At 46.3% G+C, this 144,179-nt stretch overlaps 2 protein-coding genes across 2 annotated transcripts in view; one reads left to right on the top strand and one right to left on the bottom strand.

The window, feature by feature from the left end:
- LOC146041519 (otogelin-like protein) overlaps positions 1 to 21,480 on the top strand; it is a 78,309-nt gene extending 56,829 nt beyond the window's left edge. The window contains exons 53-60 of the mRNA XM_083161482.1: positions 1,388 to 1,423; positions 2,924 to 2,959; positions 5,353 to 5,382; positions 9,280 to 9,318; positions 9,442 to 9,547; positions 16,327 to 16,419; positions 17,677 to 17,747; positions 19,709 to 21,480. Coding sequence (XP_083017608.1) covers positions 1,388 to 1,423; positions 2,924 to 2,959; positions 5,353 to 5,382; positions 9,280 to 9,318; positions 9,442 to 9,547; positions 16,327 to 16,419; positions 17,677 to 17,747; positions 19,709 to 20,005 — 708 coding nt within the window. The 3' untranslated portion in view covers positions 20,006 to 21,480. The remainder of the gene's footprint in view (positions 1 to 1,387; positions 1,424 to 2,923; positions 2,960 to 5,352; positions 5,383 to 9,279; positions 9,319 to 9,441; positions 9,548 to 16,326; positions 16,420 to 17,676; positions 17,748 to 19,708) is intronic.
- Positions 21,481 to 32,914: 11,434 nt separating this feature from the next.
- LOC146041518 (excitatory amino acid transporter 2-like) lies at positions 32,915 to 97,298 on the bottom strand. Its single transcript, XM_083161481.1, has 9 exons — positions 97,169 to 97,298; positions 90,681 to 90,833; positions 81,838 to 82,088; positions 62,690 to 62,879; positions 52,413 to 52,539; positions 50,615 to 50,848; positions 37,237 to 37,431; positions 37,016 to 37,150; positions 32,915 to 33,508 (listed from the first exon to the last, which is right to left on the bottom strand). The coding sequence occupies exons 1-9, from the start codon at positions 97,296 to 97,298 to the stop codon at positions 33,244 to 33,246; spliced, it is 1,680 nt and encodes a 559-aa protein (XP_083017607.1). The 3' UTR covers positions 32,915 to 33,243.
- Between the last annotated feature and the right edge of the window lie 46,881 nt (positions 97,299 to 144,179).

Raw genomic sequence — 144,179 nt, 5'->3', positions numbered from 1 at the left:
TCCGTTACAGGTTGTTATATAGCGCAGCAGATTCTGTTAGTGTCTTATATAGCGCAGCAGATTCCGTTACAGTGTCTTATATAGCGCAGGAGGTTCCGTTACAGCATCTTATATAGCACAGCAGATTCTGTTAGTGTCTTATACAGCGCAGCAGATACAGTTACAGTGTCTTATATAGCGCAGCAGATTCCGTTACAGTTTCTTATATAGCGCAGCAGATTCCGTTACAGGTTGTTATATAGTGCAGCAGATTCTGTTAGTGTCTTATATAGCGCAGCAGATTCCGTTACAGTGTCTTATATAGCGCAGCAGATTCCGTTACAGTGTCTTATATAGCGCCGCAGATTCAGTTACAGAGTCTTATATAGCGCAGGAGATTCTGTTACAGTGTCTTATATAGCGCAGCAGATTCAGTTACAGAGTCTTATATAGCGCAGGAGATTCTGTTACAGTGTCTTATATAGCGCAGCAGATTCCGTTACAGTTACTTATATAGCGCAGCAGATTCCGTTACAGTGTCTTATACAGCGCAGCAGATACCGTTAGTGTCTTATACAGCGCAGCAGATACAGTTACAGTGTCTTATACAGCGCAGCAGATTCCGTTACAGTGTCTTATACAGCGCAGCAGATACAGTTACAGTGTCTTATACAGCGCAGCAGATTCCGTTAGTGTCTTATACAGCGCAGCAGATACAGTTACAGTGTCTTATATAGCGCAGCAGATTCCGTTAGTGTCTTATATAGCGCAGCAGATTCCGTTACAGTGTCTTATATAGCGCAGCAGATACAGTTACAGTTTCTTATATAGCGCAGCAGATTCCGTTGCGCTTTACAATAGTAGACAGTGATAAAATAAACTGGGTAACAACAGACAGACTTGGGGGTTAGAGGGCCCTGCTGCAAGCTTACAGTATTTACAAAATATTGATGTTTGCGGCATCACATATAGGATGGTAATTTGTAGGCAGTATTGGACTGTGGCATGAAAGGACTACTGGAAGCAATACTGCAGGGTCACCCATTAGAGAGCACGTAACCAGCAGACAACATAAATACTACAGTACCTGAGCCTATGTTAACCCAGCCTCTACATTTGATTGGGAGGAGGGTGGTAACTGACTCTCTAATGAGTAACGATGTAGAATACAATAGCACAGTCTAGAACCTGACACTAGAGGAGGGGTTGGTCTCCAACTGTCCATTGTAAGAATAGAAAAGGGGGCATGCCCCCTTTTCTGAATTTGTACCAGTTTTTGCTCTTCAGTTGTTGGAGTTATATATAGACCAGGTCAGCCTGACTTTCTTGTCCTTGTGGGTTAGATACAGCACTTCTTATATTTTATTTTGCATATACTGATAGACCATTATCTTCTGTTTATTTTCAGATCCCTGGCACCGACTCCACTACACTGCCTCCTCCTGTAAGTTAGAAAGTCCTGCTAGAACCTGGATTTATATATATATATATATATATATATATATATATATATATATATATATATATATATATATACATATACAAAGAAGAGGTGGCATTAATGTAAAAAATAACAATGTTTTGAGCCAATATAATATGCATACCTCCTAACCACATTTGGCTGCTGGGGTTGGGCTCTTCGTAACGGAGCCACCGAAAATATGGTGTGGCCTCACCAATAGGAGCATTCCTCAATAGGAATGATGGCTAGCGCTCTGTAAGCTTTTGGCCACGCCCCCAACCCCTCTGTCTCCCGGGAATAGACAATGTGCGCGTGCTAAGCAAAGCAGCCAGTGCAGTGACTTGGGGACTCCCAACTAACCCCCTACCACGGGACATTGCTGCCCATGGGTGGGATAGCAGACAGACCCCCCCCCCTCCCAAAAAAATAAAATAAAAACACTGTCCCAAGAAAATCAGGACAGTTGGGACTGGAGGTATGGACAGTAGTGGTGACACACTTGGTGTTTGGAGGACAGTGATGTTAGTGTATGGGACTGTAAAATGACCATTGATGTTTGTAGATTGCAGATATTGTAGATTAGGTGCCTGATTCAAAAGTGGGCACAGGGATCTAATAGGACACAACCAGACAATGGCCAGATTCTCTTAGCTTCAAAAGTGATAAAATAGAGAGTGATAAACAACCAGCCAATCAGCTCCTACCTGACATTTTTCAAACACTGTCTGTGACATGGCAGGTAGGAGCTGATTGGCTGGCTGTTTATCACTCTTAATTTTATCACTTTTGAAGCTTAGTGAATCTGGCCCGATGTATTTACGCAATGATGTTTGGCACACCCTTATGATGAAATGCCAGGGCCGGAACGCAGCCCCAGTCCGTCCATGCCGGTGGTAAGTCATTTTACACACCGTTGTGGCTTAGCATCTCAGTAGGAAACATGTTGCTTGCGGCGTTACCATAAAGTTACGGCTGCAACTTAGTCCAGCTCCGAACAGTGATCTACGTGGCAGGACCGAGTGGAAGCAGTGTAGATTATACTGAAACATTCATTTTAATTAGGGACTAAGGACCTTATTCTAGTTCACTCTTTCTGACAAAATCCTTCTTAGATGGACACAACCATGTGCACTGCAGGGGGGCAGATGTAAAATGTGCAGAGAGAATTAGATTTGGGTGAGTTATTTTGTTTCTGTGCAGGGTAAATACTGGCTGCATTATTTTTACACTGCAATATAGATCTCACTTTGAAGTAAAACCCCACCCAAATCTAATTCTCTCTGCACAAGTAACATCTACCCCACCTGCAGTGCATATGGTTTTGTCCATCTAAGAAGGATTTTGTCAGAAAGAGTGAACTAGAATAAGGCCCTAATTATATACATACAGGTCTGATTGACTTTCTTGTCCTTGTGGGTTAAATATAGCATTTCCTATATTTTATTTTGCATATATTGACCATTATCTTCTATTTATATTCAGATTCCTAGTCCCGGAACTACTACAGTATCTGCTTCTGTAAGTTATAAAGTCCTCCTAGCAAGTAGCAAACATGTTTTAATTTAGAGATGGAGAATTACGCAATATAAGGGATAAGTAATGCGGGTGTGGTATAATACACAGACAGTCGGGATTCCGACAGTCATTACTCAGACGTCGGAATCCCGACTGCACAGTGGGGGGAGCGCAATGAAGCCCCTTGCATGCGCTGCGGTCACAGTGGCGAGCTGAGCTCGCCACCTATTTTATTCTCCCTCTATGGGGGTCGTGGACCCCCACGAGGGAGCAGTCGGGATTCCGACGTTGGAGTAATGACTGTCGGAATCCCGACTGTCGGGGAGCCGTCCGGCACCCAAGTAATGCTGTATATCCATATTATTAGAATTTAAGGTACTTGTTTCCTAGCACGGCCACATATCTTATGGATCGTGTACCTTTAGTTAAGGTACACGATCCATAAGATGGACCCGATTTCCTTTGAAATCAGGTCCATTTGGCCGGCTAGGACAAAATATCGGGGGCATCGCGTCGGTCGGGACCGTTAACAATGGTCCCGACGCGACCGACGCGATGCCCGCGATTTCCCCATAGGGTTCAATGTTAAAAAATATTTGAACATTGAAATCGTGTCGGGAAAGTTAAAATATCGGGGGCATCGCGTCGGTCGGGACCATTAACATAGGTCCCGACGTGATGCCCCCGATTTTTACATAGGCTTCAATGTTAAAAGATTTTTTAACATTGAAATCCTGAAAAAATTTGAAAAATGTGAAATGGGCCAATATGACCCATTTCACATTTTAGATGTCCCCGTCGTCACCCCACGATAGACGCCAACCCGAAGCGTGGCGAGCGCCGCGAGCCCGCGAGGGGCGGCGGTGCGCGTCCTCCGACCTTTTCATTCCCCTACTATCCACGTCGGCGTGGAGTTGAGAATAGAATAGTGTGGCGAGCGCAGCGAGCCACCGAGCCCGAAGCGTGGCGAGCGCAGCGAGCCCCGCGAGGGGCCGCGGATACCTTCACAGTTATACGCGTCCCCTCGCGGGCTTCACAGGTGTCCGTGGCGACGCGGACACCTGTGAAGTCCGCGAAGGGACGCGTTTACCTGTGAAGGTATCCGCGTCCCCTCGCGGGGCTCGCTGCGCTCGCCACGCTTCGGGCTCGGTGGCTCGCTGCGCTCGCCACACTTTCTATTCTCAACTCCACGCCGACGTGGATAGTAGGGGAATGAAAAGGTCGGAGGACGCGCACCGCCGCCCCTCGCGGGCTCACTGCGCTCGCCACGCTTCGGGTTGGCGTCTATCGTGGGGTGGGGTGTACGCCGTGACATTTGGGAGGGTTGGGAATATTTTACATTGAATCCAATGTAAAATCGGGTCCCAGGGACCCGATTTACATTTAATAAAAAAAAAAAAATCGGGTCCAAAATCGGTCGGTCGCGACGATCGCATCGCATGCGACCAAATCGCATGCGATGCGATCGACCCGATTTTTCCGACATGACCACCCCGATGTAAATCGGTGTGGCCGTGCTAGGAAACAAGTACCGAATTTAATTCTTAAAGCCATTTTTTACTTCTTGGACAAAAGTCGTTAGTACCTGTGGGAGTTTGACGTTTGTGGTATAGTCTAGAGCTGGGGTAGCCAACTCCAGTCCTCGAGAGCTACCAACAGTTAATGTTTTCCAGATCTCCTCACAGAATCACAAGTGAAGTAATTAGCTCCACCTGTGGATCTTTTAAAATGTGTCAGTCAGTAATAAGTGCACCTGTGCCCCAGCCAGGTGATATAAAAATCGTGAAATGTTGGTAGCTCTCGAGGACTGGAGTTGGCTAGCACTGGTCTAGAGACTCTATGTGATGGTAATGTGCATGCTGTAAATGATCATTGATGTTTGTAGATTGCAGAAATTCAGCACCCCCATAGGTTATTATGGAGGATACAAAGCTGCCAATGTATCAGCAAGCATCGCAGAGAGTCTCAGTTAGCAGTAGGCCATTTTAGCCCACTGCCGGCGGGGCAATGCGGTCAGCGGGGGGTGACCGGGGGTCAACACTAACCACGAATGTGCAGGCACCCAGCCCCCGGCGAAGCGGATCACAGGAACAGGTTCCTTTTGGAGTCCCTGTCCCTGCGTCTGCGGGGACATACATTTGGGAGAAAGGATTGCATAGTGCAATGCGATCCTGGGCGTTTGATGCCTGCCCAGATCTCATTGAATATGCATTCTAGTAGTAAATGGGCCCCTCTGTGGGAGTATGTGGCATTGCACAGCATACTGACCCAGTACAGAATCTTTACCAACATTACTATATAGCGCAGGTCAGACTGAATGTGTCCTTGTGGGTTACATATAGCACTTGCTATATTTATTAAGCATATATTGACCATTATCATCTGTTTATTTTCAGACCCCTGGCCCCGAGTCTACCGCTCCTCCTGTAAGTTATAAATAGGGACGGTTACCACCCCCAAACGCCGGCTTCCTGTCAGTCACATTGGGAGGGGATTGTATTTAGAGCCATTCACTATTTCTGTCTGTATTTGGGTTCGTGCATGCGCGCTACGATCTGTACACACGCGCAGTCATTCAGTAATCCAGCGGATTGCAAACTCGCACAACATCGATCAACTCTGAATCAGGCCCTAATGCACCTTTTTCCTCAGAGCTCCTGAGGCGAATTCCTGTCCCCAGGGCTAAACACACTTGGTGACCTTGGCACAGTTCATTAAATCTGGCAGCACATTCATTTACCTGCGGTGTAAACCTTGAGCCTATTTGAACCCCCTCACAGTAGTACCATTTAATTTTTAAAGCCACTTTTCTATTTATTCACAAATCGTAGTTGCAGGGTGGGATCACTTTCCTTACATTTGCAGTTGCACACATAAAATAACTCGAAACAAATGCTTTGAAAGCTAGATGTAGTTTTGCGTGCTGTCCAGATGGCAATGTAAGCCCGCTGGAAGCAATACTTTGAAAGCTAGATGTAGTTTCACTTGCTGCGCATATATATATATATATATATATATATATATATATATATATATATGGTGAAAATCTGCCACTGTGTGAAGCCAGATGCAGTTGCAGTACTGCACTGGCCTCACTGTGACTGGCAGTGGCTTCGGCGCCAGCATGGCGCCGTGCTACTTCCGGGTTCTATGCTCGCCACAAACGATGTAAAATAAAGTAACTTAACTCCATGCCAACATGGATAGTTCCTCCACTATCCATTTTGGCATGGAGTTGATTTTAAATAGCGTTGCGAGCATAGCGAGCCACCGAGCCCGCAGCGTGGGCGAGCGAAGCGAGCCCCGCAAGGGAACTCAGACGCACGCCATGCTGTCGCCGTGAAACTACACAAGTACCGTGGCTTCTTATTGGAAGTCAGACCTGCCAGTCACCCAAGGCCAGTGGCGTAACTTTGTCTCAGTTGCCCGGAGTCAGGATAAATATTGGTGCCCCCCAAATACCTCAATCAGTACAGTGTCTGTTACCAGTAAGGCAGGTGACGTGTCTAATACAGGGTGTAACACTTGCAAAAATGATGTTTGGAGGGGGAGTCAGCAACAGATGTGATATCAACAGCTTTCAATTAACTAATTCAAACTTTCAGGGCATAAGAGGTGCCCCCTTGGGAGCAGGTGACTCCATTGCCTCCCAGAATTATGCCTCTGCCCAAGGCAGTGCCATTGGGAGGTGTTCCCTCCCTCTGGGATGCCTTTACGGGCTGCCCATAACCATCAACCGAGGATGATACTGTGCAGTACCGGGGAAGATACTGCGCAGTACCGGGGATGTACCCAGGGCCGGTGCAAGGCACTGGAGCACCCCAGGGGAGGGAGGGTGATGCGTCCACCGCCGCTTCGCTCCACTGGACGGCGTAGCACAGCTCCATGGGGGGGGGAGAGAGGGAGCAGCATCTTGCTCCACTGGGGGGGTAGAGTGGGAGCAGCGTCTCGCTCCACGGGGGGGGGGGGGGTATATGGAGGGAGCAGCAGCTCTCCATGGGGGGGGGGGGGAGGGGGCGGCGACGGGAGAGTCGCTCCATGGGTGGGGGGAGAGAGAGGGAGATGCTCACCTTGACCTTGATCCGGGGAGGGGGGGGGGCTGTTCCCAAGGGGATGCAGTTAAAATCCCGGCGGTCGGAATCCTGGCGTTCAGAATCCCGACGCTGGAATCCCGACCGCCAAAATCCCAACACATTCTCCCTGGAGGGAGAATAAATTAGTGTGCCGAGCGAGGCACCGGGCCCGCTGCGTGGCGAGCGCAGCGAGCCCGCAAGGGTGGGGGGGGCGATCCACGTCCCCCCCTTGTCGGCATTTCGGCTGTCGGGATTCCGGCGTTGGGAATCTGAACGCCAGTACTGAATCCCTCCCAAGTGGCCGGCGCCCTAGGCAAATGCCTAAAGCTGCCTAGTGGTGGCCCTGACAGTACTGAGAATGATACTGCATAGTACAGAGGATGATACTGCACAGATAATGCGCCAAACCGGGGACCGTGAATATGCTTCTATAGACTGCTGCCGAATGCGCATGTGCTGGTCACGCGACCGTGATGGGGGTCAGGACCGGCAGCGGAGACCAGCAGGCACCAGTGGCGGGGACCAGCTGGGAACCGGCGGTGGGGTCCAACACTGCCGGCACTGGAGGGGGGGCATTGCAGCAGCCCCCCTTCTCCACTTAATTCCCCTTAATTCTTCATGTATATTTGTGTAATAATAGAGATTAAGGGGCCCATTTATCAAAAATTATTTAAGTTTTTTTTAATTGCAAATATTTAGTATCCTCAAGGATGGTTTATTTGAACCATAGTTGAATATTGTCTAGTAATGTCTTATTACATCGTAAACTCAGGGGGCGATCCACACTTATTTGTTCGACCCCGTGTCCGATGGGGGTTTTGCGCATATGCAACCCCCGGGAGTGAATTGCTTTGGCGAGTTTCACACTGGCTGAGCCGTTTGCTCCAGATAGGGAGGGCCGGGACCGGCGACAGGGGAACGCCAGTGTTCTATGGGCGTCCCTATAAGAATTCTGATCTTTCCCCCACACACGCAGTCAAGGTGATGCCTGCTTGGTGCTGGTGGCGGACACCACATGACGTCAGCACCCGCCTTCTTTCCGGCGATCTGCGGCCAGAATAGAAGTCCGTTAAGACTGACTTTTATTAACGAAGGGGAGAGAAATCATTTAGTGGTCGGCGACAATCGAATGACTTCTCTCCTATTCGGCCACCAGGGAGTGGATGGAGAGAAAAAAATAGTGTGCCCGAAGCATGGCGGTGTCCGTGTCCATGCAATTCGACATAGACACACAAAAACCACCATGTCGACCTTTTTCATGCTGCCCATGTCAACATAAAGTCCCTGACGACCTATAGTCATACCTGCCAACTGTCCCGCTTTTTGCGGAAACGTCCCGATTTTTCCGGACGTTCCCATGTCTTACCCGGGGCCCGGATTGTATTCCTGCAGTCAGGAAGTGTTGGCCTATAACCTGTCAATCTAATAGTGTCGACCCAATGTATGTCGAGCTACATTGGTTTGACCCAATGACCAATACCCAGGCATACAGATGTGTCCTTTAACATCGTGGTTTCAGTTGTTCCAGATAGCCGCTCCCAGCGCACTGGATCCTGGGAGACTGCGCCAGCGGAGCATTCTCAGTGTCTTGTTCACATAAATAAAACAAGTGAGAGCGACAAAACTATACCGCAAGATGGCACTGATCCATTTTGAACAACAATTGAACGGACAGGGAAAACCAAACACACACACATTGGTGTTCAACTCCACAACCCATCCGTTCAGGTGTTTTAAACATTTCCCACCCAATTGACCACATAACCCACTACAGGGTAAGCACACCCACCGAACACCAGCATTCAAGGTGTGCGGGTCATAAATTTACTAAAATGGGGGGAGTACTATTCAAAATGGGATGTTGCGCATAGCAACCTATCAGATTCTATCTATTAATTTGTAGAAGGTGCTAAACAAATAGGAAGTCTAATCTGATTGGTTGATATCTTCAATAGAACTGCCATCTCCCAAAGTCTCAACTCATAATATTCTCCCTACTTGGCAACTATTGGCTGAATCCTAAACTGACTACTTAAAAGGAAAATAACAACAAACCCTTGTGGATCAGTGTCACATCTACGCTTACAGCGCCAGCCTTCGGACTCCTCGACACAAAAAAAAAAAAATAGCGAATAGTGTTATTACAAATCATACAGAAACCGAAATGACAGTAGTTTATGTTGTATTACCACTATTTGTCCAGTAGGTGGCGATAACGATTTATTTTATGTCCTGACTTTTTTTTTACAGCCAACAACACCCACAACTGTCATCATCAGCACATCTAAGGTTTGTATTTTATGAACGTACGTCAACCTTATGTAACATACAGCAAAGGATTACTGTGGCCAGAATGTGTTAGTCTGGATTTAATTTTGGATATAACCTATTAACAGCTATTCTCTTCTACAGGCTAACTGTGCTGGCGTAACCTGCGCACAAAAAGTCTGCAAAGCCAATGAAAAACTGGTGACAAGCATAAATCCGCTGAACCCCTGCTGCCCGTTGCAGACATGCGGTAAGGGAATAGCATTAATGCACTGCTTAGCATTGTCTCAGGCGAGGCGTCTCAGGAGGAGTTGTGCACCACCGGCCAGAGTGCAGTGCCAGGAATAGTCTTTGAGGGCAGGGAAGATCTCTAGGAATTAAAACACACCCCTTGTGAGAGAACCATTTTCCAGACATGCAGGGGTGTCGCCGAGGTCAGTGATGCCACCGGCGATAGGAAGGAACCAACTGCTTACCCCCCCCCCCCCAACCAGATTAATAAAATAATGTTGATAAAAAGGTTGGACCCACCCGGGAATTCGGCCCAGGGATCATGCCTTGCATTTTCTGGTGTGGGAAGGAGGCAGGCAGGAGGTGGGATGGTGACTGAGGTGGTGAACAGTATTCACTCTGGGTTGTGCCGGTACTCGGTGCAGGCCAGTGATCCATACAGGTGGCGGGAGCAGATGACGCAGCTCTCTGGCTGCAGTGAGGGCGCCAGAGAGCTGCATCATCTTCATCCACCGCCTGTCCTGTCATCTGCGCCCGCCGCCTGTGTGGATCCCCGGCCTGACACCTTGCACCGCGGACCGGCAACCTGGGTGAGTACCCCTACCCCTTTCACACCGGCCAGGACCCTGGGTTGAACCCTGGAACAACCCTGCTCCATAGCAGGGTTGAAATCCCGGCAAATTTTCCCAGCAATTTGACCCGGGAACCTTACAAACCAGCGCTAGTCCCAACCTGGGAATTTAGGCTGGTGTGCAGGGGCGGATTGGGATTTCAAACCAGCCCGGGAAATTTCTCGAAGCAGCCCTTATGGGGGGGGGGGGGGGGGGTCTTGTGATTTCTAAACAAATTCTACATAACTGTTTTTAGAATCTAACACTTAAAAAGTGTGTTTGGTTAGAGTTGGGCTGCAATGGTCTGTGTAGTTAGGCTGCAGGGAGGGTGTGTATGAGTAAAGTTAGGCTGAGGGAGTGTGTGTATGGGTTGAGTTAGGCTGCGGTAGTGTGTGTATGGGTAGAGTTAGGCTGCGGGAGTGTGTGTATGGGTAGAGTTAGGCTGCGGGAGTGTGTGTATGGGTAGAGTTAGGCTGCGGGAGTGTGTGTATGGGTAGAGTTAGGCTGCGGGAGTGTGTGTATGGGTAGAGTTAGGCTGCGGGAGTGTGTGTATGGGTAGAGTTAGGCTGTTGGAGTGTGTGTATGGGTAGAGTTAGGCTGCGGGAGTGTGTGTATGGGTAGAGTTAGGCTGCGGGAGTGTGTGTATGGGTAGAGTTAGGCTGTTGGAGTGTGTGTATGGGTAGAGTTAGGCTGCGGGAGTGTGTGTATGGGTAGAGTTAGGCTGCGGGAGTGTGTGTATGGGTAGAGTTAGGCTGCGGGAGTGTGTGTATGGGTAGAGTTAGGCTGCGGGAGTGTGTGTATGGGTACAGTTAGACTGAGGGGGAGTGTGTGTGTGTGGGTAGAGTTAGGCTGCAGGAGTGTGTGTGGGGGTAGAGTTAGGCTGTGGGGAGTTTGTGTATGGGTAGAGTTCGGCTGTGGAGGTAAGTGAATCATTAGTTAGGCTGCAGAGGTTTGTGTATGGTTAGGGTTAGGCTAAGGGGGAGGTATGGTTAGGGTTAGGCTAAGGGGGAGGTATGGTTAGAGTTAGGCTGAGGGGGAGGTATGTCTATGATTAGGGTTAGGCTGTGGGTGGGTTGTATATGGTTTGGGTTGGGCCAGGAGGGGCAGGTTCTGATAACTCTGATTTTTTTAGCACATTTTGTCCATTGTAGTGTAGTGTACTACTAACCTGGCTTAAGTTTCATCATGTGACCTGAAGTTCCCTCCGTCGCTGACCCAATGTACTGCCGGTGCCCTGTTTAAGCACACACAAATACAGACACGGCGGCGAAAGTTAGGGAAGCACGGAGACAAAAGCACAGTGAAAACAGTGAGCTGGGCACTTAGTGACTCACACACATTGCATATTCACACCCTTCCATGCAAATACTGTATATACACACCCCACACACACATACTGTATATGCATACCCTCCCACACACATAGTGTATATGCATACCTTCCCACACACATACCGTATATGCATACCTTCCCACACACATACCGTATATGCATACCCTCCCACACACATACAGTATATGCACACCCCACACAAACATACTGTATATGCATACCCTCCCACACACATACTGTATATGCATACCTTCCCGCACACATACTGTATATGCATACCCTCCCACACACATACTGTATATGCATACCTTCCCGCACACATACTGTATATGCACACCTTCCCGCACACATACTGTATATGCACACCTTCCCACACACATACCGTATATGCACACCTTCCCACACACATACCGTATATGCATACCCTCCCACACACATACCGTATATGCACACCCTCCCACACACATACTGTATATGCACACCTTCCCACACACATACTGTATATGCACACCCTCCCACACACACACTGTATATGCATACCTTCCCACACACATACTGTATATGCACACCCTCCCACACACACACTGTATATGCATACCTTCCCACACACATACTGTATATGCACACCTTCCCACACACATACTGTATATGCACACCTTCCCACACACATACTGTATATGCATACCTTCCCACACACATACTGTATATGCATACCTTCCCACACACATACTGTATATGCATACCTTCCCACACACATACTGTATATGCATACCCTCCCACACACATACTGTATATGCATACCTTCCCACACACATACTGTATATGCACACCTTCCCACACACATACTGTATATGCATACCTTCCCACACACATACTGTATATGCACACCTTCCCACACACATACTGTATATGCACACCTTCCCACACACATACTGTATATGCACACCTTCCCACACACATACTGTATATGCACACCTTCCCACACACATACTGTATATGCACACCCTCCCACACACATACTGTATATGCACACAACTCCCCCCCCCCCGCACACACACACGAACACATACCGTATATGCACACATCCCAACCAGACAAACATACTGGATACGCACACATCCCCCCGCAGTCATACTGTATACGCACACATCCCCACCACACACGCATACTGTATACGCACACATCCCCACCACACACGCATACTGTATACGCACACATCCCCACCACACACTCATACTGTATACGCACACATCCCCACTACACACTCATACTGTATACGCACACATCCCCACCACACACTCATACTGTATACGCACACATCCCCACCACACGCATACTGTATACGCACAATCCCCACCACACACTCATACTGTATACGCACACATCCCCACCACACACTCATACTGTATACGCACACATCCCCACCACACGCATACTGTATACGCACAATCCCCACCACACTCATACTGTATACGCACACATCCCCACCACACACTCATACTGTATACGCACACATCCCCACCACACGCATACTGTATACGCACACATCCCCACCACACACGCATACTGTATACGCACACATCCCCACCACACACTCATACTGTATACGCACACATCCCCACCACACACTCATACTGTATACGCACACATCCCCACCACACACTCATACTGTATACGCACACATCCCCACCACACACTCATACTGTATACGCACACATCCCCACCACACACTCATACTGTATACGCACAATCCCCACCACACACTCATGCTGTATACGCACACATCCCCACCACACACTCCTACTGTATACGCACACATCCCCACCACACACTCATGCTGTATACACACACAATCCCCACCACACACTCATGCTGTATACGCACACATCCCCACTACACACTCATACTGTATACGCACACATCCCCACTACACACTCATACTGTATACGCACACATCCCCACTACACACTCTTACTGTATACGCACACATCCCCACTACACACTCTTACTGTATACGCACACATCCCCACTACACACTCATACTGTATACACACAATCCCCACCACACACTCATGCTGTATACGCACACATCCCCACTACACACTCATGCTGTATACGCACACATCCCCACTACACACTCATACTGTATACGCACACATCCCCACTACACACTCATACTGTATACGCACACATCCCCACTACACACTCATGCTGTATACGCACACATCCCCACTACACACTCATGCTGTATACGCACACATCCCCACTACACACTCATACTGTATACGCACACATCCCCACTACACACTCATACTGTATACGCACACATCCCCACTACACACTCATGCTGTATACGCACACATCCCCACCACACACTCATACTGTATACGCACACATCCCCACCACACACTCATACTGTATACGCACACATCCCCACCACACGCATACTGTATACGCACACATCCCCACCACACACGCATACTGTATACGCACACATCCCCACTACACACTCATACTGTATACGCACACATCCCCACCACACACTCATACTGTATACGCACACATCCCCACCACACACTCATACTGTATACGCACACATCCCCACCACACACTCATACTGTATACGCACACATCCCCACCACACACTCATACTGTATACGCACACATCCCCACCACACACTCATACTGTATACGCACACATCCCCACCACACACTCATACTGTATACGCACACATCCCCACCACACACTCATACTGTATACGCACACATCCCCACCACACACTCATACTGTATACGCACACATCCCCACCACACACTCATACTGTATACGCACACATCCCCACCACACGCATACTGTATACGCACACATCCCCACCACACACGCATACTGTATACGCACACATCCCCACTACACACTCATACTGTATACGCACACATCCCCACTACACACTCATACTGTATACGCACACATCCCCACCACACACTCATACTGTATACGCACACATCCCCACTACACACTCCTACTGTATACGCACACATCCCCACTACACACTCATACTGTATACGCACAATCCCCACCACACACTCATGCTGTATATGCACACATCCCCACTACACACTCATACTGTATACGCACACATCCCCACTACACACTCATACTGTATACGCACACATCCCCACTACACACTCATACTGTATACGCACACATCCCCACTACACACTCATACTGTATACGCACACATCCCCACCACACACTCATACTGTATACGCACACATCCCCACCACACACTCATACTGTATACGCACACATCCCCACCACACACTCATGCTGTATATGCACACATCCCCACTACACACTCATACTGTATACGCACACATCCCCACCACACACGCATACTGTATACGCACACATCCCCACCACACACTCATACTGTATACGCACACATCCCCACCACACACACATACTGTCTATGCACACATCCCCACACACACACACACACTGTATATGCACACATCCCCACCACACACTCCTACTGTATATGCACACATTCCCCCCCACACACAAACACACACTGTATATGCACACATCCCCACCACACACGCATACTGTATATTCACACACACACACACACACCCACTGTATATGCACACATCAACCCCCACACACACACACACACACACACACACACACACACACACACATCCCCACCACACACGCATACTGTATATGCACACATCCCCCCACACACACTGTATATGCACACACACCCACCACACACTCATACTGTATATGCACACATCCCCACCCCCCCCCCCCCCCCCCCCACACACACACACACACTCCCAAACACTCACATTGAAAAATTTGCCCTTGTAGAGCGCTGTGGTGTATCTGTGTGCACTATAACTCACTGGTATCAGTAGAGGTCATGCCAGGACCTGTGAAAGTGCACTGCAGTGCTGAGCAATTGCTGTCATCATCATCTGCTGCTATCAGTGTGCCCCGCGGTGACGTCGCCCCGCCCCCTGCTGTATAAGGAGCACAGGCCACACCACCTCCTGACCTGCATAACTACAAACTTTACACAGGTTTCAGGGCGGTGAGGCAGCCCGGCAGCCTGCATTCTGTGGCTTCTGCTCTAAGTCTGCAGGAGGTTTGCGGGGATATATACAGGTTCCGGGGTCCTGCCTGTCTCCTTGGTTCGGGCACTGGGCAGTGTTTTTGCGGCAGAGTTGGAGAGTAGCAGGCGCCAGGCGGCTTATGGGGTCAGTGCCAGGGGAGACCGGGAGAGAGACGTGGGAGAGGGGTAAATGGCGGTGCTACACCGCGGGAGGAGCTGCATGCGCAGCAGCCCTCCCGCGGCCATTTTGACAGTCAAAACGGCCCCGAATTGATTTGGAGAAACCGCTGCGGCTGCTAACCGCTGTGATCGCGGTCCGCAGCCCAGGGTGGGGGGAGAGCGGCCGCTTATAGTGTCTTAACAGCCGGCCCACCGGGAAATGTCCCGGTTTCCCGGCAGGCCAATCCGCCCCTGCTGGTGTGAAAGGGGTATAAGCGTGTCATACAGATTTTCATCATTCGGCCACTTACAACTGACTCTGATGGCCTGCTATTGGATGGGTGGACTTTCCTATGTATCACCTCCTTGCATGCAGTTCTTAATCAAACCCCTTCAGTGAACCTACAAGACTTATATCTATAAAACGTATATATTGCCTCTTAAACATGGCTTATACTGTAAATGTATTTTTCTCTGTCGGAGGCTTTTGTTACTCAGAAAACACACTGTAAATATTGCACTCTTTCAGTACAATGACATTTGCTTCATAATATGAATATTCCTGTTTCTACAGAATGTATTTGCAAGACGATACCATCCTGCAGCCGCGATGAGCGCCTGGTTGCAGTGCACCAAAAACACCAGTGCTGCCCAAAGCTTAAATGTGGTATGTACTCACTGTCTACAAAACTAATCCCATGATCCCACAACTAGTCCATAATAAAGGTGTTAATTAGGTTTTATAATAAGCTGAAAATATGATTAGTAATTGACGGGTTTCTCTGCAACACAAAATGACTGCAATAGAGTTCTGCATGCAAATCATGTATATAATCAAATGGACTGCTGATAAAAATGATGTCATCACATTGGCATGCATTGACAGTTGGCATAACCTCGTCTCCTTACACCTGTGTCAGTGATGTCACAAGAGAAAGCGAGGGGGGTGTGATAGAGAGAGACACATAGGAGGGGAAACGAGGGGAGGCGGGGGGATGTGTTGGAATTGGAGAGGAGAGAAATAGAGTGCGGGGAGAGTATGTATAGACACAAAGAGAAAATAAATAAAATACATCTTTAAAATATATTTTTTCCTTTTACATTTACATTGAGTAAATATTTTCTAAATTATTTCAGAATAAAATTCAACAAACTAGTGATTTGTTCTTTTCGTGTTTTATTGTGTCATTTTAACTTGCTTTTTTTATTTGCCCTGTAGTCATTTTTACTAAATCACCCTGGTATCTATCTGGTCTCTGGGTTAGAGTACAGTAATTAGGTTGACATTGACAAAATGTCTAGATCGACATGACAAAAGGTCGACACACTCAAACTCGATAGGTTATTGGTCGACACAGGAAATGGTTGGCATGCGTTTTTGATTATTATTTTTTTTTAACCAACTTGTGTCCCCTCAATTCCCAGAGGGCATCGAGGGGGAATATTACAGTGTGCTGAGGGCAGCAAGGCACTGTGCCCGAAGCACGGCAAGCGTAGTGAGCCACGGTGACCATGTCTGCAAATTTTAACATAGACACCAAAAAAAGTGAAAAACTCATGTCGCTTATCCTCCTTACAGACTATTTCCATTTCGTCCTAGCTAGGGTCAACCTCTTGCCAATGTCGACAGACCATGTCAACCTTTGTCATGTGTCGACATATTGCCTAATAGTGATCAAGCTGTTGACTTTTGACCTAATTATCCCCCACCGTCACCCCTTATATCTGAAATATGCAGATGTGCCCAAGCTCAACTTAAATGCTTTTTGCGACAAATGGAACTCATCTCTAATACAATGATCATGTGAGGGCAGGAGTGACGTAATCCCATCTATATTTCCCCTATATCACTAGTGTGTGTATATTAATGTGGCTAGTAACTCCTACTACTAATCAGACATGTTACTTATGTTTGCCTTTACAGATAAGCAGAAAGATCAGTGTCACCCTGTTTCTGCAGAAGTGAAACTGGTATCTGGAAAGTGCCATGCCACGGTAAGCATAACAGGGATATACAGCAGCATGCAGGAGCATCACCAGAATTTTGTGGGCCCACTAGCTATGGCACCCCTTGCATCCACTATAGTTATGCCAGGGTTGCCTACCCTCCCGGAATGGCCGTGAGGCTCCTGGAAATCGGGTTCCCTCTCTCGGCCCCGCGGAAAGGTGTGCAACGCTCCTGGAAACCACAGAAGCGTAAATTTCCAGCGGCTTTTCGGGAGAGGGCGGAGCTAAACATGCAAATCACACCATTTAGCTCCGCCCCCGACTCAAAGCGAATTTGCGGGATTTGCAGTACGGGGGGGCCGGGCTCGATGACGTCTACAGAGCTGCGTCTGATTAAATTTATACTTAGAATGAATTAAAAGGACAGTATTATAATGCTTGTATGTAAAGCTTAGCGGTAATGCTGTAAATATATATATATATATATATATATATATATATATATATATATATATACAGAAGTACCAACACACTCGCCATTCCTAAGAATGGGGTGCAAACAGCACCCACTTCCCAGGATGGGGTGCATTGGCCTGTGACCACACACTCTAGTAAATACAAACACAGGGGGCCCAGCATATATATATACATACATACACACTGCCACCTCTTGGCAGCAAATGAAACTAAATCTACTAGCCTTTAAAGCTATTTATGTATGTATATATATATATATATATATACTTTGTAGAAATGCCTGGCACTCTCCTTAATAGTGCAAATGGTTCCGGTGCTCTCAATCCCTTTGCAGGGAGAAATATATGGTAGATGTCCTGAGGCACTCACAACACGTTTCATTCAATTCAAAGCGAAGAATTAAATGACAGCATAGACCAGAGGCTGTGATATCGACGTTTCGGGCTTGTACACCCTTTATCATGTCTTGATAAAGGGTGTACAAGCCCGAAACGTCGATATCACAGCCTCTGGTCTATGCTGTCATTTATTTCTTCGCTTTGAATTGAATGAAATGTGTTGTGAGTGCCTCAGGACATCTACCATATATATATATATATATATATATATATATATATAATCCCAATATTCCAACACGCGCTATGCTCAGATATATAACACAGAGTAGAAATATTAGTTATGATTTGACTTAAGGCAGCCTTTCCACTAAATTCCCTGATCGAAGGGAATAAAACAACCAAGATACTACACAATAGTGGAGTGGCGCCTTTCACACAAATGTTAGATAGTCCTGATATAATATCCAATTTTCAGATCCAAAGAAGCAAGAAGGGAATTCTTCCAATATTCATTTATTATTCTTCAGTGGATAAGAGTATAAAACAACGAGTAGATAACATCCCAACGTGTTTCGTCTCACAGAGACTTCATCAGGGGAATATGTTGTATCAATTTTCAATAGGTGAAATCTACTGCTTAACTGCGTGATTCCTATTAAAGTATGAGATAACGATGGTTTGAAGAGATAATCTCCTTGATCCTCCAGAGAGCTTCCTTTCCTTCTGAAGAGACCAGCAGAAGGAAAGGAAGCTCTCTGGAGGATCAAGGAGATTATCTCTTCAAACCATCGTTATCTCATACTTTAATAGGAATCACGCAGTTAAGCAGTAGATTTCACCTATTGAAGATTGATACAACATATTCCCCTGATGAAGTCTCTGTGAGACGAAACGCGTTGGAATGTTATCTACTCGTTGTTTTATACTCTTAATAAATTATACTCACTGAAGAATAATAAATGAATATTGGAAGAATTCCCTTCTTGCTTCTTTGGATCTGAAAATTGGATATTATATCAGGACTATCTAACATTTGTGTGAAAGGCGCCACTCCACTATTGTGTAGTATATATATATATATATATATATATATATATATATATATATATATATATAGTTCTTTATGTACAAAAACTGTGGGTTGAGGAATATCCTCGAAAGTAACCTAATTTATTTATCTGGCTTCTTTCTCAGGTCATATTAACAACTTGTCATGGTTATTGTCATTCCAAGACGGGATACAGTGACCTGTGGGCGCCAATCTCACATTGTCGCTGTTGTTCAGTAACAGCAATCCAGAAAAAGACCTTCGAACTACCATGCCCAGATGGCACAAAGACCCGCTTGACTGTGCAGGAAGCATCAAAGTGTGGATGCAATAGTTGTACGGAAGATCCTGACCACAGCGGAAGCGGCAGTGGCAGTGGCAGCGGCAGTGGTGACTCTGGTAGCGGGTTTTTCTTGTGGTCAAATTTCGGTGACGTCAACTAAATGTTAAATATGTAATTGCACCATTTACAGTATACAAGCCTTAAGCAAATCCGCTGCTTCAAAATAACAACGGTTCCTCTAAACACTTTTTATAGTGGAGGCTGTAAAAAAACATTTCTTGTTTCACACATATACAGTAACTATCTCCACCTAGTGGTAGGAAGCAGTATAGCAGAACATTGTATATACTGTAAAATGCATCTGATGAAAATGAGAACTTGTGTATTATAAGAAAACTCCTGTAACTCACTGTAGCTTTCCATAGAGCCTTTGTTCAGCATGTCTCTGCAATCACAAAACAACAGCAAATGTATTGCAATGGAAATAATAAAGTTTTATTTGTTTTATACTTACAAGCTGGATGCATTCTGCCCAGACAACATATAGTACAGGCATGGCCAACCTCTGGATCTCCATCTGTTGGGGGAAACTACAAATCCCAGAATGCTTTGCCACAGTTCTAACATTTTATAATAGCAAAACTGTTGCAGTGCATGCTTGGACTTTTTTACAACAGCTGAATAGCCACAGGTTGGCCAGGAATTGTATAGTATAGCGATACTACATTAAGTATGGGTCATAGGGTTGACATAATTTAGGTCGATGGTCATTAGGCCGACCACTATAAGTCGACAGTCACTAGGTCGACCTAGTCTAGTCAATCTTTCCATGTCGACCTAATGACCGTGTCAATCTAATGCAAGACGACCTATTTAATTTGTCGCCCTATAGTGCTTGACCTACTGCTTGTAGACCTAGAGACCCCTCCCACTGCATTATACGCTGCACAGCACAAATCTCACACTGCCGCTTGGTCATAGCCTGTAGAACAGGCATGGCCAAACTGCGGCCCTCCAGCTGTTGTGAAACTACACATCCCAGCATGCCTTGCCATAGTTTTAGCATTCCATAATAGCAAAACTGTGGCAAGGCATGATGGGACTTGTAGTTTCGCAACAGCTGGAGGGCCAAAGTTTGGCCAGGCCTGCTGTAGAACATCAGTACTTGTCTTATGTATATGTGAATGCACCAGTGCTTACACCTCCAGACATGATAAAGCCATACACAGGTGTCTATATATCCTTCAGGCCCTGATACGGATTTATGGTACGTGTTCTCTATCACTACGGCTGCGCTAATGGTTTATCTGCCGATACAGCTTGATGTGGATCATTTAAAAAAACATCAAGAAGTTTACTGCATCGAAATAATCTGCAAAATGAAGGAATTATTATTTTTGTACCGGGCATGAAGGAATATTGTAGAAATTAGTTACGTAATATGTAAATTAAATAATTTCAAATTGCTGAGCCAAAATCTTTGAGTTTTATGATAATGTTCAGATTTCAGCCATTAGTGTCCTGTTTAAGTAAGCGTTAGAAGCAATAACATTATACCGCCATTGGGAACAGGTATGATCCATGAATACAATTTTTTTTATTAGAATTCTGGATACTTTACTGCAATTTATAAAATAAAATACATTTCTATACCAAAAGTTTTGTGTTTTCTCTGTTATTCCATCATGCTGGCGATACACACTTGCAAATATCTCGGGTGGCTTATAGTAGGCTACAAAAATACTTGTTGGAACACTAGCTCCAGAGCTGTAAGAAAGCTCAGTAGGGCCCTCTGCCAGCCCATCCCCCTAAACCATACTTGCCTACTTTTGAAAACTGGTTTCAGGGAGAATATAGTTGGTAGCAGAATTTTGCACAGCGCCTTATTGAGGGGGCGCGCCATGCTCAACTTAAAGGGTGTGTCTAGTTCCATATAAGGAGAATTATGAAAAGAGATTGTGAATGTGGCACCTAGAAGCGTGGGTGTGTACTGCTACATCTGAGAGGAATCTTGTAAAATGATTTATATCCAAATGTAGATTAGCACCAAAACAGTTAGTAAGAGATACTATACTTGGGACATGGTGCTGATAATTCAATGTAAATGTATATTTCTCTCATTCCTTTTTCCCCAAAAAAATGTAACAGTGTAACGTGGGCTAGGTGACATGAGGGAGATTGCTAGACTAATGAGGGAGAGAGGGAGATTGCTGCTATGTCAGGGAGTATCCTGCAGAATGCAGGAGGGGAGTTAACTATGCTGTAACAGTGTAATGTGGGCTAGGTGACATGAGGGAGATTGCTAGACTAATGAGGGAGAGAGGGAGATTGCTGCTATGTCAGGGAGTCTCCTGCAGAATGCAGGAGGGGAGGTAACTATGGTGTAAAAGTGTAATGTGGGCTAGGTGACATGAGGGAGATTGCTAGACTAATGAGGGTGAGAGGAATATTGCTGCTATTTCAGGGAGTCTCCTGCAGAATGCAGGAGGGGAGGTAACTATGGTGTAACAGTGTAATGTGGGCTAGGTGACATGAGGGAGATTGCTAGACTAATGAGGGAGAGAGGGAGATTGCTGCTATGTCAGGGAGTCACCAGCAGTATGCAGGAGGGGAGGTAACAATGATGTAAGTGCAATGTGGGCTAGGTGACATGAGGGAGATTGCTAGACTAATGAGGGAGAGAGAGGGAGATTGCTGCTATGTTAGGGAGTTTCCTGAAGAATGCAGGAGGGGAGGTAAATATGATGTAACAGTGTAATGTGGGTTAGGTGAAATGAGGGAGATTACTAGACTAATGAGGGAGAGAGGGAGCAACTATGCCCTAAACATAAGACATCATCACATAAGGAAAGAGGGGGCGGGGCTGCCAGCACTTTCTGGAGTGTTCTTCAATCCCAGCTGCCACCAGGATCTGTTAGGTCTGCCCTGTTAGCAATGTCACTCCCAAAATGGCCACCGCCACATTGGAGACAATTATTTCAGATGATAGAAGGGCAGCCTAAAACTTTATCTGGGGCAGGTGTGATGGGATTTGAGCAGGTGCAAGAGTCCAGTTAGTGGTAGCAGGAGCCCCCACAGACTCCCAGTGCCAACAAGCCACCCACCGCCTCCAAGCCATTGTTGTGTCTGTGGGGGCTAGTGTTACACTACTGCACTCAGATCCTAACTGTCATGTCACAGACATAGGTCCTCATTCAAACCTGATCGCTGGGCTGCTTATTTTCGGAGCCCTACAGCTAAATCACCCTGCCTGCGAATTCATAGCCATGCGATCAGGCCTATTGAGGGGATGTACTATGCTTTGGAGAGTGATAAAGTGGGCGGAGATATAGGACTAGCCAATCAGCTCTTAAGTGCCATGTTACCGTCTTGTATGTTCAAAAACACCATTATTTTTAGACTTGGCGCAAGATGTATTAAGCTTCAAAAAGTTAGTGGAGAGTAATAAACTACCAGTCAAGCAGCAGCATAAAAACACAGCCTGTAGCATGACAGTTAGGAGCTGATTGGTTGGTAGTTTTTCATTTTGAAGCTTTGTACATCTGGCCCACAGTTTGGAAGGTGTTAACATCATCAGGGTGCTCAGGGTGCACATGCACCAGTTTGGAACAGAAGAGATACTTGGAAAACAGGCATATTCATAAGGGGAGGTTTAACTAAGGAGGGGGCCAGTGTGCAAACTACAGGTGAGCCCCTCCTCTCTACAGCACTGTAGAATCTGGCATTACCTGAACTTGCTGTGTATGCACAGGTCTCCAGAAACATGGAGCCTTTCATATTCCAGTGACAAATCAGTCCTGCGCATGTGCACCGGCCATTTTCCCAGAGTTTTTTTTCCTGCAGCTGCAGTGCCGACGGGGGACTCTGGAAAGGCAAGTAATTATACATGGGTGTAGCATATGTGGTGCACCCATTAAAGATACGCCCATGCACTTGCAGAACAATAATTAGGAGCAGAACCCTGTAGTAATATTAATTGGCTTTCTTTCAGAGATAGAAGGGTTTATTCTGAAACTGAGTGTCAGGTCGGGGGCGTTTGTGCTGGGCAACGGGGAGGTGGGGATTACACTCAATGTTATCTTGCAACTATTTTGGGGGAGGTGTCAGAGCTTGTGACTGTGATCCCATAAGCAGATACAATGGCAGTGGGCACATACTTCTATCACATGTGCTGTGGGAACATTGGGGGTCATTCTGGTTGATTCGTAAAGGATGGGAATTCGCAGCCTTGCGAGTCCACCAAACCCCACCCATTCGCAAGTGCAGATCACACAAGGCATGCCAATGGATGTTACACAGTAACAACCATTGGCATGCCAGGGTGGAACGCCCAAATCTTTCGATAGTCGCCGGCCATCGAAAGATGTGGTGCGTGCACACATATAAAAGTGACTTTCAAGTCATTTACATATGCGTGCACACTGGGAAGGAAATGGGCGGGTGCCTTGGGTGCACGCACCCTGCGTATGCTGCACATGCACAGATATGCACATGTGCAGTACAAAAACATCGGTCCCCGTGCGAACCCAGCCCTGCTTGGAACGGACCAGAATAAGGGCCATAGTGCTACTCACAGTGTCGATATATATCTGATATCGTACACCATCGGCAAACTTAGACATCTACAGCAGACGTCCCAAAACAAATTCTGGCCTCTGCAAAATTCGTGAATCCCATCGGATGCATGCGAATGGATGTCTACATTGACACATCCAACACGACCTCTACGCTCCTCCCAAGATCTGCGTCTCTCATCCACACTCATTACCCGCTCCCATTCCCGACTGCAGGACTTTCTTCGGCCTGCGCCCACTCTGTGGAATGCCCTCCCAAGCACAATAAGACTCTCCTCCAGTCTCCAAACCTATAAGCGTTCCCTAAAAACTCATCTCTTCAGGCAAGCTTATCAAATTCCAGAACCAGTCATAGAACCTTGCATTCTGGTGGAATCGATGCAATAAAGACTACAGTATCTATCCTTATGTATCAATGCCTATTTCCCTATAGATTGTAAGCTTGCGAGCAGGGCCCTCCTACCTTTTGACTGTCTGTAAATACCCTGTTTGTTGTATCACTGTCTGCTATTGTAAAGCGCAACGGAATATGCTGCGCTATATAAGAAACTGTTAATAAATAATAAATAAATCTACTCGCATGCTAGCATATGGGGGAAACTCATTTGCTGGTTTCCAACCATGGATTGATCCCCCCCCCGTTCCCAAATAAAAGTCAATCTAGACCTGGCCGACGATGGGGCCATGTGATGTCTTCCTCCCGCCTTGTGCAGGCGTTGACAGGCGAACACCCAGCGGTTTGATGGGGATGCCCATAAGATGCTGGGTAGTTTTTTTTTTTTCTTCATTAATATCGCCCCTGTAAAAGACCCTGCAGATGTCACCGATCCAGCTGCATGTAGTAGTAATGACAGCACAGCACATCGGTGTTACTGAATGCAGACACCGGCTCTGTTACTACACATATTATTAAGGCCAGGCAGAGAGGCCGTGCTATAATCTCCTGGCTCAGAGCTGCAGGCTCCCCAGAGAGAACTTTAGGAACATTGTGATTTTCAGAGCAGATTACAGGTTGAACTGTATTTGATGCTTTAATCCAGGCTGGCAGGATCAACGCTCGCTGCCCCCAGGAAGCCCTGTCTCCTGATTAATGATACAGGGTCAGATCCACCACTAAGCTCTCACAAATTTCCTTCCTTCAGCAAGTTGTGATTATTATTAACATCCTATTGCAAATCAGGTCTCTTTCTTTGCTGACAAATCTTCCGAGAATCATCTGGGATCCCAGTTGTCACTGTACAGATGTTACATTCTGCGGCAGGGACGGGGGCTTTAAGAATGGAGGATCGTGACTGTGGGATTAGCAAGGTTACCGAGCAACAACAATCGCACAAGACGTAATATATATCTGGGAATAGTAAAGATCTGCAAATGGACAAATTTAGGGAAAGGTGACAGCTAGGGTAATGGGGGTCTCAGGAGCGACAAGATGGGGGCTCAGTAGTTACCAGGAGGTAAGGTGGTTCCGGCACTGCAGGGTTGCCTCCACCTCTAAGGCCTCCACTTCCTGCTCTAGGCTCTCAAAAGACATCCTGTAGAGCCTTCTTCTAAGGAATGGTAAACTACCACCGATGTTTAGCAACCATTGATAATCTGCCACCAGTGATCACTGCTTTGCAAGTGATGGAGGTCCGATGTTCCCCATCATCCATAAACAATGATGCAGTGATCTTATTTGGTCTTCACATCTCACGTCACTTAAACCTGTGCCCTTCACAGGCCACATAACCCCGAACTCTACTCTGATTGGCCCGGATCATTCATGAATCCCCAGCTAGAAATACCCAGCATTTTGTCAATGGTGTCCCGCCATTGATGCAAAGTAACGATGACATCATCAATGTAGACCAGGCCAGACCAACCTGTGGCTCTTCAGCTGTTGTGAAAGTCCCAGCATGCTATACCAGATGATTGTCAGGAAGGTATGCTGGGACTTGTAGTCTCACAACAGCTGGAGAGCCACAGGTTGGCCAGACCTGATGTACAGTAGACCATCTTTGGTTGGCCATTCCTACAGTATCTCTTCTGAGCATACACATTCCAGTGCATGAGCACTTGGAGCATCCTTAGTAGAGACACATGCTCTCCTTTCTCTTACATGACTAGATAGAGGTTATAAAATCATATAGTCATATATATATATATATATATATATATATAACATCATATAGTCCCCATTAGGACCATGGTTTCAGCAGATGTTCAGGGATTGATACCTAAGACCAGGGGTGGATCTAGACTTTTTTTTTAATGGGGGGAGGGGGTTAACAGTTAATCATGACTCACAGTTATATGGTATGTAGCCGGGCTCATCTTTGCAGTGGATGGCGATTTTGCCGCCAGCAGCCGGCTGCCGCCAGGGGCGCACATGAGATGCTCGCGTGCCCCGTGGCAACAGAGCTTGGTGGGGGTCCCCACTGCTTCCCCCACCATTGCCGCCGGTCCCCCTCGCCGAGCAGACCCCCCCAAACTGGGCAGTGTCTCCCTGAAGCGGAGATGGGCTATAATGCTCTTTCATTATAAGTTATTATAAAAAATTCCAGTTTTTCATTAATGAAAAACTGGAATTTTTTATAATAACTTATAATGAAAGATTTCTAATATTGTCATTATTTATTGTGATTATTTCATTTAATATGCTCTTTCATTATTACTTATTAAGTAAATACCAGTTATTCCTTAACACACGTCGTCATTATTGTGTCAGATGATAATACAGGTGTGAATGTGTCCCGAAAACACCCCCACTATCCACGTCATCCCGAAGCGTGGCAAGCGCACGCATTAGGTGTCCTCCCGACCTTTTCATACCCCCACTATCCAAGTCGGTGTGGAGTGAATTTCATATAGTGTGGTGAGCATAGCCAGCCACCAGCCCCGAAGCGTGGCGATCGCAGCGAGCCCCGTGAGGGGCCGAGGATTACTTAACATGTATTCCGCGTCCCCTCGCCACTCTTCGGGCTCGGTGGCTCGCTGCGCTCCCCAGACTTTATAAAATCAACTCCACACCGACGTGGATAGTGGGGGTATGAAAAGGTCGGAGGACAAGCTCCGCCGCCCCTCGCGGGGCTCGCCGAGCTTCTTTTTTTTTTTTGGGGGGGGGGGGGGGCGTGGATAGTGGGGGTGATGTGAAAAAATGGCATGGGTGCTTTCAAAATAAAGCATGCATCTTATCTCATAGCATGGGTGCTTATACAATGACATATCGGATCGCATCGCACCCACTGTATGGTGCCGTGCGATCCCATGCAATATTTTATTGTATAAGCACTCTTGTGCACTTAATAATGGACATCGCATCGCATTGCATCGGATCTCACGGCACCATACACGCGGTGCGATCTGATGCGATGTGATTTTACTACGGAGAATAGGCCTGTAGGCTTAGAGCGTACTGGGCGCCATGATAAGACACAAGTACCCAATGTACAAAAATCCTTACATTTCTATTATATCTAGTAGAAAGTCTCGGGTTATATAACATATTGTGCAGAAAAAGTGATAACGAAAATCAAAAAATCGAAAGTACAAAACACTTTAATTAGGTTTTGTTCATATAGATACAATTGGACAACTTCTGGATTTACTGCACGTTTGAACATTTGCTACATATGAAGCACAGGAGGAATTGGTACTATTTACAGAATTGAGGGGTAGATGTGTATGAAGCAGTGATAAGAGAGGAGAAGTGATAAAGTGCCTGGTGCTTTATCACCGGCCAATCAGCTCCTAGCTGTCCCTTTTTAAGCTCAGCCTGTAGCTTAACAGTCAGGAGCTGATTGGCCAGTGATAAGGTACCAGGCAATTTATCACTTCTCCCTTATCACTGCTTCATACATCTACCCCTTGTGACAATCACGGTAGTAACATGATAAAGTACAGGTCAAGTCCTCCATATCCGAAAAATCTGAAATCCTAACTTTCTCGAGCACGACTGAGACAGTGACACTGTTTCTTTCTGATGGTTTAGTGTACACAAACTTTGGGGGTGATTCAGGATGGCTCGGAGTGCAACCAGCAACATCGGTCCCCAGCGCGATTATGCAGGGGGCCGAGTCTTACTGAATTAGGTCCTTTGTTTCATGCACAAACTTGTTTAAATTGGAATGGGATCATTCGTCAGACTGCATTTAGGTCTACAGTCATTAGGTCGACCCCACTAGGTCGACTGGCAGGAAGGTCGACCTGACTTAAGGTCGACATGGGTCAAGGTCGACATGAATTAAGGTCGAATTTGCATAAAGGTCGACATGAGGAAGGTCGACTGGTCATAAGGTCGACATGGGTTTTTCACTGGTTTTTGATCCGAATGTCGACACAGTCGACATGGACACAGTTGGCAATGAGAATCGGACCCTCGCATCGCTCGCTTCGCTCGCAATGCTTCGGGCACGGTGCCTCGCTGCGCTCGGCACACTATTTTATTCTCCCACCACGCCCTAGTGGATGGTAGGGCATGAAATACCGCCTGTCGGCACATGTCGGCTCAAAAAACAGTGAAAAACCCATGTCGACCTTATGACCAGTCGACCTTCCTCATGTCGACCTTTATGCAAATTCGACCTTAAGTCATGTCGACCTTGGCCCATGTGGACCTTAAGTCAGGTCGACCTTCCTGCCAGTCGACCTAGTGGGGTCGACCTAATGACTGTAGACCTAAGTTCATTCTAATAGATGACCGCTTCCCGTTTAAATTATTGTACAAAATGCAGGGCAGTCTTAACAGCAAGTTACAAGATCCTCTCCTGCGGTCTCACACAGTCTCTGCAGCAAATGAGTGACAGCACTCTGATTGATGGACAGCTCCATCCACCAATCCGCAAACTGAGAGCCATTCACTGCCTTGCTGCAGATTGGAGGCAGGTACAGAATGTTGCTCTCTGATTGGTGGTTAGCGCCAACCATCCACCAATCAGTAACATTCCAACAACATGCAGCAAATGAGTGTCAGCACTCTGATTGATGGACAGCTCCATCCATCCATCCACCAATCCGCAAACTGAGAGCCATTCACTGCCTCGCTGCAGATTGGAGGCAGGTACAGAATGTTTCTCTCTGATTGGTGGTTAGCGCCAACCATCCACCATTCAGTAACATACCTAACATTTATATCATTCATAGGCAACATTTCCCATTTACTCTGCCATTCCCAAAAAACAAGCCAACACATGAAAAATATCTGGTCATACAAATTTAATCTGCCCCAATTTCAATGACCTTTATGTTTAAACAGGTTTCATAGATACAACATAAAATAAATACATCTTTTTAAAACCTTGATGAATAAATAAAATAAGGATACAACATAGGCAATTTGAATACAAATTGCATGTTCTTAAAATAATACGTATAAAATCCAACGCCAATCAGCCGGAGCACCGTATTTTTCAAACACATGCCAGCTGTGAACTGATTGGCTCGCTTGAATTTACCATTTTGCAACAAGTGTTACCATTAGCAACGAGTTTTATCACTTGTTAATAAATAGACTGCCTAGGACAGGGGTGCCATTTTCCTTTTTTACCGGTGGGTGCTCCCACAGACTATCACCCCCCCAGACCCCACCCCACAGACTCAGCCGCTGCTTGCCGTCATGGGGATCCTGGCAGCGGCAGCACCGCAGCGGGGTCCCAGCAGCGGATATGGCGTCAGCAGCAGGGTCCCTTCGGAAGATGGGAACTAGCAGCGGTATTAATACCGGTACGAGTTCCCATCCGCCGCAGGGACCCCCGCTGCTGACAGCATATTCGCTGCTAGGACCCCGTTGCCGTGGCCCATGCCGTGGGTGCTCATCACTTTCCATGGGTGCTCGGGCCCCGGATCACCCACGGTTTCGGCGCCTATGGCCTAGGACATCTTGTGTGTCTGGAGCAGCATAAATTTACCAGGCTGAACATACTGTATATCACTGGCTGTTAAGGGGTTAAGCTTTTTAGGGGGAGAAATGCTGATCTTGGTCTGGTTCAATATAACTGGTGGTTAAGATGTTAGGGACATTTTTAATAGCTGGTTATAGTCTTCTGTCGGGAAAGTTCCTTTCTCTATCCAGTCAGATTTATTCGCCACCTTCCCGCCCTATGTGGGTTGGGTTTGTTATAATGTTTTTGTGTCGGCTTTTTGGTAGCTGGTTCAGTACGTTTAGATGAATTTTTCTTTTGTTCCTGTGTGACAGTTACTCATGGGTGGCAAGGAGTGGTTAACAGAATGAGAGTATGGGCATCACTGGTCCAGGTGCGCCGATATGCCACTTTATGATTGGTTGTTTGTTCTAAATAAAGTTTTATTGTGAGCGGGCAGGTGGCCCAATGTTTTATTACGGTAGTGGTAGAGTGATTAGCTCTGCCCCTGTGATTATTACGATTGGTCACGGATAGTGGTAGTAGGTCCACCCCTGACCGTAGGGGCAGTTGGACCCGTAGCTATATTTCCTTTATTTTGTTTCTGGTTGGACAAAGATTCTGGCAGAAGGCCAATCCCTGGCCATAGGCCAGTAGGCCAGTAGGCCCTTGGATGTTTTTTTTATTGTCTATATTTTGTTATGTTCGTTTGTTTTATTTCTATACTTGCAATTTATTTGACCGTTCTTCTCCCCACCATCCAAGGTCCTTCTGAGCAAAATCTTTTACGATTTTGCCTAGTGTACTTGGATCCCTAAGTTGTATAAATAAAAGTAACATCCCTTTCACATTGCATTTGCGGTGTTTAGCTGCTCTCAGTGACCCAGCTTATTGCCAGGTCACTGACATCATTTATGTCAGGGTTATTTGTGCTGTGTGAAAGAACAGCTGCCACTATATACTTGAGGAGGGATTTGTAAAATCAGCCACAAAGCAGGAGACAATCAATGCAAGAGCGTAACTACCATAGGTGCAAGGGGTGTGGTCCAGAGCTGAAGGGGGCATTTCCTGTTTAAGTTATATGTGCTATGTACATTTATCAGCATTAGTTAGTCCTCTACAAACATTTGCTATGGGGCCTACAGATATCTAGATACGCCCAATGAAAACTGTAAAAAAAATTTTTAAAAAATGAAGTTGCCAAACAATATAAAAAGCATTCAACATATAATATACATTGTTTTCTGCTATAAATACTATCAGCAAAATGTAATAGGTGCCCAGTTTGCTGCAGGTGAGGGATGCCAGACAAACTAAAAAGCTTCTTTTAAAGGGGCAATCATTTACAGGGGCTTGTAAATGATTGGTGCTTTAACAAAAAGTCTGAGTTCCACATCTCCCTCCAGTTTAGAACCTGTTACATTTTACCTTATATGTTGCCAAAAATCACTTCAAATGACAGTGTACGACACAAGATATTTTTTTACATTTCTCATATTCCCTATGGGGCTAATTCAGCATGGACCACTAATTGCAGTTTTCCGCAAGGTGAAAGCCGCCGCAGATGCAGAGAGAGTAACCGCCCCTTGCTAATTTAGGTGAGAATTGAAGATATAAATTCGCAAATCCACGCACAATTTCTGAACCACTGAGGAAACACTGCCGTCTGGTCAGCGTTGATGTCACAGAGCCCAAGACTCCATCTGCATTTTCTCCGACACTACCAGAAAATGGGCAATTATCACCACCAAAATGCCGGTTTCAAGTCAGTCAAACTTCGAGGGGATTACGTTTATGATCCATAAGCATTTTCTGTTGCCATTTTCCCTCATGCATACCCAATGCATACAGTGTGCATGCTCATTTGGTCAATAATGGCTGATTAGAGGCCCATGCTGAATTACTCCCTATGTACGGTAGAACAATTATAAACAATGACAGTTACCTACTGTACAAAACAATATGAATCCATACACTATGTGACTAAATTACAAATTATATATATTTACTGTATATATGTATACTATATATAAAGTACAGTAAATTCATGTAGAATGATAATAAATTAAATTTTGTGGAAATTTCTTTTGTCCTGGAAATGTTTTCCCAAAAGGCGGCCAAAGATGCATATGTAAAATTTTTAATACGGTAAAAAGTATTTTTTGGTTGTTAATGTGCTCTCATTTTTCTTTTCTAATTTTGAACAATGTCTGGGACCTGATGTTGCTGCCGATGGCCTAAAAAAAAGGAAAAATGCACCAGACATTCATGTTATCTTTATTAATTAATAAATACTCGCAGCATCAATGCTATGTAATAAAACAATTGATGTTTTTTGTTTTGTTTTTACTAATAAAGATGCAGTGTTGAAAAAATATAAACCTGTATGTAATCAAATGCTAATTTAATTTGAATATTGTTGTTATTATTTTTTTATATACGGTAATGGTTACATAATGTGTGATATAATATAATCCCTAATACACACGCATTCACACACATACTGTACTGCGGATCATCCCATCAGAAATTGTTGAAGTGGGGGAGGAATCAGGATGAAACCATTGCATAATTACAAATTTCACAGAGTGCACTGGTCCAAATTGAACCCATGTTTTCAAGCAGCAATGCTAACCGCTGTGCTGTGCAAGATATAAGGTTTCATTGGTTATTGAGTAGCAAACGATGGCCTACTGAGGACTCGGCTGCATCCTGTGTACTAGCTTGCTGTTGGAGATCCATATTTGTGTACACTGTACAACTGGGGAGAAGCACATGGTGGACAGATCGAGGCCCAAGCAAAAGGCATCTCCTAACCAGTAGGCACCTATGTCCTCTCAACGGAGACTCCACATCTACCATCTCCTGGTTAGTACTACATTGATAAGGAAAGATGGGCAACCTGAGGCTGGCACTCGTAGATGATGCTGCTGTTATCACAATGGAAGCACAGTGGATGGTACAGCATACGAGGCCTAGGGTGATAACTAGAGATGCAGTGAGGGCTCTACTTGAACCTCATACTCGTCAGTGGGTAGGCAGGCATAGCCAGAGAATGGTGGGCTGTTGATGCCCTCCCTAGCAGCTTTCTTTATACTCTCATTGTTCATGATGTGCAATTTCACCATGTCTGCCCCATCCTTGGCATCATGTTTAGCATCGATGGCAGCTAGCTCTGCTTTGGAAAGGTGGTAGATTATGCCAGCCCCGAATGAGTCACCAACGACGTTGATTGAGGTTCTCATGCGATCTCTGCAAGAGTAAAGGTAGACAGGTACATGAGAACATGCTCCCGGATTGTAATCTGGCTCTAAAACAAGAACTCTGGGAATAATTTGGCTCCATCACAAGGCCAATGTAACTACAATGTTGTGGGTCACATAGCATTTGATAGGCTCCCCATTGTCACTACAATGCCCCTGGGGGGGGGGGGGGGGCAGGAAAGTGAGGAAAGTAAGAGACAAACTTTTTAGGAGTAGAAAGAGAGGGGGGATCAGGGGGAATGAGAGGGTTTACTGGAAAAAGAAGGAATGAAAGAGGCAAGATACTGTAAGGGGGGAAATTTACTAAGAATACGAATACAATTTTTCGTATTCGTATTCTTAATACAAATGAATACGAATGCATACAGCTGTTTCAGCGTATTCCGGAAGGTAATTTACAAAGCAGTCAAATACGACTGCTTTGTAAAGCCCGAATGGCATATTCATTCGTATTAGCGGCCGTATATACGCCCGCTAATACGAATTAGTATAGGCAGTCTGCACGGATCAGTCAGATCCGTGCAGGCTGCAGTGTGTAAAAAAAAAAAAAAAAAAATTTTAAAACCGGCGTGGGGTCCCCCCCCCCCACGGCCGTAACCAGCACCAGACTGAAAGAGCTGGGGCTGGTATTAAAAAATCATGAAACCGGGCAAATAGGGCATCACTGATTTTTTAAAACCAACTCCAGGCTCCAGGGCCGAGTCTGGTTCCCAAAATACGGGGGACAAAATGACCAGGGGTCCCCCATATTTTAAGAACAAGAACCAGCCCCAGGCCCAACCAGCCAGCAGGGTAATGCCTCAGCCGGGGGGAGACTTTTTAAACAAGTCCCCCCGGCCAAAGCATTCATCCCTACCGACCAGTCAGCCTGGTGCTGTCCTCGATGCCCCTGGGCGGTGGGCATCGAGCTGATTGAAGTGTAAAAAATAGATTGAAAAACTATTGTCTTATACTGTGGAACTATGAGTCCCAGCAAGCCTCCCCTCATGCTGAGACTTGGAGAACCACAAGTCCCAGCATGTGGGGCATTAAAGGGCCCGCTGGCACTTGTAGTTCCACAGTAAAATAAATAGTTAAATAAACACACACTGACACCCGTGAAAAATAAAAGTTTAATACATACATTACACATACATACTGATACTTACCTTTCTTGAGCCCATCGGTAGGTCCCTGGGACCGGGGTCCAGGGTCCGGGGGCCAGGCTCCAGGATCCGAAGACATCCATTTGGGGACCTGTGTAAGGAAATCCTACTCACCTAGATCCTCCGGCGAAGATCACGTCCTCTTCTGTCCGACGTAGTCCAGGTCTTCAGAAAATTAAAAAACGCGTATGTTCCGGCCGGTACTCTCGCAATGACAGGAGAGACGCTGAAGTTTCATCTTCAGTGCCTCTCCTCAGAATGATTCTATTGGCCACCTAGCGACCAATCAGGAGCCGAGAAAATTGTCAGATCCGTGCAGGCTGAAGCCAAATACACCTGGACAATGAAGTGTATTTTCCAGGTGTATTTGGCTGGCAATTATTCAGGTCCTCGGGCCACCAGCGACTGGGACCTACAGTATAGCATTCCCTTCACCCACCGTAATTACGCCACTGACTGGGTATGATTTAGCTCTATCATAAGAACACTGGGAAACTTGGTAGAGATTTAAGTGTGGATCCCATATTAGTACCAGTTCCGTATGATAGCAGAAACATTCATTTAATTTTCTTTATATAACAAATAGTAGATTTTGGGCAACATTAATTGCAATATGTCTGCAATGTCTAAATCATACTCCTAAGAACTAATATGATGATTTGTAAGTTGCTATTATTAACTGTATTATGTGTTTATGTTGAGAAAATAGTCCTAGATATTATAAACAGAGAATGCTTCATTATTCATTTCCTGCCCTGGAGTTTATATTCTCAGGATCTGGTTACAAGCACTGGATATAAATAGAGACCTGCTGAGAAACTGTACATATTTGCGAGTTGTCCGCCCCTTGAGATGTGGCCACATCTACGCATGCCCCTGATGTACTACTGTGCGGGGCCAAACTGGGACTAGAAATCGGCCCTTTTTGAAATCGGCAATTTTAGCCCACAGGCCTACCCATAGTAGGCGGGATCCTTGCGCGGCAAAGGACCCCACAGGCTGCTCCCCCCCCCTGTATAATTAATGGATCCCCACATGCTGCTCTGCCTGTATAATCACAGGACACCACAGACTCCCCCTGTACAGTCTCTCTTACCAGTTCTCGATGCCGGACACCGAGGCAGGCTGCAGGCACTAGCGGAGCACACAGGCTGGAAGTAAGGTGACATGCACACCTACATCCGGCCCACAACATCACTCTGTCTGTAGCGGCCTCCTGCACTAGAAATGTCCTCAGTGCAGAAGGCCGGCAGCCATGTTTTTGCAGACCAGTCAGAGACTGGTGGCCACTCGCACAGCACAAATTCGGCCCACCTGGCCATTGGCCCTAACTACTGCACATTATCTTCATTAGTGCACCTGCCCTATACTAGCTGAATTGATACACCTCGAAAAGGGTGGACTCTTACTGGCATCCAGGCCTGCATAGCCTGCCCAGAGCAGATTAAGATCTCATAGCTCAGGAGTGGCCAAACCAGTCCTTGAGATCTACCAACGGTCCACGTTTTCCAAATCCCCTAACTGGTGCACAGCTGTAGTCTTTACTGTCACATTTTCGAACATGCTGCATTCATTCCTACTATAGATCCACAGGTTGCCTGAGATACATGAACTGTTGGTAGATCTTGAGGACAGGTTTGGCCACCCCTGCCATTGGGCCATAGACAAAAAACCTGTTTGGTGTCCTGTCTTCAGATCCATTCAAACCCTACTTTTAGCTTTCCCTACATACTTTAGGACCGCACTGAACATTGCAAAAATATAAGATACAAACACTAAATTATACACATAGGGTGCAAGGGATTCTGCAAGTTGGCCACGCCGAGTGCTATTGTCACTCAAAATATTGCTTCTTGTTCACATAAGCTTGGAGCGACAAAGCTACATTAATTCGCTAGAGTGCACTGACCAATCTAATGCTAAATTTAAACAGTACAGTACGCTACTTCTACCCCAGCGTCTCAGTTGCCCTGAGCATCTCGTGCCATATGAAACATAGGGGCAGATGTATTAAGCCTTAACAAGAGATAAATGCAAGGGTGATAAGGAGAGATAAATGTCCAGCCAATCAGCTCCTTACTGACTTTTTTCAAACACAGCCTGTAACATGGCAGTTAGCAGGTGATTGGCTGGGCATTTATCTCTCCTTATCACCCTTGCATTTATCTCTTGTTAAAGCTTAATACATCTGCCCCATAGACGGACATGTATGAGGACACATCTGTAGTAATACCTTTCATTTCCCAGTTGTAGGAGATGTGAGAATGACCAGTGGTAGGCCCACGCCACTGTTCAACCATGCGTTGAAGCGCTAAAGACATATTTCTCTGTGAATATCGTTAAATACTTACAATAACCAGTCCACAGCAATCAGCAGACTGATATCCTGCGTCGGTAAACCAACAGCGGTTAAGATGAGGAGCATAGTGACAAGGCCCGCACTCGGAATACTAGCTGCCCCCACACTGGCTAATGTCGCCGTAAGGCTGCAAAAATAGAAGAGAACAGGAAAGCGTAAAGCGTATACAGTAAGTCCTCATTTACACAAGTGACAGATACAGAACCATTTTACCTCACTGTAGCGATTTGACCCGCATCCAAAGACACGTCATTCATTTGAGCTATAAAGATGGCTGCCACTGCCTCGTATAGTGCTGTACCGTCCATATTGATGGTGGCTCCAATAGGTAAAACGAAGCGTGTTACACGTTTGTCGACCTTCAGGTTTTCTTCCAAGCAGCGGAATGTGACAGGAAGCGTTCCAGCGCTGAAACATTAAATGGTTTATTAGGGTACTCAGAAACTCCCCCTGCGTGCGCCACTGCATGTTTATGCATTATAATTACATGTGTGGTAATGACTGTGGGGGGATATATCAAGAATTGGAGCGAGATAAAGGGAAGGCAAGTTCAAGTAGCGTAAGTTAGTCCTAGTTGCCCGGTGGCAAGATAAATATTGATGCTCCTCCCCCACACACAAACACACACCACCTTACATATATATATATATATATATATATATATATATATATATATATATATATATATATATATATATATACAGTGTTTGTTCAGCCTGGCACTCCTTGCATTGGTGAGCAGCGACCCGGGTGCCTTCTGGAGGTGATTTGTAGTCTTCAGCAAGGATACAAGCAGCGGCACTCCCAGGCATTTTAAAAGTGCTTTTAATAGTGCTCCAACGTTTCGGGGTTCAAGACCCCATTTTCAAGGAAAAAAACAACAGTGAGGGTGTACAATAATAGGTCCTACCTTAAATACCTGTGGCAGGAGTGGTGCAGGTGAGATCCGTCCGTGGCGCGCCTCCCAGCTCTGTCACCTTCACTCCGGAAACCCCGCCGCCCGGAAGCCAGCTGGGAGGCGCGCCACGGACGGATCTCACCTGCACCACTCCTGCCACAGGTATTTAAGGTAGGACCTATTATTGTACACCCTCACTGTTTTTTTTTCCTTGAAAACGGGGTCTTGAACCCCGAAACGTTGGAGCACTATTAAAAGCACTTTTAAAATCCCTGGGAGTGCCGCTGCTTGTATCCTTGCTGAAGACTATATATATATATATATATATATATATATATATATATATATATATATATATATATATATGAGAGAGAGAGAGAGAGAGATGTCTATAATACTGCTAGGAGTGTGTTAGTCACAGAAGCGATATTGACTGCTTTCAATTAACTAATTCAAATTCTCAGAGGAGGAGAGGTGCCCCCATGGGAGCAGGAGCCCGGCAGCAGAGGATTCCGTTGCATCAAGTTCTCACATTCATTTATGTAGCACATGCATGATTCCAGTTTTCCTGAGTTTTTGTTTGAATTTGTTGCTGCTTTTAATAAGTGGTCTAATGCTCCTGAATAATGGGTTTCATCTATAACAGCTGCCTTGGTACTTGTGTATCATCACGGCGCCCAAGATTTCCATCGTATTGGTCGCGATTTGACCTGATTTTTTATTGTACAGACACCCTGATGGGTGATTACTATGTTAAATGCACCCCCATTGTTAACGCCACCCCCACTATCAACGCCAACCCGAAGCGTGGAAAGCGCAGCGAGCCCGCGAGGGGCGGCGGTACGCGTCCTCCAACCTTTTTCATACCCCCACTATCCACTTCGGCGTGGAGTTGATTTTAGGTAGTGTGGCGAACGCAGCGAGCCACCGAGCCCGAAGCGTGGTGAGCGCACGCGGAATACTTCACTTGTATTCCGCGTCCCCTCAAAAAAATCAATGAGGAAAATAGGTAAGCACAAGGAATGGGCTTATATGGAAACAGAAATAATAGTAAATAGCAGTGGCAGATCCAGGGGGAGGGGGCAGCAGCACAGTTCAAAATCCAAATAGAGGAGCCACACCAATTGCCAGTGAGTCATTTTGAAATGGCAGTTGGTGTGGCTCCCCTATTTTAATTTGGGCTGTGGATTCCAGTAAACATGGACAAGTATCTATGCAAGGATGTCTGGCAAGAACTAGCAGGAAGTGGCTAGAATACTGCAGCAGGGCAGGTGACTTCTGGCATAACAGAAGCTATAACATGTAGAGAGGCTAAATCATCCCTGCTTTTTACCATAATCAGAACCCCATAACATATATATAGGTCCTTAATTACAGTGCAGCTGAGTAGCTACACAAACAAAGGAACCAACAGACAGTACAGCCGCATAGAGTACTGGTCTGTTGTCTAGCAAGTGGCAGGACCTGCGAGCCACTGCGCCACTGTGTAAACTATTTACAAAATGTTGTCAGCTAATCTGTCCAGTATTCTTATTTACTCATAAATCAAAGCATTGTATAGGAAAACACAGATGCATGTCCTCATACTGTATGTGTATGTTGTGTGATAATGTACATTTAAGGCCCAGACTGAATTCCGTAAACATTACAGTATATTGATTTAACCCACTATGCATCGTCACATTGCAGTTCTAGACATTGGGAAATTGTATTCAAATAATTAAGTCTTATTTTTGGAAAAATAATAGTTCCTTAACTGATCATGTGCATTATCGTGGATGGTGACCTGACAGTTAAGCATCAGTTACCAGGCAAAATAAAATCCTCAGGGCTAGATGTATCGAGCTTCAAAAGGGGATAAAGTGGAGAGTGATAATAAACCAGCCAATCAGCACCTACCTGTCATTTTTCAAACCCAGCCTGTAACATGACAGGTAGGAGCTGATTGGCTGGCTGTTTATCACTCTACAGTTTATCCCTTTTTGAAGCTTGATGCATGTAAGATGGCAAACCACTTTGAAGACTCGCTTTCTGACTTTCAAAGCCCTTCATGACCAGAGCCCAAGGTATTTGGAGCAACGCCTGAAACCCTTTATTCCCCCACTTGATTACTGAGAGCTGTAGATGATGGACTACCATGTAAATTGTAAGAATCCATCTTAAGTTTCTTTCCTTTTTCTACATAGTTGCGGAACAGCAATGGGAACCATATTTGTCCAAAGCTATGCTAAGTGTATATATACTGTATAATCCTTTTTTACAGCATACACTGAAATTATGACTAACAAGTAATTCACCTCCAAAATACATTTATAAACAGACTGGATATGTTACTGCTAAGAACTAATAATCAACATAAATAATAATCAGGTCATTCAGAGTAACTCATTTTAATTCAGCGTTGATCCTAATAGCTTCTATACCTTTACAATAGAAACCATTCTATTGTAATTCACCGGCAAAATAGATTTATAAACAGACTGGATAACATTAGATAACATTCTATTTTACAATATATTTAGCTAAAAACAAACAAAAAAGATCATTAATGACAGTAAAATACACTTTCTGAATAAAGCCTTGGTTCAATTATTCCAGCCAAGGGACCATCAAACCCGAAACCCCCTGTAACAATACTTTTTAAGTTTCCAGATGCCTAAAATACAAATATATTATTTACCTGCATATTTGCTAATAACAATTAAAAAATTAAATATTTTCACCTTTAAGTCTTTGAGTCTATAAAAAATATCAAATCCAATGCTTGATTAACTGAGAACATTAGATCAATATCAGATGAAGTATTCTTGCAATTTCAAATATGTGATCAAAACCAGCAGATCTTTCTAATTCACATTTATGAGCTCAGAAAAAAGATTAAGAATTTGGGCAACACTCACTTCTTTTCAAAACACTTCAAATATTATCATCAATCAGACCCGAGAACATGTCTAGCTAGCGGTGGAAGATCTACAAAGAGATTAGCTTAGGGTCAAATACATTGCAAATTCTCCAAGCTCTCCAACTTTGTGATGTCAATCGAAAAGCCCCTATTCTTATCATTAAAAATGAATTATAATATAACAACTGAAGATGTATATTATGTTGTGTTGCTTCAATATGGAATACAGGACTTTCACAGGAAGTACTGCTGCAGCCATTATTCAGCATGATGCAGTGAGTAAACAGACACTTCTACCGCTCTCCAGAGTCCTGTGGTGATTTGCACACAGACCACTTTATAATAAAAGGTGGTCATATAGCCACTCACATCAACAAACATGCACATTAATTATAGGCTATAACTGGCGGAGTCTCTTTAAATCACTCCCTTCTCCATATATATGTTTTGTGACAGAGCTGTTATCAATCTTGTGTATATCTACAGATGGAACAGCTCCCTGGAGACAAAATTGCCAACCACCATCCGCCATCGCGTGCACCATTCCGACTGAGCTCTCTGCCTCCTCCGTCTCGCCCATAGCCCCCCACACTCCCTGCTATCCCGGCCCATCTCCCTGAAGTGGAGATGGGCAGGAATTCCATTCCCTGCCGCTGAGTGACTGGGACACGCAAGGGTGTGAGATGCTCATGCAACCCCGTCAGATGGAGCGCCTCCATATTGTGCATTAGGGTAGTACATGAAGAGAGTAGGGTAGAGATGAAACTGCTTGTAAACTTGCACGAGCAGACTTTATGTGAATCTGCTGTTGGTGCACACAAGAAGTGGCCGATTTATCACTATAGGCATCTGAAGATGCGGATGTAATAATATTGGCCAAACTCGCAATGCAATAATTGCATACATAGCATGGATGTATACATCGCATGCAGGGACAGAGCTTGCGATAAAGCTCTGGCCCTGTGATGGGTCTCTGCAGCACCATCGGAATATCTTTCAAAACAAATACCCCGATGCTGTACTGCGCATGCACCGCCGCAACAACCTCCCCACCACACTGAAGCCCCCTACCGCTGTTAATAGTCACCAACTCCAGGGGATCGGCTCCTGCAGCTCTGCCAGTGTTTGGGACTTCTTTCTCCTGTGATCGCCAGTGCTGTAAAGGGACCAGCTGCTTTGCAGCATCACTTTACTGCACCGAGGTCGCAGCGCAGCAGGAAGCCCTGGAGACCGGCATCCCTCACCAGAGTAGCGATCACCGGACCCTGGGGAGATGAGTATGATTTATTTTAATTTTTTTTATTTGAATTTATTAACAATTTTACATATAGACACAATAACATACAAACAGTTACACATCACAGTTGTCTGGCATGGTTGGTGGGCACTTCCTTACATTTTATCTTAATTACTTCAAGTAGCCCGTCATATTAGAATTCCCATTCGGCAAGGAGTACCAATAAATTCACAGTATTTGTCGACCCACACCCTGGTCTCAGGGTTGGGTATTTCTAGTTTATTACATGACTAGGACACAGAGACACTTTCTAGAGCACACCATCTGTATACTGATCTATATTTTCATTCAGGACATCCGTCGGAGAACAGTGGACACCTTATTTATCGAAAGAGATTAACCACACAATTTTAACATTGTATACATGACTAAGCACTATACCAAATTCAGGGGATTATATAATATATGCGCTCAGCCCCTATGTAACTTACACCATTTTTAACTGTGTATTAAATCATAAGTTTAAATTTCATGTGCATCACAAAAATATTCTATCTATGTTTTCCTTCAAGACACACATCAGGTATCAGTGGGCACTTTATTGACCAGAAGATATTAACAAACACAATTTTAACATTATATGGATGGCTATACACTGCGCCATATTCAGCGGGTTATATGTATATTCTCTTATCCCCTATATAACGGTCCATACTTAACTTATACCATTTTAATTTTTATTTATTTTTTTCCCCTTTCTCCTACTCAATTGATAAGAGCATATAACTGTGTATTAAAACATAATTTTATATTTCATGTGCATTAAAAACATCTATACAATGAAACTTTCTCTCTCCCCTCCCCCCCCTCCCCCCTAATCAGCTATCAATTGGAGACCTCCCTGTAAATATATTATTCACTCATTTGAATCAGTTTAATCGCGTGATACTATAGTGTGGATTTTATTCCACCTGTGCCATATCTTAAAGTATACATCAATATTATTTCTACATTTATAAACAAATTTTTCCTGTGCAATAGTGTAATTCACCGTGTTCACCCATTCCACAAAAACTGGGCCGTTATCCGCCATCCATTTTCTGGCTATAAGCAGTTTTGCCAGAGCGCATAGACTGATGACATATATTCTATCATAATTGTTCAATCTACTGTCAACACTTGCCCCTAATATACACGTTTTTGGTCCCATGATAGCCTCAGGAATTCCAGTTGCTATCATGGTTTGCATTACCCTATTCCAAAAAGTTTTTATCACTTCACACTCCCATATCAAATGCCAATATGAACCAATTTCAGTCCGACATTTTGCACATAACTGGTCCGCATTGTCTCTGAACCGTGAGAGTCTAGTACAGGAAAGATAGCTTCTATGAAGGATAAACATCTGTACTTGCTGCACTTTGATTGAATTAGTTGCACATGTTACGCTCTTAAGGGCCTTCTGCCATTCTACATCCCTTATTGTTCCCACATCCTCCGTCCATTTCTCTCTTAGTTCCTTTAACTCGTCCTCATTCCTAACTTCCAACAATTGGTTGTATAATCTTGAGATCACTTTCCTGTTATTCCCTTCTCTTAGTGTTCTTTTAATCGGGGATGTTGAGAAGATGGGACCTTGATCTCCAAATTGAGTATTTAATGCACTTCTAATTTGGAGGTATCTAAAGAAGTGCGCCTGTGGCAGTGTATATTCTTCTACTAATTGTGCAAAGGTTTTCAATCCGTCTGAGTTATAGAATTGACCAATCGCATTGACCCCATATTTTGCCCAGGTTGCTTCTAGTTGTACTAGAGAATTATTGTGCCACCTAGGTGGAACAATATTACAGGCGCTTTGAGATTGAGTTGTTTGGCAGGCTGCTACCACCAAGGGGAGGTCAACCCCCAAAAAGAGAAGAACAAAACACAAGATAGGGGTGGTGGAGCGCTCAGAAAATATAAGGAAGTGACCAATTGGGTATCACAATTAATTTATTAATTATAAAGATTATTGTTTCACTTTAAAAACAAAAGACAATCAATAACATTAAAAATATTAAAAAATGAGGCTTTAAATAGGCCCAATTACGATAGACATTGATAATGTGCAGCCTGATATATTGCATACATGGGATATCAGTAAGTAAAGACAGTTTTTTCTCTCACTTGTTCCAAATGTTACCTCCCAGATGGAAATATACGTGTTCCCAGTTGTTAATGGGGGAGACTGGTATGACGGGTGTCCATAAACCTGACCGGAGGAAAAAAACCTTGATCCTGATATTGATAAAGGATGTGGGTCTCAGTCCTTTGTTGGTAATTTCCGGTGATTCTCAGGTGGTGGTGTCCCTTATAATGTCCAGTTTGGATAGTCCCAATTTGAGGAGGGCTTAGGAGATGGATTTGAAGTAGGGAGGTTGGTCCGAGTGAGATGGTGTCTGTCTGGAGTCCCAAGATAATCAGAGCTGCACTGGATAGCCTGACGCGTTTCGTTGCCCACAGGCAACTTTATCAAAGTTGCCCGTGGGCAACGAAATGCGTCAGGCTATCCAGTGCAGCTCTGATTATCTTGGGACTCCAGACAGACACCATCTCACTCGGACCAACCTCCCTACTTCAAATCCATCTCCTAAGCCCTCCTCAAATTGGGACTCCCTTCCTTATATTTTCTGAGCGCTCCACCACCCCTATCTTGTGTTTTGTTCTTCTCTTTTTGGGAGTCCCTTCATTAACGGTTGTATATTTAATTTATCAAACTCAAACGGGTCACCGGTAATCCATACCCCCAAATATTTAAACGCTTCCGTCCAACTGATCGACATTTCCCCTTGATTGGGATTATTAGGAGTTTTTTCCAGGGCCAGGATGCTAGATTTTGAGGTATTTATTACAAGACCTGAATATCCCCCGAATGTTTTAATCAACTGCAGGGCCCTTGGAGCTGAGATGGTATAGTCTTTCAAAAATAGCAGAATATCATCGCCATATAATGCCACTTTGTCAGTTTCTTGCGAATTGCCGAAGCCCACTATTTCAGAGTGTCTTCTGATCGCACATGCCAAGGGCTCGATTGCCAGTGCAAACAAGTAGGGGGAAAGCGGGCACCCCTGCCTTGTCCCTCTACCAAGTGCAAAGGTGTCTGATGTCCACTTATTTACCGAGATTCTAGCCTTCGGATCTCTGTAGAGGAGCTGGACCCACCTTGTAAACTTTGGGCCGACCCCAAAGGCCTTCAACACCTCCCACAAGTATCTCCATTCGACCGTGTCGAATGCTTTAGTTATATCTATCGACATTATAGCAGCCTTTTCAGTTCTATTATCTTTATTTTGCAGATGAGTGAATACCTTTCTAATATTAACTGCGGTAGATTTACCTGGCATAAAGCCGGTTTGATCCGGGTGTATGATTCTGTCTATATATCTGCCTAGCCTTGTTGCCAAAATCTTTGCTAAGATTTTGGCTTCTGACGGCAGTAATGATATTGGTCTATAGGCCTCGACATCATCCAACTCTTTACCCTGTTTAGGGATTAAGATGATTCTTGCCTCCATCATAGATGAAGGGCATACACCCGTCTCAAAGGATTGATCAAATAACTCTAGGAGGTATGGGGCAAAAAATTCAACATATATTTTATAAACATCTATTGGAATACCGTCAAGACCTGGAGACTTTCCGCTTGGCATGTCTTTAATGGCTTTAACAATCTCATCAAGCTCGATCGGGGTCTCCAAGGTTTGACTGTCTAGGATTGACAGGGTGGGTAATTCTATATTTTTTATATACTCCCCTATTTGTGTTGAGTTGTATTTTACCCCTGACTCATAAAGCTTGCTGAAATAGTCTTTGAATACACTACCTATATCTGGGGTTTTGAACTGCATGTTACCCTGTTCATCTTTAATCTTATGAATTATATTTGATGGCTTATCAGCTTTAGCCAGGAAGGCTAGAAGTCGTCCTGGTTTATCCGAGTTGCTATATATGTACTGGGCATTATATTTCATATTGTTAATATTAGCTTCTTTGACATAATCCACCCATTTTTCTCTAGCCAGATCCCAGTTCTTTTTTGACTCTTCTGTACCATCTGCCAGAAATAGAACCTCTTTCACATTACAACTATTCTCTAGCTCCATTGTTTTTTGACGGCGTGCTCTTTTGACCAAACTGATCTTCTTAATTATTGTACCCCTCATATATGCTTTAAACGCATCCCATACATTATTATCTGATGCCGTCCCTTTATTTGTCGCCCAATAACCCTCCCATAGATCAACAAGACCTGTATTTACCTCCAAATTATTAAGCCACCTCATGTTGCATCTCCAGAAACTACATCCTCTTTCAGTATTTTCATTCAGCTCCATCACCAACGGTGAGTGGTCTGATATACCTCTAGTACCATACTCAACCTCCCGGATTAGTGGTAGTAGAAGTCTAGAGGTCAGGGCAAGGTCTATTCTGGAAAACGCAACATGTGATGCTGAGAAGCAGGAGTATTGCACTTTATTGGGGTTTCTTTCTCTTCACGGGTCAACCCAATCCATATCTCTTAAGAAATTGCAGAAACCTCTAGAGTTACCACCACCACCTTTACCTAAAGCGTTTCTATTCCATCTATCAATTTTTGGTTCCAAGACATTATAGAAGTCACCTATACAGATTACTGGAGTTTCGGGGGTATGAGCTACAAAGTCCGCTATCTTCACCAGGGCTTCAAACGAAAAGGGCGGCGGAATATAGACAGCTATCAATAACACATGCAAATTGTTAATAACACAATCTAAACAAATAAATCTCCCTCCCGGATCAACCTTCATCCTAGTATAGCTGAAAGCCACGGTTTTCTTAATGAGTATCGATACCCCACGAGCCGTGGAGGTGAAGGGGGCGTGGAAGGCACTACCCACCCACGCTTTTTTTAGGGCCGATAACTTCCCACCTATCAAGTGCGTCTCAGTCAGACATACTATATCTGGATGGTATTTCTGAATATGGCGAAGAACCAATGATCATTTTATCTGATCATTCATTCCTCTAGTGTTCCATGATAACAACCTTAAAATCGATTAGTTGTTGTATCGGGCATACGAATCTCGTGCCTCCCACACTTCCCCCACGGCCCGCAACCAGGCTGTGCAATTTTGGTGTCTCTGTGTCCTTATCCAACCTAGACAACATCGCAAAACAACAACAAATAACACATACATAATACACATATACCCCCCTCCCCCAACCCTGTATACCTACACCCCTTGGCATACCTATAATATCCCCCCCCCCTTCCGACCTACACACTTAAAACCACCTGTGTTGTTCCACTTACAACAGGGCTACTATCCCTATGACCACTAAAACCATCAGGCAGTGTAGCCCCCCCTCCCTCGGCTTGGCTTTTTTTTTTTTTTAATCAACATTTTTAGCAACTGTTTTAACCGTGCCTGAAACAATATCTGTTTACTTATACAATCTAGCAAAACTCTTCTGATAATTTAGATCAAGACGTTTAAGGCCCAACAGCCCCAGTAACAGTCACTAATACTAGACATAGGCTTGTTTATATACTAGACTGCTAACTGTCTCTTTGCTGGAAATTTTCTATCCAGCCATTCTCCAGCCTCCTTTGGGGAAAAAAAGAATTTGGTTTCATTGTCAACAATAATTCTCAGTTTTGCTGGAAACTGCATAGAATACTTAATGTCCAATGATCTTAATCGCCTTTTCACTTCCCCATACTTGGCTCTGCTCTTCTGCACGTCGATAGAGAAGTTTGGGAATGCCGCCACTTTTATACCCTTGCAGTCTAATGGGCCTTTTTCCCGTGAAAGTCGCAGGACTGCGTCCCTATCTTGATAATTAAGAAGTTTGCAGATGAGGGTACATGGAGGAGCCCCTGGTGGCGGGGGTTTGGCTGGCACTCTATGCGCCCTTTCGACAGCAAGCTGGGACGAGAAGGAGGAGGTACCATAGTTGTCTAAAAGCAATTGTTCCACGAATTTATGTGGGTCTTTCCCCTCCTCTCTCTCTGGCAATCCCACCAGCCTAATGTTGTTACGATGCAGCCTTCCCTCCATATCTGATAATTTAATATTAATGTCCCGGATTTGTAAGGCCATTGCTTCTACTGAGTTTGTCAGTTTACTGTTAATGTCCTCAACATTGGAGACACGGGTTTCCACCTCCCTCGTTCTTTCCTTCACTGTTTTTATATCTTGCTTGATTTGCCCAATGTCTGCTTGTACATCATTGATTTTTTCAAGCAATCTATTCTCACTGCAGGTTATGGCATCAAGTATCTGCTGCAGAGTTATTTCTGGCGCAGTTACAAGTGCAACTGCCGGATTGGGGCCCTTAGCAGGGGTAGTTTGGGGGGTTGTAATAGAGGTTTGAGATGAGTTGCTTGCTTGTGATCTGGCATACTTCTCCAAGCGTGCTGCAGCAGTTGTATTGCCAGTTTTGCCCATTGCAAAGGTATCAGAGCAGCACCCCCCGGAGAATATCAGGAATACAAAAGGCACTCTTATGTTATTTCAATAACCTCTCAACAGGAACCTTTGTTTTAACAGCCGAGGGCCAACAATATTTAAGTTATGTCTCTTATCAGTATACACCTGCTTTATATATACAACGATTTCAGTGAGACGTGTAGCGGGTTGATACAGACTCACCCGGACTTTTATGCCTGCAAGACCGTCCACCTTCCTCCCCTAATGCTGGACTTTCCCTCAGCAGGCACTGATTTTCTGTTTTGTATAAGGCTCCCCTCGGCTGCTAGCTCCACAGACGCGTTCCCAGCAGCTGCTGGATATTCGCTGGTGCAGACTGCTCCAGCCCTGACCATGCACTGTACACACGTGCTGGTCCCTTTGCGTCTCACAGCAGTGTCTTGGTGTAATCACTCGCCGGACCCCACGCCACCGTCCTGCCGCGTGTTTTCCAATGTCTCTGCCGGGCGCCTCCTGTTCACGACACCACTGCGTCATACAGCAGTGCCTTGATGCCGTCTTTCATCCAGCGGACGCCTCGCCACAATCCTGCCGCGCGCGTCTCCAACTCCTCTGTTTGGCGCCTTCCTGCCGCATCACCTCTTTACATCCAGCCGAATATTCACATCGGCGGGCGGGCAGCACAGGCACGCAGTCCCCTTTGTCGGATGTAACGCCGAGGGAGGGAGAGAGCTCACTCCTCACTCCTGCTCACCCGTGGTCACGCATGATTTTTTAAATTTATTTTTTTGCACTCTGATCAGCATGTGTGTCCATCGGACATACACTGCTGATCACCATAGCCCGGTTCACGCAAAACTTCCTCTGTCTTGGTTTCCTCCCACACCCAAAAACCTTTATCACAGGTTAATTTAGGACAAATATGAACCCTAGCGTGTATGTGATAGGAACTATACTGTAGAACATGGGTCTTCAACCTATGGCCCTTCCGATGTTGTGAAACTACATGTTCCAACACGCATTGCCACATTTTTTCCTATAAGAGCATGCCAAAACTGTCAGGGGGATGCTGGGAAATGTAGTTCCACAACATCTGGAGGGCCACAGGTTGAAGACCTGTGCTGTAGATTGTAAGCTCTACTGGGACAGGAACTGAATGGTTGAAATAATCTCATTAAAGTGCTGCATAAAATAGTGTGACAGCATCAGCAGGAACATACCTGGCAGGGATAGAACAGAAGGATGTGGTTGAATTGAATGCAGGTCAGGTGATAGTTGTGGCCAGTGCTAATTTTCAGCAGGAACCCGAACCTCTCATGAAATATGACATCATCAGGAACCAGGTTCTTGAACCTGTGCTGCCCCAAAATGCACTCTCCGTAACATAAGTTTTATTTAGATTTTTTTTTCTTCTTTAAATACTGTAGCCCACCCCCAAACCTAGAGTTATTGAACTTATTTTTTAAGAAAAATAATCCTGGGTGTTGCCAAGTCTAAAGCAAGCCTGATTGTAGACAACTGTCAGTTGGGTTTAAAATGCCTTAAAAAATCAAGAGACAGGACTCCTAATGCTGGACAAGCTGGCCAAGTGATAGGCCTGAAAGTGGTTAGAGATAGGGGTCCTGGAACTTACTGTTCTCTGAAGAATTTGAAAGACCTGCTGGGAAATGGGCTATTTGCTTCTAAAAAGAATTATCTGTATATCTGTATATACAGATGTATATACAGATGCAATGAGTTAGGATATCTTATACATGGCAGTGGCAGCCCCCCCCCCCCCACCCCCCCTCATTCCAGGATGTGTTTCAACAAAACCTGGTACTGTAAGAGGTAAAAGTTACCTCTTCGACAATTAATGTAAGCAATGGTCCTGCACATGCAAGTAATTAATGTTGCACAGCTTTGAGATTTATTAATGAACAAATTACAAAGTATTGGTAAAGCAAGGTCACCTTCCTTATATGTGTGTATATAGCTGCATAGACAAATAATCACTGGAATATTAATAAAGAGCACGTTTATGTTGCTTTACAGAACTGTAAGAAATATACTGTATCTCTAGTTTTGCTGACTGATTTATCTCTCCATACGCAGTTAATTACCTAGATGCGGTTCCGAGTGCAGTGATCCAGGCCTGGAATATGCCACCATAGAAAGCGAAAGGGTTTTTCCTGGTGATAGAGAAGAATATGAGAGGCAGGATCATGCCCCCGTGGATCACCAGGCCCACAATCACGGTGACCATGTACATTCCCAGCTGCCGTGCCACAGTCTCTAGGTCCTTGATGGCAGCAATCTTCCCACATATAAGAGAGGCAATCCCGAATGGGGAGTACCTAAATGGAACAGTACAATATAATTATACGGTATAATATAAAGTACAATATAGAAGCTATAATAGTAAAACAGGTTATTTATTACCCCCTCACTAAGTCATAGTCCCCATATTAGAGTCTAATAAATAAAGGGGACATTTCAGACCCGTTCGGTAGTGTTCGAATTTGGACCCATTTTTCGATGGTGGGGGTCTGCGCATGGGCGAATATGTGCACTGTGAGATTAGGGAAGGGGGGTTGGTAAGGGGCTGGAGCAGGGGAGCACTCAGTATTTTATAGGTGTCCCAATTACAGGGCTAAACCATGATTTTCCGTACACATTGTTTATGGTGCTTATGTGGGCCCTGTGATGCTGCAATAGGGTATACCCAGATGAATGTGCATTCATGTAACTGGATGTATATCAATGCACTAGAGAAAACATAGATGTCAGAGGTCTAATTACCAGAAACAGTGGAAGCGTTCACCGCCTGGTGCCAGTCCATGTACTGCTATGTCTGAGAGGCGTGTTAGAACATTGGCTTACATGTAGACATTGTTGGACTGGGGTTTAAAGGGTCCACCAGGGAATGCAGCAGTTCGGGCCAAAGAAGCTTAAGGTGTGTGGCCAGCCAACAGAAGGGGTGTTGCCTGCCATCAAAAGGGATGTGGCCTGCCATCAGAAGGGGTGTGGACAGTCAGCACAGAGGAAATTGGTGAATCATTAGAGAGGGCAGGCCAATAACAGGGCCTCTTATAAATGCAGGGACAGGGGTGTATCAGGATTCGGACCACCTATTTCAACTGCCAGGAGGGTTAATCTTGGTGTAGTTTCCATTGTAACAAATCAGTCATGATTCTGCTCCACCAAGTTACCACCACCTGGATTGTGGTAGCTGCCCTCCCACTGTGGCCCTGATCTGTGACCAGCCCAGGTGGTGGTAGCTGTAATCACATTGTTGCGTGTGTACTGTGAAGGAAGCTGAAGAGCCTATTCTGCCAGTCCTGGTTCCCACAATTTCTGATAGCCACCAGTGTCAGCACATAGGACTGTCCTGCTAGTCTGTGGACCTGCTGAATACCACACAGGACAACTTCAGATAAGGTCACATGCTGTCAGAGGTTAAAGTGTGGGGGGACGGGGTGGAACTGAGTTCCACCACCTGTAATTGTGAGGTGGCACTAGTTCTACCTCCACCTTGGCCCTGTCCAGTAACTCTAACAGAAACGTAATATAGTTTGCAGCGGGGAAGGGTGGGGGGCTGCCTAGTGGGGGGAGGGGATGGGGGGGTATTTAGGCGGCAAAAGGAAATGAGTTCCCCCATCTCTCCTAGACCATTTTAAGCCATGCTTATCGTATAATGTTAGAGTGCTGAGTAGTATAAATGTCATGATGGGCATGATCGTGTATATGAAGCTACAGTATTTAGTTCACAGGTCACTGAATGCCTGCTAAGCCACACACAATAGTTAAAGGTCAAGATACCATAGAAGCCATTCCCCTCCGTACATAATTCTAGCTGTGCACATCTTCCTTGCCTAATAAACCACAAGCCAAACAAACACAGACGAACCCATCTCTTACCACATAATCATGCTGACCAGCCGCATAATGATCTCGTTCAGGATATTAAAGAAATCAGCCATTAGCTTAGCCTGGTCTCCCATCTTCCCCATGGAAATTCCAAATGCGATGAAGAAACCAATGAGACCTAAGTATAGAATGAGAACCAGCGGTTACACAATAATATCTGAGCTCAGCATTCCTGTCCAACCCAACCATGCAGGATGATTGTAGCCTGTGAGGGGAACCCTAATTATACATTGTTCTTCTGATACAGTATATACTGTGCAAGTCTGTGTATGCCACCAGTGGCATAACTTTCTGGGCTATTGTCATTACTGGTATAAGATACTATGATATACTAAGGCTTTTAGAGAGATAACGTGGTGAGAGATAAAGTACAAGCCCATCAGCTCCTAACTGCCATGTTACAGACTGGTAAAGTAATAAAGAGGTGATAAAGAAGGTGATAATGCACCAGCCAATCAAATACTACATTTTTCAAACACAGCTGATTGGCTGGTGCATTATCACCTTTCACTTAATCACTATATAAGGCTTAACCCCTTCCCGACAATTGACGTACATTTACGTCATGGTCGGGAAGTACTTCCCGACACATGGCGTAAATGTACGTCATGGCATTTAACTGTCACCGCGTCTATAGACGCGGTGACAGTTTCAACATGTCTGCTGTCCCTGACAGCAGACATGTCCGTGCATGCCCAGGGGGGGCTGCGATGCCGCCCCCCCGTCGGCGATCGCTGTGATTGGCTGTTCAGTGTGAACAGCCAATTACAGCGTTTTCTGTGTCACCGGCGAATAACGTTCGCCGGTGACACGCGATCGGAGGTGATTGGTGCTGTAAAGTACAGCACCAATCACCGCGGGGTGTAAGGGTGACACTGGTGTCACCCCACCTCACCCCGCCCGCCCCCAAAGGCCGTGATTGGTCCGTCGGACCGACGGACCAATCACAGCCATGAAGGGGGGTTTAAACTAACGGTGACTGCACTGCAGACGCCATTCCGGTCTGGAATTGCGTGCAGTGCGGTCACCGTGCCAATCTGCCGCGATATACTGACCAGAACCTGGCAAAATACTTACCTGATCCTTGCAAATATCTTGGCTGCTTCATCTGTGCTTGTAGTGTGTGGATGCTTCCTGGATCCTGTTACTTGTGACTTCCTGTGAACTTGTGCTGCTGCAGTGTAATAGCGTTAGTTAGATAGAGAGAGATAGAGAGAGATAGTGTCAGAAAGTGCTGTATTTTGTGCTGCTGCAGTGTGATATAGTTATAGAGAGAGAGATAGAGAGAGATAGAGAGAGATAGAGAGAGATAGAGAGATATAGAGAGAGATAGAGAGAGATAGAGAGAGAGAGATAGAGAGGCCTAGTGACAGAGAGTGCTATATTTTGTGCTGCTGCAGTGTTATAGTTATAGATAGAGAGAGAGAGATAGAGAGAGAGAGATAGAGATAGTGACAGATTGTGCTATATATTTTTTATATAACTGACTGCTGCCCCCCCTTTTGTGCTGATCAGTATAAATTAACTGATCAGCAACTTTTTGGGGGCGCAGGGTATTTTTATATATATATATACCTGTCACTGCTGCTGCTGCAGTGTCATAGAGTGTTAGATAGTGAGAGATAGAGAGATAGAGAGAGATAGTGACAGAGAGTGCTAGAGAGTGCTAAATTTTGTGTCTGCTGCCCCCGCCTTTTGTGCTGATCACTATATCTGAGGTGATCAGCAACTTTTTAGGGGTGCAGAGGTTTTTTTTTTTTTGTAATATATATACCTGCCAGTTGCACTGTCAGTTGCACCTGCTGCCCCTCACTGGTAATCAGTGTCGCATCACTGATCACCTTTTTTTTTGTGTGTGTGTGCTGTGGGGTCTTTTTTTAATTTTTTTTTTTTACACACACTGTGATTTTGTGGGTGTCCTGTGGCCGCTGTGCGCGGATCAGTGACGTACATCACTGATCATCTTTTTCGGCACAGGGTTGATCTACTTTTTTTTTTTTTTTTGATCAAATTCCTGTTGCCTTTCAGCGCTGTTCAGTGACGGACGTTACTGACCAACATCTGTGCTCAATTTTTGGCGCAGGACCTTTTTTTTTTTTTTTTTAACCCCTTCAATTTTTTTTTTTTAACCCCTTCAATTTTTTTTTTAACCCCTTCAATTTTTTTTTTTTTTTAACCCCTCCATTTTTTTTTTTTTGTATAAAGTATTTTTTTTTTCTGCACACTACATACACACTACACACTACATACCCCCCGGGTTGAAATAAAGTTTGTACCCCCCCCTACACTATACACGTGTTGAAACATTTCACTACCAGTAACACAAAAATAAAAATGGCATCCCAAATGTCATCCCAAATGTCATCCCAGTCATCCAGAAGAATGTATTCAGCGGAGGAGGCATATGCCCTGCTTGCTTCTGACTCTGACACAGCCAGTGATGCAAGCGGGGAATTTGAAGGATTCGCCTTAAGCTCCTCTTCCTCCTCTGGTGATGAGGGACCCCCTCAAAGACGCCCCCGTAGAGCAGCTGAGACCCCCCCCCCAATAATTGATCTCGTATGGACCCCACCACCAGACAATTTTGAGCCCCAGGTTCCTGAGTTTTTGGCCATGCCAGGAATCCAATTTGATTCCACAGGTCTCAGAGAAATTGACTTTTTCAAATTATTTTTCTCTGATGATTTTATAAATTTAATGGTGGACCAAACTAATTTATATGCCCAGCAGTTTATTGCTCAAAACCCCACGTCATCATTTGCTAGGTGGACCCCTGTAGATGCAGTAGAGATGATGACGTTTTGGGGTCTGGTGTTTCATATGGGCATAGTAAAAAAGCCAGAAATTAGGCAATATTGGAGTACAGATGTTCTGTACAGCACCCCATTTTACCGTATGGCCATGCCCCAGGCTCGATTTGAGACGATCCTTAAATTTTTGCATTACAACGATAATGCACAGTGCCCACCCAGAGATGATCCCACCTTTGACCGGCTATTCAAAGTCAGGCCGGTCATTGATCATTTCAGTGCCAAATTTGAAGACATGTACATCCCAGATAAATTCATTTGCATAGACGAGTCCCTTATACATTTTAAAGGAAGGGTTAAATTCCGCCAGTACCTTCCCAGTAAGAGGGCAAGGTATGGCATAAAAATGTATAAGTTGTGTGAAAGCACCTCAGGGTACACCCACAGGTTTAGGGTATATGAAGGGAAGGATTCAAGAATTGAACCGCCAGAATGCCCCCCCTCCCTCGTAGGTGTTAGTGGAAAAATTGTCTGGGATTTAGTGCACCCCTTCCTGGATAAAGGTTATCACCTCTATGTGGATAACTTTTACACCAGCATCCCCCTGTTTAAGGCCCTTGGTTCAAGAGGTACAGCAGCTTGCGGTACTGTGCGCAAGAACCAAAGAGGCCTCCCAAAAACGCACATTGCCCAAGTAATGAGAAGGGGTGAAAGCAGGGGAATATGCACCGAAAATATGTTGTTGGTCAAATATAAGGACAAGAGGGATGTCCTTATACTGACAACAATTCACGGAGACAGTACCACCTCCGTCCCTGTACGAGGTACCAGTACCCACACCTCCAAACCTAATTGTATCCTGGATTACAATAGGTACATGGGCGGAGTGGATCTTTCAGATCAGGTACTGAAGCCGTACAGTGCCCTGCGGAAAACAAAAATCTGGTACAAGAAGCTGGCCGTGTATATCATCCAGATGGCACTGTATAACGCTTACGTGCTATTCCGTTCTACCGGCCAGAGGGGGACATTTATGCACTTTCAAGAGGAAGTCATAAAGGGCCTAATATTTGGGAACCAGCAGGCTGAGGGCCCCAGTACTTCTAGTACTGGCCCCCGTATTGTACCAGGGCAGCATTTTCCTGATGAAATCCCCTCCACTGGAAAAAAGGGCAGGACACAAAAAAGGTGCAAAGTTTGCTATAAAAAGGGAATAAGAAAGCAAACTATTTTCCAGTGTGACACTTGCCCCGACAAACCCGGCCTATGTATAAAGGAGTGTTTTAAAATATACCACACATCTATGGATTATTAGGTTCATAATTTCACCGTGCTTCGGGGGTCTTGCTAATGCCACATACCACCCACCATTCATTCCACCATAATCTGAGCCGCAAAATCCAAAAATCACTCCTTCCCTTCTGAGTCCTGCCATGCACCCAACTGGTATTTTTTGGTCACATGTGAGGCATTGCCGTACTCGGGAGAAATTGGGGCACAGATTTTGGGGTGCTTTTTCTCCTTCATACCTTCTGAAAATGAAAAATTTTGAGCCAGAACTGCATTTTTGTGTAAAAAAATGTAATTTTTCATTTTCACTGCCCACTTGTATCAAAATTGGTGAAACCCCTGGGGGTTTGAAATGTACACTATACCCCTAGATGAATTCCCTGAGGGGTGTAGTTTGCAAAATGGGGTCACTTGTGGGGGGGTTCCACTGTATTGGTGCTTTGGGGGTCTTGCTAATGCGACATAGCACCCACCATCATTCCACCAGAATTTGTGCTGCAAAATCCAAATATCACTCCTTCCCTTCTGAGTCCTGAAACTTTTTGGTCACACATGAGGCATTGCCGTACTCGGGAGAAATTGGGGCACAGATTTTGGGGTGCTTTGTCTCCTTCATTCCTTCTGAAATTGAAAAATTTTAAGCCAGAACTGCATTTTTGTGTAAAAAAATGTAATTTTTCATTTTCACTGCCCACTTGTATCAAAATTGGTGAAACCCCTGGGGGTTTGAAATGTACACTATACCCCTAGATGAATTCCCTGAGGGGTGTACTTTGCAAAATGGGGTGACTTGTGGGGGGGTTCCACTGTATTGGTGCAACATAGCACCCACCATTCATTCCACCAGAATCTGTGCTGCAAAATCCAAAAATCACTCCTTCCCTTCTGAGTCCTGCCATGCACCCAACTGGTATTTTTTGGTCACATGTGAGGCATTGCCGTACTCGGGAGAAATTGGGGCACAGATTTTGGGGTGCTTTTTCTCCTTCATACCTTCTGAAAATGAAAAATTTTGAGCCAGAACTGCATTTTTGTGTAAAAAATGTAATTTTTCATTTTCACTGCCCACTTGTATCAAAATTGGTGAAACCCCTGGGGGTTTGAAATGTACACTATACCCCTAGATGAATTCCCTGAGGGGTGTAGTTTGCAAAATGGGGTCACTTGTGGGGGGGTTCCACTGTATTGGTGCTTGGGGGGTCTTGCTAATGCGACATAGCACCCACCAACATTCCACCAGAATCTGAGCTGCAAAATCCCAAAATCACTCCTTCCCTTCTGAGTCCTGCCATGCACCCAACTGGTATTTTTTGGTCACATGTGAGGCATTGCCGTACTCGGGAGAAATTGGGGCACATATTTTGGGGTGCTTTTTCTCCTTCATACCTTCTGAAAATGAAAAATTTTGAGCCAGAACTGCATTTTTGTGTAAAAAAAATGTAATTTTTCATTTTCACTGCCCACTTGTATCAAAATTGGTGAAACCCCTGGGGGTTTGAAATGTACACTATACCCCTAGATGAATTCCCTGAGGGGTGTACTTTGCAAAATGGGGTGACTTGTGGGGGGGTTCCACTGTATTGGTGCAACATAGCACCCACCATTCATTCCACCAGAATCTGTGCTGCAAAATCCAAAAATCACTCCTTCCCTTCTGAGTCCTGCCATGCACCCAACTGGTATTTTTTGGTCACATGTGAGGCATTGCCGTACTCGGGAGAAATTGGGGCACAGATTTTGGGGTGCTTTTTCTCCTTCATACCTTCTGAAAATGAAAAATTTTGAGCCAGAACTGCATTTTTGTGTAAAAAATTTAATTTTTCATTTTCACTGCCCAGTTGTACCACAATTGGTGAAACCCCTGGGGGTTTGAAATGTACACTATACCCCTAGATGAATTCCCTGAGGGGTGTAGTTTGCAAAATGGGGTCACTTGTGGGGGGGTTCCACTGTATTGGTGCTTTGGGGGTCTTGCTAATGCGACATAGCACCCACCAAAATTCCACCAGAATCTGAGCTGCAAAATCCAAAAATCACTCCTTCCCTTCTGAGTCCTGCCATGCACCCAACTGGTATTTTTTGGTCACATGTGAGGCATTGCCGTACTCGGGAGAAATTGGGGCACAGATTTTGGGGTGCTTTTTCTCCTTCATACCTTCTGAAAATGAAAAATTTTGAGCCAGAACTGCATTTTTGTGTAAAAAATGTAATTTTTCATTTTCACTGCCCACTTGTATCAAAATTGGTGAAACCCCTGGGGGTTTGAAATGTACACTATACCCCTAGATGAATTCCCTGAGGGGTGTAGTTTGCAAAATGGGGTCACTTGTGGGGAGGTTCCACTGTATTGGTGCTTGGGGGGTCTTGCTAATGCGACATAGCACCCACCAAAATTCCACCAGAATCTGAGCTGCAAAATCCAAAAATCACTCCTTCCCTTCTGAGTCCTGCCATGCACCCAACTGGTATTTTTTGGTCACATGTGAGGCATTGCCGTACTTGGGAGAAATTGGGGCACAGATTTTGGGGTGCTTTTTCTCCTTCATACCTTCTGAAAATGAAAAATTTTGAGCCAGAACTGCATTTTTGTGTAAAAAAATGTAATTTTTCATTTTCACTGCCCACTTGTATCAAAATTGGTGAAACCCCTGGGGGTTTGAAATGTACACTATACCCCTAGATGAATTCCCTGAGGGGTGTAGTTTGCAAAATGGGGTCACTTGTGGGGGGGTTCCACTGTATTGGTGCTTGGGGGGTCTTGCTAATGCGACATACTGTAGCACCCACCAAAATTCCACCAGAATCTGAGCCGCAAAATCCAAAAATCACTCCTTCCGTTCTGAGTCCTGCCATGCACCCAACTGGTATTTTTTGGTCACATGTGAGGCATTGCCGTACTCGGGAGAAATTGGGGCACATATTTTGGGGTGCTTTTTCTCCTTCATACCTTCTGAAAATGAAAAATTTTGAGCCAGAACTGCATTTTTGTGTAAAAAAATGTAATTTTTCATTTTTACTGCCCACTTGTATCAAAATTGGTGAAACCCCTGGGGGTTTGAAATGTACACTATACCCCTAGATGAATTCCCTGAGGGGTGTAGTTTGCAAAATGGGGTCACTTGTGGGGGGGTTCCACTGTATTGGTGCTTTGGGGGTCTTGCTAATGCGACATAGCACCCACCAAAATTCCACCAGAATCTGAGCTGCAAAATCCAAAAATCACTCCTTCCCTTCTGAGTCCTGCCATGCACCCAAATGGTATTTTTTGGTCACATGTGAGGCATTGCCGTACTCGGGAGAAATTGGGGCACAGATTTTGGGGTGCTTTGTCTCCTTCATACCTTCTGAAAATGACAAATTTTGAGCCAGAACTGCATTTTTGTGTAAAAAAAATAATTTTTCATTTTCACTGCCCAGTTGTACCACAATTGGTGAAACCCCTGGGGGTTTGAAATGTACACTATACCCCTAGATGAATTCCCTGAGGGGTGTAGTTTGCAAAATGGGGTCACTTGTGGGGGGGTTCCTAACTTTTAGCATCTTATGGTGCCTAGAAACCTACATGGTGCCTAAAAAATAATCTCATAAAAAGGAGGCTCCAAAATCAAGTAGGTGCTCCTTCTATTATGAAGCCTGTGGTTTGGTCACCGTGCACACTAGGGCCACATATAGGATATTTATGAAAACAAAAGAATTGGGGGAATCAATTTTCAGTCACATTTCTCTAGTAAAATGTACTGTGTTCCTTAGAAAAATGTATTAAAATTGCAAATCTGCAAAAAAAAAAAAATTTTTAAATTTCACCTACACTTTGTTTTAATTCCTGTGAAACACCTAAAGGGTTAACAAACTTCCAAAATGCTGTTTTGAATACTGTGAGGGGTGCAGTTTTTGAAATGGCATCATTTATGGGGGTGTCTCACATACAAGTCCCTCAAAGTCACATCAGAACTGAACTGGTCCCTAAAAAAATCAGTGTTTGAAATTTTCTTGAAAATTTTAGAATTTGCTATTCATATTGTAAGCCTCCTAGTGTCCCAAAAAATTAAAAGGAAGTTGAAATAATGATGTCAACATAAAGTAGACATATGGTCTATGTTAGTTATTAACTATTTTGAGTGGTATGATTATTTGTCTCACAAGCAGAAAATTTAACATTTTGCAAATTGCTAAATTTTCCATTTTTTTACGACATTTTGGTATTTTTCACAAAAAAACACAGACTGTATCAACCCAAATTTACCACTAATTTGAAGTACAATGTGTCACGAAAAAACAATCTCAAAATCACTGGGATAAGTAAAAGCAAAAAAAAGTTATCCCCACTTAAGTGAGACATGTCAGATTTGAAAAAAAGGGCTCTGTCAGGAACGCAAAAACTGGCTCTGTCAGGAAGGGGTTAATACATCTGCACCAGTGTTTGAAAAATAACAGGATCATTTATCTCTCTCAATGGCCTCACATTACCTTCGGCATGATTCAGCAATAGATGGAAGGTTAATGACGCAGGTAAACTGCTGTTCTAGGAATGCAGCTCTCCCTTCGACCCCCTCCATACCCCTTCAATGCAGTGCTGTCTATCAGGCGGCAGAGGGGAACTACGGACGATAACACAAGGCGTGTTCTGTGCATGTGCAGAACGGACCATGCACAGTTGCAGATTCAAGATAATTGGGAATCTGCATGCAGCCCCTCCCATGCGCTGAACTCCAAATCAAATCCCTTGTCTTACGTAGGCAGCACATAGTATTTAAGCAGATGAGTGTGATATTTTGTTTCTATGCTAGGAGAAGAGGGCTACTTGTAAGAGGGAGTATCATGGTGTAAAAAGGGTTGTACAGGTTGAGAAATTTGCATGAGTACCAGATATTAATATCACACCGCAAGCCAGGTAGAACAATTAATAGGGGCAAGGGTTGGGCAACTGGGTGGGTAACAGAATTGGCAGCCTGGGTGCAGGCTCCGTCTACTGCATATAAGCAGATCTCCAGAAACTTGGTGGCTGTGCCTTGTTCCCAGGTGACATCTCTATTGCACATGTGCAAATCACTGGGGAAATGACGCCAGACTCCAGAGTGTTGGATAGGGGTGCAATATTCTGCAAATAAAGTACAGGAGCACACAGTGGCAAATGACAGTGGCAAATCCATTCAGTACCCTGTGCTCCTCCACCCACAGTATAGGCTAGAGCAAACAGAGTCCGATTCAGCAGAGTAATTTCTGCAAACGGGGATGTAGTCAAAGTCAACACTGACCACATCAACGGTCTCATTTCGGCAACTCCATGAATGTACAATAACTTTGTATTGGAAGAGCACATGAGGGGAGAGGGACCTGGTAGCGAGAGCTTACATACTAAAGGGGAGGGCAGATAGTCAGGGGTGACACAGATGGGGTAGACTGTGAGTGAGTGTGGAAGAGAGGGTTAGGATGAGAGGTGGCTGGGTTTGGTGAAGAAGTGTGTGTTGAAAGCCCATTTGAAGTTTTGTAGACAGGTGGAGAGTCTGATAGGGAGAGGTGGAGAGTTCCAGAGAAAGGGAGCAGCTTGTAACGAGTCTTGGAGACGGGAGTAGGAGGAAGTAACCAGGCAGCGTGCATTACTGGAGTGATGAGAATAGTTGGGTGTAAAATAGTAAGATAAAGTCAGTGTTGTAAATGGGAGAGGAGTGGATGAGGGCTTTGTAAGTGATTGTGAGAAGCTTGCATTGGATTCTGAAAGGGAAGGGGAGCCAATGAAGGGCATATAAAAAAAGGGAAGGTGGATATAATGTGTTTGGTGAAGAAGTACCGGGCTGCAGCACAGAAGATAGATTGGAGTGGAGAGAGGCATTTGTCAGGGATGACACATAGAAGGAGATTACAGTAGCAAGGGGCCTTATAAAGATTTCTTAGAGGAGCATTGCGTGACTACCGCGTGACTTCATGACATCACATGGACCTACCCACGCTACTAAAGTCCCTTTGATGTTCCTTGATATGATAAAAAAAATTTGGCCACACCAAATGTGAATAGTCAGGTTAGTATGAATGTGCCACAGGTAATAAGCCTTCTTCCAAAAGACCTAGAGCCTACTTCAGATTCGCCGACTGTGCACACGCCAAGGAACTCTATCGCTGCCACCTGTAATCAGTAGCAAAAATATAATGCTATGGATTGTTTGAGGGAGAAGGGTCCCAAACCGGTATCTTGCCTAGGGCCCCATGAGGTGTAAGTCTTACTCTACTTACCTAGAACGTTCATTCCCCCCTTATACTCGAGTTTCTTCTGTGTCACCATGACAGGCCCTGTGTCCATAGGGACATCTGCCACAGAGGAATTAAGCTGTGATCCGTTGGTGTATATGCTGCTCACATTGAGAGGTCTTATAAGATCCAGAGGTGACGGTGGGGCTGGAACTTTCTTAGAAACCGTAGATATCTGTAAAAACCAACAACTATGTTTAATGCACAGTATTTACGGTACAGAGGACAGTGACAGTTACATGGGGGGACAGTTGGGATTTCAACGGTCAGTATACCGACTTCAGAATCCTGACTGCCAGTACTCCAACAGGGGGGCGAGCACATCAAAGGCCCTTGTGGGCTCAGTGGCTCACTGGGCTCACCACCACTATTCTCCTTTTATGGGGGTTGTGCACCCCCGCGATGGAGAATAGCCCCTGTAAGTCGGGATCCCCACTGTTAGGTTCTTTACAGTCGAGATTTCGATGTCAGTATACTGACCCTCGGAATCCCGACTGTCAGGAGTTCATCCGGCACTCGGGGTCTATGTAGCCTTGTAGAAAGAGATAAAGTGGACTTTCTAGCAGCCAGGTCAACATAATAGGGTTCCAGCATAGGGGGGTGGTCTGGGGGTGTGTTAATGGGATATTAAACATAGAATCATAGAATTTGATGGCAGATAAGAACCACTTGGCCCATCTAGTCTGCCCCTTTTTTAAACATGTTACCTCAAACCATATTTGATCCTTATTTTTTTGTAAGGATATCAATATGCTTATCCCAAGCATGTTTAAATAGTACTACTGTATTTGTGTCTACCACCTCTGATCAGGGGCGAATTTAGGAGTCAGGCCACCCCTAGGCACAACATTTTTGGCCGCCCCCCCGCTCCCTCTATTTTAATATAATCATTATTAAGGTATAAGTCATATATATATATATTACATACTGCTAACTGTATGGAGGATCTGGAGGGAGGGTGAATTAACTTTATTTGCAGTCTCAGTCAGTCTCTCTCACACTGACTGAAGATCAGGGATGTTTGCGCTGCTCAGCTCAGCTGCTTTCCCCGCCGGCGGCAGTGAGCCAGAGCAATTCAGCTCAGCTCACCCAGCGGCAAAGCCGGACGTGCAGGGGGACCCCGTCGGAGATAGCCAGTGATGTACTGTGCATGGCAGAGCGGATGGGCAGTGGCGGGTGACGAGAGGCGCTGCCACCGACATATGATGAATCATGTCGGCGGCCGCGGCGCTTGTTACTTGCCGCTGCCCACCCGCTCTGCCATGCTGCTATTTAAATGTCATCCTGCCGTGCCACCAGAACCGGCCCTAGCCAATTTGATGCCCTAGGCAAATGTTTCGCTGGTGCCCATTACCACCGGCCCTACTGTAGTTCCACCCCTGACCCATTGCACCTAACCCCATATATAATATGTTCTGTAAATGCCAGAACGTCTATACATCTGCATTACTTCACAACTTCACTCGGTGCCTGCAAATACCGAAAGGTACGGTCATATACTCAACACATATGCGGCACAACAGGACTAGGAAAGAAGATACTCCACTCTGTATCACTAGTTCAACGTGTCAATGCTAGTAACACATTGTCATATTTAAATACACAAAACACCTCCAGTTCACGCTGCATGTCCGTTCCCGGAACCTCCTGCCTCACTGGAAATTTGGAGAAATCATCACATAGCGCTCAAAAAAGGCACCTAGCAACCATGATATATAAACAATATCACACAGATAGTGACATGGCTTCCGATGTTGCCGATATAGTGAACATCGGAAGCCATATCGCATGCAGATCGCATGCTTTCTTAGGGCTTGCGAGCCTGATGCGCTGCCGATGCGCGCTCCCGTGTGAGTGAACATCAGGGGCGAAATGTAATAGGGTGCGTTTTTTTTTTTTTTGCGATTTTTCCCGCAAAATATGCCGTTTTCGCCCATTTCCCGAAAATCGCATATTTTATAGGGTGCGATTTGCGGGAAAAATCGCATTTTTTAAAGGTGCGATTTTTAGTTAGACTAAAAATCGCATCCAGATGTTTTCCCATTAAAAAGGATAGAAGCCGCATATTTAATGGGTTGCGATTTTTAGTAAAGCTTACTAAAAATCGCAAAAAAAATAGACCAGGTTCTGCCTGGCGCTTTTATCAGAAACATGCACAGATCATTGAGATCTGTGCATGGTTCTGTTGTAAAAAAATAGTTAAAACAAAAAAAAAGAAAAAAAACGGTCCCCCCCCTAAGCATAACCAGCCCCGGGCTCAAAAAGCCGGTGCTGGTATAATAAAATCAAAGGAACAATCAAGTTGGGGTTCCCTGGATTTTATAAAACCAGCACCAGGCTCAAGGTCCGGCGCTGGTTCCCAAAATACGGGGGACAAAATGACTAGGGGTCCCCCGTATTTTAAGAACCAGCACCGGACACAACCAGCCAGCAGGGTAATGCCACAGCCGGGGGGAGACTTTTTATACAAGTCCCCCCGGCCAAAGCATTAACCCCCTGGCTGGTCAGCATGGGCAGGGGTCCTGGGGAAGTGGGGACCCCCCCAATGAAGGGGTCCCCCCCCTCCAGGACTTACCAGCCCATGCTGATAGTCCGGGGCTGTCCTCCATGCCCCTGGGCTGTGGGCATGGAGCTGATGCTTTGTGTAAAAAAAAGAATGTAAACTATTGTTTTACACTGGCGAACTATCAGTCCCAGCAAGCCTACCCCGCATGCTGGGACTTGGGGAACCACAAGTCCCAGCATGCGGGGCATTAAAGTGCCCGCTGGCACTTGTAGTTCTGCAGTGTAAAAAATAGTGCACAAAATCACACTGACACCCTGTAAAATAAAACTTTAATACACACAAAACACACTGATACTTACCTACCTTGAGCCCATAGGTCGGTCCCTGGATCCTGGATTCGTCCTCCGGGGCTCCAGGGCAGAAGAGTCCGGTTCCGGGGCCTTGGTCCTGGTTCCGGGGCTGGTCCTGGGGTTCCGGGGCTCCTGGCGTGAAGAATCCGGGGTCCGGGATCCGTGGTAGTCCCCAGGGGTACCTAAGGAGGAAAATCCTACTCACCTGCTCCCCGTCAGCGACCTCCGGTGACAGCGCTGCTCCCGACTGGTACCCGGCTTGAAGGACTTTGGCCGGCGCTGAGATGTTTCCTCTTCGCCGTCTCTGAACAGAATGATTTCTCGGCCAATCAGGAGCCGAGAAAGTCGGCTCCTGATTGGCCAGAAATCATTCTGAATACAGACGCCAACGAAGTAACATCTCTGCTCTGATTGGCCAGAAATCATTCTGAATACAGACGCCGACGAAGTAACATCTCTTCGCCACAGCAGTCAGATAAAGAGGGCAGTCAAGACTATATAGTGCAGATCTGCACTATATAGTCTATATTGTGCCACTGACTGCATGCCGTGCGATGCGAGTCCCGATATGATCTGATCGCATCGGGACTCGCATAGCACGGCAAAGCTACCCGTGTGTACACACCATAATACATCATAAAACGGGGAAGTATAAAGCCATCAGCATCTATTCTTATAGTCCTATCTACTATCCAGTTTTGTGTTGTTTGCTGATGGCTTTATACAGCCCCGTTTTATACAGCATGCACTGGGTGTGTTTTTTGCATTTAAGGTTTGTGTTTATTGTATTTTTGTATTCCAGATGGCAATGTGTTACAAGCATTGAAACTTTTTTGAACTAGTGATACAGTGAGCATTGTCCATTCCTAGCCTTATTATGCTGCATGTGTGTGGGATAAACTGTATATATATATATATATATATATATATATATATATATATATCTATACATATATATATATGCATACTGTACATACATACACACACACATCAACCACTGTTATCACAACATTGAACATAACATGTTTTATCTTTGAGGTGGTACGTTATGGACTAAAGATTTTTGAAGAAAAGGACATTCACATAAGGAAAACATCATTGTAAATTTTAAGATCCCAATAGGAAGCGCTGGTTTACCCCTATTTCTTCTGTCATGCACCATTTTAGTTGCCCTTCTTTGTACAGTCTCTAATGTATTTATATCCTTCTGGAGATATGGCCTCCAGGACTGAACACAATACTCTAGGTGAGGTCGTACCAATGACTTATACAGTGGCATTATTACTTCTTTCTTTCTACTGCTGATACCTCTCCCTATGCAACCTAGCATCTGACTTGCCTTCTTCATTGCTTTGTTACATTGCCAACCTGCTTTTAAGTCCCCTTAAATATTGTTACTATGGTCCTGCCCCTGATATATAATGCCCAAATTATCAGCATTGTAAAGTGAGGGGCGGGGCTATGATGTCACAATTCAGGGCAAATCGCATCATCAGCCTACCCACTTTTCCTCCATATGGTGTAAGTGCCACCGATTTCCGGGAACCTCCCGGCCATTCCATAATAGTAGGCAAGTATGAAGTGGGGAGAGATAAAGTACCGGCCAATCAGCTTCTAACTGCCATGTTACAGGCTGGATGGCTGTTACTACTGTATCTCTCTCCACTTTATCTCACTCCAGAGGTTAGTACATAGACCACATAGTCATCTTAAACAACTGCAGGAGACAGGGGAGCTGGCATCAGAAAAACAAGTTGAATTCTGGAACTAAGGATTTTTTTTGTTTTCCATTTAAATAAAACTATATTGCATTTTTAAAACAGCTCATACATTTACATACACTGTAGCATATTTATTAATATTGCCACACAATAACATTATACTTGCCTACATTAGAAAACTAGAATTAGGGAGAGTACAGGAGGATGCATGTCACACCATTAAGGGGCGTGTCTAGTTCCATATATGGGTGTGTCTAGCTCTGCATATGGGCATGTCTAGCACCACATATGGGCGTGTCTATGCTTAAATGCTTATTGATGCAAGATATTTCTGTATAACATTAGCAACAATATATTTTGGGAAATTTTTATACTAACATTGGAAAAATATATTTTCCTGTAATATTTATTTTCTTTTTACTCATGATATTATGATTAATGTAATGCCTATGCAATAAATTCCAAATGCAATTTGACCTTGTGTGAGTTCTTCCATAAGCACACAGTATAAGCAGATGTCAAAGTTGGCCGGTGTGCGTCAATATATTAAAGCAAAAGTAGTGATGAGTGCGTCCAGATTTCTGAAATCCAGCAGCTACCAAACATCAGGGATCCGAACTGCGATCCGAGCGCCGTTCAGTATTTCCGCCAAGCTTGGATCGCAAAAAAAAGCAAAACGCCATCAACCCAGCATCATATTCTAGTGAGAGCCAAATTCTATATAAGTCCCCTGCTACCCGCCACTATCGTCACTTCGGCATTGGAGAATGTTGAGGGAGGTTGTGTCTCTATGTCTCTCTGGGAACCTGGCGTGGGGTGGCGACCTGGTTGCAGTGGTGGTGTCCTGTGGTGTACTGCGCAGTCCAGTCATGTGACAATGTGCTATCTGTTGCCGCTGCTGGTGTCCTGTGCTGCTGTATAAGTCCAATGCACTGGTGCTGTGCTGTCTAGTGCTGCCGATAAGTCCAGTGGTACTGCAGTTAAGCCCAGTGGTACTACCGTTAAGTCCACTATTGCCCTTAAGCCCAGTGGTACTGCCATTAAGTCTGTACCACTGGACTTAACAGCTGTAATGGAGAATAAAAATTTGGAGGATAAAATAGTGAAAGAACAAGAACCACTTCCTCCTAGTGCTAAAACTGCTGCCTCTAGTCCTGACATAGAACACGAAATGCCATCAACGTCATCTGCTAAGGCCGATATCCAATGTCATCGTAGAGGGCATGTACAATCCAGAATGCCAAAGTTCAGTAACACGAAGAAAAAAAATAAATGTAAATCGTTTGAGGAGAAACGTAAGCTTGCCACTCATTTCAGCCACAGTTGTGGTTTGTTGATTGGTTTGTTAAAGTGTGTATGTCCTATTTACGCAACACAAGGGTGGGTGGGAGTTCGAGTGGGAGGGCCCAAGGACAATTCCATCCTGCATCTCTTTTTTGGGGGGCATTATGTGCTCTTTGGGGCCTAGTTTTTCAAACTGCCATCCTGTCTGCCACTGCAGTGCCACTCCTAGATGGGCCACATGTTTGTGCCGCACACTTGTGTCATCCAGCTACAGTACCTCGGTGCAACTTATTATTCTAAAAAGAACATTTTGAGGTTTGAGGTGTTCAGGATAGACTGTAAATGAGTGGAAATAACATGCCCTCCAACATTCCCAACTTAAAAACCGGTACAGGGGTGTGGTCAATGATAGATGGGAGTGGCCATGGGTAAAGGGGGCGTGGTCTTGGTCATTTTACTTTTCGACTATATGGCAGATTTCTTTAAGCGTTCCTACCTCGTTCCACTGTGTGATGTCTGGCCATAACATCGCCCGCTGTCGGGTTCACCATGCTGCACTGATGTCACGCCGCCCAGGAGGTGGTGGCTTGTGCGGCCGGGACTTGTAAACCCTGCACATCCGTGACATCTCCAGTCTCTCCCTGAGCAGGGGGAGCTGAACGTGACAGAGCCCTCCGCCGTGCACCCTGGGAGATGTAGTCCCGGCTGGCTGCTCCTCCATGCTCCCTGGGGAGCAGTCGGCAGTATAATGAACTACATCTCCCAGAGTCCCCCATTCAGCCAGAGCTGATGTTAAAAAAAAACTGTACAATCGGTTCAGTTTATTTTAGCCGGTACAGACCATTAAAAAAACGGTACTGTACCGGCTAAAATGGAACAGTTGGAGGGTATGAAATAAATGTTCTTCAGGTTAACAATAGCGCAGGAGCAGCACAACAGCAGGTTTGAGCTGTGGGCCATCCAGAACATTGCAGGTAGGAGCCACCACTGGTAGGCAACTATTAATAACATGTAATCCCCATACCTCCCAACTTCTGTACCTCTAAAGTGGGGACACTCGCGCGACTCCGCCGCGTGCGTCCGCAAATGGGGCGTGGTCTATGCTAATGAGTGTGCAACATATGCAAATTAGCCGCAATTAGGCCATGCCCCCATTTTCTCAGTCTGCGCACAGCGTCTATTCATTAGGCTGGGGGGACTCCCAACTGCCCCCCCTCAACGCGGGACAGTTGGGAGTTTTGAATCCCTGGCAACCAGACATTCACTGTAAATTTACTGAGATTTCTATGGAAGATGGGATGTTGCCCATAGCAACCAATAAGATTTTGCCCCTTCTAGAAGATGATAGATAGAATCTGATAGGTTGCATCTTCATTAGAGCTCCCATCTTAGTAAATTTTACCCTTCTAAACTGCATTAGAAAAATAACATGAAGGGGTCAATTTACGAAAGCTTCTAATAATAAAAAGAGATGCTGTTGCCCATAACAACCAATCAGATTTGGTCTATCATTTTCCACTTTATTGCATCTTAGAAAATGATAGACAGAATCTGGTTGGTTGCTATGGAAACATCACCTCTTTTCCTGTAATACACTAGCATGGAAGAGTCTGATTTGTTTTTCAGTGCGTTAGTACGTGCCATTGCGGTGTCTGCCAGATACATTATGGAGGGCCGCCAATGCTGTATATCATCATTTAGAATCTGTCTGATCTCAGGTCACTGGAGATAAACCAAATGCTTTAGTGGAATGTGGGATGAGGGGCCACAATCCCTGCAGACCAACTGTTTTCTTTTCCTCATCAACAAAGTTCTGCGATCATTTGGTCAAATTTATTGCTGGGCACAGAGACCAAAGGACATTTACAGTACAAAGGGGGGAGATTTCTCAATGCACGGAGGGAGATAAAGGGAAGGAGATATAAAGGTCCGGATGTAGTTAAATAGTGGAGTGTCTGTTTCATATATTTATTATTCCTGACCAAGTGACAATTAACCTATTGTTGTACTAGGCTATGTTGTTAAACCAGGCTTGCCTACCCTCCCAAAAGAGGGGGAGGGGCTAAAATGTCGCAAATAGCATAGTTTCACATCATTTTAGCCCCGCCCCTTCTCGCGGACCCACGAATCGCAGTGTTTTTGCGGATTGGGGGCGGGACTTTGAGTCAGCGCCACCTTGTTTCCGCCCCCGACCAGGAGATTCGGCTGGCCTCTCCGGGCTTCTCCCGGAGAGGCAAATATAAAAGTCATCAAGAATGTGTGAAACCGACAATTTTGAAAAATATGGATAATCCCTCCTCTGCCCCTCCATTCCCTCCTTCATGTTTAATTACCGGATGGGCCAGATGCATAGGTGCCGATTCTGTGGGTGCTTGAGGGCCCGAGCACCCACGGAAATTGATGAGCACCCACCCGCTCAGCAGCGACCCACTCGCCCGTGTCCCACTGCACTCCCCCTCCCTCGTCGCTGGCACAGGTACTGTGTGGGCATTTATGTATTTGGCACTGTGTGGGCATTTATGTATTTGGCACTGTGTAGGGGCATTTATGTATTTGGCACTGTTGCCATAATTTGAATATTGGAGACAACTGTGCTGCATAATATAAATCAGTATTATTTTGTTGCCACACCCCTTTCCCATGAAGCCACTCCCCTATATTTTTGGCTTGAGCACCCACCAGCAAAAACATAAATCGGCACCTATGGCCAGATGTATCAAGCTGGAGCAGGGGAACGACCACTGCTTAGCGAGCGGTACTGAATTAGGCCCTTGTGCTGTTCAAGGCCCCCCAAAAATATATTTTTTATATACAGTTGTGCTCAAAAGTTTACATACCCTGGCAGAAATTGAATGATAACTCACAAACTTTTCCTTCACTCATGGTTAGTGGTTGGATGAAGCCATTTATTGTCTTAAGGTGCCCATAGACGCTACAATTGTACTGTGCTATGCGTTTTTGTCTGTACAATGGTTCTATACAATTTTTCTTCCAGCTTGTGATGCAATGTGCACTTGGATGCATGCGATGCGATGTGATGAACCCATGTTTGTAATGTTAAATTTCAGATGTAGTCTAAAAAGTACGTGCAGCACGTACTTTTTTAGACATACAATATCGGGCTCCCGGGAACGCGCATCGCACAAGCCCATAAACCCCATCCAATAATTGTACATAAGATGCAATTTGTGCTTAAAAAGTACAAAACACATTCGATAATTGATGCGTCTGTGGGCACCTTAACAACTGTTAAACTCTTTTTAAATCTTGACAACAGAAACTACCTAAATGACCCTGATCAAAAGGTTACATACAGTACCCCAGTTCTTCTTAATACGTGTATTGCCCCCTTTAACATCAATGACAGCTTGAAGTATTTTGTGGTAGTTGTGGATGAGGCTCTTTATTTTCTCAGATGGTAAAGCTGCCCATTCTTCTTGGCAAAAAGCCTCCCGTTCCTGTAAATTCTTGGGCTTGGGTCTTGCATGAACTGCACGTTTGAGATCTCCCCAGAGTGGCTCAATGATATTGAGGTCAGGAGACTGAGATGGCCACTCCAGAACACTTTATTCTGCTGTAGCCAATGACAGGTCGACTTGGCCTTATGTTTTGGATCATTGTCATGTTGGAACGTCCAAGTACGTCCTATGTGCAGCTTCCGGGCTGATGAGTGCAAATTTTCCTCCAGTATTTTCTGATAACATGCTGCATTCATCTTGCCATCAATTTTGTCCAAGTTTCCAGTGCCTTTGTAGCTCACACATCCCCAAAACATCAGTGATCCACCTCCGCATTTCACAGTAGGAATGGTGTACCTTTCATCATAGGCCTTGTTGACTCCTCTCCAAATGTAACGGTATGGTTGTGGCCAAAAAGTTAAATTTTGGTCGCATCACTCCAAATGACTTTGTTCCAGAAGTTTTGAGGCTTGTCTCTGTGCTGTTTGGAGTATTGTAAGCTGGATGCTTTGTGCCATTTGAGTAGTAATGGCTTTCTTCTGGTGACTCGACCATGCAGACCATTTTTCTTCAATTGCCTCCTTATTGTGCAAATTGAAACAACCACACCACTTTTTTTCAGCGAGTCCTGTATTTCAGCTGAAGTTATTTGTGGATTTTTCTTTGCATCCCAAATAATTTCCTGGCAGTTGTGGCAGAAATTTTTGTTGGTCTACCTGAACGTGATTTGGTTTCCACAAAATCCCTAATTTCCCACTTCTTAATTAGAGTTTGAACACTGCTGATTGGCATTCTCAATTGCTTGGATATCTATTTATATCCCTTTCCTGCTTTATACAGTCCAATTACCTTTTTCCCGCATATCCTTTGACAATTGTTTTGCTTTCCCCATTACTCAGAATCCAGACACGCCAGTGCAGCACTGGATGAAAGATGAAAGGGTCTTTCAGGAGACCAGAAACTCACTGACCTTTTATACACACCCACTGATTACAAGGAAACAGGTCACAGGCGAGGATGGTTACCTTTAGTAGCCATTCAAACCCGTTTGTGTCAACTTGTGTGCATGTTATCAGGCCCAAATCTCCAAGGTATGTTACCTTTGATCAGGGTAATTTGGGTAGTTTCTGTTGTCATTAAGATTTAAAAAGAGTAAACACAGTTGTTTGACAATAAATGGCTTTACCCAACCACTAACCATGAGTAAAAGAGTTTGTGAGTTACAGTATCATTCATATTCTCTAACAAATGGCCAGAAAATCACAAATTCTGCTAGGGTATGTAAACTTATGAGCACAACTGTATGTGGTATGGGGGTTGGGGGTTGTATCAAACATTGGAGAGAGATAAATCACTGATCAAATAGTTCCTAAGTACTGTACCATGTTACAGCATACTTACCTACTTTATGGCTGCCCTTTCCATTTTTAAGGCATTGCACTGCGGTAGGTGGGGCTAAAACTGCGCAATTTTCATCATTTGACCCAGAGGGTGGCGATACCCTGCACGGCGGAGACGGGCGGACGGGTAATGTACATAGGAAAATGCAGTAAAACCCCAGTTTTACCGCATTTTCCCTTTAGTACATCCCGCTGAAAGAGATAAATGCAAGGGTGATAAAGAGAGAAAAACCTCCAGCCAATCAGCTCCTTACTGACTTTTTTCAAACACAACCTGTAACATGGCAGTTAGCAGGTGATTGGCTGGATGTTTATCTCTCTTTACCATCCTTGCATTTATCTCTTGTTAAGGCTTAATACATCTGCCCCATTATCCCTCTGATTCCTCCTTGCTATCAACTGATCTCATTACCGTTCTAATAGATTTACCTATGATCCCATACCACTCGACTCAATTTTTGTACCCTTCTTTCTGACGTTAAAGATTTCAAGATCCGACTTCCTGGTATATCCTCCACTGTTATCTATTTCACGCCCCATAATGATGATCCCTTTATCCTGTTATCCCCTAAAGGCCCCCATACATTAGGCCGACTTGTCCTTAGGACAAGTCGGACCCAATTCTCCTATGAGCCGCCCGGCAGTTACCCGGGAGGCTCACATACAATTTGGCACTTGATGAGCCAGTTTTTACATGTGATAAATCGCTTGCGATTTATCACATGTAAAACAAATGGGGAGCTGCAGGGCGGTGAGGAGCAGTGGGGGCGGGCGGCGGCAGTAGTGGGGGCGGGCGGCGGCAGTAGTGGGGGCTGGCGGCGGCAGTAGTGGGGGCGGGCGGCGGCAGTAGTGGGGGCGGGCGGCGGCAAACAAATGAGTTCCCGGCGGGTGCCGGGTGCGGCGAGTGATGCTGACCTGGCCGGGCAGCTGTGATCAGAAATATCAGCGCTGCCGCTGCGGGACGGGACGCACAGTGGCGGCTATTAGATTTTCGAAATTCCTGTCAAATGACCGGCCGTTCTGTGATTGGCTGAGAGAGCTCTCAGCCAATCACAGAACGGCCGGTCATTTGACAGGGATTTTAAAAATCTAATAGCCGCCACTGTGCGTCCCATCCCGCAGCGGCAGCGCTGCTATTTCTGATCACAGCTGCCTAGCCAGGTCAGTGTGTCTGCCCGCCGTGCTCCCCCGCCCCCCGGTGTCTGCATGCATATGCCTGACAGGTGGCAGGCATATGCATAGCATACAGGGAGGTCGGATGATCTTATGTGCTGACCGTCCGACCTCCCTGATCCGGTCCGATGCGCACGGGACCGCGCATCGGATCGGATCATACATCACACACCTGCGATTTTGGGGCGATTTCATCCGGTTATCGGCCCAAAGTGCCGAAATCGGATGAAATCGTCCCAAAATCGTATAGTGTATGGGGGCCTTTAGTGATGGAATGGACATTACCGGCCATCTACAATTTTCCTATTTCTATATTCTTTTAAACATTATTATAGTAGTGCATACCTCTATTTTACTATATGTTATTGTGAAATTTTTTAACGTGCTATATTTAACGTGATCAAACTTTTTCTCTCTCTATAATATAGAAGTGGACAAGTCCATGTATCAACTTGTGTTCATTTGTGTTATATAATTTAACATCCTTTACTTAAAATAAATTTCTTGAAACAAAATATACAGTATACCCATTCCCCTCCCCCTTATCCGAACCCCTTGTGATACCAACCCACCCAAATGTTACAGAATTTCGTTACTGAACTTTTCGATATATAAATATATTTTTCATGCTCTATTATGCTATTTACCAATCATATCCATTCACTGATATTGGGACCTTCTTTGGCCATCCAAAATCGAGCTATAACAACTTTAGCTATTGCACACATATTTATAGCATTTTGTCTCACCTTTTTTGTCAAATTCTCTTTAGGCCAAATACTCAGTATACAACTTATACAGTTGTGACCTGGCACACCAAGGTCTACCAATATCTCCCTAACTTTTTGCCAGAAAATTTGCACCTGTTTGCATTGCCACAACATGAAAGAACGAGCTTCCCAAATCCTGACACTTTGGACAATTATCCAATTTATTGGTTGTGAATTTACTCAATTTTTCCGGGGTTATATAAGTCCTATGTAGGATACTTTTTTGGACCTGCTGAACTCTGAGGGAGTTAGTAGCCCCCCTTGATGCTGACAATGCTATCTTCCAGTCATCCTCACTTACAGTATATCTGAAATATCTACTATCCATTTAGATCTTAGTTCTGGGAGGTCGTTACTTTGATTAAGGCCCAAAAGGTATTTATACAATTTTGACACTCTCTTCCCCCTGCTAAGTTTATTAATAAACTTTTTAACTCGGGTTTCCATAATTTGTAGGTTTTCACCTCTAGCTTGTTGGGATATAGGACTCCTTTTTTTTTATTATTTAAATGATCCATTTATATAGTTTTCATTATCAAAAAAGACAAACACATACATAACAACAAATGGGTATCTCCAAAATTTACACACATACGGAACTATTCAGTTCCCATATGTCACAAACATACACATATACAAAAACATTAACATAAACATGATCACAGCTCGACATCCTAAACTCATCCTGGTTGACTTCTCCTTCTTTACCTATATAGCTATTCCAACCCTATTGCACACATCCCGTTTTCCACCCCAGACCCCGGCTCGACTCAGTTTGCCCCTTATTTCCCCTGTTGTCCTATTTGTTGAGATCCCACTCTAGCTTGGCACTTTTGTTTATCTATCTGTGCATCCCCCTGGGCTTTAGCTTACCATACACTAAATGGCCAATACATTTTTTTACTGCTGTAACGATAGCTCAAATTAGAGAGGAAAAAAACAGGAGATAAAAAAAAAGGTTCTGTGCGCCTTTTCCTACATTATTTATGACTAAGTGCCACACCTTAATTGCATTAAGTTTTCCATGTGTCTATAAACTCTATAGGCTTCTTAATGAAACCATATCTCCTCCATATATAGCAAAGTAACATGTGTCCTCTTAGTGTGGAGTCACCTCTTACGCATACATGTGTTGGCTCCTGCCATCGTATGCACAGTGCGTGTCCAAAAAATTATTATAGTATAGGGCTAAAAAGCCCCGCTCTGTGTAAGTCGGGGGGATCCCCCTTCATCCGTAACTCTCTAAATATACATTCTACTTACTAAAAAAAGTGCTTAAATGTTTAACCTCTCACTATTATGAACTCTGGTTAATTGACCTGTTCCAATGGCCCCATATACCCAGGTACTTAATGGTCGATCCCCGGGATGCATATACAAATTTCTCAAGTTCACTAGTTTGGTTGACCAAGTTGACCCATTCTCCATGGAGCGGTCCCAAGGGGGACATCCACCGTCAGGCTATTATTAGGACTCATTAGTTGTAGATATCTATAGAACATCTTTTTAGGCAGCACAAATTCACTCTGTAATTGCGAGAAAGTTTTAAGCAGGTTGTTATTATAGAGCTGTCCAACGGAGTTAATTCCATATTGACTCCATATTTTACCCTCTTGTTCTATATTCAATTTTTTCAGATGTTTTAATGAAAACAGGTACGTATATGGATCCATTCCCTCTTGATTTATCATTCTACCTATTCGCTTCCAAACTTTAATTGCTTGTATGAGAATTGAAGGTAACCTCCGATTGCACTCTGTTCTTAAGATTATTTGGAGTGGGGTGTACCCGGGAGCAGCTACTTCAATAAGATCTAACAATTCTGGTGACGATTCATTCTTTCTAACCCAAGTACAAATATGAGCCAGCTGGGCTGCCAGATAAAATAGCCTAAAGTTTGGCATCGCCAACCCCCCATGTTCTTGTTGTCTGGTCAGGGTAGCACTTTTAATTTTAGGGCGTTTATATCCCCAGATGAAAGATGTGACTATGCTGTTAATTTTTCTAAAAATATCATCTCATATATATAAATATATACATATATATATATTTTTATATATAGATATATATATATATATATATATATATATATATATATATATATATATATATAGGGGATTGTTGAAAAATATACAAGAATTTAGGTAAAATTTTTATTAAGTTTATACGTACCAGCACAGTCAGTGTCAACTTCATCCAACATTTACATTTGTTCCTAATTTCTTCAATTAGAGGAGCTATATTATCTATAATAACATTTTTGTTATTTGGAGTCTTTGGAGATGACTATTCCAAGATATTTAAGTTTATTCGTTAATGGGAGAATAGAATTGGTCCCCACTTCACCCCGACCCTCATCCATTATTAAAAGATGGGATTTAGTCCAATTGACCATCAATCCTGAAAACTGCCCAAACTCGCTAAGGGTCTCAATTACAATCGGCAGATCCCTACCATAATCAGATATGCCAACTATCAGGTAATCTGCATAGAGATACGATATTAGAATTCCAAGCCATTGGCGTTCCACCTATCCCCAGAATCGCCCTTAACTTACAAAGCAGTGGCGAAAGGGGACACCCCTGAGGGTGCCCCTTGACATAGGGAACAATTCAGAGACATACACATTGATGGCGACTCTTGCTCTCGGGTTACGATATATCAGGAAGATTAAACCAATAAATCGTGGGCCAAAACCAAAAGAATCCAATACTGAACGAAGGTAAGGCCACTCCACTGAGTTAAATGTCTTATTGGCATCGAAGGAGGCTATAGCTGACTCAACCCCAGCGTGCTCCACTGTCTGGAGATAAGTAAAGACCCGTCTAAGATTTATTGAGGTAGATTTACCGGTATGATCTGGGTGCACAATATCCCTGTCTACCCTGTTTAGCCTATTGCCAAAACCTTAGCAAAGATCTTTGCATCAGCCGTAATCAAGGATATTGTGCGGTAGGAATCCATATATGACGGATCTTTACCACTCTTAGGGATAACTGTTATAACGGCTTCTGTCATTGAGTCAGCCAGGCCCCCCTCTTCTTCCACTTCCCAAATTTATATACTTCGCCCGGCAGCCCATCTATTCCTGGGGCCTTTCCATTTGCTAATTAATTAACAGCAGCCTCAACTTCTTCTATAGTAAAGGGGGACTCTAAAATCTTTATGGCTTCCGATTTCAGTATTAGTAACTCGATCCTTCCCACGTACCTCTGAATATCCCCTTCCAACCCCCATCTTCTAATTTGGATTTATATACTTCCCTATAATGTTTAACAAATTCAGTTATTTTAGATGTATCTGTCAAAATTTCACCATTCTCTGAGATTATCTTGTTAACTATTTGGTAGGTCTATCTATTTTAGAAAGTAGGGCCATATATTTGCCTGCTTTATCTAAATTTAAATAGATTTGATGGGAGCTTTTAAGTAGTCTGCATTTAGCCATCTCCTGCAGATGTTCGTCCCAATTTTTTGGGGCACCCAACCAGGCTATATAATATTTTTCAATTTTGCCCATAATATAGAACCTTTCACAGTCTACCATTTTTGTCTCTAGATTTTCTTGAGAAGCCCTTTTTATTGCTGTTATTTTTTTGATCATACAGACTCTAAAGTGAGCTTTAAAAGAATCCCATACACGAGTAGCTTTAGTTGATTCAGTATTTCTAATGAAAAAGCCCTCCAACTCCATAGCTATCTCATCCGTATTATCTAGCTGAGTCAACCTTACTGATTGGAGTCTCCAGTAACAATATCCCACTTCCTTTTCTAAATCTATTTGCATAACCACAGGCGAATGACCTGAGATCCCACGAGATCTATATTCAATTAGCGAAATACTATTTAATAACATTTCTGAAGACAGTATCATGTCTATCCTGGAGAAGGAGTTTTTTGCCGGTGTATTACAGGAGCATTGACGTGCTGTATGATGCCTATCCCTCCAAGCGTCACACCACCCTATTTCTCTGATAAAATCCGCTGTGCCCCTCCTTGTATTCATTGTCTCCCCTTTATTGCTCCATCTATCTATACCAGGATTCATTACTGCGTTAAAGTCTCCTAGGCAAATTATATTATCTTCTGAGTGTAAAGCAGAGAAGTCCACTGCCAATTACAAGATCTCATATGTAAAAGGGGGAGGTACATAAATCAACAAAATACAGAATCTAATAGCATTTATATAACAATCCAGGGTACTTATATGTTAGTTGGACGCCCACTTAGCTATTTGCTTAGTTTTCCGCGGCCTCTCGTGGGGCTCGCTACGCTCGCCATGCTTCGGGCTCAGTGGCTTGCTGCACTCGCCACACTATATAAAGTCAACTCCACGTCGACATGGATAGTGGGGGTATGAGCGTACTAACTATAGTGGGCGCCTAACTAACATATAAGTACCCAATCCAGAAAAATAAATCTACCCCCTGGATCTATCTCAGAAGTGATACATTCAAAGGAGATAGTTTTTTTTAATGATCACTGAGACCCCCCGAGATGAGGATGTAAACTCAGTGATGACAAAGAATACTTTTAGTGCAGATAGTCAATTATTTATTTGGCATTTATGAAGTAGATGTGCACTCACAGTATCCGTATCAAAACATAAGCATTCATTTTAATCCCACTGGCAGGAACTCTTCATTCCAATGTAGTAGTAGTACATTTATTTATGAGGCGCCACAAAGTGTCCGCAGCGCCGTACATAGCAAACAAAAAACAAATGTAGGGGTATAGCTGGTAGAACTAAAATCAGCATCAGTTCAGAAGTAGGTGTCGAAATTGTCGAGGAGACTGAGGATGAAGTAGAGGAAGGGAAGAACAGGACAGGAGCACAGGTGAGGTAAAGAGGTAGGGTGAGTACGTGAGGAAGGAGGACCCTACTCATAAGAGTTAACATACTAAAAGGAGGTGGGTGGACGAACGAAAAATATTAGGATAAGTAGGAACGGATGAGAACGGAGGCAGGATAGGAGGATCAAAAGAGGTTAGGAGGAGGGATAGGCTAGTCGAAAAAAGTGGGTTTTGAGGGAGCGCTTGAAGGAGGTAAGGGAATCAGAGACCCTAAAGGGTGGCAGGAGGTTGTTCCAGTGCAGAAGACAATGGGTGCTGGACAGGGTCCCGACAGTTGGGATCCCGATAGTCATTTACCCGACATCGGGATCCCGACTGTTAAAACACTGACAGACGGGTTCCCGACGGCCACTGGCTATTTTCCCTCGTGGGGGTCCACAACCCCCATAGAGAGAGAATAGAATAGGTGGCGAGCATAGCGAGCCACCGTGCCCGCAGCGTGGCGAGCGCAAGAGGCTTTGTTGCGCTCACCACGCTGTCTGAGTCCGACCAGTCAGGATCCCGACGTCGGGCTAATGACTGTCGGGACTGTCGGGATCTCGACTGTCGGAAACCTATACCACACCCGAAGGCTAAACGGACTGTCCCACAGCGGGACGGACATGGTGCAGGCAGGACCTACCTGGTTTCTATCTCGGACCTTCCGGAGGGTCATTGGAGAGGACCATCTATTCCAGGGACAATTACCAACACTTTGTTCCAGCTTGCCTTTGGACTCCATTACATGCTTTTTAACATTGGAATGAAGAGTTCCTGTCTTTGCCAGTGGGATTAAAATGAATGCTTATGCTTTGATACGGATACTGTGAGTGCACATCTACTTCATAATTGCCCAAAAATTTTTTGACCATCTGCACTAAATGTATTCTTTGTCTCCTTGGCAATATATTTGCTTCACTGGCTGCATAAAGCCAAGGTTTTATCCACAGATAAATATTTGTGGAATTGGAAACAACATCGTAAACTCTTAAAGGGACAGTACTTCATTGTAGTTTCTTTAACACACATGGTGTAAATTGGGAGCACGTTACCGAGTGTTTGCTCATTTGTTCTATTGTCTATGGTTTAAAGTGTACTGGATGTCACTTTTTTGCACTCACTCCTTAGCTGCACCGTGTTTACTTGTGCGCACTAAATACTTCTCCAATTCTTTCTTGTGTATAATCTTTAAGCAATCTAGTCAGATGGCCCAGTAATAGCCCTGCAATTACCCCGTGTGTATGCCCCATAGGTCAGTGGCATCAATGTGTCTGGGATATATCAAACAGAAAATGCGGTAACAACTCAGTTTTCAAGGGTTTTACTGCATTTTCAGATGTATCAACGCAGTACTGCTTCGTTTCCGCCTAAGAGGGTAACACCAGCTTTTCCTGGCATTACCCTATAGTAGTCTATGGGCTTCTTTTCACATGCCCCACTGCCCCGCACTGAACCCCACCATCCCACGCCACCACTCTCCTCAGCTGCTAACTAAAGTACCCAACTTTACAATACACCCCGCTGATGTTCTTTGGTAAAGTGTACTGCATTATATTGTACAGTAACCAGTAAGCCGCACAGTACATTATCCAATAAACATACTTTACTCAGCAATGAAATGGGCATATGAAGGTCATACCTGCTGAAAACATGCTTGTACCAAGTTCTCTGGGAAGAGGTTCCGGATAAGGTCCAAAAACGCATCAATACTGGAAACCTCTTCATTTTTGGTTGAGATGCTGACCTGCCTCTTCAGTTTGGGGTTACCAGGGTGAATCGAGAGAACCAGAATAACACCAAGTAGTGCTGCTAGGATGGTAGTGGACATATAATACACCATGGCACGGGTACCCATTCTCCCGCTAGACTTGGCATCAAGGCCAGCCAAACCTGTGGACACAAAGTGAAGGGCATCTAGTCAATTCTGTCTTTTCTATGAAAAGTGTAGAACTCTCTAAATTAAAAGTGAAATGTATTTAACCAGTCTTTTACTACAGAAGTTATACCCCTTTCACACTCGCAAGCACTTGCAAGCCGGGTCGCAAGCCGGGTACAAAATACCAGCTGCGATCTGGCTTGCAAGCGCTTTCACACTAGCCACCTGACCCGGCATGAAGCCGGGCGGGTGACGTCATCTTGAGGCGTGGAAGGGGCGGCACTGGGAGATGTCAGCCTCTTCCAGTGGCGCCTTTACACTGAATGGGACCCGGGTCATGTCCACCCAGAATACCCATTCACACTGAGCCTGGACCTGCGAGCGTTCCGGGTCCAACCCTAATTAAGACATGGGTAGAAATCCCGGAACGCTGGACCTGAAATCATCTACCAGGACTCTTTCACACTGACCAATTTCCCGGGTTGATGTGGGTTCATGTGCAATCACCCGGGAAATATTTGTCAGTGTGAAAGGGGTATTAGTGGACTTCTTGGACCTTTTGCTAACATAACTTGATCACTGTTACAAGATCGTGGATTTTCCATCAGTATTAAACAGTTGGCCTTGAGTTGCTTCCACAATTCCAACACCAAATAAAGTGCAGTATTGTGCAAATGTATAGGCTCGTGTGGAAAAAATGCTGAAAATTTAGAATGCTTTCAAAATTGGAAGTGTTAATAGTATATGTTTGTGACATGAAACTGTTTTCCACATTGTCACGTTTAAAGCAGAGTTTGGCTGTTCCTCACCCAGTTTTAAGCCTCCTACACCGCTGTTCCTATTCCAGTTCATGACTAAGAGGATCATTATCACCTATTGGTTAGCATACACCTGATTATAAGCCTACAAAATCCATGTGCTAGTGTACCTAGTACTGAATTTGAAGGCAGACGAAGGTCACACCAAATATTAATTTGATTTTTATTTCTCTTCTGTTGATTAACTTTGCATTCTGTTAATTGATAAAAAATAAACAACTGCCACTTCTTTATTACTTTGCAGCATTTTTTTTTAACACCTGCCTAGAACTTTTGCACAGTATTGTATATATTACAAAAAAAACTCGGGTGGGGTGGACGCTTGATCCCCAAGAATAACATGGTTTAATACAGTTAAAATCTTTTATTCTAAATTCAGTAAGTGTATGAGGAATAGTGTGTTCCTGAAGCAAATAATTCTGTGCCTTAATTAGCCTGCAAATATATGTAGAATGATTGCGCTAACAGGATTGTGGTAATGAAATTGCCCATCATATTTCCTTAATCCCGATACCCCATCGGTATTGTTTGTATGTCACTCAAAATGAGTTGGTAATAAGGATATATCATGGGTCACGTATAATGATTATATAAAATAATTATACACATTTTTTACAAAATTTCTTTGAAATTTCTAGATGCAGTCACCCTGAAATTGTATATTATTTTCTGATAGGAATACAAGAAGGCAGTTCAAATTCATAAATACACAACTGTAGTGATAATAATTATTTTATTTCTATTTATGAACAATATGGCCAAAGACATTAATGTAAAAATCATATCTCTTATATATTTGGCTACATCTGTCACTCAAAGTGTGTCTGAAGCTGTAACGCTGGGTGGAGCCTCTGACTCACATGACTGAGTCACACGACAGAGAACCAGCCCAGTGAGCCCACAGACAGTGCCAGACACCCTCTGCCTCTCCATGTTACACAGCAAAGACACAGCTACTCACCAGACACACCAGGTGAGCACCCCACACCTCCATACCTCCCAACATGACCCTCTCCAGGAGGGACAGAATGCTCTGTTTGTGGACTTCCATCTTAATTTATGATTGTCATCACCTGTTTTAAACAGGGTAATTGATAAGAAAGGTGTTTAAGCACAGGTGATGGTAATCCATAAATTAAGAAGAAAGTCCAGAAACAGAGCAATGTGTCCCTCCCCCCCCATTCACGGCAACCCCACGATTAAATGGCACATGGAAAACAATGACATGGCTATGGTCGACAATGAAAAAGGTTGACATGAGTTTTTGAAGATTTATTTTTCACTTTTTCAATGTTTTCATATTCATTCTCATGTGTCGACATGGACACCAATGAAGTGCCACACTTATGTCAACATTTACATGTGTTGACCTTTCTGTGTTGATTTTTTCTTGTGGTGATTCGCGACACCCCCCGGTGACCCCCCTCCCACGATTCACAGCACACCCCCCCCCCAATTCGCGGCGACTCCTGCGATTTGCGGCCCCACCCCGTGACACACCCCCTCCTGCGATTCGTGGCACCCCGCGACCCCCCCTCCCACGATTTGTGCCAACCCCCCAGGACCCCCTTCCTCGCGGTACCCCCCACCCCCCGCGACCCCCCCTACCGCGATTCCCCCCCTGTCATTGCGGCAACCCCCCGCCCCTGCGACCCACCCTCCCACGATTCACTGCAACCCCCCTGCGTCCCCCCCTCCCAAGATTCACGGCACCCACACACCCCCCCGCAACCCCCCCTCCCGCAATTCACGGCATCCACCCACGACCCCTCCTCCCGTGATTCGCGGACACACCTCACCTCCTCCCTCCCCCCCGCACCCCCGCTCGTGATTCACGGCAACCCCAGGATTAAATGGCACATGCAAAACACTGACACGGCTATGGTCGACAATGAAAAAGGTTGACATGAGTTTTTGAAGATTTATTTTTCTTTTTTGAATGTTTTCATATTCATTCTCATGTGTCGACATGGAGACCAATGAAGTGCCACACTTATGTCAACATTTACATGTGTTGACCTTTCTGTGTTGATTTTTTCTTGTAGCAATTTTTTTACAGTGACAACTATGTGCACGTCAACCTACACATCATCAACCAATTCTTTGTATAATATATAACACCTGTTCTGTTTTACTGTAGGTGTTTTAAGTCAGATCTTTTACTGCTACTATTACTGTTTATGTAAATGCATTCTGAATGACAGCAACATCCTACCATCCTTCTACAAGAATATATAACCAACTAGGTGATTTATCGCGCCCCGTGCCCCCCCCCTCCCGCAATTCACGGACCCCCCGCTCACCCTCCCCACGATTCACGCCCCCTCCCACGATTCACATCTCCCCCGCAAACCCCCCCTCCCGAAATTCGCAACCCCCCCTCCCGCAATTCACGCCCCCTCCCACGCTTTGCGGACCCCCGCCCTCTCCCGCGATTCGCGGACACCTGCGCCCCCTCCCTCCCTTGATTCACGGCACCCCCCACGCCCCTCCCACAATTCATGGCACCCCGAAGCCCCTCTTTAGTCCCCCGTATACTCACACACCCCTATCACTACCCAGCTTCCTGCTCTCCTGAACCATAACTTCCACCACTGGGGAGTCGCTGACGCTGTTTTGGCCACATGCCCCTATCATGCCTTATAGCCCAGCCTCCTGCTCTCATGTACCCTAACTCCCACCCAGTAGGATGAGACACTGACTCAGGGCCACCATCCTGTACTCCTGTACTGCCACACTGGACCCTCACCCACTGGCAGAAGCTGCACAGTATCTCCCACCCTCCTCTTTAGTCCCCCTTATGTCCACACACCCCTATCACTACCCAGCCTCCTGTTTTCCTGTGTCGTGACCTCCGCCAGTGGGGAGCCGCTGACTCAAAAACACCCTACTATACTATTGCACACACACCTAAACAACATGCACACACAGCCCCCCCCACACCCACAAATGTCACTGTACCATCCACACTATCAATGTACATCTTACTCTGTAACCGCTTTTTAATTAAACAAAACAATACACACCCCCTTCCAAATCATATACTCTCTATTTAACACATTTCACCTATAACTCAAGTTGCAATACAGGCCATCTTTCATACAATTCTAACCATCTTTCTCATATACAAATGTTCACAAATTAAGGGGGCGCAGCCCCTTACGACGGTGTGAAGAGCGCCCGTAGGGCGCGATGAATCACCTAGTGTATCTTATAACTGCTAATATCCCAGTATAGTCCATGCAAGCCTATATGGGCTGATATTATTTAGGGGGATAATCAATCACCGGCGAGCCGGAGATGCCCGCCGGGCCCTATTCAATGCTGTCTTCCCCGACAGCATTGAGCAGGGTATCTCGGCAGAACGAGCCCGGCATCACAAGCTGACGGGCTCATTCTGCCGAGAACGGCTAGGAAGTGACGAGCTGCCGGCTGCAGCTCGCCTCTTCCCGGCCGCAACTCACAGCCACGGCCCCTTCTCACTCCCCGGCAGGCAGGACATTGAATCCTGCCTGCATGTTCTCATTCGAGCTGACCGAGAACGGGACTGGCACATTGAATACCCCCCTTAGTCTGCACCATTATATTAGACCTTTCTGTAATTTACAACAATATCAATCACCTGTAACTATTTGGAGGAAGTTGTTGTACTAATATTTTATATATTTAACCTGCAATTATGAAATACCATTTGCAGTACAAACAGGGCCGGCTCTACCATTAGGCAGTTTTAGGCAGCTGCCTAGGGCATTCAGATCTGGGGAGGCGCCACCAATTCTGCCTATCACAAAAACCAAGGATGTCTATGAGGATCCTTGTTGTACTTAATACAGGTGGCGGCTGTGGAACGTCTAAGACCTCACCCCCATGCCTTCCGTTGAGGTAAACTTTCCTACTTTGCTGCCTTGTACTCTGTTGTGGATGGCAAAGGGGAGGGTGTGGGGTGCCTCCAGGGAAAGAAGGGGACTTGCCCACCTCCCCGGAGGTCGAGATTTTTAGCCTCCCTGTCATTCTGGAAATTTAGGCAGGTATGCCTTAAGGCACAGGTTCTCACAGTCAGTCCACAGTGCATGTCTTGCAGGTCTCCTCACAGAATTACGTGAAATAATTATCTCCACCTGTGGATCTTTTAAAATGTGTCAGCTAGTAATTGATGCACCTGTTGGGTGACTTGGAAAGCGTGAACTGTGTGGTGTCCTGAGGACCGCGTTTGAGAACCGCTGCCTTAAGGAGTTGGAAAGTGGGTATTGGTGGCAGTATAGGTGTGTGTGGGGGAGGGGGGGCAGTGTGTTGACGTTTTGCATAGGGTGCTGAGAAGCCTTATACCGGCACTGAGTACAAGGAAAAAACAGATCTCCTATATTTGCTGATAGAGCTGGTTAGACAATGGCCATTATTCTGGTTTATTCGCAAAGGCAAATTCCTTCTCAAATGGACAAAACCATGTGCACTGCAGGTGGGGCAGATGTAACTTGTGCAGAGAGAATTAGATTTGGGTGGGGTTTTACTTCGAAGTGAGATCTGTATTGCAGTGTAAAAATAAAGCGGTACTTGTGTATTATAGCGGCGCCCCCGATGTACATCGCGTCGCATCGCATGCATGGCATGGCATGCGATGCGACGCGATTTTTGCCCCCTATGCAATGAAAGATCGTATAAGCACCATAATGGGTGCTTACAATGTGAAATGCACCCCCACGCTACCCCCCCCCCCACTATAAACGTGAACCCGAAGCGTAGCGAGCGTAGCGAGCCCGCGAGGGGTGGCAGTACGCGTCCTCCGAACTTTTCATACCCCCACTATCCACGTCGGTGTGGAGTTGAGAATAGAAAGTGTGGCGAGCGCAGCGGATACCTTCACAGGTATCGGAGTCCCCTCGCGGGCTTCACAGGTATCCGTGTCCCCTCGTGGGGCTCGCTGCGCTCGCCACGCTTCGGGCTCGGTGGCTCGCTGCGCTCGCCACACTTTCTATTCTCAACCCCACGCCGACGTGGATAGTGGGGGTATGAAAAGGTCGGAGGACGCATACCGCCGCCGCTCGCCACGCTTCGGGTTCACGTTTATAGTGGGGGGGGGGTGGCATGGGGGTGCATTTCACATTGTAAGCACCCATTAGGGTGCTTATACAATGTATAATCGCGTCGCATCGCATTGTATGGCATTGTATGGCAATGTTAAAATTGTATGACATTGTACAACATCGCGCGATATCATGTCGCATCGCATACCATCGCATGCCTTATGGTATGGGATGTGTTGGGCGCCGCCAAAATACACAAGTACCAATAAAGCCGCCAGTATTTTCCCTGCACAGAAACAAAATAACTCACCCAAATCTAATTCTCTTTACACATTTTACATCTGCCCCTGCAGTGCATGTGGTTTTGTCCATTTGAGAAGGAATGCCTTTGGAATGAACCAGAATAGGGGCCTAAATTTGCTGGGAATGTAATCTGCCACACTGTTACATGATCATCCAGCATTATTCCATATAATAAGGTCTAGTTCATAAATCAAAATACATAGCCTCCTAAGGAGGTAAGATAAGATCCCCAGAACTGCAGAGAACGCCGCTGGTTAATTAGTAAGCTTTCATACATATGACTTAACAGTCAACACTGATTGCACATATACATACTGTATAATGTACCTCCTGCAGAGATAAGGTGGACTCCCCTGCAGGTACAGAGAAAGCCGCTAACAGATTTGTAGAAGCACATGAATAAACAATAAATATTGGCGTTAATTGCACGTATATAACCTCCTACGGAGATAAGGCAGACTCCCTGCAGCGTTGGTATCATAGATGATAAGATACAATACCTTTCTTCCTTTATGCTAACATATAGTGATTTTAGCAAATGGGAAAATGTAAGAAAAGTGGCACAATCTGTATATTACAAAACCCCACTAAAATGTTTCCTTATAGAAGCACATGCACACCATAGGAATCAATTACCCATGCGCAATGTCTCAGAATGTAAGTCCTGCATGCAGACTACATTTACCGGGGGGGGGGGGGGGGGGGTTTGTCTTGAAGATGCGTGTAAAAAATTGGTGATGTAACCATGATGTAGGGGTACCATATATGTAAAAAATAGGTGCACTCCTGCATACGGTACATTACACCCACAGTTCCCCACAGAGGCAACTATACCATTGTTGCAGCAGGGATTGAGGGGCCCACTGCTGCCCCTGTCACCCTCTTCCTGTCACCCACTGTTTGGCCCTGTCACACTCTGCCTCCCCCTGCCTCCCTCTGTCCCCCCTGCCTCTCCCTGTCACACTCTTCCTTCCCCTGCCTCTCCCTGTCACACACTGCCTCCCTCTGTCCCCCTGCCTCTCCCTGTCACACTCTGCCTCCAGCTGCCTCTTTCTGTCCCCCCTGCCTCTCCCTGTCGTACTCTGCCTCCACCTGCCTCTTTCTGTCCCCCCTGTCTCCCGGTCACACTCTGTCTCCCCCTGCCTTTGCCTGTCACCCTATGCCTCTCCCTGTCACACTGCCTCCCCCTCTCCCCCCTGCCTTTCCCTGTCACACACTGCCTCCCCCTCTCCCCCTGCCTCTCCCTGTCACACGCTGCTTCCCCTTGCCTCTCCCTGTCACCCTCTGCCTCTCCCTGTTGCACACTCCCTCGCCCTGCCTCTCCAAGTGCCTCCTGCCTCTCCCTGTCACACACTGCCTCTCCCTGTCACACTCTGCCTCCCTTGCCTCTCCCTGTCCCCCCTGTCTCTCCCGGTCACACTCTGCCTCCCCCTGCCTTTGCCTGTCACCCTATGCCTCTTCCTGTCACACACTGTCTCCCCCTGCCTCTCCCTGTCCCCCTGCCTCTCCATGTCACACTCTGCCTCCCCTGCCTCTCCCTGACACCCTCTGCCTCTCCCTGTCACACACTGCCTCCCCCTCTCCCCCTACCTCTCCCTGTCACACGCTGCCTCTCCTTGCCTTTCCCTGTCACCCTCTGCCTGTCCCTGTTGCACACTTCCTCCCCCTGCCTCTCCAAGTCCCTCCTGCCTCTCCCTGTCACATACTGCCTACCCCTGTCTCTCCCTGTCCCCCCTGCCTCTCCCTGTCACACTCTGCCTCTACCTGCCTCCCTGCCTCTCCCGGTCACACTCTACCTCCCCCAGCCTTTCCCTGTCACCCTCTGCCTCTCCATGTTGCACACTTCCTCCCCCAGCCTTTCCCTGTCACCCTCTGCCTCTCCCTGTTGCACACTTCCTCCCCCTGCCTCTCCCTGACACCCTCTGCCTCTCCCTGTCACACACTGCCTCCCCCTCTCCCCCTGCCTCTCCCTGTCACACGCTGCTTCCCCTTGCCTTTCCCTGTCACCCTCTGCCTGTCCCTGTTGCACACTTCCTCCCCCTGCCTCTCCAAGTCCCTCCTGCCTCTCCCTGTCACATACTGCCTACCCCTGCCTCTCCCTGTCCCCCCTGCCTCTCCCTGTCACACTCTGCCTCAACCTGCCTCTCCCGGTCACACTCTACCTCCCCCAGCCTTTCCCTGTCACCCTCTGCCTCTCCCTGTTGCACACTTCCTCCCCCTGCCTCTCCCTGTCACCCTCTGTCTTGTTGCATTTTGTGAACTTGGGTTGGAGGAAGGGGGCTCAAATTATATTTCTGCACCTGGGCCCCCGACCCACAAGTTTCACCATTGGTTCTCCAAGTATTGAATTGACCCCATCAGTTCAACTGAAATACATTATCGTATGTTCTGGTTGTGACAACATTTATTCTGGACGTGTGCGCTAAACATCCGTTTCCATTTTGCTTCCTTCACTGTAACTTACCGGAAATCAAGCTGGAGATAATGAGTGGCAGTATTAACATTTTCAACATCCGCATTAGAATATCTCCTGGAAAGGAGATAAGAATAAGAATATTTCCATCCAATGGCGGAAGCAGTCGGAGGAGGCAGCCAAAGACAGACCCAAGTATAACACCTAAGACAGAAGGGGAGAAGACAGGTAATAAAAAAGAGTGCTCAGTTATATATAGATATATAGATATATAGATATATAGATATATAGATATATAGATATATAGATATATAGATATATAGATATAGATATAGAGAGAGAGAGAGAGAGAGAGAGAGAGAGAGAGAGAGAGAGAAAAGGGGTGATTGGAGTGCGCAACCTATTGTCTCTATGGTCACATATATATCATGTACCACCCAGTTCATCCAATCAGTACTCAGAAGTCCTTTCTGAAGGTGATTTCTGTATGTCCAATATTGAATTTGTTCGCAGTAATCATGCAATTTTCATTTTTGAAAAATCTTTTTATTTCAAAAAGCAACCCGACGCGTTTCGTCTTTACGACTTCATCAGGGGTACAACTGATGAAGTCGTAAAGATGAAACGCGTCGGGTTGCTTTTTGAAATAAAAAGATTTTTCAAAAATGAAAATTGCATGATTACTGCGAACAAATTCAATATTGGACATACAGAAATCACCTTCAGAAAGGACTTCTGAGTACTGATTGGATGAACTGGGTGGTACATGATATATATGTGACCATAGAGACAATAGGTTGCGCACTCCAATCACCCCTTTTCTCTGTATTTCTTGCTATTCCTCACTAACAGGAGGAATTTTGGAGGTGCTGCATTAGTATCTAGCGCAATACAGAGTCCAAACCCCCAATTGTGTATATATATATATATATATATATATATATATATATATATATATATATATATATATATATATTGGCATTACACTGCAGCAATAACAATCTCAAGCCAAACGATTATCCAACAGTTGCTTATGCGCAAGGGCAAAGAGCTACAAAAATCAGCAATTATTATATATTATGAATGGATTTGCAGATGAAAGTGGATCAGCAGTCCACTTTCAGCCTTGCAGGGGCGGGATTTCACTGTTTGTGGCGGATATATCATGGCAGGCCTCACACAATCAGCAACAATCAGCTCTGAAGCAGGCCCATAAGTTGTAAGCTCCACTGGGGCAGGGACTGATGTGAATGGCCAAATATTCTCTGTAAGGAGTTGCGGAATATGTATGCGATGTGTATATAACTGGTAATAAATAAATAAATAAAAATAATATAGATTTGGGGCGCACATCTGATCTGATGTGCACGGTAAAAAAACACAACTAAGAAAAGTGTTTTTTGTTCAATTGCAAGAGCCGCCCAGGTGTAGAACAATAGCATTTGCACCAGGTGTACACTACGGAGGTCATTCTGGTTGACTTGCAAAGTAGTGAATTTCCCTGCTTTGCAAGCCAACTAAACACCGTCCACCGCCCGCACGGATGCCCGTCCCCTGCCGGCATGCGGATAGATATTTTGCAGCCTTGCGTGTGGAACCAAAATCATTCAATGGCCGCCGACCATCGAGTGATTTCTTCAGTGTTTGCAAATCTAAGTCACTGGTGACTCAGATTTGTGGCGCCCTGCTACATAAAGGGCGGGCAGGTGACATCCGGTGATATCACCTGCGCACCCAGCGTTGTCATCAGCGCCCACACCGAGTTCAGACAAAAACGGCCATTATAAAAGGAAGTCTAGCCTCACATTTATGTGCAAAGAGTGGAAAAATGGTGAGTAACCATCGTGTCACGTGGATTCGGTCGGTGGTGGTGGGTGATTACAATCAGCCTAGCGAGCAGGCCTGAATTATCCCCATTGTCTGCACATCATCATATAGAGGGCCTGACTCAGACCTTGGGCGGGATGTACTAAACTGAAAATGCGGTAAAAACCCGGTTATCGGGGGGATACTCTCAAGCTGGTGTAACCCCCATAGAAGCCTATAGGCTTATTTTCATGCCAACAGCACCCGGCAGATGATCTCTGGTGGATCAAAAGGGAAAAAGATTTGTATGGGCAGTGTGCTGACGGTGACATTTTTGTGATATCCATTTTTATGGAGAAGGTTAAAGATTGTTTACACCAACAACAACAACTAATTTAAACATATAAATATATAAATGAAATGTAAACCTATAATCACAATGAAATAATAAGAAGGTGGTACAGGATTATACATTTTTATATATATAAAACCATAAATATTTTTAAATATTTTTTAATTAAATTCATTCAGAAATAATGACTTCAGAAGTAAAAATATATAAGGTAGTTGTTTAGTTTCACGGCGGCAGCGGCCGTGCGTCTGAGTCCCCTTGCGGGGCTCGCTTCGCTCGCCAACGCTGCGGGCTCGGTGGCTCGCTGTGCTCGCCACGCTATCTAAAATTAACTCTATGCCATCGTGGATAGTAGGGTATGAACTATCTACGTTGGCATAGAGTTATTTTCATTCAGTTCACGGTGGCCGTGCTGCTGCAGTGAAACTAAACAAGTACCATATATAAATATAAATATAACTCAAAATCAGGATTCCTATAAATCCCTGGAAGAAAGGAAAAAGGCATGAGCAGGCGAGGTGGTGGTCATCGTGGGAAGCTGAGGATGTTCTGTGTGACGTCTCCACGTGTGAGATAATTGGAACAAATGAGAAATGCCAAAATAAGGTTCCTTTCCAACACGAAAACAGATGTTTAAGAATAAATCTGTGTAGCGGAGCAGGAACTAACAGTTCTGCCATGAGGGAGCTTCTGCGGACACAGCCTGTCACACATGACATGACCAATGTAAGATCTCTTGTAAGAGGTAACGAAGGGGACTATGTGGCAGCAGGTGGGGGATTATGGTGGTTTATACCCCCGTCCCCCCACTCTACACAGCAATAACTCAAGGGAAATAATGAGGCTCTGATGAGTTTCCGGCAGCCTGTCATTACTTTCTGGCAAGCAAGGAGGCACATTAAAGCACATCTGTGCGTGCTACAATACCCACACCTAATCCTCATGTGGCTGAACGACAGAGACAGAGAAAGTAACGATGAGATCTGAAGGGGTGAAACGCGTGACGTGGGGAGTGCTGGAAATAGAAACTGGAAGAGTGTGTGGTTAGCCTGAATGACAGCTTGTAATTATAGATACTGTCACTTCCCCTCTTACATAGTTCGTAACACTCAGAACGTTGTCTGTTTAACCCTTTGAGTGCCAACATCTGTGAGAGATGTTCATGATACCGTCTAAAATGCCAGCGTTGCTCACATTTGTTATATAATTTCAAATAAAAACATGTGAAAAAAAAATCTCCTATATAAGGTAAACATTACAGGTCATTATGATGAATAAAAAGGTTTGCTTGGCAATTTTTACACCTATTTTGATAAAATCACTTGGCACTCAAAAGGTTAAAAGCTTATATAAACTTCCTGCCGACACAGTAAAGACAGAACCGAATAAGAACAGACACTTCTCCCAATTATAGGCTTATAAGTAATAATGGGACATAAATCAGGTGTGTATTACCAGATCAACAGTCAGGAGGTCCGCAGTCAATAGGCCAACACCATGTGGTTGACAGTCAGTAGGACAACAGGGTCAAAAGATCAACATGAAAATGGTAAAAGCATAAAAAACCAGTCACAGTAATATAGGGTGACACGGACAGTAAATTAAGCAAAAAAACCTGAAAATTCCCCTGAAAATGTGTCAACCCTACGTGACTTGGGTGTATGACTTGAGTGCGTTGGGCGTTCCCCTGCCCCACCAGCCTGCCCACCCCCTCAACAAAGCAAAATCAAGTGTGATATTCGCCAAAGTGGCTTGCAAAGGTGGTCTGCACGTGTACAGAATTGTGCATGCGCAGACTTCCGAAATGGGTTTGAATATGGCACTGTCCGATCAGAGCAGGGCCGGTGCCACCACTAGGCAGCTGGAGGGCGCCAGTGTGCAGCAAGAGGTGTCCGTGGAGGTGAATGGCACCGCAATTCCCCCCCCTCCCCCCCCTGCGGCTGCCTCCCTACCCCTGGTCTGGTATTACTTAGCGGCCGGGGGGGGCGGGTGAGCAACAGTGTGCCCCCCCCTCCAGAATGCCTGACGCTGCAATCACCGGCAACCCCCCCCAGTACAGCGGCCGGGGGCAGGTGAGCACCGGAGCGTTCCCCCGCCGGTGGCCCTCCGGTGCCTTACACCGGCACTGGATCAGACTACAATCAGGCCCTTAGTGTTTTATGAAGCTCAGTCCACTTTACATACATAGATATCTCCCTACTCTCTCAGCAGCCTGTTAGCCTCCACAGGTCCACAGTGCATCCTGCTCCAAGCATCTGAGTGACCACCATACAGCACACACACAGCCTCCCAGTGACCACCATACAGTACACGCAACATCACAGAGACAACCATACAGTACACACAACATCCCATAGAACGCCATACAGTGCTCACAGCATCACACTGACCACCATATAGTATACACAGCATCACAGAGACCACCATACAGTACACACAACATCCCATAGAATGCCATACAGTGTTCTCGGCATCCCACTGACCACCATATAGTATACACAGCATCACAGAGACCACCATACAGTACACACAACATCCCATAGAATGCCATACAGTACTCACAGCATCCCACTGACCACCATATAGTACACACAATATCCCAGTGACAACATTACAGTACACACAATATCCCATAAAACGCCTATACAGTCAGAGCCGGCCCTAGCCTAAATGACGCCCTAGGCAAGATTTTGGCTGGTGCCCCCTAGCACTGCCACTAGTTTCGCCTCTGACCCTTCTCCCCTTTCCCAGCACCATCAACCCTCATCATAGCAGTCATCATTTTGGTGCTCCTACCCGCAATATTTTAAATAGAAACAGTGCACACATTCGGTGCACAGCCCAAACAGGGGCGTGTTCTTGCTGGGAAGGGGCTTGCTACTCCCAATAGTACCCCAATTCAAATTATTCCACACAGTAGTGCAACTTTATTCACATTATATCATGCAATGGTGTCCCTTATTCACGTTACATCACACAGTAGTACCACTTTACCTTATATACATTACTTCTCACATTATTCACATTATACTCTTAGAAAAAAATCCTGAGAAAATATTGTATTTTAAGCCCCTCCATGGCCACACTGCAACCCAGCACAAAGCAGTGTGTGCTGGGCAGAGGAGAAGAGCTGCAGCTGCTGCTGTCACTTAATGGGAGGGGTTCCGGGGCCCCGACTGGGCCCTTCCATCAGACTTTGGCCTGGGTAATTTGTACCCCCTACCCCTTTCTCTAGGCACCCCTGATAATACCACACAGTAATGCCCCTTACACATGACACACATTATTAATGTCCTTAAAACCAAAATGCCTCTTACACATTATGCCAACCTTTATTAATGCCCTTCATACACATAAAGACACACATAATGCCCCTTACACATATGTTGCACATTATTAATGCCCTTATACACATGACACACATAATGCCCATTACACATATGTTGCACATTATGAATGCCCTTATACACATGACACACATAATGCCTGTTACACATATGTCGCACATTTTTTATGCATTTATACATGACACACATAATGCCCCTTACACATATGCCGAACACTATTGCACAACCAACCCACCCACAGCCAGCACTCGCACAGCCGCTAACACTGTGACCTCTGCCTCTGCTCGGATACAGATGTTTCCTCATATATCTTGACTCAATAAGCCATGCAGCTCCTGGCCAGTTCTGCTAACGTTGGGTGCCTTTTTTGCTGAAAATTCGTCTTATTTGCATTGTTATGTGACCAGGACACACAAGGAGCTTCCATTGATTAACATGATATGCAGCATGCCTATATTCTGTGTGCGACTGTAGCTTTACCTGCTTACAAAATGCTATGTTACAGTGATTTCCATGAATACACTATTTCATATGCAGATACAGCCTCACTCATACACAGAATGTAGGCATGCTGCATATCATTTTAATCAGCTGATGCCCTAGGCAATTGCCTAGTTTGCCTATGCCTCAGGCCGGCTCTGTATACAGTACACACCATACAGACCACCATATAGTACACACAGCATCACAGAGACCACCATACAGTACAAACAACATCCCTTAAAAAGCTATACAGTCCTCACAGCATCCCACTGACCAACATATAGTACACACAGCATCCCAGTGACCACCATGTGTACTACACAACATCCCATAAAACACTATAAAGTGCTCACAGCATCCCAGGGACCATCATATAGTACAGATAGCATCACAGTGACTGCCATAAAGTAAGAACAGCATCTCGGTGACTGTCATACACTACACACAAAATCCCAAGTAAGTTAGAGGAACAGACAGATAGGTTGCTGGTCTGAAGTATAGAAAAGTAATTACACATCTTAAAAACATCAAATTACAAGTCAATTACTTACCAGCTATAGTTAAGATTAAAAGAAGATTTCTCCGTAGCCGGCTACAGTGTTTTGTCCAGCATGCTTTGGGAAACTCTTCGAGGCTCATATGATGTCCATCGGAAATGGGAACTTCAATGTGATTGGTCATCTTATTATATCAGTTAGTGCGCAAAAGGCAAAAGCCAGGGTACAACCTAGAAAAAAAAGTATCATGACACTTAGAGACAATATCAATTACATGACATTAACTGTAATATGCAGCAGTAGTAGTAGTAGTAGTAATCAGTGTAATAATAATAAAAATTAATAATAATAATAAAAATTGGTTATAACATTGCTACTCATCCTGCTTGGACATATATTCTTCATAGTCCTTTAACAGATATTGGGGGTGATTCAGTACGAATTGCAGAAGGACGAAAATCGCTTTTTGGTGCGAAGGCTGAAATTGCACTCACATGTCCGAAGCATGTGACCTCAGTGTGTGTGATGAGGGAGGGCGGCAACACGGTGACATAACTTTGGGTGGGCGGTGACAAAGTGTTGGGTGGGAGCGGTCCGGCCAACACAGGCGTGTCCGGACCATTATCAGGGCGGTTTGCAATTCTTAGTTGGCAATTCTAGGAATTTGGTAGACAACTATAGGACTTGGGTGCAGAGAACTGTAAGCCTGTGGGCCCAATAGCAATGGCGTTCTCTTCACCCAATATGGCTAGGCTCATGTATATGACCAATTTTATCAGACATGGCGGAAAAATAGCAGGTACCAAAGCCTGGTTAAGCAGCAGGGCCATCTTAATGTATAGGCACACTGGGCAGATGCCTATACATTAAGATGGCCCCATGATTCTTGAGGCAAGGGCGTAACTAGATATTTGTATTCCCCACAGCAAAAGTTTGCAAGGGCTCCTATGTGCTACATAATGGTATACAACACAAATGTATACAACACATGTTATTTTGAGAAGGAAGGTGGGCCCCTCACAAATCTGGGCCCCATAGCAGCTTCAATTATGTAGTTACACCCTTGTCTAAAAAACCTTTAAGCCAGGATGGGCGCTGCCAGAGACATCTATCTCAGTGTGCCTCAGGCTGCAGCAAAACACAGAATGGCGGTCATCTTGCTGAATGGTGAAGGGCTGGAGCTATCCACCAATCATAGTGCTGCATTCTCCACCTGCCTCCAGCATGCAGTCAGACAGTGACTGGCTGTCAGCTTGCTGATTGGAGGATGGTTTGAGCCATCCACCAATCAGAGAGCTGACAGCCATTCACTGTATAGACGCATGTGGAGAGACAATGTAGTACAGCAGGAGGAGTAAGTTATGATTTCTTTTTAAATGTATTTCTGTGAGTGGGTGGGTAGAGGCCCCAGTACAGGGCCTTCAATGCTGTTGGGCTTATCTGGATGTACTTGTCCATTTCTAGGACGTGCTGCAGAAATCCAGTCCCACGTCTGTCTGTCAGTTCTTCCATCAGAATGCTGACAACAGTCACCATCTACAAAACCATACTATACCATCTGTATAGAGATCTCCAACTGCATTTCCATATCTCAGAGAAACCGCTTTTATTGAGCGGGCAGTAATAGGTACGGGCAAATGCTTATAAAAAGACACAAATTTTCTACCATATATTGATATTGAAGCCTATTTGTGGCAATTTCATACTGATATTGTATCTGTTACACCAGGCACTTCCAACCTCAGTCCTCAAGGCCCACCGACAGTGCAGGAGTAAAGGTGGCCATACATCAGTGTAACGATCAGTTCAGGTAATCGATCAAATTAACGTATGCCTCCTGTTATGATTATCTGTTCAATCAATGTATGTCTGGTATGTTTGGTAAAATCATGCCGCCTGTGATTATTATGTGGGAGATCAGAACATGTCATGTATTATGTGTGTGGACTATTGGTGACCCAGGGAGTGTAGCCATCTGTGGACTCCTCTGGAGTTAGGATGTAAGATAAGATCTGAGACCCCTCATAAACCAGATTGGGGGGGAGAGCAATAGTGTCCAGCCAACAGGCCAAAAGGTGCTCTGGCCCTGCACTAAATCACCTCTTATCACTTGAGGAATGTAGAAAATCTACTTCAAAGCAGGGACAAATTCTTTATGGGAAAGATCCTATATCTAGGGACCTTCACTAGGCTCAGCAAGGGAATGGTTAAAAATCCCAAGGGTGGGAGGGATGAGGGAGTCTGCAAGGTATAACTAAGACCTTTCTCCCTATAGTCAGTGTCACTACCTGGGGGTCTAGCAATCAGGCTGTAGGCGACGAGAGATTTCTTGTGGAGAACCCCCCCACTTCAGGATTGTAAGATACGGTTCTGTCTTTTTTCCCTTTTTATTTTATTTCTGAAATTTGCATTTAAAAATCGTTGTGTGTACTTTTAAAATCATTGTAATGTCTTGTAACCATTTTGTTTAAAGTTCTGTAGTATTTCTAGGAATAAATAATACATATTCCCAGTTCTGGTTCTGTGTTCTTAAGACTCATTAGCCTCAGGAGAGAAAGGCTGGAAAACGTTACCATTGTTATCTTGTATTGTGTGGTCAGGGGCGAGCCAAGCCGCCCCTTGCGCAGTTTCAGGCGCTAAAATCAGGTTTTGGCTGGTGGCAGTGTACCTCAAGGAAAGGACCCGAGTGTCCTGAGTGAACCCCAGTCACGGCCGGCGCTGCTCAGATTGACGTATCGGAGCAGGCGACCGGTGGGTCCGTGACATTTGGTGGCAAGCGGTGGGGTGGAGAATTTATTTTTCTCTTTAAGAACTTAAGTGAGTGTGGGTAGAATTTTGTGTGAAATACCCACATCACCAGAATCAGAACTCAGAGCTTTACTATAGTTTTAAAAGTCACACAGTGGATGCAATTTCTGTTCCCTCCCTTCTCTTGTTTTTCTTTCCTATCATTTTATTTGACAAGTGTGAGACTCCGGATGGCTGATTACCAGCAGATGAGGAGAGATGACCTGGCGGTCATGTGTGTGCAGAGGAATATCCCTTGGTCTGGCCAGAGTAGAAAACGTATGATTCAGGCACTAGTGGATGCCGATCGGACTCTAGCTGCTGGAGGAAACCAGTCCATGGACAATCCTACCCCAGGGGCTCAGTCAGCACTGGACAGTACAAATGATGCCGCGCCAGGGTTAAACCCTTCTGCTGGACCCAGCAAGTCTACACTGCAGAGCGACCTTCTAGCTGCTAGCAGGCAATTGAAGAATGTGAACCCCGTATTCGCTTTGCAGCTGGTGCAGTTCTGCCAAGGCATTGTCGACAGAGAGGCTGCGGAGCGCAAAGCCATTGTCGACAGAGAGGCTGCGGAGTGCAAAGCCAGACGAGAGGCTGAGGAGCGCAAAGCCGTACGAGAGGCTGCAGAGCGTCAGGCTGAGCGTGAGTACCAGTTGGAACTGGTGAGGCTCAGAGGGCTGATCGCTGTTGGTGAACCAGTGGAGGATGATACAGGGCATCATGATGGCGAACCTTTACGTGAGACTTTATCTGCCGTGGCTACTGAGTTAGCAGGAGATGGGCTTCGTACTGAACTTTTACTGTCTGTGGAAGTAAATAATGTGTTGGATCATGATGTGGACTCTGTTATCAATCATGGGGAGCCTAACAAGGGACAGAGGTCCCAAATGACCGCTGACGCGAATTTCACCGGACCGCGTCATGCACAGTTCCCTGTCTTGGAAGCAGACAGAGGAAGCCAAGTGAGTGTCAGCTTGGTTGTGAATAATGATCTGGCCCTGGACACTACAGCCGATGCTCAGAGAGCTGACATCTCTGCTAGCACCAGGGAGACTGTAGGATGTGTGGCAGTCAGGGAGACTGCAGAGTACCAATCCCCTACAGCACCAGAAGAGCCCAGTGAGTATTCTGACTGCATAGTGAAAGTATGCAGGGAAGAGACTACGTCGGAAATAGGAATGGGACTTTCTGACTGTATGCACACAAGTATGTGTGGGACTACTGATGTGGGACTTTTATTAACTCCACACATATCTGTCGCTAACCCTTCTGAACCATATGATGCATCTCAGGTAGTATGTAACCATGCTGAACATTGCAATGTTGTTATTTTGTGTGAAGCCCCTGGGATGATCTGTGATAGTGCCGTACCTTCGGTAGAGGTGGAGGGTGAGTTAGAGACAGGTATAGTGGGTAATCCTTGCCAGTTTGTGGGGTTAAATGAATGCCCTAATCTAGTTGGGAATGAGACACCCTCACTCATCAGTGGTAGGAGTGCTGATGGTGATGTCATTAAGGTTGCTGTGCCAGACGTTAACCCTGTTCTTCCAGTGATGTCTGGTTGTGACATCGTGCCAGGGGACGCTAACTGCACAAATGGGACAGATCTGAGTTGGTTGCAGGCAGAGCATGTACCTGCCAATAAGTTACTGGTGACAACATGCTCAGATAACCCCATTCCTGCTCAGAGACAATGGGATCCAGATATAGCGTTTTTGCCATGGTGCAATTGTAAGCCAGCAGGATGGGCCCCATGTGTTGTGGAAGATGCACAGGCTAATTTGCAGGTATTGCAGGATGTCTCCCCAGGTTATGATATTGATGTTACTGTTGATAATGTGATGTCTTGCGCTACTGTGGGAAATGTGGTACCAGGTATAATAAGTGACCCGGTGGGTCCTGTGTGCACTGTAGACCTGTCAGATAGGGAGAGAGTGTCCCTTACTGCAGCTTTCCCCCCAAACCCCCCTCCTTCCTGTAGACACACAAACACAGATACAGGAACACAGCAGGGGTTCCCTCCAGACACTGAGAACCTCAGTGGCACCACCCCAGCCACAGAACCTGCGGGTCTGGGAGGGAAGGTCAGGCTCAGGAAGGTGTCCTGGACGGCCATGGAAAGCTTGGCTTTCCACGCAGAACTGAGAATCAACCCTGCACAGGCTGCCCCATACCGGGGAAGTGGGAAAGATACCCCTGGGTACAGTGAGAGGGTTGTTTCAGGAATAGAGCCAGTGGCTAGTAGGGAAGCTGCTGTGTGTAACCAGAAGGGTGGGAGGGCCCGCGAAGCACAGGTAAACTCAGCTATATTAACCTCAGGAAAGCTGAGCTGGGATGTTCCCAAGACAGGGGACAAGGACCTGCTGGTATTCCCCCTTGCAGAAACGTGCCCCCCTTCACAATTCACACACACAGACACAGAGAGCGAATCTCCTCACAAAAGGATGAGGTGTGAGGTGTTGAGTGAGTGGACCTTCCCCCCAGTGAAGGGGAGGGGGGGTCAGTCAGCTCAGGAGAGGTGCTGGGAAGACATTTTTAAGTCTGTATATAGTGCTGGGAGAATGCCCCACACCTGTGGTATAGTTAAACGTGCCGAGTTACGAGTCCCAGGGGGATGGCCGTTTGGAGTGTGGCGGAATGGTCTGGTACTGATCTCAGTGAGTAAGGCCAAACTGCCAGCTGCAGGGGAGAATCCGTGTCCAGGAGTCCGACGCACAGCTGTGGTGGGCTGTGTCATTGCCAGCCGGGATGGACACAGCTCCCACTATATCAGTGTGCTCACAGACTATGGGTTCGAGGACACCTGTGTGCTTTTAGTTTGCCATCTCCTGCGAGAGGGACAGGGACTATGCCCATTGCCCACCCTAGCCACGGCTATGGCGTCAGGTGGTGCCATGACAGACGTCAAGTATAGTGAAGTGTTAGTACAGATCCCGCAGAATCAGTGGCAGTCTGTCTTAGCACAGAGACCACTGCTACCTGTCCAGGTGATGTAGTTAATAGCGCACTGATGAGACGGTGACGTGGGTCACCGCCTCTGTGCTCCATTTTAAAAGGGGGAGGTGTAACGATCAGTTCAGGTAATCGATCAAATTAACGTATGCCTCCTGTTATGATTATCTGTTCAATCAATGTATGTCTGGTATGTTTGGTAAAATCATGCCGCCTGTGATTATTATGTGGGAGATCAGAACATGTCATGTATTATGTGTGTGGACTATTGGTGACCCAGGGAGTGTAGCCATCTGTGGACTCCTCTGGAGTTAGGATGTAAGATAAGATCTGAGACCCCTCATAAACCAGATTGGGGGGGAGAGCAATAGTGTCCAGCCAACAGGCCAAAAGGTGCTCTGGCCCTGCACTAAATCACCTCTTATCACTTGAGGAATGTAGAAAATCTACTTCAAAGCAGGGACAAATTCTTTATGGGAAAGATCCTATATCTAGGGACCTTCACTAGGCTCAGCAAGGGAATGGTTAAAAATCCCAAGGGTGGGAGGGATGAGGGAGTCTGCAAGGTATAACTAAGACCTTTCTCCCTATAGTCAGTGTCACTACCTGGGGGTCTAGCAATCAGGCTGTAGGCGACGAGAGATTTCTTGTGGAGAACCCCCCCACTTCAGGATTGTAAGATACGGTTCTGTCTTTTTTCCCTTTTTATTTTATTTCTGAAATTTGCATTTAAAAATCGTTGTGTGTACTTTTAAAATCATTGTAATGTCTTGTAACCATTTTGTTTAAAGTTCTGTAGTATTTCTAGGAATAAATAATACATATTCCCAGTTCTGGTTCTGTGTTCTTAAGACTCATTAGCCTCAGGAGAGAAAGGCTGGAAAACGTTACCATTGTTATCTTGTATTGTGTGGTCAGGGGCGAGCCAAGCCGCCCCTTGCGCAGTTTCAGGCGCTAAAATCAGGTTTTGGCTGGTGGCAGTGTACCTCAAGGAAAGGACCCGAGTGTCCTGAGTGAACCCCAGTCACGGCCGGCGCTGCTCAGATTGACGTATCGGAGCAGGCGACCGGTGGGTCCGTGACAATCAGAAAGATATTGTCCCTAATCATACAATCTCAATTGATTGTAAAATGGATTGTATGCAGTGTGCACATCTTGTGTACACAATCATGCAGCAGATGGATTGTATGACTGATTGTATGATGGATTGTGAGTAGATTGTGTGTCCAAAAACCACCAAGGACTGCCAGGGATTTCAAGGGAGATTGTACACAATCATGAGCGCAATCAATCTTAAGATCGATCTTTCTGATGCATGGCCAACTTTAGTGATATCCAGGCTTCAGCACAGACTGGTAAATCAATATAACTGAGGTACTAATTAAGTGGCTAAAGCTGGCCATACTTTAGAAAGATCGATCTTAAGATCGATTGCGCTCATGATTGTGTACAATTTCCCTTGAAATCCCCGGCAGTCCTTGGTGGTTTTTGGACACACAATCTACTCACAATCCATCATACAATCAGTCATACAATCCATCTGCTGCATGATCGTGTACACAAGATGTGCACACAATCTGCATACAATCCATCTTACAATCAATTGAGATTGTATGATTGGGTACAATATCTTTCTGATGTATGGCCACCTTAATTCTGGTTGACTCGGTTAGCTGTGAGGATCATAGCTTACCGAGTGCCAGAGAGCCCGCCCCGACGAATCAACGCCCCACCCGCCACCATTTTCCATCGCAACCTTGTGTACTGAAGACACATCCCCTCGCATGTGCCCGCTACTGGAGAAATCATTTGACGGGACGAAGACAGGATGAGCAGCAGACGTCATATGATGTCAGCCACCCACCCCGGCACACCTCGTCCTGACCACACCCATCATTTTCCTGGGGACGCCCATGAAATGCTGGAAAAAAGGTTTTGAATTGAAGTAAACATAAAGATTAAACCATGAGATGTTTCTCTGTGTACTGCCTGTTTTGTGTGTTAGTGTTGTTTACTCTTTGAAATTGTGAATGTGAACTAGGTCTTTTTTCCTGTCCTATGAGAATGTTGGGGGGGTGGGCTTGATGCTAAGCAGATTCAGCACCTCCCTTATCTGATTCACGGCCTATATCTTTGTTGTGTATGTGATTCACTTCTATGGTTCGGCTTACTTAGATGAAGACCGCAAGCAACAAGAGTGGGGAATAATAACAGGGTTTCCCTTAAAATATGCTTTAAAAAAAAAAAAAATCACGGTGTTGTGTGTGTAGTCACAGCGTTTAAAGAAAAAGAAAAACAGTGAGTTTAAAAAAAAAATTGGTGTAAACCAGCCAACCTTGGTTTACACACACATGTGGTTCTAGCGGTTACACAATATGTTTCCCAATTAGAGTCCCATGTGAGCTAATCTCACTTAAAGACCAGGCCAGGTCTGCGAAAAACCATTGCCAATGCTTTGTCCCCTGTGTGCACAGCTGCAAACATATTCACAGGGGGGAGGGCCTCTGGCGGGGTAGTGTTTACCTGATCGATGGGCTCCGAAGTTTCGCAGACCAGCAATCGGGCCCTATAGTCGTACACAGAACATGATATGCATGAGAATATTGTTAACAATGTCATTGCCATATCAATAATGATGTCATATCATTAATGAAAATTGGCTAATGCGTACCCTGTATGGTTGAGTATAAAGCTGGGTACACATTAAATGATTATCAGTAGCGATATTTTCTTGCATATTGTCTAGTGTGTACGCACTATATCGTTAATCATTTAATGATTCATGCTCCCAAAAGATGCTAACGACCCCCTCTGTCGTCTTTACATGCAGTCAATATACAGTAGTGCCGACAACCGCTATAGTAATGGTTGCGGGCCGGGCACGGAATGACATATTTAAAGATATCTTTTGTCAGGGAGCTCTGGGGAGTTCAAGGGAAATTTTTTATGACATTGAAAAGCTGCCCGAGCTAGAGAGCGCTCCCTGCCACCATTTTCCCTCGCAACCTCGTGTACTGATGACCCCCCGCATGTGCCTGCTTCTGGAGAAATAATTCGATGGTTGCCAACTCGCAAATAAAAGTCAGTGGAAAGTTTCCGTGTGCCGGAACCAAAACAGGAAGGGCAACTTGTCCCACCCACATTCCCATGGGAATGACCAACATTTTCCTGGGGACACCCATGAAACACTGGGCGTATCCATGGGTGACACCGACTCCACACGCCCTGATCCCTGAGAATGGCTCGGCCAATACAAAGTGTGTAGCAGCGCTTGTTATAAAAATAGAAATACGGCAGGTGATTGATAGATGATGATAAAAATAACCTTTACTAAGAAATCATAAAATTCATCACTATACAATCCATATATAATGGCAATAATAATAAAAAGAAATGATTGTATAAAAAAAATGATGAAACTTTCACTCTCTTCAGGATAAGTGGTAAGGAATTTTGGGGATGCCAGAGTGGAAAAAACATCACATAGGTAAGTACCAACTTAAAAGGTTGCTTTACTGCTAGAAGGTGAATCCCAATCCCCGAGCAGGCTCAGTCCTCACTATTGTACCCAGGGCAGGCACCAGGGTGGGTCAAGGGGGACACTCGTACCAGGCCCGAGGGGCCCCAAGGCTTTGAGGGACTACCCGTATTAATGAATTTAGTGACATCACGCAACACACCAAACAGATATCAAGGTTCTGCTGCCGGCCCTGGTTGTATGGAGCTCCTTGGCAGCCGCTGGAGGGATGGCAAATGGAATGACCCAATAGGCTGGAACTCAGCGTCCTCTCACACAGGTGGCTATGGAAGAATTGAGCTGCCTAAGGAATCCAGAGTGGGGGTCCCAAATTGAAGCCGGGGGTGATGGAAATGAGGCAATATGCATTCAAGGTCCACAATATTCAATAGTAAATTCCATAAGAAATGCTGCAAAATCCTTCCCTGCCCCAGTTACATGTATTATACTGTATACAGTGTGTGACTACTATAGGTGCAGGGGTGCAGCTGCTATGGGGCCCAGAGCTGAGAGGGGCCACCTTCCCTGTCACAGTTACATGTGTTATATACAGGGGTTTAACTACCATAGGTGCAGGGAGTGCAGCTGCTATGGGGCCCAGAGCTGAGAGGGGCCAACTTCCCTGTCACAGTTACATGTGTTATATACAGGGGTGTAGCTACCATAGGTGCAGGGAGTGCAGCTGCTATGGGGCCCAGAACTGATAGGGGCCACCTTCCCTGTCACAGTGACATGTGTTATATACAGGGGTGTAACTACGATAGGTGCAGGGAGTGCAGCTGCTATGGGGCCCAGAGCTGATAGGGGCCACCTTCCCTGTCACAGTTACATGTGTTATATACAGGGGTGTAGCTACCATAGGTGCAGGGGGTGCAGCTGCTATGGATCCCAGAGCTGAGAGGGGCCACCTTCCCTGTCACAGTTACATGTGTTATATACAGGGGTGTAGCTACCATAGGTGCAGGGAGTGCAGCTGCTATGGGGCCCAGAGCTGAGAGGGGCCACCTTCCCTGTCACAGTTACAGGTGTTATATACAGGGGCGTAGCTAACACAGGTGCAGGGAGTGCAGCTACTATGGGGCCCAGAGCTGAGAGGGGCCACCTTCCCTGTCACAGTTACAGGTGTTATATACAGGGGCGTAGCTACCACAGGTGCAGGGAGTGCAGCTACTATGGGGCCCAGAGCTAAGAGGGGCCATCTTCCCTCTCACAGGTATATGTGTTATATACAGGGGTGTAACCACTATAGGTGCAGGGAGTGCAGCTACTATGGGCCCAGAGCTGAGAGGGGCCACCTTCCCTGTCACAGTTACATGTGTTATATACCGGGTGTAGCTACCATAGGTGCAGGGAGTGCAGCTACTATGGGGCCCAGGGCTGAGAGGGGCCACCTTTCCTGTCACAGTTACATGTGTTGTATACAGGGGTGTAACCACCATAGGTGCAGGGAGTGCAGCTACTATGGGGCCCAGAGCTGAGAGGGGCCACCTTCCCTGTCACAGTTTCATGTGTTATACAGTATACAGGGGTGTAGCTACCTTAGGTGCAGAGAGTGCAGCTGCTATGGGCCCCAAGCTGAGTGGGGCCCATCTTCTTGTTTTAAGTAACATATCATATACATTTATCACTATTGGTTGATACATTGGAGCCCTTACCCTTTGTTATGCGGACTACAAATATCTAGTTATGCCATGCCTGGTGACTAGTATACAATTCAGCCTACAAAAGCCCTTAAGCTTTTGTAGGCTGAATTGGCGTAACTAGATATTCGTAGGCTCCATAGCAAAAGTTTGTAAGGGCGCCCTTTCTAGCAACTGATGGTGAAAAATGAATGTAAAACATATTACTTAGACATTAAAGATGGGCCCCCTTCAGCTCTGGGCCCCATAGCAGCTGCACCCTTTGCACCTATGGTAGTGGTGAAAGGGGGTGGAGTTAGAGGTGCATGTGGGTGGTGTGGGTGTGTGAGGTGCTGTAGTTTGGTGGGGGTGATTGACCCAGTGTTGGAGGGGTGGTTGTGGGGTTTTGGGGTGGGTTAGGGAAGGGGTTTGGGCATGTTGTGGATGTGTGAAAGGCCGGTGTAGCATTAGTGGGGGAGGGGTGGTGTGGGAGGTGCAGTTGTCGTATTTGCGCAAGTGGATGGCGGGGTGCTGTGGGTCGTGATGGAGGAGCAGGCGGTGGTGTTGTGTGTATTGTAGTATGGTGTGTGGCAGAGGTGTGCAAGTGTGGTAGGGGGTGCTTGTTTTAGTGTGAGGTACGAGATAGTGTGGGTGGTGGAGTTGCACGTGTGGTGGTGGTCCATGTGGGTGGTGTGTGTAGGTGCAGCGCGTAGGTGCACCGGTTGCGAAACATGCATTTGTGGGTGTGTTGTGGGAAGTGTGTGGTGCATGGGGCGGTGGTGGAGTAAGACGGATGGGCACGTTGGTATTACGGTAGGGTTATGGGCAGGTAGAGTGTTGTAGGGGTCTAGGAGGGTTAGGAGGTTTGGGTGTTGGGGTGGTGAGGATGAGTGCATTATTACTGCGGTTGGGGAAGTGGGGTATGTGGAGTGGCTGCAGGTAGATGACAGTGTACAGTGGTAGGGGTGGGTGTTCTGCAAGATAGTTAGGCTTGCAGGGAGGAGGATGTGTATACACTGTTTGGCTTGCGGGGGTGTACTGTATAAATAGAGTTAGGCTTGCGGGGGAGGGGGTATATAGGTAGAGTTAGGGTGTGTGTGTGTGTGTGTGTGTGTGTGTGGGCTTAAAAGGAGGCAGCTTTTGAGGGACATGCCGGGCCAATGAACTATTGCATCCTATGGGGACTTCCGCTTCCAGGTTCACTGCAGGCTGCTTCTCCCTTCTGTCCACCCTCCTGCCACTGGAACCCGCATTTCTTCTGGTCCAGTGGCAGGCACCCTGCTTGTGTCCTCTTCTGCTCCCTTTCATCAGGCCGTCCTGACTCCTGTCATACATTCAGGGGCCAGTGCAGCAGAGAGCAGACACGTGTGCAGGGTGGGAGAGACACTCTCTGAATCCCCCTGCCAGCCTGCACACACACACTGGCACTGTGCCAGTTAAGTTAAAGATTGAAGGGGGGGTGAGGCTGTGAGCAGCGTGTGCGGGGGGGAATGGGAGCTGGGATTCCCCCCAGCATGAGGAATAGACGCTGTGCATGTGCACATGCACACAGCATCTATTCAGGGACACAGAGGATGAAAAGGGGGCGTGACCTGGCGGGGGGGGGCATAAATTGCATATGTCCCACCTTCATTTACATAGACCACGCCCCTTTGTCATGCAAGGGTCCCGCGGCTGTTCCACTGCCTCCCCATCACTGCATAATGTGTGTGGGCTGTGGGGATGTGCGCACATGATGGGGAACTTTTTCGGTTCCCTGCAGCAGCTGAGCTGTAGTGTTTGTGAGGACTGGAGTCTGTGACTGTGTGTATAACTCCGCCCATGACTCCGCCCAGCGTTATACACACAGTCACAGACTGACAGTTCTGGCTACATATATAAGAGATGGCACTTGCGTAGGTTTCGATATCCCACATGGTGCGATTCTTGAATGAGTTTTAAACTTTCTTAGTTTAAATCGCACTTTTTTTCAGGCTTGCGATGAGATGCGCTCTCCAGCGTAGCCAAAAAAGAATGGGCATGCGGTAATTTTGTACATCGAATGTAGTTCATATCGCACGCTGTTTTAGTGTATCGCATGGGGTTTGAAGTAAGGGCCTGATTCAGGTTTGCTCAGGAAGCTGCGACAATTGCAGCTTAATAAGCGCCTGAAACGCCGCCTGCCGCCACCAATTCCACTCAATAACAAATGTTGACAGGGAGAAAGGTAAATGATTGACATGAGTTTCCCACTGTTTTTTGTGTGACTGTTGATACAGTAACTGAACTTGTGCACACCCGATTAGTGTCGCGTGTACCTTTTGCCATTGTTGACTTGCATATTGATCTTTTGACTTTCAGAGACCTGTCATCGGAATCCCCGTACCCAGACTGTTATCGTAGTTGTCTCTCCTGCCTTTATCTATGTGTTTGCTGTCATAGCTGTTACAGCCCAGATAATAATACACAGCACAAGACGTTGTACTTCAGCATCCTGTAACCTTTAAACACTTCTCAAACCTGTCACATTTCTAGTGCTTGATTTACCACATGAGAGCATAGTTACCTGCAGGAGACTCCTCTGACATAGCAGCAATCTCCCTCTCTCCCTCATTAGTCTAGCAATCTCCCTCATGTCACCTAGCCCACATTACACTGTTACACCATAGTTACCTCCCCTCCTGCATTCTGAAGGAGACTCTTCTGACATAGCAGCAATCTCCCTATCTCCCTCATTAGTCTAGCAATCTCCCTCATGTCACCTAGCCCACATTACACTGTTACACCATAGTTACCTACCCTCCTGCATTCTGCAGGAGACTCCCTGAAATAGCAGCAATCTCCTTCTCTCCCTCATTAGCCTAGCAATCTCCCTCATGTCACCTAGCCCACATTACACTGTTACATCATAGTTACCTCCTCTCCTGCATTCTGCAGGAGACTCCCTGACATAGCAGCAATCTCCCTCTCTCCCTCATTAGTCTAGCAATCTCCCTCATGTCACCCAGCCCACATTACACTGTTACATCATAGTTACCTCCCATCCTGCATTCTGCAGGAGACTCCCTGAAATAGCAGCAATCTCCCTCTCTCCCTCATTAGTCTAGCAATCTCCCTCATGTCACCCAGCCCACATTACACTGTTACAGATGAGGAGAAGAAGAGAAAAGAAATCAGGTTTCATAGGACGCACTCCTCACCCACACTGTCTCTTTAGGACTTTTTGTAAAATCGTACCTACAATTAGGTGTACAGTATATTTTATTTGTGTATATTCACACATTGGACCAACAGGCCATCTTTGAAGTAAAAAATGTTCAATTTTATTAATTATCACTGACCTTTATAAAGTGATTCCCTTTAGAAGGGATTACAAATAGCGAAATTATTAAAAACAAGATAAAGATATCGAAAAATAAGTTATTGAAGATTAAAATGAGTCTCTGTGATCTGTAGTCTGCTGTATATCAATTGCTTGTTTTACTGCAGGTACAAAGTATTCAAATCTGTGTTTGTTCTTGTTGTAATAAAAATAATCTCACTGCTGTGTTCTGCGTCTTGTTTGAGTATTTATTTATGTACCAATTCCTCCTTTGATAATTTGTGTCTTAAATCTGACACCTACAAGAGTTTATTAAGATACAATGTATATAAAATTTATACTATGCACAGATCTCGGTGTAGTATTCTGCCTTTTATTTCACCACTGTATGTAGTGTGCCAATTCCCTGGGTTTGCCTTAGTCAGTACACTCTCCTGTGGTGCAATCATAGGCCATTGTATAATATTGTTATAAACATCAAATGAAAGGTGTGCTCGCCGCCTAGCCTAGCACTTTTTTCTTTAATGCTCCAGATAAATGGTGATCTTATCATTAGCACAGTGTATTGATGAGATGTTTGCGCACAGGTATTATTATTATTTATACATTTGTCTACACATTGAGAAATCCACAAATTGGATCTCTTAAGAGATATTATATATGTTTAAGTTTGATATTATTGTACAGTGTATGACCTCGTATTAATTATCCTGCCTCTGCATACACACAAGGAGATCAGGAAATTTAACCCTCCACACTCGCGGATTATTTTAGCATATTTTATGCGCGTTATTTTATGTATTAATCCGCACACATGCGCTGAACCCCTAGTATTATAGATATATATAGATATATCTGCCGTCGCAGCACGCTGTGCGAGACCTAGCGGGTGTGTATCCAGCACGGAGCACACGAGTGATACCAGCATCGTACTGAATAACTGCCTGATAACCACAGACAGGGGCTGGCTGGCAACTTTTAGCCTAGGGGGCAAGTCCAGAGCACTGGCCCATACCCCCTACCATTCTGGAAAGCTGAATGCTTGTGCGCGCCGGTGGCGAGCAGAAAAATTAGGCGTGTGGCCTATCATAAGGGGGCGTGATTGTATTGTGCACCTGCAGATTGCACATTGTGATGCTAATTACACATTATGCCGCACACCTTGATGCCCATACTGTGATGGCAATTACCCAATGCTCCCCACACCGTAATGCCCATTACGCCCCATACCATGATGCCCATTACACCGCACAATGTGATATCCACAGTGCCAGATTTGCCCCCACAGTGCCAGATATTCCGCCACAGTGCCAAATACACATATGCCCCCCACAGTGCCAGAGACACATATGCCCCCACAGTGCCAGAGACACATACAGGGCCGTTTCTAGAGGCGGATAAGCCGTGCAGCAGCCCGGGGCGCCGCACGGCTTGTCCACCTCTGTTTGACAGCCGGGGCGCCCTGCAGGTCCCCCAACGCCGCGGCCGCCGCAGCCTCCTCCCCGGCGTCTGACTCCACAGCACAACAAGCAGAGGGAGGGGAGGGGAACGCATCATGCGTCTCTCCTTCCCCCTCGCTCAGTGTGTCACTGGGCTGTCAGCCTATCAGAGCTCGCGGGCTGGCAGCCATTAAGGAGCCAGCCCGCGGGGTATGAATGGCTGATGAGCGACGGCTCAGGAGGACAGACAGGTACAACTACACTCACTGTGGAAGGAAAGAAGCGCAATGCGCTCCGCTCCCCTCCCCAAGGAAGCAGCGCTGCAGCAGCACTCCCCAAGGAAGCAGAGGCGATGGCACAGACTAGGGAGACACAGACACAGTGAGTTTGCCACTGTGGGGGCATAGATCTATGGCACTGTGGGGGCATACATCTGTGGCACTGTGGGGGCATATTTGGCACTGTGGGGGCATATATCTGTGGCACTGTGGGGGCATATGTTTGGCACTGTGGGGGCATATGTTTGGCACTATGGGGGCATAAGTGTGGCACTGTGGGGGCATATGTGGCGCTGTGGGGGCATATGTGGCTCTGTGGGGGCATATGTGGCGCTGTGGAGGCATATGTGGCGCTGTGGGGGCATATCTGGCACTGTGGGGGCATATCTGGCACTGTGGGGGCATATATGTGTGGCACTGTGGGGGCATATGTGTGGCACTGTGGGGGTATATATTTGTGGCGCTGTGGGGGCATATCTGGCACTGTGGGGGCATATTTGGCACTGGTGGCATATGTGTGGCACTGTGGGGGCATAGCTGTCACTGTGGGGGCATATACGTGTGGCGCTGTGGGGGCATATCTTGCACTGTGGGGGCATATTAGTAAACGGCATCAGTTGTGCGTCAGCGGCACGTGGGGCATAATTTGTAATGGCCATTACGGTGTGGGGTCTAATGGGCATCATGGTGTGCGACATAATGTGTAATTGTCATCACGGTGTGTGCGACATAATGTGTAAATGTCATCACGGTGTGTGACATAATGTGTAATTGTCATCACGGTGTGCGGCGTAATGTGTAATTGTCATCACGGATAAATAGTGTATAATGATTTAAGTAGCCTGTCATTGTTTGGCCTTGATCTGTGAGGTGAGGACAATGACAATTCCTGCGGTAACCAATGTCTGGTCATGCAGGATGCAAACGTGTGATGTAAGGTAATTGTTTTCCTGCTAGACCACGCCCTTATATTAAGCCACACCCTGTTTAAATTAAGCCACACCCCCTATTTCGGCGCGCCCCGCAATTTCCGCAGTACCATGTTATGTTTTTGGTTGGGGGGGGGGGGGCGCATTTTTTTTCCTTTGCCCTGGGAGCTAAATTGTCTAGAAACGGCCCTGGACACATATGCCCCCGCAGTGCCAGAGACACATATGCCCCCACAGTGCCAGAGACACATATGCCCCCACAGTGCCAGATACACATATGCCCCCACAGTGCCAGATATGCCCCCACAGTGCCAGAGACACATATGCCCCCACAGTGACAGAGATACATAATATGCCCCCACAGTGCCAGATACACATATGCCCACACAGTGCCAGATATGCCCCCACAGTGCCAGAGACACATATGCCCCACAGTGCCAGATATGCCCCCACAGTGACAGATACACATATGCCCCCACAGTGCCAGATATTCCCCCACAGTGCCAGATACACATATGCCCCCACAGTGCCAGAGATGCCCCCACAGTGCCAGAGATGCCCCCACAGTGCCAGAGACACATATGCCCCCACAGTGCCAGAGACACATAAGCCCCCACAGTGCCAGAGATGCCCCCACAGTGCCAGAGACACATATGCCCACACAGTGCCAGAGACACACATGCCCCCACAGTGCCAGAGGAGACACACATGCCCCCACAGTGCCAGAGACGACACACATGCCCCCACAGTGCCAGAGACGACACACATGCCCCCACAGTGCCAGAGACGACACACATGCCCCCACACTGCCAGAGACGACACACATGCCCCCACAGTGCCAGAGGAGACACACATGCCCCCACCAGCAACTCACCATTGTTGCTGGGCTGGGGGGTCCGGGACAGACAGCCCTCCTGCTCCCCCGGGCCGCTTAGCCAGTCACTGGCTGCTGGCCGCGCTGGATCACCATCTACCCCCTCCAGGCCGCCCTCCTGCGCTGGCCACAGCTTCCAGAGCACGGCCGCGGCTACAGGAAGATGGCCGCCGGCCTCCTGCACTGAGGACATGTCCTCAGTGCAGGGGGCCGCCGCCCATTTTCCTGTAGCCGCGGCCGTGTTCTGGAAGCTGTGGCCAGCGCAGGAGGGCTGCCTGTGCCTGGAGGAGGTGGATGGTGATCAGCGTGGCCCGCAGCCAGTGACTGGCTAAGCGGCCTGGGGGGCACATGGCACCCTGCCCCCCGGCCCAGCCCGCCCCTGAGTCCACAGAGGTGTCAGGATTGAGAGCACGGTTCAGCATATACACAACCGCGACTCTCTGTGTCTCATAGCTATTTTTCAATTGTGTAGGATTATTATATCTGCTGCACAATATTATATCTAAACTTTAACAAGTGTATTAAACATACGGAGAACTAGGAGAGGAGGGAAAATACTATTCTGAATAAAACTTTAATAAACGCCACTCTCCAGTAACCTCCGGATACCACCCTGTATGTAAACACAGGGTGGGAATCACTTTATAAAGTGATAATTAATAAAATTGAAAAATTTTTACTTCAAAGGTCCAATGTGTGAATATACACAAATAAAATATACACCTAATTGTAAGTACGATTTTACAAAAAGTCTTAAAGAGACAGTGTGGGTGAGGAGTGCGTCCTATGAAACCTGACTTCTTTTCTCTTCTTCTCTTCACATTGTACAATACTAAGGCCCTTATTCTGATTGATGCGGACTTTACCGCGTTCTTACGGATCGCGTCTTTACGGCGTCTGCGCATGCGTGGAGAACGCTACGCGCATGTGCCACGCCTTGACTCGGTACCAGTTCGGACAAAGCCCGTCCAAAACTGGTCACCGCAATCAGTCGGGAAATAGGGGCGTATTATGGGCGTCATGCGGAATGACACATGGGCGTAGTTTCAAAGTGGGCAAAACGGGGCGGAAACATGGGCGGACACGGGGGAGTACACTTATGTTGGGGGGCGTACATTCGGAAACCACTCCGAATGCACGCGAGCAAAAAGGGCTGAAATGTGCGGTGTCCACAAGTGTACTATTGCTTTGCGGACACCACTCGTTCATGCGGTAGGCGAACGTACGCCTAATGACTACAACCATTAACACCTGAACCCAATACAATCTACTCCTTTACTCATTACTCACTAATAGGACGCTTGTCAGTGCTTTAATTGAAACCATTGCTGCTTCAAGGAAACCTTAGTAATCCCCCACATATGCTGTACTTGTCCCACACTTAAAAACTGCTAACAATTGACATGACAGAATATTAATACTAGCAATACACATGTGTATTCGACATGTACTCATGAAACCACACATTTTGGGTAAAGTAAACACATTTATTTATATTCATGTCACACTCAATGCCACTGTCATGCAATGACCATAAAATTAAACATCAAAACTATAAACAACATGCCAGGAATAAGTGGGTCATGTGATGTCTTGCAGAAGATACTTCATAGTGGGTTGTTTGGCGTAAATCCTCCGCTTACGTGCGGTAGCACCGCTTGGCTCCCGTTCGGATGCGGTATTCCCGAGCATACTCTGTAATACTCTGTAATACCGTGCCGAATCGGAGTGTTTCTCCCGCACACGCATGGTTTGTATGTCGTCCGTAAACACGCCCTGTTCTTAAAGAGTGAGTCCGTCCGAATGCGGAGGACACGTGGGCGTTTCTACGGACGATGGCCGCATGCGGCAAAACACCGTGGCGTGCGGACCGCTCCGTAAGAATGCGGGAATATCCGCACAGATCAGAATAAGGGCCTAAATCAGGGGACAGCGCCCTAGCCAGTCAGGAAAAATATATTTGGATAAAATTCCTGTCAGGCGGGCATCTAACCACCCACTCGACAAAAAGATTATCCTCATCAAACTTATTGTGCGGGTCTCCTAACCCCTCTCTCTCAAGTATGCATGAGAGTTGTGTTCTTCCTGTACCTCCGCATGTAACTATGGGGGTTATTCAGACCTGATCACTGCTCTGCTAAATTGCAGAGCCCTGCGATCAGATATACGGCCAGAGTGAATCACGCCCCTTGTAAGCCTGAGAACTGCTTAGCAGGACTTGGGACAATGAGCTGGATCAGCTAGTAGCACAAATCTAATGATTTTTCCAGTGTGTGTGCAGTCTGTGTGTAGCCCCGGACTTACTCAGTGGCTGCGATAGAAACAGTCAGCTCGGGGCAGGAGCTGACATCACACAATTTCCTCTAAAATGCCTGGTCATGGCTGCTTTTTACTTGACACTCCCAGAAAATGGCCAGTTACCACCCCCAAAATGCCAGCTTTATGTCAATCAACTTGGTTATGGCCAGTAATAAAAAAAATGTCAGGGTTTTATCTCAGAATGGCCCCGCCCATGCATGCTATGATCAGAATGAATAGGCAGTCTGTCGATAATCGGCCAGCCAATTTACACCTGTGCGATAACTCTTTTTCCCTGATGTGCCTGATCATGCACAGAGAGTGGAGGGGTATTCGGAGCAGCGATTTTTAATCTTTTCCTCAAAGAAGTCCGGATCGAAACTAGAATTTTTGGCCACCAGAGCAGGTAGTAATTTGCAACTGCCTCCAAAATAAATAAATAAACAAAGAATTAATGAATTCCACCTCAAAGTAGTACAACTTCATACCTCCTTACTGTTGCAACATTTGAGGGACAATCCCATTTTGTGGGACTGTCCGACCTGCGGGCAATGCTGCCCGCGGGTGGGACAGTCCCCAAAAAACGGTGGTTGTGGTGGTGGAGGGGGGTGGAGTTGGGAGTCCTCCTGTCTCTCCCTGCTCTGAATAGATGATGTGCGCACCCGCACAGTGTCTATTCCCGGTGACAGAAGGACTGGAGGCATGCAAGCAGCTCACAGAGTGCTGGCCTTCCCCCCACTTTGAGCATGTGGCGGGCCACGCAGCAAATCCAACCCTGTTTGCCCCATATTCATACAATAGTTATGTCTTTTAGAGCCCATTATGCCACACAGTAGTTTCCTTTGTACATGTTATACCACACACACAGTCAGTGGCGTAACTAGTTTTTTTGCACTCCCCTAGCCCTCCCACCCACCTTCCCAAGTGAAGTTAAACACCCCCCTTACCCCTCAGCATGCCACCGCCGCCGCATTCAGGGTCCCACAGCGCAAATCTTCTCCCGGCTCCGTCTCCTCCTGCTGTTGTATAATGACCATCACAAAATAGCTGCCCCCTAACAGCAGACAGTTTTTAAGGATGCTAGAGGAGGCCCGCGCCTCCTCTAGCATCCCAAAAAACTGTCTGCTGTATGGGGGAAGCCATTTTCCGATACTTTTTTTACATTAGAACTGCAGGAGGAGACGGAGCCAGGACAAGATCTGCGCTGCGGCCGGGACCCTGAATGCGGCGGCGGTGGCATGCGGAGGGGTAAGGGGCGTGTGTAAGTTTACTTGGGTGGGTGGGAGGGCTAGGTAGTAAGTTGTAACTATAGCCCCGCAGATCGGCGCCCACAGTCCCTCAGCACCTCCCCACCACCGCGGGGGCTGCGGGGCTATAGTTACGCCACCGCACACAGTATTAATGCACCTTATACACACAATGCCACACAACAGTAATGCCCTTTGGATCAAGCATGGCGAGCAAAGCAAAGATGTTCTAACACAATCTAGTCAATACACCATGAATAAACAGTACAGTCCGTGTATAAAGTAACATCCCCTGAATATACATATACCACCCAATTAACATATATATATACATAATCCTGTATATACACATATCCTTCAATATACTGCTATACCTATTTGGGGCGGCTCTGTCAGTACCTATTGTAATCCAGGGCCCAGGCTGCGTGCCCCACTAGCACTCCTCCCTAGTAGAAATTTCAGATAGTTCCCCATCACACCATGGAATGATACGGGAGAATTGTGTGGAAGATATAGAGTTTATACTTGCCGACTTGCTCCGGGCCCGCCCAAATGTGGTAGAGGGGGAGGGGCAGGAACTGCTACCCACGTTTTGAGAAACTTCCGGTCATTCCAGGGGGTTAGTCAAGTCTGATGCAAGGGTGGTTGAGGTTATAGAAGCTAATCGTTCTTAGCCAAGTCGCTGAGATTGCAGGGAAGCTCGTACTCACAGGAGGACTACATTCAGTACAGTGCATGTTATGGTATTCACTAACAGTCCTTTTATGCAGCATTAGCAAATACAGAGGCGAAACCAGGGCCGGCGCCACCACTAGGCAAATCTAGGCATTTGCCTAGGGCGCGGGCCACTGGAGGGCGGCATTTTGTGCCGCCCGGGTACCTGTCCTACGGCGCTGTGTATTTAAATCTGGCGGCGGAGGCAGCGGGGGTCCCTGCAGTCCATTAGAAATCACGAGCGCTATCCGCCGGGCTATGCGGAAGCACTTCTAGTGTGAAAACTCTGGCAGCACGGCGCACGCTGATCTCAGCCAATCAGCGTGCTGCCAGTGTTTTCACACTAGAAGCGCTTCCGCATAGCCCGGCAGATAGCGCTCGTGATTTCTAATGGACTGCAGGGACCCCCGCTGCCTCCGCCGCCAGATTTAAATACACAGCGCCGCAGGACAGGTACCCCCCCCCGGCACCGGGGCGCCCCCACCCCGACTCGCCTGGGGCGCTCCGGTGCCTTGCACCGGCCCTGGGCGAAACTACCATTGGTGAAGCAGTTGCAGTGCATCAGACCCCCGAGGACTAAGGGGCCCACCGCTGCCTCTGACACCATGTTCCTGTCTTCACTGTTTGTCCCTGTCACACACTGCCTCCCTCTGCCTCCGTCTGTCACCCACTGCCATGTTGCATTTTGTGAACTTGGGCTGGGGTGGAGGTAGCGGTACATCTGTCAGAACAGACTTAGGTCTACAGTCACTAGGTCGACCCCAGAAGGTCGACTGGCCCCCAGGTCGACAGGGTTAAAGGTTGACATGGGTCAAAGTCGACATGGGCCAAGGTCGACGTGGGTTTAGGTCGACAGTCATTAGGTCGACATGAGTTTTTCACTGTTTTTTTACCCGAATGTCGACACAGTCGACATGGACACAGTTGGAGTTGAACCGTAGCCCCTCGCATCGCTCACTTTGCTCGCAATGCTTCGGGCACGGTGCCTCGCTACGCTCGGCACACTATTTTATTCTCCCACCCTAGTGGATGGTAGGGCATGAAATACCGCCTGTCGGCACATGTCGGCTAAAAAAAACAGTGAAAAACTCATGTCGACCTAATGACTGTCGACCTAAACCCATGTAGACTTTGGCCCATGTCGACCTTAAGTCATGTCAACATTGACCCATGTCGACGTTTAACCATGACGACCTTGGGGCCAGTCGACCTTGGGGCCAGTCGACCTAATGACTGTCAACCTAAGTCTGATCTGACAGATGACTGTTTCCCGGGGTAGATGAGGGAGGCTCACATTATATTTTGCACCTGGGCTCACCACACACAAGTTCCGCCAGTGAGCAAATAGCATTAGTACAATGACAGACCAGATGATACAGCTGTGGTTTATCTTATCTTCACTAAGCAAGGCAAACATGGATTTATTACTCACCTCCTATACTTCCAAGGTTCCTGTAGTATAGTTAGGAGTAATTAAAAAGAGTCATAGGGAAAAACAAGTGTTTTATCACATTCCAAGGTTTGCTATGAATGACATTTGAACAGCCATTTAGATAGGAAACTGTAGTATCCTTTGTGCTGAATTTATTTGGAACAATATAAATCTCTCCCTATACACATATGCGGATTCAGGGGGGGATGTCCATCTCCTGTCATTTCAGGGCTGAACTACTAGCAGTGCACCGACTCAATGACGGGTCTTCCAGCAGGATGAGTCAGACTGACTCACATCCAACCAGGTGGTCTCTGCTCCTCACGGTGCTGCTGCCAGTCCTGAAACATCAGCAGCGGAGTCACTCTGAGCTAGGGATGGCCCATCAATGAACCATAATCATTGATGTACAATAGTGTTGCCATCCAGCGGCGTAACTATAGCACCGCAGCCCCCGCCACCGTGCATGTGGGGCGCCGGGGGCTGCGGTGCTATAGTTAAACCCCCTAATCCCCCGCAGACTTACCTATCTCGCTGGTCCCGGCGGCTCCGTTCTTCTGCTGAGGACCACCACAAAATGGCCACACCCTCATAGCACACTGGGGTAGATTTATTATAGCGGCGCCTATCGCCGGAGGAGCAGGAGGGGACACAGACAAGATCTACTAAGATCTTGCCGCCGGAGTGGGGGAGCACTAACTCCCCCCTCCGGCGATGTCCCTCCTGGAGACAGTGCATCAGTTAATACTGATGCGCCGTCTCCTCCCCCCCCCCCCCGGCCGGCTCACTGCGCATGCGCGGGATCTCGCTAGTCTTGCGAGATCCCAGCGCAGCTCAGCGCCAGCAGCAGGGACAGCGCTGTCCCTGCTGTTTGGTATAGGGCATCGCCGCCTGCAGCTGGCGAAGTCGTCAGCTACAGGCGGCGGAACGGTCAGCGATGCTGACCGTTCATAAATCTGGCAGGAGGCAGGGGTGCAGTGCAAAATATCGCCCCTGCGCTATGCCTCCTGCCCCACACCGCCGGCGTTAGAGTAAACGCTCAGATCAGGGGAAGCTCTATCCCCTGCTATAACGCACGGGGATAGCGCAGATTCCCCTGAGCGCCTAGTCATAAATCTACCCCACTGTTCTCTGAAACTGTCTGCTGTATGGGGGCGGCCATTTTATGGTGGTCCTCAGCAGAAGAACGGAGCCGCCGGGACCAGCGCGATAGGTAAGGCTGCGGGGGATTGGGGGGGGGGGGGTTTGCATGGGCGGCGGTGCTTGGCGGGGCGGCGACGGGGTGGGGCGCCCAAAACTTAGCTACACAACTGTTGCCATCGATGGGGGAGAACCAAATGTCATCCAGTTGCCGGACGGGGTCCCGACAGTCAGGATCCCAACATTCATTTAACCGACATTGGGATCCTGGCAGTCAAAACCCCGACACACGGGGGGCCGGATGGCCACTGGCTATTCTCCCTTGTGGGTGTCCACGACCCCCATAGAGGGAGAAAAGAGTAGGTGGCGAGCGTAGCGAGCCACAGTGCCCGCAAAGGGGCTTTGTTGCGCTCACCATAATGACTGTCGGAACCCTATTCCCAACTGTCGGAACCTTATACCACACCCATGTCATCCCCCCTCCATTGATGGTAAAGCATAACCAAATATTGATTTTTTTTATATTTTATATCTTCTTCCCGTCACCTACAGCCTCTATCCCTCATCTACTTCCCGTCACCCACAGCCTCTATCCCTCATCTACTTCCTATCACCCACAACCTCTATCCCTCATCTACTTCCCGTCACCCACAGCCTCTATCCCTCATCTACTTCCCGTCACCCACAGCCTCTATCCCTCATCTACTTCCTATCACCCACTGCCTCTATCCCTCATCTACTTCCCGTCACCCACAGCCTGTATCCCTCATCTACTTCCCGTCACCCACAGCCTCTATCCCTCATCTACTTCCCGTCACCCACAGCCTCTATCCCTCATCTACTTCCTATCACCCACAGCCTCTATCCCTCATCTACTTCCCGTCACCCACAGCCTCTATCCCTCATCTACTTCCCGTCACCCACAGCCTCTATCCCTCATCTACTTCCTATCACCCACTGCCTCTATCCATCAACTACTTCCCGTCACCCACAGCCTGTATCTCCGTCACACTTACAAGGCCACATCCATTTTTTCAGGAGGGAGCGCTTCGGCGCACACAAATAACATGCCACCCGCTTTCCCATTTCATGGTGCCCCACCCTGTCATTTTGTTATGGATCCACCCCTGCCTATGCACCATGCATAAAGCCCAAAGTTATTTGCTTCATGGGCTATACCATGTCTCAAAAGACGGGTTAGGGAAGCTTTTTAATTCTAATAGTGGTTTTAAGTTTTATAATGTAAGTATCAATAATAATTACTCTGTATTATTCTGCATTGATGAAACTTTTTAAGAGAAGAACTATATAAGCAAAAAGACAGTTTCCTACATTACTCATTTGCTGGGAGGTATGTTTAAGTTGGTATACTGTTATCACTTATAGGCAGTAGCGGCTCTTACAGTTTTGGAGGAGGGGGGCTGCCGCAATGTGTCCCCCCTTCCGCTGCCGCTGTCACCACCGCATTCCCCAGCCGCCGCACTCCATTGCACGGGGAAAGCACATGCGCAGTAACTTCATACATACTGCTCATGCGCTGGCCCAAGAACCCATTTTGGGGGCTGCTGCGCATTTGTGCACAGAGAGTCATTCCAGAGGGAGGGAAAACCTCCCAATGGGACTTCCTTGAGTGACTGGCAGGTCGGACTTCCAATAGGAAGTCACTGCCAGTCACATTGAAGCCAGTGCAGTCTCACAGATTGTATCTGGCTTCACTTTAGTCAGAGACAGTGGCGGATTTTACCTGGGGGGCTGCAGCCTTGCAGCCCATAGGTAAAAAACGCCACTGCGTACAGGTGAAAATTAAGGGCTACATTGACTAAAATGGGAGTTATATTAAAGCCCACTCGTGATTGGCTGAGGGGAAACCTAGTGAATGACATCACCAGGGAATCCCTCAGTCTAGGGGAGGAGCTGCAAGTGTAAACACAGTTGCGGCTCCTCATGTTTGTATGGTGTCGGGACAGCGGTTTGTTATTTTTTACACCCGTGCATGCCTAAAAGGAACAAAGTGGACCAATCTACACCGGAGCAGCTGGTGAGTATAATTTATTTTCACAGGTACTCCTACGTATTACTACTGGAGAAGTGGACCTCCTGAGGAAGGTGTTAGTCTACACCGAAACACGTTGAGCCCACCATTACCAAGAGTGTGTATTCTTGAGTGGACCAGCATCTGCATCTTTACAAATCTGGGCCCTGCCATCTCCGTTAATTGCCTTTAAAGTGCCATTTGCTAACAAAACGGATCGGTACTTGTTTCCTAGCAGGGCGCCCGTCGTCGGTGATCGCATGCCTTAACTTAAGGTATGTGATGGACGCGACCAACGCGATTTTAGGGCTATTTTTAGCCTTTTCCCCGACAATTAAAAAATCGCGTCCATCGCATGCCTTAAGTTAAGGCATGCGATGCGACTGACGCAATCAACGTGATTTAACATTGAATGCATTGTATTCAATGTTAAATTCCTATGTAAAATCGGGTCCATTGTATGTCATTATAATGGCATACAATGCGACCGATGCGATGGACCCGATTTTACATAGGGAACAATGTTAAATGGGCCAATGGACCCGATTTTTCTTTGTATACCCACCCTGATGGGTAATTTACATGACAAATGCCCCCCCCCCCCCCCATTGTTATCGCCACTCCACAATGAACGCCAACCCGAAGCGTGGCGAGCGCAGGGAGCCTGCGAGGGGCGGCGGTATGCATCCTCCGACCTTTTCATAACCTCACTATCCACGTCGTCGTGGAGTTGATTTTATATAATGTGGTGAGCGCAGTGAGCCACCGAGCCCGAAGCGTGGCGAGCGTAGCGAGCCCAGTGATGGGACGCATAATACCTGTGAAGTTATGTGTGTCCCCTTCGGGTTGGCGTTCATCGTGGGGTTGTGTTAACAATGGGGGACCATTTGACCCATCAGGGATAGGTCAAGCCTGGATATCAATAAAACCTGCACTGTTGGTGTGCCTTGAGGACCGTGGTTGGGAATGCCTGGCCTAATGCATGTCAACCTATTTCATGTGTCAAAGTGTTTGAACTAATTACTGTCGACCTAAGTACTGTCGACCCTATGACCCTTTTATTTGCGCTAAGATTATAAGTAATGCATCTTTCACACTGCAAATGCTGGGTCACTCACAGGATTTAGAAATGGGTTCATCCCGGGAGCGACCCGGCATTTGCAGTGTTTTGCTAACTGCCCTGTCTCCACCGCCAGTTGGGGGCAGGACAGAGCGGCGGCGCATCATCGGGGGGGGGGGAGGGGAGGAGTCAGCTCTTAAGCTGATGCTGTCTCCAAGCACTGCCTCCTCAGCCTCTAACCTCCATTTCTCTGATGCTTAACCCTAATTACCCCCTTACCTTCCCTCTTCCCCATGCTCTCTAATGAAGCCTAACTCTAACCTCCACCCAGTGCCTAACCCTAACCTACTCTCGTCCCCCTGCAGCCTAACCCTAACCTCCCTCTAGTGTAGCCTAACCCTAACCTCCACCTAGTGCCTAACCTCAACCCAATGCCTAACCCTAACATACCCTCTTCCCCATGCAGTCTATCCCTAACCTGATTTTAGCGAAGCCTATTTCTAACCACCCAGTGCCTAACCCTATCCTACCCTCCTCCCTCTGCAGCCTAACCCTAACCTCTCTTTAGTAAAGCCTAACCCTAACCTCCACCCAGTGCCTAACCTCAACCCAGTGTCTAAACCTAACCTCCCCTTCTCCCCCTGCAACTTAACTCTAACCTCTCTTTATTGAAGCCTAACCCTAACCTCCACCCAGTGCCTAACCTCAACCCAGTGCCTAACCCTAACCTACCCTCCTCCCCCTGCAACCTACCCCTAACTTCTCTCGAGGGAAGCCTAACCCTAACCTCCACCAAGTGCCTAACCTCAACCCAGTGCCTAAGCCTAACCTACCCTTCTCCCCCTGCAACCTAACTGTAAAATCCCTCTAGTGAAGCCTAATCCTAACCTCCACCCAGAGCCTAACCCTAACTTTCCCTCTTCCCTCTGCAACCTAGCCCTATCCTCTCTCTAGTGTAGCCTAGCCCTAAACTCCACCTAGTGCCTAGCCTCAACCTAGTGCCTACCCCTATCCTACCCTCTTCCCCATGCAACCTAGTCCTAACTTCTCTCTAGTGAAGCCTAACCCTAACCCCCACCCAGTGCCTAACCTCAACCCAGTGCCTAACACTAACCTACCCTCCTCCCCCTGCAACCTAACCCTAGCCTCTCTCTCTCTAGTGAAGCCTAACCCTAACCTCCACCTGGTGCCTAACCCTAACCTACCCTCCTCCCTCTGCAACCTAACACTAACCTCTCTCTAGGGAAGCCTAACCCTAACCTCCACCCAGTGCTTAACCTCTACCCAGTGCCTAACCCTAACCTACCCTCCTCCCCCCTGCAACCTAACCCTGACCTCTCTCTAGGGAAGCCTAACCCTAACCTCCACACAGTGCCTAACCTCAACCCAGTGTCTAAGCCTAACCTACCCTCCTCCCCCTGCAACCTAACTCTAAACTCCCTCTAGTGAAGCCTAATCCTAACCTCCACCCAGTGCCTAACCCTACTTGTCCCTCTTCCCCACGCAAACTAACCCTATCCTCTCTCTAGTGTAGCCTAGCCCTAACCTCCACCTGGTGCCTAACCTCAACCTAGTGCCTACCCCTATCCTACCCTCTTCCCCATGCAACCTAAACCTAACCTCTCTCTCTAGTGAAGCCTAACCCTAACATTCACCTGGGGCCTAACCCTAACCTACCCTCCTCCCCCTGCAACCTAACCCTGACCTAGCTCTAGGGAAGCCTAACCTCCACACAGTGCCTAACCTCAACCCAGTGTTTAAGCCTAACCTACCCTCCTCCCTCTGCAACCTAACTTCAAACTCCCTCTAGTGAAGCCTAATCCTAACCTCCACCCAGTGCCTAACCCTAACTTTCCCTCTTCCCCATTCAAACTAACCCTATCATCTCTCTAGTGTAGCCTAGCCCTAACCTCCACCTAGTGCCTAACCTCAACCTAGTACCTACCCCTATCCTACCCTCTTCCCCATGCAACCTAGCCCTAACCTTTTTCTAGTGAAGCCTAACCCTAACCTCCACCCAGTGCCTAACCTCAACCCAGTGCCTAACACTAACCTACCCTCATCCCCCTGCAACCCAAACCTAACCTCTCTCTCTAGTGAAGCCTAACCCTAAAATCCACCTGGTGCCTAACCCTTATCTACCCTCTTCCCCCTGAAACCTAACCCTAACCTCTCTCTAGGGAATCCTAACCCTAAATTCCATCCAGTGCCTAACCTCAACCCAGTGCCTAAGCCTAACCTGCCCTCCTCCCCCTGCAACCTAACTCTAACCTCCCTCTAGTGAAGCCTAATCTTAACTTCCACCCAGTGCCTAACCCTAACTTTCCCTCTTCCCCCTGCAAACTAACCCTATCCTCTCTCTAGTGTCACCTAGCCCTAACCTAGTGCCTACCCCTATCCTACCCCCTTCCCCATGCAACCTAGATCTAACCTCTCTCTAGTGAAGCCTAACCCTAACCTCCACCCAGTGCCTAACCTCAACCCAGTGCCTAACACTAACCTACTCTCCTCCCCCTGCAACCTAACCCTAACCTCTCTCTAGTGAAGCCTAACCCTAACCTCCACCTGGTGCCTAACCATAACCTACCCTCCTCCCTCTGCAACTTAACCCTGACCGCTCTCTAGGGAAGCCTAACCCTAACCTCCACACAGTGCCTAACCTCAACCCAGTGCCTAAAACTAACCTACCCTCCTCCCCCTGCAACCTAACCCTAACCTCAACCCAGTGCCTAAGCCTAACCTACCCTCCTCCCCCTGCAACCTAACTCTAAACTCCCTCTAGTGAAGCCTAATCCTAACCTCAACCCAGTGCCTAACCCTACCTGTCCCTCCTCCCCCTGCAACCTAACCCTAACCTCTCTCTAGTGAAGCCTAACCCTAACCTCCACCCAGTGCCTAACCTCAACCCAGTGCCTAACACTAACCTACTCTCCTCCCCCTGCAACCTAACCCTAACCTCTCTCTCTCTCTAGTGAAGCCTAACCCTAAGCTCAACCCAGTGCCTTACCCTAACCTACCCTCCTCCCCCTGCATCCTAACCCTGACCTCTCTCTAGGGAAGCCTAACCCTAACCTCCACACAGTGCCTAACCTCAACCCAGTGCCTAACACTAACCTACCCTCCTCCCCCTGCAACCTAACCCTAACCTCAACTCAGTGCCTAAGCCTAACCTACCCTCCTCCCCCTGCAACCTAACTCTAAACTCCCTCTAGTGAAGCCTAATCCTAACCTCCACCCAGTGCCTAACCCTACCTGTCCCTCCTCCCCCTGCAACCTAACCCTAACCTCTCTTTAGTGAAGCCTAGCCCTAACGTCCACTTCATGCCTAACCCTAACCTACCCTCTTCCCCCTGCAGCATAACCTTAACCTCCCTCTAGAGAAACCTGACCCTAGCCTCCACCTAGTTACAGTTTTGCTAAAAAAGTAAAATGGCAACTCCTTTAACCCGCATGCTGGGGACCTCCCAACATGCAGGGTCACTCCTCACTATACAGTTGCAAAATAATTGCAATCACATTGCAGAAATGTAATACTATCATATGGTAGACCCTTGCCTGCATACAACTGCCACAAACTGCCCAAAAAAAGGTGCAGACATGCCTGCATTGTCCGGACCGCGCCTAACCATTGCCCTGTCGCTGAGTCAGCTGGCACTCAGACTGCAGTCACATTTTCCTGGATGTGACCACAATTTGAGAAGTCACACGTGCACTGCATTGGGCACGCATGCACAGTTGTGTGAAAATGGACGATTAGTAATTATTGCAACGGCACGGAATGCTGAAAGGCTTCCATTATTCTTAAGTACTACTGAGGAAACGACCAGGAAAGATTGTAGTTTTATGTGTCAGATACAGCAGCAGCCGCAGCCATGAGCTTAGATTTGGCTGGGGGCCCAGCTGTAAGAATGTCCATGTGCAAACAATTAGTATGGAATCTCGGCTATAACAATTGGAGGTTGAATATACATTGACTGTACAAGTAAACTCTGAGTAAACATTTAAAAGTCTGTACGAAAACCTAGGGCCTATTTTTGAACATTAAATCACTGTTGTAGCTTGGCCTAATATGGGCAGATTTGGTTTGGATGCCGACAATAATATTGATGCCAACATCCCAACTGTCCGCATCCTGGCCGTAAGGATTCCGGGCAGATTAGCATTAGGATGGGGAAGGGCCGCCATCAGGGTGGTACCGTAGGTACAAATGTCCGAGGCCCTGATGCTCTGAAGAGAGGGGAGGGCCTGGGCCTACCGGCTAATAAACTGGCCATTGATGCTGCATTCTCAGTTCGTCTGGCCCACAGCCCATCATAAATAGCAGGTTTTGCTGCATAACTTCATAGCGCCACGGGTCCCCTGCTGGGCCACACGCCACTCACACACAGATGTAGGTTGGACATAGACAGTGGAGGCAGACGCTAGTGCTCCTGCACCAGTGGAGGGGACCACAGAGCGCCCAGCTCTACCCGGAAGTGCAGATTCCCAGAGCACTGGAGTGCAGTGCTTACCCTCGGGTAACAAGCAAGCAATTATCTACCCCGGGCAAGGAGCAAGAAACTCTCCCTGGGCAACAGGCATGTATTCCTCCATGGCAACGAGCAAGAAACTCCCCCTGGGCAACATGCATGTATTCCCCAATGGCAATGAGCAAATAACTCCCCCTGGGCAACAGGCATGTATTACCCCATGGCAACGAGCAAGAAACTCCCCCTGGGCAACATGCATGTATTCCCCCATGGCAACAAGCATGTAAATCCCCCTGGCAATGAGCACTTAATCCTCATGGCAATGATCAGGAAACCACTAGCAACAAGCATGAAACAAGGAGCATGTAATCCTCCTGGCAACTAGCAGTTAACCCCCACCCGTGGCAGTGAGGGGTCATCAGCACAAATGTTGGGAGGTATGACTTAGGGTTAGGCTGCGGGTAGTTAGTATTAGGCACCTAGAGGTGGGGTTAGTGTTAAGATGTGGGGTGGTAGGGTTAGGTGCAGTTCAGGAAGGTTATGGTTACACACTAGTGGGGTTGGTTAGAGTTATAATTTGAGGGGGAGGCGGGGTTAAGATTACCTCCATAGAGATGCCAGCTTTGGTATTCTGACCATCAGCATCCCGCCTGTCCATGTGTATCTCCGTTGGAGATGTCAGCCGAGTTTTAGTGTAAAACTGGCGCATTGGAGACCCTTGTTTAACAGAACACACCCTGAGACATGTCCAGCTCTACAAGCTGCACATAATGGGTAATATATCCAGCACAATTGCGTGCAAAATTATCCACGTAACTCTTAAAGATGTAATAGTTATTAAAAACAATCAGGACTGTCCACAGATGAATTCAAACCATGTGGATGCAAATAACAAATAAATATTCAATGGACATAACTTTTGTCAATAAAGACGAGACGTGGGGACCTATTTATCATTAAATGTTTGTGGGAAATACAGCTGTTTTGGGGCGGTAAACACAAATAATATTCCTTGACGGTCCCTGGCGGCATATGCTCTGACCAACAGCTGTGCATGCACCTGCACTGCTAGGGACCGGAACCAGGAATCCGTGAGATGCCATTACGCTGTTACTCCTCTGCTTCCAGCTCATCACTATAACAGGCTCTTATCTGAGCCCATCTCCTGGAAAGAGCATTTTAGTAAATTTGTATTAAAAAATAATTATTTTCACATTGCAAATTTTGCCCATATGAAAAATATGGTTTGATATACTGTATATGGCCGCGTAAAACTCTTAAGGTTCAGATACACTTGTCTAGACTTGTCTTAAGGGCAAGTTGGACCCAATTTACTTTAAAACTTCCCCGGCATCTCCCTGAGATGCCTCACATGCTATTTGATGCTTGATGTACCATTTTTTTCATATAAAAAGTTCCCCCCAGGGGAGCTGCTAGGGAAGTTGAATGTTCAAATCAATGGACGGCCTCTGATTGGCTGAGAGATGTTTCTCATTTTAATCACTATAGGACAGATTTAACAAGGGGTGATATTGTTGTTATCACTCATTACTAATGATAAATGGTGCTCTAGCCAATCAGATGATTGGCTGCTGCATTATCACAGCCCACTTTATCACTTCTCCAGGGTGGAACCTCTAATGGTAGGTTCCCCCTCTAGCACAGCCCTGAACAGTAATTCCAACAGAAAAGCCTGTCCCAGTGTCTTCTTCTGGCACGGCGTATGTGATGTCATGCCATCACCGCTGCTGAAGTGAAGAAGAACCACTAAGAGGAGCAGGCTCAGAGGTGGGGAAGCTGCTGGAGGCACACAGGGCTTGGAGCTGCTGAGAGACATGGACAGTAAGCTGCTGGAGTGACAGAGACAGATGTGTATAATTATAAGAAAAATGTGGTGTGGCCCAATCTCACTTGGTGAGGTTGGACCAGGGGCGCTCAATACGAATGGTTTAAACTGCGTGTTGTCATTTTTAAACTTTAATTAGAGTTACTATTGTGTGACCACTCCCCTTCCTTGTGGGAAGTTCCACCACCTCTCCAGGACCACTTTAAGCCCTGCAGCTACCCCTAAAAAGGTTATTATTGGATCATTGCCTTCAGTCATTTATTTTGCATAGGGGTTGCATTGGCCGTTACTCTACGACCTGGTCATACCTTACCCATGGTTTCTATAAGTCTCAGCTTACTACAGTAGGTGCACTGAATGAAGTAAGAACAAGGACAGCTGGCATGTAAAAGAGGGCACAGGGAGGGGTGACTGCGGCAGATAAACCTGGGACAGAGCCAGAAATACTGTATGCTTAGCAATCCCATTGCACAGAGAAAAAGTTCCAGTCTGTCTTTGATTATTCGAGTAAGACTATTCAAGGGCTTACACATAAGCAATAATCTGTTCCTTTAAGTATCAATTTATGGTCTGAACACAGCATCTGGCCGCGGCTGGATGACATTTAATCCATAAATATAGTAGCGCTTTTAATTTGTTCTAGACATTAAATAATCTTTACCGGAAAAATGAATCCCTGACATAATCTGACGTACATGATCCAGTCTGTGCTGTGTGTCTGCTAGATTTAAAGGTGCTACTATATATATATATATATATATATATATATATATATATATTACAGACTGTGCTGAAAAAATGGCAGTTAGGGACTGATTGTATGGCACTTTAAATTGCTCGAATTTATCTCTCACCAAGCTCCGAGACCTATCCCCCTTGGTAAAGGTTTGGGAGTGGGGTGGGGGGATAGGAGAGCATAATGTATGATTATGAGGACAGTAAGGGTGGGTACACATAAGTCCAGCATACACCACGAAAGAGCAACTTAATGAGACTTGGAAGCATCTCCACATTCACTTCTTAGGAGGATTATGTTTAGGAGGTCTGATATAAACACCAGCAGCGCTTTTTACTTGCTTTGGATCAGTGGTGCGTATATTGGGTGAGTTCCGGTGGGGATTACCATTGTACCAGAGCAATTTGGTACTGTCCCTGAGATGCCTCTTTCTCCACTAATAAGTGGAGGTTCATGCATTTGCACAGCAAGGGCTGCAAGTAGCAGAGGAATTAATATTATTACCAGTAATTGATATACAGTAGTACACACATGGGGGTCATTCTGGTCCAATCAGACAGAGCTGAACTCGGTCCCGTTCCGATGGTGGACTTCGCATGCACGAGGTCTCTTGGACACATGTGCAAGTCCACTCTAGCGATTTACAATGTCGCCGGGCCGTTCAAATGGGGCAGTGGGGGCAGGGGGCGGCTGGCCCAGGTGTCATCCATGGCAATGCCCACCGTTTCATCGGCGTTCGCATGGGAATGCAGGCAGGGGGAGGTGTGACGGGGCGGGCGGCTGACGTCACATGACGTCAGCTGCACGATCTGTCTTCAGCGGAATGGGTGCAAATATAAGTCAGTCTCTAAGGCTTCTATGGGATATTCATAGGTGTGTGCACATTGAGTGTTAAGGGTGCACAGGCACGCCCTAATGCTGTGCCCAACCTTATGAACACCTCCCTGCCGCTAGCAATACCGGGTGCCGGACGGGGTCGTGGTGAAGCGTGGCGAGCGCAGCGAGGGGCAGCGGTACGCGTCCTCCAACCTTTTCATACCCCCACTATCCATGTCGGCGTGGAGGTGATTCTATATAGTGTGGCGAGCGCAGCGAGCCACCGAGCCGAAGCGTGGCGAGGGGACGTGTATACCTGTGAAGTCATCCGCGTCACCTCACCACGCTTCGGGCTCGCTGCGCTCGCCACACTATATACAATCAGCTCCACGCCAACGTGGATAGTGGGGGTATGAAAAGGTCGGAGGACGCGTACCTCCGCCGCTCACCACGCTTCGGGTTCACGTTCATACTGGGGGTGGCGTGGGGGTGCATTTAACATTGTAAGCACCCATTAGGGTGCTTATACAATTTATAATCGCATTGCATAGAGATGCCAGCTTTGGTATTCTGACCATCAGCATCCCGCCTGTCCATGTGTATCTCCGTTGGAGATGTCAGGCGAGTCCAAATTCCAAAATGCAGTCTAACCAGTGCCTTGTATAGTGGCCTGCATGCCCCTTCCTTCCTAGTCTCCATGCCCCTTATACAGGCTAGTATCCTGTTGGTCTTCTTTGCTGCCCCATGACACTGTGCACAGTGCACTACACCCCAGTTTGTTGTCAATTAGGACTATAATTCTGATTTGCCCTATTCTACCCCATTAAGGTTATAATTTGCCCCAGTTTATGCCTCCTGATACACATTACCTTACATTTGTCTACAATGAACCTCATTTTACATTTCTCTGCCTACATTTCTCAATTATTTAAATCCATCTGTAGCATGGAGGCCTCCTCGTCCGTTCTAATTCCCCTAAACAGTTTTCTGTTGTCCTCTAACATGGATACTCTGCTTAGTATTTCATCTTCTGTGTCTTTAATAAATTTGTTAAACAGGAGAGGCCCCAGCACTGAGCCCTGTCTGTGGCATAACTATGGTGTGGCAGACCCCGCGGTGGCTTGGAGTAGCCGCCGCCGATGGGGTCTGCAGGGTGCCCAGTGAAATGAATACAGTCAGAGTAGTCCCAGGCGGGCGGTGTGCGACGTGCTCGGTGGCTGCCCCAGTATCATGGTGGTTGGGCGGCTGCCCGTCTCCGCTTCAGGGAGATGCTGCCCAGTGGGGGGGGGGTCGGGCGGCGAGGGGGACCAGCGGGGGAGGCGGCGGGGACCCCTGGCAGGCTCCATAGCCACGGGGTGCGAGAGTATCTCATGCGTGCGCCTGGTGGCAGCCCCTGCAAAGTGAAAGCCGGCTCCAACTGTACAGCATTGCCAATGTCTAGGTTCACACTCAATTTCTCATAAAAACTTATTATGTTAATTTGGCACTAATGATTTCTACAAACCCATGCTGGTTGCCACTGATCATTTTATTTGCCTGTAGGTGTTCCTGGATACCATCCCTTATGATTCCCTCAAATAATTTCCCCATGATTGAGGTTAAGCTCACAGGTCTGACATTCGCTGGGTCATCTTCTAGAAGATGCTAAATAAATAAATACAATCTGATTGTTGTCATGGGCAACATCTTCAACAGAACTCCCATCTTCATAAATATACCCTTAGAATTTGGAGAATTCAGGCTATTGATAGTTTAGACAAAGATCGTCTTATGTTTCTCCCAGGCAATGTTCTGATTCTTTAGCTTTGCCCACCACATTGAACTTTCCTAGAAGACGGTTCCGTAGAACAATTGTCTTTCTGTGATGAAGTGACTCATTATATCAATTATCTCCCTCTGGCCCTTTAGCTTCAAATCATTTCCTCTTGTTATGAAAGATCTAATTGTGTCTATAAATGCTGCCAGGAACTCTGCTGGTGCCCATGAGCTACGTATATGTATACTTGGGCACTAGGGTATCTAGAAATATGATAATGGGGGTTCCCGGATTCAATTACTCTTGTAGTAGGGACCCAAAAGGGGTGTGGCCTCATGAATAGGGGGCGTGGTCCATTTCATATGCCACACAATAATTTCACTTTCTACACACAGTAATGCCCCTTTATACATAGCAATGGCCATTTCCACATTAGTAATGTCTTTGCCTCCTACTCACTGTCCCGTGTACCTTCAGCAGCAGGGCTCAGTGGCTGGCTGACTCTGGCTGCTGCTCCTCCGTGTATTTCCTCTCTTGGCTGCTCCCATAATTTGCAATGGCGCCAGCATTCTAGGACTCCTAGAGGCAGGAAGAGACTTCATTGCTCTATTCACAGTGAGTGATGAGAGCGCCGCAGGCTAAAGTGGACAGGTGCTGTTGAGTGTCCTGCAAACAGCCACTGCCCGCTGTCAACTTGACCAATACCGATTCAGCAGTATGTCTATTGGGTAGTCTGGTGCACCCCCAGACCATCCCTTAGATCAGTGCTTTTCAACCACTGTGCCGTGGCACAGTAGTGTGCCTTGAGCTGTTCTCAAGTGTGCCCCCAGATCTAGAGATGCCTAAACCAGTTTACAGCCACCCCCAGTTCAAGTGTTATTTACTGGTCTCTTCTTTTCATGTAAAGGGCCAATGTATTTTATTTTTCTTACCTGTGGGGACCAGTGTGATTTTTTATATATATGGAGGCCAATAGGATTGTTTTTTTTTCCTATGGGGGCCAATGTGTTTTGCCCTGTGGGGATCTCATGGTGTGCCTTGGCAATTTTCAAATCTTATTTAGTGTGCTTCAAGGTAAAAAGGTTGAAAATCACTGCCTTAGATTCACCTATACAATTTGGGAAAGTCCCGCACCTGTTAATGTTCTACTATATCCAGCGGCGGCTCTTACCTCTGCATTACCTACTGCATTGCGGGCCCCCCAACTGCCATCGCTGCTGTGCTCGTAGTCCTCGCCGCTGCCAATCCTAGGCCCAGCCGCTGGTCCCAGACCACGGAGGAGTCCCAGAGGGAGGGAACACCTCCCAATGGGACTGTCTTGGGTGACTGGCAGGTCGGACAATCCAATAGGAAGTCACTACCAGTCACAGTGAAGCCAGAGCAGTTTCACAGACGGCATCTGGATTCACTTAGGCAGAGAACAGTGGCGGATTTTACTTGGTGGGGCTGCAGCCCATACGTAAAAACAGCCACTGACTATATCCTAATTTCTTGATTCTGAACCCACCTGTTCATAGGGTATTCAATGTTGATATTGGCAAAAGGATGACATGGACAAGGTCGAGAATGACAAAAGATCGACATGTGGAAAAAGCCTACATGGAAAAGGTCATTACATGAAAAGGTCGAAATGAGTTCTTCACATATTTTGTTGGGTGTCATTGTCAGCACCTAAGCACGTGGATCACCAATTAGTGTAGCGCATGCGCTCACCATGTTTTGGGCCAGGGGCCTCACTGCCCTCGTCACACTTTACCGTTCCTACTCGGAAATGTAAATTATAACAAAGGTAAACATTTTTAAAAAATTGAGGAAAATTCATGTTGACCTTTTCATTTCCCATTTTTATAGGACTGTCCCGCTGTCCCACACATGGGTTGAAGGGGGAGATTTGGGAAGCCGCTGTTACTAGCTGCTCTATGTAGAGCATGAGCACAGTGTTTTTTCACATAATAGAGGGACAGGGGCATGGCCAGCAGCTCAAGGAGCGCTGTGACTGCCCCGACAGTGATGAAAACTGGATGAGTGAGTCACAGACTCTGCTTTTCTGCGAAGCCACGCCTCCCTTTGTGGGTGCATGCGCCGTAGGCATGAGTCAAAGTCCACGTGTCAAAGACAGCAAGGTGTCTGGAGGTGTCCCTGTTCCGCTGCAACCATTGAGAACTACTGATATATATTTAATAAACCTCCAAACCTGCTTAAGGATAGATTGCTTGGCCTCAGCTCCATTCCTTTGCTGCCTTTTGCTCTACACCTATAGGACATATCAACTGGTGTAAAAATGCTGACAATTTCTCCTTTATCCACTAGGTGGCACTGAAGATCACAGTGGGGAATAGAGGGCGACCACTAGGAGCTTGGGCACTATAAGAATTATAGATGTGTGGCTAGCTCCTCCCCTCTACTTCCCCCCGCCAGGCAGTCTTAGAATGTGCCCTTCTGGAGCTGGGTGCATTGTTTTGCTCTCTAAGGGCAAATAGAAATTTTATTTTAGACCCGGAACCTATAGCGCCTATTTTATCTACTACAGACCATCTGCTCCCAGACAGACTTAACCCATATGGGTCAGATGGTGACATGCCCCCTCTAGAGGAGGGTGAATGTGGTGACCCCATTGAGTTGGTTGAGGCTCTACCAGCCCCAGAGCTGGTTTCTCAGGGTTTAGAGGACCTTATACCCATGGTTAATACGACATTAAAAGTGGACAATCATGCTTCTCTGTCAGCTCAACCACAAATGTTTGGAAAATGATGCAGGCAGGTGGCTGCTTTTTCTGTGTCAGAGGAATTAGACCAACATTTGAAGGATGATTGGCTTCATCCAGATAAGCATTTTCAAGCCTCTAGCAAATTCTTAACTGCATACCCTTCAGGGAATCCGTCGATATCACCTCTTTCCAAGAAGACCGTTCTTCCTATCCCAGGAATTTCATCTTTAAAAGAGACGTCTGGAGGCCACTTTAAAGAACATCTACACGGCAGCCGGACTGTTACACCGGCCTGCTCAGGTGTGATGTTGAATGAACAAAGCGATGGAGACCTCGGCTTCACAGATTTCCAGAGATCTGGCTAAAGATGCAGCGGCTGGTGAGTTAGTGGTCTTGGCAGACCACATTAAAGAAGCCGCCACATACCTCATTGAAGCTTCTTCTGATGTCTGTATTCTTGCTTCCCGCATCCCCGCTCTGTCCATCTCGGCCCATAGAGCTCTTTGGCTACGCCAGTGGCAGGTGGATGCGGAATCCAAGAGGGCTGTGGAGGCTTTGCCTTTTCAGAGAGAATTTTTGTTAGGGCCTGAAATGGACAAAATGATCTCTCAGGCCACAGGGGGGAAATCCACTTTTCTACCCACTGCAGCTCCTCCTCCTCCCCCCCCCCCCCCCCCCGACGACCTTTTCATGGGCCCATCCTTTCAGTCTTTTCGCCCTACAGCAAGATTCCGTGGTCGTTTCAGAGCTGGTTCTGCCATTGGTCGTGGTAACAGAGGTCGAGTCAGGGGCACCGCACCCACGGTACACCAGGAGGCCAAGCCTGCGGCAAAGTCCTCCTCATGACATTCTTCCATCCCTATTGGGAGATCCCAGGGTAGGGGCTCAGGTGCACCTCTACCATCAGGTCTGGTCACTTTTCAGCCAGGACTCCTGGGTCAGGGACTCTGTAACCTACGGCTGCAGGATAGAGTTCCAAAAGAAGCCCCCACACCAGTTATTTACAACCAGTTTGGAAGCTTCTCTAGAAAAAGGCACTGCCCTAATGAAGGAAGTTCACAAATTGATTCAGGCGGGGGTGGTGGTTCCTGCTCCTCAGGAACAGAGAAGGCAAGGTTTTCATTCAACCTTATTCCTCGTGCCGAAGCCGGACTGCTCCACGCGACCTATTCTCAACCTCAAACAACTCAACCCCTATCTAAAATTGGTAAAATTCAAAATTGAATCTTTACAGTCGGTCATAGCTGGCCTAGAGCCAGAAGAGTTCTTGGTGTCTTTAGACATCAAGGACCCTTACCTGCACATTCCCATTTGGCCATCTCATCAGGCGTACAGTATCTACGATTCACCATCAAAGACAACCACTTCCAGGAACTACCGTTCGGGCTTTCCTCTGCTCCCAGGATCTTCACAAAGATTATGGCGGTCATGATGCAGTTCCTCAGATCTCAAGGAGTTATGGTAGTGCCTTACCTCGACGACCTTCTTCTAAAGGCTCCATCTCAGGACATTCGTCTTGCCAACCTCCAGCAGACGCAGAAGGTACTGATGCAGCACGGCTGGATACTCAACTATAAGAAGTCCAAACTGCAACCATCTCAGAGATTGATGTTCCTAGGGATGCTTCTGGACATGGTACAATGCAAGGTTCGGTTGGTGCTACAACACAGAGGAGTCACAGTATTCCTATGTGTCTGGAAAAATGATAGCAGCCTTCGAACCGATCCAGTACAATTGCTTCTGCTCAAGACCATACCAGCTTTGCCTACTTCAACAGTGGTCAGGTTCTCATCTTACCCTACATCAGAGAATCACTCTATCTCCTCAAGCACTTCTCTCATTGATTTGGTGGCTCAACTCGCAAAATCTCCTCCAGGGAAAGCATTTTGGAATCTGGGAGTGGACCATCCTCACCACGAATGCAAGTCTCCGGGGTTGGGGAGCGGTTCTGTCCGACCATCATTTCCAGGGTCTGTGGTCGCCACAGGAGTTCTTACTTCCGATAAACATCTTAGAGCTTTGAGCGATATACAATGGCTTACTGGAAGCCACAGAGTGTCATTGGGGAAAGGCAGTCTGAGTACAATCCAACAATGCTTCAGCGGTAGCATACATAAACAAGCAGGGAGGAACACATAGCCACACCGCTATGAAGGAGGCCAGTCGGATCTTACTCTGGGTTCAGGATCACCTCCAAGTAATCTTGGCAGTATTCATACCAGGAGAAGAGAACTGGGAAGCCGACTATCTCAGTCGACACGACATTCACCAAGGAGAATGGAAACTTCATCATCAGGTGTTCCAGAGACTCGTACATTGGTGGGGATGTCCTCAAATCAACCTGATGGCATCCCATCACAACCACCAGCTACCCAGGTTCTGTGCACGGACACGGGATCTGCCAGCGTAGGGAGTAGATGCTCTCACGACTCCTTGGTGCTACCAGTTTGTGTACCTATTTCCTCCATTACCAATGTTGCCCCGGATTCTTCAGCACATTCGCAGAGAACCAGTAACGGTGCTTCTCAAAGCACCAGACTGACACCGCAGGTTATGGTATAACAGCACTTCTCATGGAAGAACCGTGGCCTCTGCCTCTACAACTTGATCTGCTGTCACAAGGTCCCTTTGTCCATCCGGACTCAAAGCGGCTTCATTTGACGGCCTGGCTACTGAAAGAGCAGGAATCCCTTCAGCAGTAATTCCTACTATGTTACGTGCTAGAAAGGAAGTAACCTCCATTCATTACCATCGAATTTGGAGGGCATACATCTCCTGGTGTGAGGGTCGTCAAATATCACCAAGATATTTCAAATTGGCTCATCTCCTCCTCTTCCTCCAAGCGGGTCTCTTGGCTGGCTTATGCCTTGGTTTCCTTAAAGTACAAGTATCCGCACTTTCCAATTTTTTCCAAAAGAAATTGGCCTTGATGCCACAGGTACAGACCTTTTTTCAAGGGGTGTTGAGGATTCAACCCCCCCTTCAGGGCACCAAGGCCCCGTGGGATTTAAATATGGTCCTTTCCTTTCTTCAGTCTTCATTGTTTGAACCTTTAGAATCAGTGGGCCTTAAATACCTTACTTGGAAGACAGTCTGACTTTTGGCTCTAGCCTCAGCCAGACGGGTTTTGAATTTAAGTGCTTTGTCTTGTCAACCACCATTCCTTATCTTTCATGATGACCGAGCAGAATTGCATACAAGAGCATCTTTTTTGACAAAGGTAGTGTCTTCATTCCACATCAACCAACCAATTGTGGTTCCGGCGTTCACAGAGGATTCCAGTGACTCGAAATATCTTGATGTGGTGCTTGCTCTCAGGATTTACATTTCCAGGACGGCTTCTTTGCTGAAGACCGATACCCTTTTCGTTCTCTACAACATACCTAAGCATGGATGGCCTGCCTCAAAACAAACATTAGCCAGGTGGCTTAGGCTTACCATCAGACAGGCGTATGTGGCGGATTCTCAGGTGCCTCCATCCACTATCACGGCACATTCCACGCCCTCGGAGGGTCCCTCTTGGGCAGCTGCCCGAGGGGTCTCGGTTCAACAGTGGTGTAGAGCCGCCACTTGGTCAGGTCAAAGAACCTTTATCAGGTTTGACACTTTTGCCAAACAAGCTACTCAGTTTGGCCGTCCAGTATTGCATGGCTCTCAGTGCCGTCCCACCCATAATGGGAGCTCTGGGATGTCCCCACTGTGATCCGCAGTGCCACCTAGTAAATGAAGGAGAAAACGGGATTTTGTACTTACCGTTAAATCCTTTTCTCCGATTCCTCCCGGCGCTGCTCTTCCTTCCATTAAAGGAAATTAAAAGTTTATGTTAAAGTTTTTTGCAAGGGTGACTCTGTTTGTTGGTTGAAACTCCCTTTCCAGGGAGTTTACTGCTGTTTGACAATTTCTATTTCCACCTGTCCTGTTTTCAGTTTTGCAAGATTAAACATGTGATGTGTAACCTCTGAAGTATGTTGCTTCTCCCAGCTCCCTCCGGACACATTTCTTCAGACTGCCTGGTAGGGGGGAATCAGAGGGGAGGAGCTAGCCACACATCTATAATTCATATAGTGCCCAAGCTCCTAGTGGTCACCCTCTATTCCCCACTGTGATCTCCAGTGCCACCTGTGGAATCTGAGAATAGGATTTAACGGTAAGTACAAAATCCCATTTTTACTTATTTTCACCCCTCCAGCCACAGCCTAAGAATATTTGACCAACCACATCAATCCACTGCATTACCATGTAGAGATTGTCATTCATTGTTGACTCTAATATAGTCACATGTGACACACCCTCCCCTAAAACGCTTGGGTACAGGTGTATTTTTCCTGACACGCCCAGTGTTTCTTCCAGCACACCATGGCCTTTATTCATATCTGATCACAGTACAAATTTGTTTGAAAAATGGGCAAAACCATTTGCACTGCAGGGGGGGCAGATGTAACATGTATAGAGAGAGTTAGATTTGGGTGTTATTTTGTTTCTGTGCAGGGTAAATACTGGCTGCATTATTATATACTGGCTGCAATATATATATAAATACTGGCTGCATATATACACCCCACCCGAATTTAACTCTGTCTGCACATGTTACATCTGCCCCACCTACCGTGCACATGGTTTTGCCCATTTTTTAAACAAATTTGTACTGTAATCAGATCTGAATAAGGGCCCAAGAGTTTTTCTTAGCACTACCATGAAACGTAAGGTTACCGCCCCAGACACCTACTTCTTCTCAATCACCTTGCGAATGGGCAGAAATTAGTAGCAGGGTTTCAGGACAGCCTCGCGCAGTCAGGTCTGAATTACCCACTCTGTCACTGAATAGATGCATGGACATGTGCACAGAATTTATTCACAGTGGAGAGAGAATGCCGGGCACACCTGCAGAATGTCGATACACTATGGGGGTTATTGTGCTTTGTACGCAGCAGGGCTGTTCACCGGGTGCACACACCCAGGATAGCTGGCGGGGGGGGGGGGGGCAGAGAGGCGTGGGCATTAGTTCCCATGCTAATGAGGCCATGAGGCGGGTGCAGGGGGGCTGGCAGCTGACTCCCATCCATTTCCTGACCCAATGTGCTGACTTATTGCTAGTAATCTTTCTGCAGTTAAACACGTTTGTTTTATTAGAGCAGGCATGTCCACCCTCCAGCTGTTGTAAAACTACACATCCCAGCATGCATTGCCATTGTTTTAGCATTACCTACTAGCAAAACTGTTGCAAGGCATGATGGGACTGGTGTGGAAAACTGCACATACAGTAAATATAGGAGGTGCCTACAGTCCAGTGTTCACAATTAAATAACATTTAATACACTTACATACATACTTATATGGATGAATTCACACAAGGTGAAATGGCTTTTGGAATATATTGCATAGGCATCAATAGGCATTTACCATGTATATTGGGCCCGATTCAGACCATTCGCAGGGCTTTAAATTCACAGCCCTGTTAATTAACAAAAGACCATGTAGGCGTGGGGTCCGCTTGTGAATGGACTGTGTGAAGGCTAGCTTTCGCTGGCCACTCGCAAGGTGATTGACAGGCTCTGGGCGTTTGGTGTCAATACAACTGCGTTTTCCAGGAATGTCACAGAAAACGCAGACGTTCCCCGGCCATTGATGTCATAAGTGGCTTCCTTCTCCCCACGGCCTTCGCGGCACCTAGTAAGTCTAGACATACTCAGCGCTGCGAGAAGGGGGAAAATCATTCGATGGTGAGTGATATTTCCCCCATGTGCAAAGCTGATGACACATTTACAGCCGTGCACAGGGGCGGGGGAGGGAGCTGGACAGGGTGGCATTTACCTGCTCGCAGCCCATGAAGCAGGTCCGAATCGGGACCACTGTGCTGAGTGAGAAAAAAAAGAAATTTCACAGAGAATATATAGTTACTGCCATATGTGGAGCTAGGCACGCCCATATGTGGAGCTAGACACACCCATATGTGGAGCTAGACACGCCCATATGTGGAGCTAGACACGCCCTCTGGACGGAGTACAGCACTCAAACTCCACAGTGTATCCTACTGTAATCTCCCTGAGTTGCCTACTTTTCAAAAGTAAGCAAGTATGGCCATCATATTATTATTATTATTATTATTATTATTATAAATCTAACATTGCTCTTGTCAGCTGTAGAAGGTGTAAAACACACAATACAGCATCCTAACCAGCAAAGAGGCTTTGTGATCTGTTCTGCTTGCCATATATGATTTTTTAGATAAGGAACTGCTTGCACCTTAGCATAGTGCACTTTGACAATAGATAATTATCAGCAGCAGGCGGTATAATAAATGTATTAGTAGTTTGCTAGCAATGAAATCAAAGGGAAGTCGTGTTTTCTACAGTATTTAACATTTGTGTAACAGGATCACCTAATGATAACAGTAGCAGGCTGTTACTTGGCAGAAGGAAGCAATGTTTGCTCATTGTAATGCATGTGTGATAATGTGATTTCCCAGCATTCTGGCTCTTTCTTGAAAATGGACTTTGCTTTCATTGCATTAGGGTGGAATGCCGGAGACTCATTTAGATTCAAAAACATGTCTCTTTCACTTTTGTTTACCCAGAGTATTGTCTATTTCTGGTGCAATCGCTTGAATTTCCTGGTCATCTGGAGAGGATACATACACAAACATGTATGGGGGGGAGGGGGGAGATTATTATAGAAGTATTATACCATGCTGAGGCTTGTCACACAGATAAAGGGATATGGAGGTACATATTCTAAGCACTAAGAACTTGGGTAATCAAAACTATTTGTAAAATAAACTCTGAAATTTAACATGGAGCAAAATTGAGATTGTTAGCATCATTTTTGGCCTAAAATATGGGGCCACTTACCACGGGAAATTGACCTCATCAGGTGGGTACAAAAGATTTCTATGGTTCAAATCCAGAACACAGGAGAGATAGAAATAGTTGATGAGGTCCTTGAAATTTCATCAGAACCGAGCATTATTCATTTATCAAAGAGAACCCAACAAAGTAGAAATGGCCACGACCATTGATGATTCATAATCATCGCCAGGGTACTTATTACCTGGGCTTGCTGGAGGGGCCCGGTGGGGGCCCTTGTCTGACCTCCTCCCTCCCCATCTGTCCCTTC

The sequence above is a fragment of the Crinia signifera genome, chromosome 19 (genome assembly GCF_055691185.1).
Source record: "Crinia signifera chromosome 19, ASM5569118v1, whole genome shotgun sequence".
Taxonomy (NCBI): domain Eukaryota; kingdom Metazoa; phylum Chordata; class Amphibia; order Anura; family Myobatrachidae; genus Crinia; species Crinia signifera.
The sequence above is the reverse complement of the archived record's forward strand: the minus strand, read 5'-3'. Positions and strand labels throughout refer to the sequence as shown.

Excerpts from the sequence above, each read along its gene's own strand:
- LOC146041518 (XM_083161481.1), bottom strand. The coding sequence starts at position 97,298 with ATGACCAATCACATTGAAGTTCCCATTTCCGATGGACATCATATGAGC. Across the intron at positions 37,432-50,614 it reads GCACTCGGAACCGCATCTAG|CGCTGGAACGCTTCCTGTCA; the intron begins GTAATTAACTGC and ends TTAATGTTTCAG. Across the intron at positions 37,151-37,236 it reads GGTCAAATCGCTACAGTGAG|CCTTACGGCGACATTAGCCA; the intron begins GTAAAATGGTTC and ends CTATTTTTGCAG.